The sequence below is a fragment of the Eleutherodactylus coqui genome, chromosome 6 (genome assembly GCF_035609145.1).
Source record: "Eleutherodactylus coqui strain aEleCoq1 chromosome 6, aEleCoq1.hap1, whole genome shotgun sequence".
Taxonomy (NCBI): Eukaryota; Metazoa; Chordata; class Amphibia; order Anura; family Eleutherodactylidae; genus Eleutherodactylus; species Eleutherodactylus coqui.
In genome coordinates, this window is record NC_089842.1 from 157,802,940 (window position 1) to 157,947,118 (window position 144,179).

General features: G+C 43.1%; 1 protein-coding gene across 1 annotated transcript; it reads right to left on the minus strand.

The window, feature by feature from the left end:
- Positions 1-7,076: 7,076 nt before the first annotated feature.
- Positions 7,077-118,293, minus strand: CCDC85C (coiled-coil domain containing 85C). The gene is made up of 6 exons (XM_066608057.1): positions 117,244-118,293; positions 36,298-36,374; positions 23,853-23,957; positions 10,720-10,815; positions 10,337-10,435; positions 7,077-7,884 (listed from the first exon to the last, which is right to left on the minus strand). Exons 1-6 carry the CDS (start codon positions 117,953-117,955, stop codon positions 7,795-7,797), a joined length of 1,179 nt encoding a protein of 392 aa, XP_066464154.1. The 5' UTR covers positions 117,956-118,293; the 3' UTR covers positions 7,077-7,794.
- Positions 118,294-144,179: the final 25,886 nt, after the last annotated feature.

Here is a 144,179-nt window from a genome sequence, read left to right on the forward strand (position 1 = left end):
AGAGAGACGCTGTCTATAGCAGTATCACACTGCAGTATTACTTTTCTGCCACACGGTGGCAGCATTGACCTTTAATATTCTAGACTGTGAGGCGATTGATACCTTTTTAACTGGAAAAATAATATTTGCAAGTTTTTGGAGCATGGATGCCCCTTCATCAGGCAGATTTACAAACGAATATTTGGGGTAAGAGCACAATATTCACATATAAGATAAGTCACGCTATTTTTTTTGTGCTGTACATGGTCTCCAAATTGCAAAGTACAGTAGGTTTTCAATTTGCTGTAGAGTGGCTATATTGTAAATTATAATCTGAACACAGCCTTGGATGATCAGAGCCAGCACAAGAAGAAGCTGATTATTACCTGCAGAAGAATGTTCGGCCTAGTCACTATCTGGCTTTATATTAATTCCAGGATCATGGCGGGATTGTAGGTAAGTGTCTGTACTATCTGAAATATTGATAAAGTCTAGTGAATATCATCCCTCCCCCATTCTAAATGCAGTAGATTAGGCATCAGTGCTGAGCCAGAGTTCAGACCCCATCAATCATAGTAAGGATGTATCCTAACTGTCATCCCTTTTAAAGTGGGAATAACCCTTAACCCTTTTCAATCCACTGTTGACATCTTCCTACATTCTGAATGAAGTTTGTACAGCTCCAATGTCAGAAGACGTCCAACAGGGTATTCTTACCGTCTATTGCCAGCCACTCCTCTGTTGGAGCCTCTCTGGCACACACATACTGGCTTTAGCCAGCAGATGGCAGCGTTGTATAACAGCAAAAAGAAAGCCTTTTAGGAAACCCGTAATCCAAAATTGGATTGGAAAGGGTTCAGCAACTGCCTGCAGATTTCTTAAGGCCTCATGTCCACGGGCAGATTTGATTTGCAGATGATCCGCAAATCAAGCCGCCCATAAGGATACATGGTCATCCACAAATGCGTTGAAGCATGCGGATTTGACTTGCGGATGTTTCGATCCGGAAAACAAATCACAGTTTGTGCCATTTTGCTGCAAATCCCACACGGACGGCTTCCATTGAAGTCAATGGAAGCTGTCCCATCTAAGGGCCATCTGTAATTCAATTGCGGATAGGCTGCAGGAAAGCAGGAGTTTAAAAAAGAAAGTACTGCGCATGCGCAGCCAGCACTTCTGCACACATCCACAATGAAAAAGAAAGAAGATCCGGACAGGACCCAGCAGACTCGCACAGGTAAATGTGTCTGCCGCCGTGGGCAGGGTGGGATTCCGCTGCGGGCTTCCGCATGCAGAAGCCGACCTACCGGTGGATATGAGGCCTAGGAAAGTCATCTAAAGTGAGGCTTCACGGGTACACTCATAATAAAGCTTGTGGTGGACAAGAAGTCAGTGGTAAAGGGGCATTACTTACCTTTTTGTGCCCACAATGTTCCTATTGATGTCCAGTAGAAAGATCTGCTGGGCTGCATGTATAATAGTGGCAATCAAGTGGCTTAAGGCCTCCTCCACACGGGCGACAAAGTCGCGCGATTTTGTAGCGTTGCTACAAATCGCATGTATGTGAAGCCCATGCTTTCCTATGTGTTCCTTCACACATGAGATGTTTTGAAGCATGCTACAAAATGACACACAAACCTCGCAGGTCCGGCGATATGCCCAGGACACGCAAGGTTTTGTAGCCCATGTTTCCCTATGGAGCCTTCCTCTCTGTTGCATCGCATTGCACGAAAACACGGTTTGCATGCGATGCGATGCAACTTTGACAGTAGCAGATGTTACTGTCAAAGCTATAATCTAAGCCCTAACTGCCGGGAAAAAAAACCACACACACATACATCACCTCTCGCACGCTGTCAGCCCGGCCGAATCTTCTCCCCAGGTCCGGCACCGATCTTCTCTTTTGGCCGGGATTTCAAAAATCTCCGTCTCCTGGAAGCGCTGGCTGTGATTGGCTGACACTTGGCCAATCACAGCAAGTGCTCGATAGATTGCAATGATTGAACCAATCACAGCCATTCTTCGAGCACTGGCTGTGATTGGCTAAGTGTCAGCCAATCACAGCCAGCACTTCCAGCCAGGAGATGAAGATCAGGGCCGGGACCTGGAGAGAAGATGCGGTGGCACCCCAGACAGCGCGGAAGAGGTGATGTAAATTTTTTTTTTCCTTTAGTTACAGCTTATTTTCGGGATAGGGCTTATGTTTCAAGCCCCCCCGAAAATCCTTGCACGTAATGCTACAAAATCGCAACGATATCGGACGGTGCAGCGATGCGATATCGCTGCGATTTTCTCACAGCGATGCGGTGTCGCCCGTGTGAAGGAGGCCTAAAGGTTTTGTCTGCTTTAGAAAACCCAATTTTAAAATGGTTATAGGTTCCAGGATTATCTACTTCTACCCCCTGCTTTTAACTGCATCCATGTACTAGGACACTATGTATTTTGTTGGTATAGTTTTTGGGGGCATTGGGCAACACTGTATATACAGAAGGGGGGGGGGGGGGCAGGGCAAACAGTATTGGTGGTAGCAGTGGGATGGCAATGTTAAAAGGTTTTCCTGAGAACCCCTGACATTGGTGGCAATGGGAGGACATGTTGGCTATAATGAAAACAAACAATAATACCTCCTGCTGCGGCACAGCTGGCCGCTGCCCTGGGCTCACTACATCGGGCTGCAGAAGTCACTTGGGTTATTTACCTATGTGACTGCTGTAGTCAATAGGAGGCCAGCAGGAACTGGCCTTGGAGCCACTACAGTGGTAGCCTATGTAACAGCTGTATGGGATCTCACCAGGGCTGCTGGCCGGGTGAGATCACCTGTCCGATGCCATGGTGTCACAGTAGCAGTCCAGCACCACAGTGAGTATATGATTTCATATATATATATATATATATATATATATATATATATATATATATATATATATATGGAGCCCAAAACTATATAAAGGAAATAACTTGGAAAGCCCCTTTAAACCCACCATATTCATAATGCCGGGGGGAGAAAGGATAGTGCATGATGGGTTTTATATGCCCAGTCTTTGTTCTCACAAGAGGTAAGCTGCCACTGGAGGGGTGCCTTGTAGCTTAGCCTCCTCTTTCCCCTGAAAACATATGTGTGCTCTCCACTGTGGGAGCTGGGGGGGAACACTTTCGCAAGGGAGTAATTAGGGAACAGCAACTGAAGGTATATGGCGGCAGTAAGATGGGGATAGTTGTGTATTCTGTATATTCTGTCAGTGACACTCGGATTAGTGATGTATCTGATCAGTCTATTGTAACTCTATGGTGGATATATTGGAGCAAACAGTACATCTCTCTCTTGGACCATGTGATGATGGGGCAGTGATACATCCAGGAGTACCGGGATTGTAAACAAACCGCGGCAACAGCTGATCGCGGAATATCGGACAATTTTCAGCGGTCTCCATCAAGGCTCTATTGGAGACCTCCCACGGCGTAAATCCGCAGGAAATAGAACATGCCGCGGGATGGGGTGTGTCATGAGGACTGGAGTTTGAAAAACACTGATCCAAACAAAAGGACAATAAGAAAAAACACTGCTGTATAGCATCTTACAGATGCCCTCATATATGCCACTAAAGCAGGCACTTGTATGCAACTCTGCCTTCAAAGATAGCTAGTGCCCTGACTCAAGAGTCTTCATCTAACACCTTCTGACCCCCAATTATCACCATGGCAGACCTTTCATAAGGTTCAGGCCCCATAAGGCAGGTGACAAATGTGTTACTCTAAAAGCAGGCAGGTTTGTGTTAAAGGGTTTTCCGGGCAGAAAATGTAAATTCTGAAATCTAGTAGGTACAGCTAAACAGTGGCAATCTGTACCTTATCTGCCGCTCCAGATCATCTTCTTCATTCCGTGAAGCTGCCAATTTACTGCTGTATACATGTATCACTTCTGGAGTAAACACAGCAGTCTGTTCCCTACAACTTCCCACATGCACAGAGTTGGTTTGCCGGCCAGCGCTGTAGCTCCGCCCCCAGCTCACAGGTCCTACAACTTACCAGCACCAACCTCCCTCTTACTCAGAGGGTAGAGAAACCCTACTGAAGCAGACAGACAGGACGTTCCAGCACCCTGAACTGTACAGCGCAGTGCTTCCTCCCTTGTCCTCCCATCATGCATTGCTCACAGGACGTTGGAGGCTATGGACAGAGGGGGGAGGAAGTAGCAAATGTGGACAAGATGTCAGAGGAAGAGGAGAGTTTCTCAGGCAGAGGGTCACATGACATATATAGAAAATGGAGAAAGTAGCCGGCCCGGGTCTAGTGAGGCTGTTACAGAATGACTTATTGTGATGATGTACATTTGATTTTTAAATGTTATTCTGGGCCCGGAATCCTCCTTTTCAAAACCCTTTCACAGCGTCTTTACAAAGTTGTGGTAGAACTTTCAGACCGCACTCCTTCCTTCTTTGCATCTTTTTCCATTTCTATGTTGGTCGTTTCACTTAACCTGATCAAGTGGCAGAAATTCCCAGGAAGAAATGATCTGGTAACCAAGTACAAAGAGACCTTTCTCCTGTGCAAACGGGGCATTTTCTGTTTAGTGCTTTCATTTGTAATTCCTTGCTAGTGAAACCTGACAGGGGCTTCTAAGGCCTCACAAATGTCTTAAGAACTGCCTGTCCTGTTTTGTCTTTTTTACCTATTTTCTTTCCAAAAAGTCAGTGCAAGCTGATCAGTGAAGCAGGAGGTACGGTGTGCTTTGTCCCTCCATGATGGCTCTAGTCTGATGAATATAGGGGTATTCTCAGCAAACTGAAGATATGGATATTGACCAATCACGTATATTGGTGACAACTGGGAGAAGTGAGCTACAGTGTATCTTCTCCATGATGACAACTTTATACAATATCCTCCGAAACGTAATTGGACACCTGAGCAAGAATCAAAAGTAGTATGCATTTCCATATGATAATATTTAGTGGGGCTCCTTTGGCCCTAATGACATCAGATATACTCCGTGACATACTTTCTACTAACATCTGATACTCTTCAGCTGGTATTTCCCTCCATTCATCCTGCAAATGTGTGGCAAGTTCTCTCAAAGAAGATGGACGCTGTTCAGTTTTCCTGACCTGACGTACTAGTTCATCCCAGTGATATTCATCAGGATTCAGATCGGGAATCGTGGAACATCCATAGCCTCAAACCAACGTAAAACAACGTTGGATTTGTGACAAAGTGCATTGTCTTGTTAGAAGTATGGCTGACCATTGCCAGGAGTATTACCACATTGTTGGCATCACATTTTACCTTGATTGTGATAGCATGGCTCCGAAAGTTATTTTAATTCATTAAAAAGCTATTGTACCTTTATCTTAACACAACAAAACCCATTGTACAGCAATTCAAATGGTAAATAAATCATCCTGATAGCCCAATACACTATGATATTGTGTTAAGAGTCAAGCTGAAGAATAACCCATCTGTACACCTCCATGTTCATGGTTCTTGCCACTACAACCAACAGAGATCGTGCCGTGTAAAACATCCCCAGACCATAATGGCACCTTCACTGTACTTAACTCTTGGCACAACACATTCAGGAAAAAAGTGTTCACCGGGCATCCTCCACACCCCGGTATGTGCATCTGATTTGAAGATGGAGTAGCGTGATTCATCACTTCATAGATGATGTTCTTTTTACCATTGTAAACGGACCAATGCATCTTCAAGAGAACTTGCCAGATGTTTGCAAGATGAATGGAGGGAAATACCAGCTGAAGTGTATCAGACCTTAGTAGAAAGTATGTCATGGACAGTATCTGATGTCATTAGGACAAGCTTGACAAAGACCAGCACAGAAGGTCGAAACGTCGCTATTTTGTGTGATGTAGAGGCTGTTAGCTTGTATTCTGATGGATACATAAAAACAGATTGCACCGACAACTTGCTGCCTGACGCTTTTTCATGTACCTGTGGCTACAAGGGATTTGGATCCGATCCCGGTCAGGCGTGCACACTATTCATCCTTGAACAAAGACCCCCCGGATAGGTAGTGGTGAGTGCTGCTGATACCTTCTTTTCTTGTGCATTACAGGGCACCAGACATGTTAACGATTGCTACTTCCGTAGCTACATCTTTTTGTGTGTTTGAAATCTGACAATTTGTATATACTCTTGTAGCACTGCTGAGGTATGATCTGCAGTGTGCCTTATGTCTTAATGATGTCACTAGTTTCTAGCAAATGTGCAAGATCAAATCATCAGGTTTGCTCATCCATTGAGCTGATTTCTGGAGGAAGTCGACAGCTCCGCTCCCACTACAGTGGCCCAGCTTGGTATTACAGGCAAAGGTGCCATTGAAGTGAATGAGAACTTTGTCCAAGCCTCACCACTGCAATGAGAACAGAGGTTCTTGCTTCCTCCAGAAATAAACTCAATACATCGGCCTCAACGAACAGCTGATCGGCAGGGGATCGGTTTCATCACATGATATAACTGGGTTATAAAAATGGGTTGTCCAGTTGTAAATTATTGACAACGTATCCTCAGGATAGGTCATCGATAGTAAAGTAGTGGGGTCTGTCACCAAGGACCCCTGCCAATCAGTTGTTTGCAGGGTTGGTGTGCTTATGCACTGAACTGATTTCTGCAGGAAGCAGACAGCTCTATTCTCTCTGCAGTGACCAGGCTTGTTATTGAAGGCCAAGTACCTAATCATTTGAATAGGAACTTTACTTGCAACACCAAGCCTGGCCACTGCAGAGAAAACGGAGCTGTCTGCTTCCTGCAGAAATCAGCTCAGTGCAGGAGTGCAGCGGCTTGGTGAATAGCTATTTGGGGAGGATTTTGAAGGACGAACCACCAGCCAATCTACTATTGATGACCTATTCTGCCAAACGCCATCAATAATTTAAAACTAGACAATCCCTTTAATGGAGATATGAATATTGATAAGTGTGATATAACTAGTGAGGAGTGAGGCACCTTCATAGTGTGTATTCTCTGGACTCTCAGCTCATCCTATATTATAGCATTTTGTATATTCCCTAATATGAACTACCTCATGCCTCCATAATACCACTAGTTTCCAGTTGTGCATTAATAGAGAAATGAATCTTGACCAGTCACATATACACAGGTTTTTATATGCCGACATAAAATGAATATATTCTCTTTCAACTTCTACATAATCTAGTACAGCATTGTAACAAAATAGAGATCCGTCCACTTTATATACAGCAGTTTGGCGGAAAAAAACAAAACCATATTTTGCTCTTTACAGGGATACAAATCTACAAGTTTTTGAAAAGTTTAGATTTTTTTTTGTTCATTTTTTCCTGATAATACAAATATTAATTAGAATAGAAATCAATGATACAGCTACAAGATCGGTCTATTACAAAGTTCATAAAATGTGGGGAAGGGGCTTAGCCTTATCTTCTATACAAAAATATCCTGATTTGTTCTCAACCCATTAAATAAAAATCCTTGTTACAAAATTATAATCCAGTGTGTAATACTAATGGGTCTAAGTTAGTGGTGCCGATCCTATGGCCACTGCTGAGAGTTGTAGTCCGAAAACCAAAGAGCCATAAGATGAGGATTCCCCAATCTGAGCTGGGGGCTAGTGGTCTATTGCAGGACGTGCATGGGCCTATATAGGAGACATTCAACTTGGGGGAGGGGGTCTTCTACTATGTAGCTACCGTCTGTACACAAGTCCTCCGCCGTACATCTATATACAGTGTATTGCGTCTCCAGCTTATCAATGACCTTGAGTCACCATATTTACAGCAGTTCGTAATTTTAAGTGCCTCTGGCTTCTGCTCCACAACTGTCATTCTACAAGGGTCCTTTAAACTGGTTTCCGGAAAGGTGCTGCCTGATTGAAGGCTTGGAGTTCGCTGCGTCGCCCAACTTTCTCCAAACGACCTGCAAAATAGAATTCTAGATTTAATTTTTTTTAGTAGAATTTTGAACTCTGTCGCAGCGGTCCCATATAAATAAATGGAGCGGCGGTGTGTATGTGCGTATGTTCTCCCCTCACTTCAGGCCGTGCCAGAGCTCCGTTCTCTAAATGAGTGACTCAAACTCCTTTAAAAGGGATTAGAAAAATGGGTACTTTCATCTGGAAACCATGCCACATCTGTCAATGGGTTGTCTGGTACTGCGCCTTGGCTGCATTGGAGTCAATGGGCCTGAACTCCAATACCACATACACCCTGTGGACAGGCGTAGCACTGCATTTTGGAAGAAAGCAGTCCTATCTTTCTAATATGGTACATCCCTATAAGATACACATGCAGTCCTCATGTCCAGCTCTCCATAGGCACTGGAAGGAATAGAAAAGAGGGCAAGGAAAGGAAGAACTTCCAGGTGCTTGCTGGCCCAAAGAGGTGTGAAGCAGGAGGGGAAGTGGGCGGTGGACAGGTCATCACACTTCTGATCTCTTGTGATAGTAATCGAGTTGTCTGAAGGTGGAAGTTACTTAATGTGTGCAAAATTCTATCCTCTGCTATGCAATGGGGACCTGCCTGAAGATGTTGGAGAGCATTGTAATGTATAATTCACCTTCAAAAGGTGAAAATGCAGAGTTTCCTGAGGAACATGTGACTATATACTTAGGTGGCAGTCTTACAATGTTACTGCGGACGGACGGGAGCGGCACCTTCCCTAACTGTGAGATTAAAAGAACCCAAAGTACAGATAATGCCGAAGCATCAAGCCTGCAAGTGGCCTTGTAAAATATGTCATGTTCTTTTAAGTATCATTAACCCTTTCTATCCACTACTACACCCTCAACCAGTAACTGTAGCCTGCGGAAAGCTTTGCAGCCATACACATAGTAATTATACTTAGAGGGAATCTGTCACCAGTAGTATAACCATGGAACGCCCTACCCTAGAGGTAGAAATGGCAGGGATAACAAACAAAGTTTTGATTTCTTACATATTTCAACTGGGGGGGCTCTTGTTTCTAACGTCCCTCCTCTAGTGCATGCATCTTAGACGGCTGATTGTCATCGCTTCTATAGTAACCTAGTATGTAGGTCCACTGAAGACAAGGTCTGGCCCGCTGCACTGGCTGGACGATTGGCTGAGGGGCGAGGGTTCAAGCGGCAGATCCCCATCCATCCACTACTGATGACCTATCCTCTGGAGTGCCAGGACCGGCTTCACTCCCATTGAAATCAATCAGAGAGCTTTGCTGCTTCACTGCTGATCAGGATTGCATGTGACATCATGACCAGAAGAGGTGCAGGAGGTGCTGTAGTGCACAGCTCTTCCGTTGATTTCAATGGGAGTGAAGCTGGCCCCGACACTTGCTCCCTTGCCTGCTGATGACAATGTCCGGCCTGCTGCACTAAAAAGTGGGCCGGACAATCAGATGACGGATGGGCATCCTGAACAGCTGACCCCAGTCCATCAACTAATGATGACCTATTCAGAGGATAGAGTAGACAACTCCTTTAAGTGGTTTTATTCAATTTCTGTGTATGTGGCCATTTATGTGATTTAATAGATTGGGCCCTAAGGCTGCATTCCCAGGAACGTATATCGGCTCGGTTTTCATGCCGAGCCGATATACGTCGTCCTCATGTGCAAGGGGGGGGGGGATGGAAGAGCCAGGAGCAGGAACTGAGCTCCCGCCCCCTCTCTGCCTCCTCTCCGCCCCTCTGCATTATTTGCAAAGGGGAGAGGTGGGGGCGGGGCTAATTCTCAAAACTTAGCCCCGCCTCCTTTCAGTGCAAATAGTGCAGAGGGGTGGAGAGGAGGCAGAGAGGGGCGGGAGCTCAGTTCCTGCTACTGGCTCTTCCAGCCTCCCCCCCTGCACATGGGGACGACGTATATCGGCTCGGTTCGATATACGTTCGTGGGAATGCAGCCTAAAGGTAATAATGAAATTCATCAAGGTGCTAAATCTAAGACTCTCCCAGCCTGGACAGCTTTGTTCAGCTTGGGGATTTCTCGTTTTCTCCTCCAAATCAGAGTAGAGGAAGTAAAGAAATAACCCTCAACCCCTATGGGTGCTGAACACAGGACACTGCGGGGGTCCTTGAAGCAACCTGTTTGGTCTCATTATGTTTGCTCTTGGTTGGTAAGCTTGTTGTACAGGACCCCTCTCCAAGGGAACAAGAAGGGGTCTGTGTGTCTCCAAAGAATTTTGAGAAAGAGGTTGAGGGAACCTTGGTGGATAAACCCATGATGTAGATAGAAGAGGCCCATTTTGATCTTTTCTATGATGTTCCTTCTCTTTTATGGACCCCAAAGATCACACTTCAGTGCGGTTACTGATGTTCCCATTAAAATATTTCTCCTTGCATACATCCCAAACAGTGATAATTGGATTCCCAAAGTAGATCCCAACCCAGAGACCTTCTTACATTGCACATTTCTCGTACAATTGCCTTCTCCTTCTCACTCAGGTCCTCCTCATAGCTGTCAGCGGCTTGTCTGTCCAGGTTTTCATGCACTTCCAGAACCTGCGCAGAATAAAAATACGTTGGTTTGAGGTGAACTGGAAGCAGAACGTTTGCATATAAATACAAAACCACAGATACTGACAGGGAAAGTATCTCTGCAAGGTTTGCATCTAAACAAACAGTAGTAACCTTTTCTGTAATTCAGCTTTCTGTGTGACTTGTGACCTTACATTAAAGAGTACCAAGCATCCGCACTCCATGCACGGGGCCAACAACCATTTGCTGCCCAAATCTAAATTGAAAAAAAATGATAAATAATTTTGAAACGTATTTCTAAAAGTTACCTTCATAGCATGTACAACAGCTTCTGGTTTCTGCACTACCGGGATATATCCAGCAGGGGGTGTAGATGAGAGATCAGCTGATATACGCGCAGTGCCCTGATGAAAAATGAGGAAAATATTGTTACCAAACATGAGGGATGGATGATAACCTTGTGGGAGATACAATGACTTTTCTTCAGTCAGTGTGCATGCACTCCCGTAAAGAGCAGTGGGCATGTGTGCACACTGACTGACGAGCATGGGAATGGGCAGCTGGGTGAGTATAACGAACACATCCTTGTTCCCTGTCCTATCAGCAGCATAACTTGGTTTATGGTGCCTATAGGAGGATATGACATGTACCCTTTAAAGGGCTTATTCCAAAATCTAAAAGTTTTTCCCTATTCACAGGCGATAACTTTATGATCGGTGGGGGTCATGTGATCTCCCTCTTCTCATCACTGCGGGGATGCTTCTCCCACCCACATTGATGTCACAGTGAATGGCGTGACAGCATGTATGGCTACCTTTCCAATTATTTTAATGGGGATGACGGAAATTGCTGAGCGATTGCACCTCGGCTGTCCTCGACAGTCCCATTGAAAGTGGAGTGGCACAACATATGTGCGGCCATTGCTCCATTCAATCTCCTCCTCGTTGGGGGAAGGTGCAGTAAGCCTGCAGTGAGGAAGACCAGGTCAAAAGGACCCCTGTTCTAGGGATCGATGGTGGTTTCACCATCCACTGATCATAAGATTAGGATAGGGAGCCTCTTCTGGATAGGGAATAACATTAGATTTTGGGATAACACCTTTAAGAAGTGAGATCGTGGGTTTGTAACTAACCAGGGACAACATTTATTTAGAATTTCTTCACGTCTATCCATGCTTGGGTTGGTGTCCTCTATATTATCCAGTCTCCTCCTGGACTCCAAAACATTCCTGAAGAGCCCATTGTTCAAGATGAGAAAAGCAAGGCTACCATGTATAGCAGCTCAACTCCATTGAAGTGAATGGGGCTTAACTGCAATACCACACACAATCTGCTTCCAGGACTTGTGCCGATTCTGGTAGAAAGCAGCCATGTTTTTCTCATCTTGGACAAGTCCTTTAGTTGGTTTACTTTGACACACAATATACTGCATCAGCCCGTCCATGTACAGCGCTGTGGAATATGTCAGCACTATACACTTAGCGGAGACCTCCTGTCCTACATGACACGGCTGAGACTTCTACTAGACATGACCAGTCTCTCTGGTGACTCTAAGGCTAACGTGACGGCGGCAGCATCTGCTCAGATATCCGCACGGATCCAGGTTATATAAAATGAAATGCACAGAAGAGTCAGGAAGCAGACACACAACCACCAGGGATTGGGCAGTGCCTGGATTATGCCAGCCGTCAGGAAACCAGCGAAAATAAGCGTCACATTAACCATATGAGAAACATTCATTATCTGCGGGGGTGTTCCTACCGAAGTCTTCTCTTGTATTGAGGGGAATGCAATATTTATGAGAATGGAGCCTATCGCTTTAAAGAGCTGTCAAAACGCCTGCCTTATCTAATCCCTGCATTTAACCTGTTCTTCCCTGATTCCCAAATATTATCTTGCAATTCCGTCTATCAAGGAGATCCATCATATTTGCTTAATGAGTCGTGGATAGTAGAAGGTAACGTCAGCACCCCTATTAAAGGGAACCTGTCACCTGCCTAAAGTACCATGAACTAAGTTATGGTGCTATTAGGCAGGTGACATGGAGACGGGTGATGTATTTTTTAATAATCACCAGCTTCCTGGTTCCCACCACAGAAATCCACGCCACAAATCACAGTGGTATGAAGTATCTATATTTTTTATAGGTTGAGGCCGTCACAGATATAGAGTTAAAAAGAATAAATTTTATTAGTAATTGATTTAAAAAGTCAAAGCCTACCAACAAAAAAACAGTCACATAGAACATATAGTGACAGGACAAACAGTTAACATAAAAAGGGAGGATCTTATGGGGGGTAAGGGAGGGGGGAGTATATCTACAGTTCCCGTGTAGCCCTCCAGAGGTCCTCAGGAGTCACTTATATAAGATGGTTCACTATCAAGGTAAGTATTTAGTACTTGAGCTGTTATGATTCGCATCCCCTTGAGATGGCGATTGTTTTTTAGTGCGAACCAGACAGCCCTTTTATTTATAAGGACTCGTATGATTTTTAGTATGGTATTCAAATCAGTGTCGTTTGGTGTATTGTTTACACTGTATCATTTCGTGCATTGTTTACACTGTATTCATATTATTTTTGACTCTCATTTGTTTTTGCCTTGACTTTTTAAATCAATTACTAATAAAATTTATTCTTTTTAACTCTATATCTGTGACGACAGAAATCCACGCCAGACGAAAATCGAACTCTTTTCAAAGTCCTGTGCTCTCCCATGGGCTTGTATAGGACAGGTCACACACTGGACTCTGAAAAGAGTCAGATTTGTGTCCGGCACGTGGACTTCAGCAGCGAGCACAGCTGCAACCAGGATAAGTTAGTTTATGGTACTTTAGGCAGGCAACAGGTGCCCTTTAAAAGGGGTAATTCAGCTTATTATAAGGAATTGAGCTGCAATACCAGAAACAGACTGTGGATAAGAGTGGCGCTGTATCTGGGGAAAAACAAAAACAGCCTGGTCATGGTGCAGACAGTGTCGTGACTTTCTGGTTATGGACAGTAGTCTATGCCAACGTCACAACATCAGCTCCAGACCATGGGATATGCCAGGCGGTGCATGTGCAGTGTTATTTAGTGCTGGATACCGACGGATTAACATCTCCTTTTGGTTCCAGCACTGATAGAAACGGATTGGGCTGAAAGACAACCCAGCCTATGTGAGGGTGTTGGGTTGTACTGCTTGTGTTCTGGCCAGCGTCCTTCGGACCTGTCTCCAGCGATTCTATACTCCATAGACCTGTGTGCAGAGGTTCTATATAAATTGCTTCAGTTTTCTGTAACTTAGCAGTCCGTGGTCGCTGCTGCTTGTTCAACTTGGACCTGGCCTTTCTCTCCAGTAGTGGGGTTGGGCTTTTCGAGGTGGTGCTCCATTTGAGTAGCAGGTCTGGTTTGGGTGGTTCAAGTAATACTTTGTTGCCATTATCCCAGTTCCTTATAGTAGTCTGTTCTAGCCACCTATGTTTGACCGCAGATATCCTGCTCACCTGTGCACCAGTCTGACCTTGTAGTTAGGTCCATAATTAATCATACTCAGTTGCACCAACAAGGCTATTCATACGTGACAAGACTTTTTCCTAATCCTGGACAAGCCCTTTAGATCTCAAGTGCTGCGGATCCAGAAAACTGCAGCAACCTGCCCAGTAATTTCCGCTGTAGGACACTGGTTTGAGTACATCAGCATGGGAGTTCCTGCACCGAGGGAACTGGAAGTTGGATATTTAAGCAGCGAATTCTATTCAAATAGAGAGGAAGCCTCCCTGGGAGATATTTGTACAGACAATAATACTCAAAGAGAAGAGTATATCGAGGGAAACCACTTTATTTACTGAAGTCTGAATGGACGAGAGTTGTGTTTTCTTCTATGAACGATTTGATCGCTGGTAAGGAGTCAGTGCCGTAGTTGTCACATACAAGGGGGTGGTGGTAAGATAGTGGGGTGCAGAAAAGGGTGTCTTCACCCACTAGGGAGCCCCGGCAGCTGTTATAGGGAGGAGGGAACAGTATCTCATGTTTGTCTTCTTTTAATAGATGCAATCTGGACCTCTCCATGGTCCATAAATGCTAGTAAAAGAGGGTGGTGGAGCAGACCCATTGGTCAGTCCTTCAAAGAAAAGAAAGAAAGAGGGCAAACGACCATCATAAGGGTGTGATGGTGTAATATGTACCTAGGAGGCAGTCTCCATGCTATTGAGGAACACTACAGGAAAAACGTTTCAAGGCTTGAGGTAGTGGCGTATGACACAACTTTGGTGTTTTGTGAACCCCTGTATCATACTTCGTCCCCTCAGGGTCTGCACTTATATTAGTTTTGCCTGCAATGCCGAAGGATGGGCAGAAAACCAGTCATCTGGTTCATCTTTTGATAACGCAGAGTTTAATGAACAAAGCCAAACAGGTAGACGACGGAGGAGAGGCTATAAAAAATGGATGTCTGAAAGAGCATCCAGACAGGTCTATATAAATAATACATCTCGGCAATCAAGGAGAGAAAGCAAACCTAACCCAGTAATCTCGTCTACTGCATATAGAGCCAATTTTAACTAAATTAAAAATGTCAAAGTTAAATACCTACCGGTCCTAAACTAGGACCCTATTTTAGAGAAAAAATTGTGGATCGCGGTTGCTCCTGTGTAGTGAAAAGAGGTTGTGGACATGTTCTCTCCGAGCCCCTTTTAAAGGCTATGGTAATCCAATAGGGGTTTTTAAATGTAGTGGAGAAAGGTGCAATCTGTTTGGTAACGAAGCAACCTTTGGTAAATAGAATGATAAAACATTTCAAATAAACTATCCTCTAAATCGCAACTCAGATTATGTGTGTAGACAAATGAGCATACACTATGTTAACTAATGTATGTAGAGTGTAATAACGGAGAGTGGCATATATCTCCGATATAGATGACAAAATCTACAAATGTGTCAGCGGCTGCAAGACACTTTATTACAATGTATACAAGAGATATTAAAAGCTTTCAGTTCAATTATGCAAAGTGCGCTTTTCCACCAAGGGACTGATCTGAGATGTATGCCTACTGCTTATTGATCCGTACTTAGATCAAGAGGTTAGACATACTTACACAAGTAAACGAGAGCAGTGTTTGGGTACACAACTCTGACAACTGAAGGTTTATTATGGAGAAGGGCAGCTAAAAGTTTACTCCGTGTAACTTATAAGGAGAATCAATATAAAGTTTGGATGTTTTGGTACCACACTCCTCCTCTGTTGCACAAGTTGAACCCCAGGTGTCCGTGTTCTTGCTGGAGATGTGGAGCTTCTGAAGGAACATTATGTCATTTGGTTTGGGTTTGCCTTTTAATACAATCCTTTTGGATTGAGGTTCAAAATCTCCTATAAAGAGACCTCTGCTACCAGGTCCCACTTAAAGGGGTTGTCCCGAGGCAGCAAGTGGGTCTATACACTTCTGCATGGCCATAATAATGCACTTTGTAATGTACATTGTGCATTAATTATGAGCCATACAGAAGTTATAAAAAGTTTTATACTTACCTGCTCCGTTGCTGGCGTCCTCGTCTCCATGGTGCCGACTAATTTTCGCCCTCCGATGGCCAAATTAGCCGCGCTTGCGCAGTCCGGGTCTTCTTCTTTTCTGAATGGGGCTCCGTGTAGCTCCGCCCCGTCACATGCCGATTCCAGCCAATCAGGAGGCTGGAATCGGCAATGGACCGCACAGAAGCCCTGCGGTCCATGAAGACAGAGGATCCCGGCGGCCATCTTCAGCAGGTGAGTATGAAGACGCCGGACCGCCGGGATTCAGGTAAGCGCTGTGCGGGTGGTTTTTTTAACCCCTGCATCGGGGTTGTCTCGCGCCGAACGGGGGGGGGGTTTAAAAAAAAAAAAAAACCCGTTTCGGCGCGGGACAACCCCTTTAACCCCTTGTTTTATCTTCTCCAGGTTCCACCTGGTTCTCTGCCAAGCTAATGACACACATAGTAACAGCAGACCATTGCCTAATAGGTGGAAATTGGAAGCACCCAACACAGGGTTGCCAATCATCCAGAAATGCCTGGACAGTTCGTAAAAATGCGGCAATTTTTCTAGTGTCTATGAAAAAAAAATGTGTCTGTGATTTTTTTTACTTTTGAGGCTGGTGTTACTTGAACAGGTAACTATAACGGTAATTATCATTCTTTTGCAGCTCACGGTAAATGCAGGTAATGAGTTCATATCTGTATCTGACCTATAAACATGTATCACGTGTAATCCTTAGCATTCATCATATGTCCATGATTTCTGGATTAGTTGACCAGTATAAAAAAAAATGCAGGTTGCCCACCCTGACCCAACCTCCCAATTATGTGTGGAATCCTATTCACAAATCAATGAAATAAAGAGTTTTGAGTAGCTGACAGCCCTAAGAGATGAGAAATATTTGAAGCGGTCTGAATGAGCTTGGATAAGTACTGGACCCAACACGGTCAGTAGGTTCCTCTGGGAAATACTTCTTGTGAGGCCTCGTTCAGACAAGCTCTGTTTTAGCCCAGTATAGGCACGTGAAAAGATCGCGGTTATACTGCACTAAAGATCGCGTGAATGGGTGATTTTTTAGCTTTTTTAATTAGCCCATTAACATGATCAGAAGTGCGAGCTGCGTGTAATCCAGCTCCCATAGGGGTCTATGGAGAGGTGCGAGGTATGTGTAATCCAGCTCCCATAGGGGTCTATGTAAAGTTCGCACTAAATATAGGTGAGGTCCTATCTTTTCTCGCACCACGGACCCTAGATGCGAGCTTTGCCATCGCATGTCCTATTTTTGATTGGTGCAAGAATTTAGCGCATCTAAAATTCCTTCATGTGAACGCTACTATGGGAAACCATTGTTTCTAATAGATGCGATCTTTTCACGCACCTCTAATGCGGTAAAACCACGCTTGTGTGAACGAGGCCTAAAGTATACTTCTCCTTCATGGCATAGATGTAGTTGCCTGATGTGTCTTGAGTAGAGATGAGCGAGCGTACTCGCTAAGGCAAACTATTTGAGCGAGTAGTGCCTTATGCGAGTACCTGCCCGCTCATCTCTAAAGATTCGGGTGGCGGCAGGGAAGAGCGGTGAGTTGCGTGACTGAGCAGGGGGGAGCGGGGGGGAGAGAGTGAGAGGGATCTCCCCCCCGTTCCTCCTCGCTCTTCCCCGTCGGCACCTGAATCTCTAGAGATGAGAGGGCAGGTACTCGCATAAGGCACTACTCGCTCAAGTAGTTTGCCTTAGCGAGTATGCTCGCTCATCTCTAGTCTTGAGATGTATTTTAGTACCACTGGTATCATTTTTATATTTCTGCAGCTAGAATCCTCCGAGTACTGCTGATTTCTAAACAAGGTCTACCCAACAAGATAAGGCAGATATGTGCTGCATATGAAAGGTATATGTCAGCTGATTGCAGGAGACTCATAACTATGTGTTTCTAAGCTCCTCCCACATTGCACAGATTCATCTGTTAATTAGTGCCCTTCTGCGCTGTCATGTGGTCATCATTTAACAGACCCATTGAAGAATCACTGCTGAAGCCTGTGAATGGCTGAGCGGTCACGTGTACAATGGACAACATGTGACCGCCGCTTCTTCCGGTTTCCGTGCGGCAGGTACCGGGGCTGCAACGCTGCAATCACAGTATGGAGTGATATACCCAAATGCAAAGTTGCTACATAGCGCCAGGCCCCATTTAAGTAAAATGTACAGAGGTGCAATACCAAACAGTCCATGAATCACCAAACCAATATTCATTAGTTGGGTTTGCTGCATTTTCCTGGATATTTGGTTAGCTTGGCCATTTTATGGCACATACTGTTATTAGGTAAGATAAGGTTATAATTTACAAGGACATGGACTGCAAGGCTTCCACAGAGCAAAGGTAACAGGATGCAGCCTCTTCCATTTGCCTTAATCATTCTCCGTCTGGGCAGCTGGGACACGGTATATGCAAACACAAAGGACTTTGAACAAAGGGTGAGACTGTAGTAATATATGCCTGGTGCACGCTCTATAAGGCCAGAGTCACACCAGCGTATGTATATGTGCACAGGCATTGGCGTATTTTACGGTACTTTTTCCGCGCAAGGCATGTGCATTCATGTGGCAAGAAAACCCACCCTGGTTGAAATAGCAAAGTAGTGTAATGAGTTTCAGATGTATTCTTTTTTCCTACGCAATTACGCAGGGTTTCATGCATCTCCTAGCGTATTTTGTGCGCATTTGCACTTCCCCATTGGCTTATGAGGACTTTTGGTGTGCAAATGCGCAGGAAAATAGAGCATTCTGCATTTTTTGTTTTTGTTGCGTGACGAAAATGCGCAGGAAAAATATGAAATCAATAGCTTCTATTCACTGCATATTGCGCATGGAAGTTTTGCATGTGCAAATATGCCCATGTGAATCCTGACTAAGCCAAAAGTATCACCGTCGCCCTGAAAAGTTACAGGCGGAGCTGAGGGTGACATATGTTGTGTATTAGAGACATGGGAACCAATTTACGGACCACTTCCCGACAAAAGTAGGGTGCACTAACTGCAGACAATGAATGGCCTGGTGGGTGGGCCAAGGGATCCTTCCTTTATTTCAAAACAGTAGACAGGTACGCTTCACCCAGGCCCGAATGCCTCATCTACAGGTGCGCCTATAAGAACCTGCCCCCATAAATTTCTGCCTATATGTCCCATAAATGCCTTCTTCAGATGATGCTATTAAGTGACTACAATGAATACCGTCTAGTAAATTGCTGCCTCAGATGCTTTGTAATAAGTGCCTGCTTAAATGTACAAAATTGCCTACTTTAGATGCCCATATAATTGCCTGCATCATATGACCCCAATATGTGCCTACTTCAGATCCTCTATTATGGACCTGCCTCAGATGTCCCCTGCTTCAGATGCCCTGATAATTGCCTGCCTAAATGCAAGCAATAAGTGTCTTGTTCAGATACCCCTCATAAGTGTTTACAATATATACCTCTATATATGCCTGCTTCGTATCCCCCATAAGAGCAAGCCATTGTGGACCATTAGAGCTCTTATAAAGCTCTAGTATGAAAAAGTATAGTTGATGAAGGATTGTTGAGTCTTTAATACAAAATACAAAAAAAGTACATTTCAAATTATGAGACATTCTAAATGAATGTTATAATTGGCCACCGGGGGCAGTGCTGTTTTATTTATCGCAGGTTCTTGTCCTATTAAGCCGAAATAAACCAATGAATTTCTCACAGAGCTCCTGGGAGATGCAGATGTGTGCACATCTCTACTAAGCAGACTGTCTGAGTACTGTGCTGTTTTTATTACATTATACGACATCTACAATGCCATAAATCCTATAGAAGTACATTTTAGGGGCCTGTTCTGTTGTATCTTTCAGCTGATGGTCTCCCAGAGCCACTGCAAAGGGCAAACTTGAATTTGTGCTTTAAAGGAACACTAAACCTAGAATGGTGAAAGTTAAACAGTAGATCTTGCCCAGTTTGTCAGTCTGCAACATTTTCTACATGTCTATAACTGCGATAATACTTCCCCTCTATGTACAAGAATATAACTACTATAATACTGCCCTTATGAACAAGAATATAACTACTATAATACTGCTCCTATGTATAAGAATATAACTAGTATAATACTGCCCCCTATGTACAGGAATATAATTACTATAATACTGCCCCCTATGTACAAAAATATAACTACTATAATACTATTCCCTATGTACAAGAATATAACTACTATAATACTGTCCCCTATATACAAGAATATAACTACTATAATACTGCTCCTATGTACAAGAATATAACTACTATAATACTGTCCCCTATATACAAGAATATAACTACTATAATACTGCTCCTATGTACAAGAATATAACTACTATAATACTGCCCTTATGTACAAGAATATAACTACTATAATACTGCTCCTATGTATAAGAATATAACTAGTATAATACTGCCCCCTATGTACAGGAATATAATTACTATAATACTGCCCCCTATGTACAAAAATATAACTACTATAATACTGCCCCCTATGTACAAGAATATAACTACTATAATACTGTCCCCTATATACAAGAATATAACTACTATAATACTGCTCCTATGTACAAGAATATAACTACTATAATACTGCCCTTATGTACAAGAATATAACTACTATAATACTGCTCCTATGTATAAGAATATAACTAGTATAATACTGCCCCCTATGTACAAGAATATAACTACTATAATACTGCCCCCTATGTACAAAAATATAACTACTATAATACTGCCCCCTATGTACAAGAATATAACTACTATAATACTGTCCCCTATATACAAGAATATAGCTACTATAATACTGCTCCTATGTACAAGAATATAACTACTATAATACTGCCCTTATGTACAAGAATATAACTACTATAATACTGCTCCTATGTATAAGAATATAACTAGTATAATACTGCCCCCTATGTACAAGAATATAACTACTATAATACTGCCCCCTATGTACAAAAATATAACTACTATAATACTGCCCCCTATGTACAAGAATATAACTACTATAATACTGTCCCCTATATACAAGAATATAACTACTATAATACTGCTCCTATGTACAAGAATATAACTACTATAATACTGCCCCTATGTACAAGAATATAACTACTATAATACTGCCCCCTATATACAAGAATATAACTACTATAATACTGCTCCTATGTACAAGAATAGAACTACTATAATACTGCCTCCTATGTACAAGAATAGAACTACTATAATACTCCCTATGTACAAGAATATAACTACTATAATACTACCTCCTATGTACAAGACTATAACTACTATAATACTGCTCCTATGTACAAGATTAGAACTACTATAGTACTGCTCTCTATGTACAAGAATATAACTACTATAATACTGCCTACTATGTACAAGAATATAACTATTATTATACTGCCCCCTATGTACAAGACTATAACTACTATAATACTGCCTCCTATGTACAAGAATATAACTACTATAATACTGCCTCCTATGTACAAGAATATAACTACTATAAAACTGCCCCTATATACAAAAATATGACTACTATAATACTGCCCCTATGTACAAAAATATAACTACTATAATACTGCCCCCTATGTACAAGAATATAACTACTATAATACTGTCCCCTATATACAAGAATATAACTACTATAATACTGCTCCTATGTACAAGAATATAACTACTATAATACTGTCCCCTATATACAAGAATATAACTACTATAATACTGCTCCTATGTACAAGAATATAACTACTATAATACTGCCCTTATGTACAAGAATATAACTACTATAATACTGCTCCTATGTATAAGAATATAACTACTATAATACTGCCCCCTATGTACAGGAATATAATTACTATAATACTGCCCCCTATGTACAAAAATATAACTACTATAATACTGCCCCCTATGTACAAGAATATAACTACTATAATACTGTCCCCTATATACAAGAATATAACTACTATAATACTGCTCCTATGTACAAGAATATAACTACTATAATACTGCCCTTATGTACAAGAATATAACTACTATAATACTGCTCCTATGTATAAGAATATAACTAGTATAATACTGCCCCCTATGTACAAGAATATAACTACTATAATACTGCCCCCTATGTACAAAAATATAACTACTATAATACTGCCCCCTATGTACAAGAATATAACTACTATAATACTGTCCCCTATATACAAGAATATAGCTACTATAATACTGCTCCTATGTACAAGAATATAACTACTATAATACTGCCCTTATGTACAAGAATATAACTACTATAATACTGCTCCTATGTATAAGAATATAACTAGTATAATACTGCCCCCTATGTACAAGAATATAACTACTATAATACTGCCCCCTATGTACAAAAATATAACTACTATAATACTGCCCCCTATGTACAAGAATATAACTACTATAATACTGTCCCCTATATACAAGAATATAACTACTATAATACTGCTCCTATGTACAAGAATATAACTACTATAATACTGCCCCTATGTACAAGAATATAACTACTATAATACTGCCCCCTATATACAAGAATATAACTACTATAATACTGCTCCTATGTACAAGAATAGAACTACTATAATACTGCCTCCTATGTACAAGAATAGAACTACTATAATACTCCCTATGTACAAGAATATAACTACTATAATACTACCTCCTATGTACAAGAATAGAACTACTATAATACTGCTCCTATGTACAAGATTAGAACTACTATAATACTGCTCTCTATGTACAAGAATATAACTACTATAATACTGCCTACTATGTACAAGAATATAACTATTATTATACTGCCCCCTATGTACAAGACTATAACTACTATAATACTGCCTCCTATGTACAAGAATATAACTACTATAATACTGCCTCCTATGTACAAGAATATAACTACTATAAAACTGCCCCTATATACAAAAATATGACTACTATAATACTGCCCCTATGTACAAAAATATAACTACTATAATACTGCCCCCTATGTACAAGAATATAACTACTATAATACTGCCCCCTATGTACAAGAATATAACTACTATAATACTGCCCCCTATGTACAAGAATATAACTACTATAATACTGCCTCCTATGTACAAGAATATAACTACTATAAAACTGCCCCTATGTACAAATATATGACTACTATAATACTGCCCCTATGTACAAAAATATAACTACTATAATACTGCCCTCTATGTACAAGAATATAACTACTATAATACTGCCCCTATGTACAAGAATATAACTACTATAATACTGCCCCCTGTGTACAAGAATATAACTACTATAATACTGCCCCCTATGTACAAGAATATAACTACTATAATACTGCCCCTATGTACAAGAATATAACTACTATAATACTGCCTCCTATGTACAAGAATATAACTACTATAATACTGCCTCCTATGTACAAGAATATAACTACTATAATACTGCCCCCTATGTACAAGGATATAACTACTGTAATACTGCCTTCTATGTACAAGGATATAACTACTATAATACTACCTTCTATGTACATAAATATAACTACTGTAATATTCTTCATGCCTAAGTGGAGTAGCTTCATGAAATAACCAGTGCTAGGAAATCATCTTGGACCGTATAGTACATGGGAACCATTTATAAGCCTGACTTACCCAACAATAAACCTGATGATATCATATACATTCTCAAGCTGCAAATTAAGTAGGCCTTTGGGCATGGAGTGTTATAAATATTCATGTCCTTCCTCTATTTAGGGGCATAAATCCCCCTCTATTGTATCAACTTATAAATATTCATCCTGATACAGCCGAGAATGGAGAACTGTCTTTTCCTGCAATACACACACATCTAGGTCTTGTCACCAATAAATGAGAGCAGGCAGAGGGGGTTACTCACGTTCTGCAGGGGCTCCTGGTATTGAGACAGTGATGACAACTGTGATTCTGAGTGGTATGGAGATAAGCCTTTCCGTAATGTCCTTAGCTCACTGTGGCTGGAATGCTGAAAACCAGAAGAAAGGTCTGAGAATCAGTGACCGAGGTGGGCAATACATTGGCACAATTCTGGATACAATCTACAGTGTTTTTACATTCACTCAGCCAATACAGAGAATACATTAATTAGACTAATACATCTAAAATATTTAAGCATGTTTAAACAAGGATTACGTGCTGGCAGGCGGAATACTGTAGACTTTAGAAGCCAGATCTCAGAGGGAGATAATTTGATACCAAATTTTACATAGTCTCAAGAATTTTTAGTCAAAACAAGCATAAAATATTATAAAACCAGTACAGATTTCATACATAAAGTACATACGTCTCCATACATTTTCCAGTGACTGTAATGTAAGAAAAAAAGGTTGTTTTCATACATTTTTTGTGGGACAGAAAAGTGCGGTATGATATGCATAATATCATATTAAAGCCACATCCATGCCCCTTTTCAAATAAGTCACTCCCCTGGTCAAGCGAGCCACAGAAAGTGTCTATGACACATAATAAATGTGGTGTTAGACACAACGATTATCACTCAAAATTTGCTCAAAAGCCATCTTTTAAACCATAATCGTTGTGTCTAAACGTGCTGCCATCATGCACTGTTCGTGCACTATTCGTTCATCACTGATTTCTAGCAAGCTAGAAATCAACAATGGCTCTTATCAGCGCCACACGCTGATTTTCACAGTGGGCGGCACTGATAGCATTCTTTTAGATGGTATCCCACTGAGATATATACAAAACAGCTGTTTTTCTCTGAGTTATCATCGGTGTCCCGCTCTGCCTGCATTTAACTCTTTAAGTAGCTAATTAGCTACTTAAGAGTTATGCAAAGATGATTGCTCAAAACTGCCACTCAAGAGTTCGTTTGAGCGATTTTTGAGTGATCATCTTTCAGTCTAAATGCACTTTAAGAAATGTAACCTTTTTTTGGTGCAAATAGAGACAGAATTCTAGTACGTGTAAGCTTACTAAATCTCTACCACTATCTTTCTAGAAGATCTCCAGTACGTCAAGTACTACTTCTTTAGATTCGCCTGGTAATTCATAGCTATTGTGATAATCCCTCATCTGTTATGTCCCACTGACAATGCATTAAAGAAATATGTATACATATATATAGGAATTAAGGTAACCTCACTGTACTATATGTAAACAGTTCCTCCTCACACCGCTATACATTGTCCTCAATATTTAGCTTTGATCACACTGAAACAAGCATGTTTTTTGTGAATTTTTTATCCTGATTATTTGGAGAGTTGAGTCCAAGTCATCATCATGTTCAGAAGGGTTACAATCTAATTGTTGCGGCAGTTCTGGGATTGCTACCGTGTTGATAGTCTAATGCAGGTTTTGCAGGTGGTTCTCCATCTTCTGGTCCTGGTGGGTATGGTATTAGGTGAGACATGCTTAGCTGCACCTGTGGGTAATTAAAGGGGCTATTTAGTCTGGCTAATGCTGGACTGAATTGCTGTTGAATCTTCAGTCTAGCTCTGACTGTGATCTTAGTCAGAGCTTGCTTCTGGATCGTTCATTTGCCAGCTGCATCTAGCTAAATTTGTGTTTCTTTTCTATTGTTTTTCTTAGGTTATTCCAGTTTTCCCCGCAGGGTTACCTAAGGGCCAAGATCACGTACGTCCTTGTCAGGGCGAATTGCCTGCATTTAGGCAGGTCCCCGTCTCTGTGGTTATTTTGATAGGGAAAGAGTTACCATATTTTGTTTTGTTATTGTTTTTACACAGCTTGCGCACATTTGTGCGGGATCTGCGGGTTACGGATCCAATTTGTGCGGGATCTGCGGGTTACGGATCCAGCACGTCATGGGTGGACGTGACACTAATTATGACATCTGTCTCATGAGGAAGGATTAGAGAAGATCAGAGGACAGGGTGCATTGTCTACAACTTTAGAAGCCCTTCCACTGTTTTGAAAACTAGTACAAGAACTGGACAGAGCTTCTGTCCAGACAGCATATACGGGTAAACCCCACCTAATCCCATTTGACCTAAACCCAATGAGCTCCATCTATTCTCAACTTCTCAGATCCTCTCCATTACATCATGTACTACAATATGTCCAGAGCATACCACCAAAGACTAATTATGCCCATAATTAAGGAAGATATGGACAACAAAAAGCTTAGCTATATGGAGTGCAGAAATAGCACCTGGGCCCTGATACCTCAGGGGGCCCAAAGGGTCCACTCTTACATAGGAAGACACCTGTATTACAAATTGCAAATGGTACATGGCGGCGCTATTACAGATATTGCAATGGGACTATGCCTCCATGGACAAAGTTAGCTGGTGCCACCATTATATGAGGACTATATCAGCCATAGGGGCTGCCTGTGTAGAAATATAACATTGCATATATGCTAACACAGAATACCGTGAGGAGGCATCCAGTAATCCTGTCCTAGGTATAGCTTATCGTATTATTGTGACATCTATATAATATTATATAAGACATTATTCCATTAGAACATATAATGGGAACAGCAGGCACAGTGTAGAAACACTGCTGATTTTTATGACATTTAGTCTAATATTCATCCAACACACAAATTGGCCTCCTACTTGCTAGGAAATTAAGTTATTAGCGCTAATTAGTTGTAGTGAGAAAATGTTCTGGAGTCGATGAGAACATTGATTCTTTGTAGAAGTATAATAACCGTGGTTACGTAAGATTTTTTATATAAAAGGCAGACCCCCCCCCCACCTCAGAGGAAAAAGAAAATGTATTTTAGTAACAATGTACTTCTTTTTAGAACATCACTACAAATGCATGGTATGTTCAGGCTGATTTATTAAAACTATGTACGTCTATGCAGAATTCGGTTCGGGGCGACAGCATTCCAGATACTGCAGCCATTGTTGATACAGCACTCACCCTCGTCCCACTGGAGCTTACAATCTAATATTATTATCTATCCTTACCCGTTTAGTCGGGCTGACTCTCGGACACTTTATGGATCAGTGCTCTCCATGCGGTTCTGTTTTGTACGGCTTCTTTAGGTTCGATCATTTGCATGTTGATGTTGGCTTTGATAGTATGAAGGCATTGGGTTCTTTGGTGGCCCGGTCTTCTTTTGCCACTGACCACTCCAAGCGTTATTAATGTTTCTAATGAATCCGCTCGCATTATGTGGCCGAAGTAGGAGGGTCTCTGTTTCGCAATTTTGCCCTCCGATGAAAACTTTGGTTTGATGCGGTCTAGGACTGCTTTGTTCGTGATCTTGGCGGCCCAAGGAATTTGCAGGAGTTTCCTCCAGCACCAAAGTTCAAAGGCATCAATATTCCTACGGTCCATTTTCTTCAGTCTCGAACTTTCGCAGCCATAAGCTGTGATTGGGAAGATGATTGTGTTGACTATCCAGCATTTCGTTGCAATGCCTAACTCTTTGTTTTTCCAGATCTTATCCATACTTAAAGGGACTGTCCCGCGCCGAAACGGGTTTGTTTTTTTTTTCAATAGCCCCCCCGTTCGGCCCGAGACAAACCCGATGCAGGGGTTAAAAAAGAAAACGGGATAGTGCTTACCTGAATCCCCGCGCTCCGGTGACTTCTTACTTACCTGGTGAAGATGGCCGCCGGGATCTTCTCCCTCGGTGGCCTGCAGGTCTTCTGTGCGGTCCATTGCCGATTCCAGCCTCCTGATTGGCTGGAATCGGCACGTGACGGGGCGGAGCTACAAGGAGCCGCTCTCCGGCACGAGCGGCCCCATTCAGAAAAGAAGAAGACAGGACTGCGCAAGCGCGGCTAATCCGGCGATTAGACGCTGAAAATTAGACGGCACCATGGAGACGAGGACGCCAGCAACGGAACAGGTAAGTGAATAACTTCTGATAACTTCTGTATGGCTCATAATTAATGCACAATGTACATTACAAAGTGCATTAATATGGCCATACAGAAGTGTATAACCCCACTTGCTTTCGCGGGACAACCCCTTTAAGATTGCGCTGCGACCTAGCCTGATTCTTTGTTTTATTTTGGGTCCCGATTCTCCATTGCAGTCAATTTTCGATTAGAGAATGATGAAGTCTTGAACGGTTTCGATTTCCTCATTGTGATTTTGCTGTACTATTACCGGCTGTTGTCATGATCTTCGTTTTCTTGATACTCAAGTACAGGCCTGCTTTTTCACTTCCTTCTTTAACTTTTAGTATCAGTTCAAGATCTTCCTTTCTGCCAGCAAGGTTGTATCTTCTGCATATCCTGAGATTGTTGAGGTTTCTTCCAATTTCACTGTCACGAGCTTGAAAACTAAATCCATTCATGATTTACATTAGGAATAATTTGAGAAGAATGGATTTTCTCAATGAAATTAGATAAATTACATTTCGAGTTCTGTGGGTGGAGGTCCTCATGAAGATCAAGGCCATGGATACATTCCCGATCTCAGTGTTGGTGCCAGCTCTTAGATAATGTGGCCCTTAAGGCTTTCCAGTTGCTTTAATTTCTAGGAACAATCCGAATTCCTACTGTAGATGCCAGCAGATTTGTGACGTCTCCACTAAGGAGAACACACAGCACAGTTAGAGCACTAACCCAGCACTCATAGAACATTAACATAGGACACAGACGGTGTTCAGTACATTAGCAAGTACATGGCATCCATACGGTATTAGAGATGGAGTATAGATACAGCACCTATAAAGTACCAGAGTACACAGCACCAACACAGCATGAAAACCACAGGAGGAGGTTCTGTTAAGATTGCACGTCTTTCTCTGCACCCCACAGAAGGTCAATGAGGATAAAGTGAATTACCGTATAGTGGCCACACAACACTGCCAACACAATACTGCCATTCAATGCCTAAGTGACATATGGGGGATCTAGTCCAGTAGAGGGGTTAATGGCAAAGTCTCTGTTATGATGGTGAATGTATATTTGGACCCTAGGGTCACTGAATTGGTCTTTTGCTAAAGAGAGGGGAGCAAGAGAAGCTATTAGATACCTCCAGAATGTTGAGTCGGAGGAAGACAGGGCAGTTACAGGATGGAGGCGGCTTGGGGTGCACTAGATCCACATGATCCTTAGATCTCATGAAACATAACTCGACCAGATCTTGCTGTTTGACCGCCAACCTTATTAAACGTTAAGAGGAACACTTCAGTGTCCAGTGGCACCGGTTCACGAGAAGAGTCATTGCCAGCTTGTGTGTTTACTATCTCTCTTGCTTGCATAATAGAGTTTGCTTTCACTCCGCAGGAGCCGCGTCTTTCCTAATGCCGGAAGTGTTGTTCATTGCGTACTCTTTGATCCATGGGCCTCCAACATTGTCCTCTTGTATATCCGGGGTACAGCTACAATTCCACCTCCCAATATGTGACTCCTCTCTCCAGCGGGAAATGGCACCATGAACACTTAAAGGCACAGCAGCTTAGTAATTAATTTTACAATAAGGAAGCATTATAGTAACATATATTACAAATGGTTTACATCCTCCACTCTAAAGTTACACCTGGCGTCCAAGTCCTTGAAGGGGCTCCCTTGGAAATGGGAGCCCTGAGTATGTGGCCTATCTTGCCACCACCTAAAATCATCCCAGCTCTCTGGTAGAAGTTAGCTACAGTATAATGTTACAAAAACGCCACGCAACTGGATAGTCGTCTGCACAAAACTAGCAATGCATATAAATCTAAGCTAAGTTCACCTAGTTTTGAGACAGAGGAAACAGATTGCTTAGTGTGTTTGCTAATCCCTCTCATAAGGACAGCTAAACACAAGACACGAGGTACGCTCTTATGTCAGGAGCAGCTGTCATCTTTAGCATCACCGGTCATGATCCCCGCTGCTGGAATCAATGCGTTGAGCCTCAACTAGAACAACAAGCCACTGTCTGTCACCTGCATGCTGGAGCAGATGGGAGCTGCAGGGCTTAGGCATGTTCTCCTGACCTAAAGGACACGTCAAGTGCCTAACTGGTGCCATCACAAATCTGCTGACATCTACAGTAAGAATTCTGATTAACCCCAGGGCCCACATTGTCCAACTGCAACCAACACTGGGATTGGGAATGAGTCCAGGCCTTGATCTTATAGAGCACCCCCCACCCATGGACCTGAGAACGCCATAATTCTGCAGTTCATCTGAGCTCATTTCATTGAGAAAATCCAATGACCTCAAATTATTTTTTTATGTAAAATAATGATGTAGTCCTCAAAACTGGGATTATATGAGCAGTGTCCATTAGATGCCATCTCCTCTGTAAACATATAATGTGGATCGGAAGAGACAATTCAGAAAAAGAGTTTCCAGGATGAATGTGCTCTATATTCAGTCATCAGAGACTGACCCAATAATAACGGTCTGAAGCAGAAGTAATGCGCTGCTATGGTAATAGTCCTCTCTGCCTACTGCCAAACTTCACGTGCAATTAAATCACTTTTCTCTCTCCTTGCCAGATAAAGCGGAAGATTCTTAAATCCACTCATCCTAACTAAAACAAGGAAAAGGCAGAAGCACAAGATAAATGGGGTTTTGTGCTAACATGCTATAAGACACTGTAAACCATAGAGTCTGACCCATAGCTTCAAAAGACCTATAAGACAAGGCACAATATGTCACAGGGCTGACTCATAGCTTTAGTGAACCTATAGGGCATTATATGATATAAGGTTGACTTATAGCTTTAGTGAACCTATAGGGCATTATATGATATAAGGTTGACTTATAGCTTCAGTGGACCTATAACACACAATGTCACAGGGCTCACCCACAGTTTCAGTGGACCAAGCCATAGGACTGACTAGGCATCCATGGACCTATAAGACATTATATGACATGGGGTTGAGCTGAAGTTCCAGTAAACTGATGAGATACAATATGCCAATAGGCTTATCCATAACTACAGCAGGCCAATAATACACACCAACCCATAGCTGTGCATAACCCATGACCATGCCATGGGGTTGTATTTACACTGGAGCTTTTTCAGGCACTAATTATAAAATACACCAAGAACTTGCAATTATATCAGTGGAATCCGCATGCCCCATTCCCCAATGCCTATAATCTTTGATGGCTTGGGCTATGTAAAATATAACTTGCCATCCCTATTTTTTTCTTAAAAGAGGGTATTCCAGGACTTAAAAAAAAAAAATTTACATTGATGACCGGTCATCAATAGATGATCAGCGGGGACCTGCCACTCTAATCCCTACCAATCAGTTTATTCCCAGGGCCACTGTCACTATAGTCAGTGCAGGTAGCAGAAAGCACTGACCATAACGCAGCGGCCTGGCCTGGTATTACAGTGGCAGCTCTCTTTGAATTCAATGGAGTACCAACCTGGACCCGTGCACTATGGTCAGCACTTTCTGCTTCCTGTGATGACTGTACAGACAGCAGCCCCGGTAATCAGATGATCGTCAGGAATCCGAAAGCGAAGTCCCGGGGATGATCTATTGATGACCTGACAGTCATCGATAGAAATAATTAAAATAGTCCCTGTATACCATTTAAAAAAGGGCATTTATTAGCCGGAAAATGAAAGCTACTTCAGATACGGCTGAAATATTTCCTTGTGTTGAATAATATATGCTATGCGATAACAGCCACAAGCTGCTACATGTACAAACTGTATTGTAACAAGATGTACAAAGTTTGATGGGTGATTTTTCATTGTAGACTGAAGTTTTGGCTCTTGGCTTTCACAGCCCATTAGAGGTCATTAGACACCCTATTAGCTGCACATCCATCCTCATTACAGGGTTATATGCTGACTTATGTGCTGAAAAAAGATTCTGACACTTCTAGATAAAAAGAATGACTATTATCATAAGAGTGCAAGTTACAAATCTTTATGCAAAGATGAAGGTCTATGAGTACATACATGAGAGAGGACAGCAAGATCATCTGCATTATGCCACCAAAAGGAATTGGACGCTTGAGCAAGAATCACAATGAGTATTTCTTTGCATAGGTTAATACTTAGTGGGGCTCCTTTGGTCCTGATGACATCAGCTACTCTCCGTGGCATACTTTCTACTAACATCTGATACACTTTAGCTGGTATTTCTCTCCATTCATCCTGCAAACAGCTGGCGAGTTCTCTCAAAGAACTCTGACCCAACTTTCTTGTAAGTCCCAAAGATGTTGAATAATCTTCAGGTTGGGACTCTGTGCAGGCTAGTCTAATCGTGGAATATCCTTTTTCTCAAACCAGTATAAACAGCATTGGATTTGTGACAAGGCGCGCTGACTTGTTGGAAGTACTGCTAACCAGTCCCAGAGTTTGGCCACACTGTCAGCAGCACATTGTTGTCTAGCATGTCAGGGTACATCCCCATGTTCATGGTTCTTTCCACTACAACCAACAGACCGAGACCATGCCATGTAAAACATCCCCAGACCATAATGGAACCTCCATCGTACTTAACTGTTGGCACACTACACTCAGAGAAAATGCATCCCCGGCCATCCTCCACACCTAGGTACATCCATCTGATTTGAAGATGGAGTAACATGATTTGTGACTCCATAGAACGTCCTTCCATTGCTCAACTGTCCAATGACAATGCTCCTTGCATCCCTGTAGATAGGCCAATGCATTTTCTTAGAGAGAACTCGCCAGATGTTTGCAGGATGAATATAGGGAAATACCAGCTGAAGTGTATCAGACTTTAGTAGAAACAGAATATCCGATGTCATTAGACCCCATTTACGTATTAACATATGTAAATAAATATTACTTTTGATTCTGGCTCAGATGTCCAATTACTCATGGTAGGATAGTGTATAATTATCAAAAAACAGATATGTATATGCATCCAGAGGTTTGGGCAGTGACATCATTTTCAGAACTTCGCCTCTGTACACCACCATGGATTGGGAACAAAGACATCGATAGGTGATTGATATGTAGACTCTCAGCTTTGATTCAAGAGTTTAACAACAATATTGTGTGCACTTATGACACATGGCAGATATGCCATCAAATATCCTTGGAGAGCTGGAATATTATATCAGCTGTCATTCAGCTTTCCCAGGGGCAGATATAACTTGATAGAAGGGGTCTTTTTTATTAAAGAGAAAGTGGTCTTTAAAAGTGCAAACAAGGTTGGTGTGAAGGCACTATAATCTGAATCCTCACCACATAAGCCACACAGGAGAGTCTATTGTCTGCCTTCATCCTCACATGGATGAGAGCAAAGATGATGGATGGCTTTATTAGGCTGGCGCCATGAGACATGACACAAGCCAATAAACGAAAAACATTAAGAACCACTCTGTGCGCCATTTATGGCTTAATTACTCCATTTCTGAAGAGGAAGGGCACAAACCTTTCCCAGTCATATATAAATCCTACTGGAAGCGGACGGGACCACTGGTTAATTATCTGTGTGCCTGTCTGACCTTACTACAGTCTATAAAGGGAAGCATTAATAATCCGAGCTCCGTCCATGATATCGCTTTAAGACAACTCAAATGAAATATGGCAGGAAACCTGCAGTGTTTCATGCCACAATCCTAATGAACCACAACACTATCTGAATCATTACTAAGCACTGTCATTTATCTAATTAATATGTCAATATTGCCGCTGGCAACAAAAACAGACCAGAGGCGAGAGGAAAAAAACGTGTAATTAACCCTTTTATAGGTGGTGGATTATGTACCTGCCTTAATCATTTCCGATCTGTCATTAAATAAACTGTTATATTTGTTACTTAGTATAGCTGGCAGTCTGCACAATAGAAAAAGCAAGACCTGGAATTGTCACTAAGGTAAGACAGTGAAATATTATATGCGGCACAATCTATGTAAAAGAATCCTTTTATTTAGTTCTTTATGTTGCATATGCTATATTACTGTAAGTAGCAGAAGATGCAAGCTATTTCCTTCCTCATTAATGCACTATACTTCCCAGCATTCACAGTTTTTCAACTTAAAGGGGTTATCCAGAACTTTACTATTGGATGACATATCATCAGGATAGGTTATCAAAAGTTGCTCAGCAGGAGTTCGCCGCTCAGAATCAGCTGATATTGGCCTAGTTGTCACTACGGATAGAGCTGGATGCAGACAGCTTTGTCCATAGTGCAGTGGCTCGGATGGATATTGCAGGAGCTTCTCCTATTTAATTCAATGTAGCCTCCTGTAGTGCAGAGTCCTAAGGAAGCAGAAATACAGTCCTAAGCTCTCGCTCACGATCTTAAGGTTGCAAGTTCAATCCCTGCAAGGTTCAGGTAGCTGGTGAAGGTTGACTCAGCCTTCCATCCTTCCGGGGTTTGGTGAAATTAGTACCCAACTTGGTGGGGTGGGTAATAAAAGACCCATTTAGATCCAAAGATTCTCACTCAAAATTCGCTCAAAGCTGTCTTTTGAGTGATAACCGTTGCGTCTAAATGCACGGACATCGTGCAGTTTTCGTGCACGAGTCGTTCCTCACTTAATTCTAGTGTTCTTGAATTGAGCGATGAACTGTTATCAGCGGTGCAGGCTGTTATCACACACGGCAGCACTGATAAGATTCTTACAGCCCACAGCGGGACGCGAGCTGTAAGCGCTGAGAACAATACAGCTGTTTGCTTATGCAGAACAGTTGTATTGTTCACTGAGTGATAGCGGCGGTGTCCCGCTCCGCCTGCATAGCTCTTAAGCAGTTACTTAGTTACTATAGACTATACAAAGATGATCCCTCAAAACTGTCACTCAAACTATTATTTTTGCGACTTTTGAGCGATCATCTGTCAGTGTAAATGGGGTCTAAGATTACGTAAAAGCGCTGCGGAATAAACTATGTGTAATGACAGCTGGCGTGATATCTAGTGATCGGTGGGGATTCCGAGCTGCCTGCTGATCAACTATTGATGACCTATCCTGAGGAAAGAATCAGAAAATCTCTTTAATATCTCATTTGAGTGCAGCTGAAAAGTTTTTAATAGTAGCGTTCAGGAGAGGAGAGGAGCTGGAGACTGAGCCAGCAGGAAGTCGGATATTGGGATCAAGACTAAATTTACTAAAGTTTACTGAAAAACACATACAAAGTGTCCAGTCTTCAAAAGGAGGTTTTGCCAGTCTTAAAGGAGATGTCCCGAGGCAGCAAGTGGGTCTATACACTTCTGCATGGCCATAATAATGCACTTTGTAATGTACATTGTGCATTAATTATGAGCCATACAGAAGTTATAAAAAGTTTTATACTTACCTGCTCCGTTGCTGGCGTCCTCGTCTCCATGGTGCCGACTAATTTTCGCCCTCCGATGGCCAAATTAGCCGCGCTTGCGCAGTCCGGGTCTTCTCCTCTTCTCTATGGGGCTCCGTGTAGCTCCGTGTAGCTCCGCCCCGTCACGTGCCGATTCCAGCCAATCAGGAGGCTGGAATCGGCAATGGACCGCACAGAAGCCCTGCGGTCCATGAAGATAGAGGATCCCGGCGGCCATCTTCAGCAGGTGAGTATGAAGACGCCGGACCGCCGGGATTCAGGTAAGCGCTGTGCGGGTGGTTTTTTTAACCCCTGCATCGGGGTTGTCTCGCGCCGAAGGGGGGGGGGGTTTAAAAAAAAAAAAAACCGTTTCGGCGCGGGACATCTCCTTTAAGGTAAAAAAAACCTGAAGGGGGTTATCCTGGTTGGAGAAAATGATGGCTTATCCTCTGTAAAGGCCAGCATTAACTGTTCATGGGGGTCTGCCGCCTGGTTCCCGATATCACCCGATTGACTTTTTGTCAATCTGTACTTTTTGTAGGGGCCGTTCCATGTACTGCAGGCTTTTCCCATTGAAAGCTCCTGGCTACGATGTTTATAATACTGGTGCCTTATGTGGCAAAGAGGTGTTTGGGCCCTATCAGGCACCAACTCTGAGTAACACATCAGGATGTGACTTTTCTATCCAACCCATCCACTGACTGCAAGCAGAGATACTGAAAATTGTGAAAGAAAAGTATTTCAGATCATTGCCATATTTCATTACAGAGTTACTAAGCGTGGATAGCCTCTTTAACTAAACCAATGGCAGAAAGCTCCATTCAGCTGATAAATGAAAGTACAATGCCTTTATGATATAAAAGCGTATTGCGAGCTATAAGCAGTAACATTTTTTAAGCCCTTTCGACATCTCTGAGAAAATCTTCAGCACAAATCGCTATTTAAAAGCAATTATTCAAACGATTACAAGGGCTCTTATCAGGAAATTATCTTCTCCAAGTAAATAAATTAGACCAGACATAGAGGGAAAAATCAATTTTCACTGGTTTAATTAAAGTAATCCCTATAAAGTCTCAAAAGTGATTATGTACGGATTAATGCGTTGGCCGCGGCGCTACAAATTGATAACCAGCGTGAATACCACTTCCTATCAATACTGAATACAGATTTTTTTTTTTTACCTGTGAAAGAAGCTTATTATCATCTTCAAGGAGCTTCACTTTGGTCTCTAGTTGACGGATATAGTTGGAAGACGTATCTAGAATAAAAGAAAGAATAGACTTGAGTTCATATGACCTGGAAAGAGCAAAGATATTCACACCACATAATGTTTTATGTGTATTTCCATCAAGAAGTGGCATTTCAATTAGGGATGAATGGGCTTGTAGTTGACTTGAGGTTTCTAGACTTTTGAGATGATGTAATGGTATACCAAACTGATTTGATCTATGATGACTACATGATTCATGACACCATTGACAACTTAATGTAGGCTTCTCAGATGCTTTAAGCTGCCACAAAGTTCAGAACACCAAGGTGAAGGCCTTAGGCCTCCTTCCCACGAACGGATTTCCGCCGCGTAATTCGCGGCGAAAATCCGCTGCGTTGCACGCAGCTATTAGGTTCTATTGAACCTAATAGCACAATGCTCACGATGCGTAATTCCACCGCGGAATTACGCACCGCGATTTCTCCCGTCCTCACCCGCAGCATGCTCTATTTTCTGCGGGTGAGGACGGGCTGTACGCACTGACGGCTTCCATTGCAGTCAATGGAAGCCGTCCATTCACGCTATCTCCCGCTGTAACCAGCGGGAGATAGCGTGAAAAAACGCTTTCCCGCCCACCGCCGAGCGTCATATGACGCCAAATGACGCGGTCCGGCCGCGTCACGTGACACGGCCGGCCGTGCACGTGACACGGCTGGTGACGCGCGGCGGTGGGCGGTGACGAGCGGTGACGAGCGGTGACGCGGCGTTGGTGGGCGGGGAAGCGATTTCACGCTATGTCCCGCAGGTAAGTATAGGGGCTCTGGGGGGCGCCGTGACGGGCTTCACTGCGTAATATTACGCTGCGGAGCCCGTCACGCTCGTGGGAAGGAGGCCTTAGGCTGATAGCCTTTGACCACCTTGGTCTTACTGCTTTGGGTCACCTCTCATGGTTGAAAAAGTGTGTCTCAGAAACTTGAAGCTATCTTGACGTTTCTGCCATCTTAATTAGAACTCAGAAGTCGCATGTATGGCTAATAAAAATCAAGCAAACGGTTTCATCCATTTCAGTCCATTGTCCCACCTAGCCTACTCCAAAGGCTGCTCAGCTCACAGGAGAAATCAAGTCTGAATTATCTTCTGATATGTTATAGATACACGCTTTGAAGATCTCATTGATGATGAAACCAATGGCAGTTGGCTTAAAATGTTGTGTCATGAGTCTCCCATAGAGCCCTATTAATCTGGAAATCAATGGTGGTCCCAGATCACAGGTATGATTAGAAGATCATTGTTACTACGATTCACCCTTCACCCTTAAATGGGGTTATCCTAAAATCTAAAGTTACTCCTTATTTACAGGATAGGGCATAACTTTATGATCATTGGGGGTCTCACTACTGAGACCCCTACAGATCCCAAAAAGAGAGGTTATGTGGGGAGGAGGCGCTCGGAGGAGGTTTCTCTGAAGAGCTATGGACCAAGTCCTACACCCTCACACACAAATTGTCCATCTCGAGCAAGGCACAGGAACTAAACTATAAAATAATGACGCAATGGTACAGGACTCCTGACAAGAAGCATAGAATCTTCCCTTCAACTCCTGGTGAGTGCTGAAGGTGTAGTTCGGGGATGGGAGAAATGTACCATATCTGGTGGAGTTGTTCACTAATTGCTCCGCTATGGAATGACGTCGCCAGGCTGTATGAAGCTGTGTTTAAGTCCCCCCTGGTCCTCACCCCCGAAGTGGCTCTCTTGTCCATGTTCCCAGGCTCTATGTCCCATGTAAAAAAGGGGCTTCTAAGACATTTTATAATGGCCATGCGCACCATTATTCCCCTACACTGGAAGCGGAGGGGTGAGATGACTAGGGCTAGGGCCATGTGGAACAAATTTCAAGACTCAGCATATTGAGCGGGGAACCGAGACGGGAGCCAATACCCTCCCCCATCCCCTTCCCCCTTCTCCTACTTCTTTCTTTCCTGTTCTATCCTAAAATGGTTTTTGTAGGTCGTTATAGGTATTCGGGACATGCGGCGGACGGACCCCCACATATACTCGCAACTCTGACCCATAGTTTACCTCTCTGTCCCCTTGATACAGGGTTAACCTCTCAGATTTTCTGAGATGACGCACAGACGAACATAAATAGGGCCATCACAAGATCTCAGGGAAGGTTGGGGGCCCGCGAGCCGCATCGCTCGCGCTTTGATCGAGATAGTATACCTCGCTACTCTGAATTGAATTACAATACCTAGTTTCTAAGGTCTTAACATGTCTAGGGTTCGCAACCTAGGACAAGTAGTACCAATGTCATATACCTAATGGCTACTATAACTTACCGATAGATTGGTACATGACTGTGACTTGCCATAAATTATTTAGTGAGACAGGTCATTGGTTTGCTACTCTGATTGGCAAGCTTTATTCATTGTTCATTCGACCATTTGTACGGATTATATTTTGTTTAAGAAAACCTTAATAAATACATTTTTGAAGAAGAGAGGTTATGTGTCCCCCTCGCTTCTCCTACCCACAGCGACATCAGACTGAATGGTTCACTGGTCACGTATGTGTGGCTGCCCTTCCACTCATTTTAGTTGGGCTGACGTAAATTGCTGAACGCTTGAACCTGGCTATCTTCAGCAGTCCCATTGAGAGTAAGTAGAACGGCACTTTACATGGGTGACTGTAGTTCCATTCAATTTCCTTCTCACTACAAGGGTGCAGTAAGCCCACAGTCAAGAAAACGGGGACACTGAACCCAGTTCTTGGGATTGCTGGTTGTCTCAGTGTTGAGACCCCCACTGAACATTAAGTTATTCTCTATCCTGTGGATAAGGAATCATTTTAGATGTTGGGATAAACCCCTTTAACCAAACCTTTAATGAAATGTTTCCACTCCTTAGTCCCCATTCAGGCAATAGTATTTGGAAGTCAAACAGATGAATGAAGGGGCCACAATGTTTGCTGGTGCCACACATTTAGTTGTGGCTTTGCCAGGTGCTAGCAGCATAGACCCATTCACTACCTCTTTTCCGGTGTCTACCAAGTGTACACAATGGGATACAAGCTGCAAAATGGGATGCATGTGATGGAGCCCAAGGGCCCTGTGCTTATGCCAATGAGACCCTGAAAGCCACATATCTTTGAATTCGTTTTATTTATTAATGATAAGCAGTCTGCGAGACACATAATAGAAAAGGTTTGTACAGTACATATGAACGTAGATAGAAACATATTCGTGCTTTCAAAGGTTAACATCGAGCTTGTTACTGTGTCTTCCAAACTATCCGTCTGTAACTTTATTAACAATAAACATTTTCGAACTTTTATAAACCATAAGTTGAGTTTTGCTCTTCCTTATTTGGGTCTTAGTGGTTACAGGTCTTCCAGGCACTTGTCAGTGGGGGGGGGGGATGTTAGGGGGTGGGGAGGGGGAGGGAGGGGATTAACGTGTATTGGGTTTAAATTTCAGTTGGTACTCAGGGTAGAGTAAGAATTTAGCCAGGCTCCCCATACTTTTTAGAATTTAGCCGGGCATCCTCTGTGTTGGTATATGATTTTTTCATACGAGGTTACAGTGTTTACGCTTTGAATCCAATGTAGGATCGAAGGGGGTTCTGTTGCCATCCATTTCATAGCTATTTCTTTGCGAGCCAGGAATAGTGTCTTCTGTAAGAAGACCCGAGTATGGAATGGCCACTCATCCTCCTCCAGTAAACCAAACAGCGCCACCTTGGGGTCTACTTCAATGGATAATGGGGGTTGTAACAGCGAGTTTACAAGATTTATTACTTCTGACCAGAACTCCCCAACATGCCGACATCTCCAGATCAAGTGCCAGAAGTCCGCCCTTGGTTGGCGGCATCTCTGGCATGAATCCGAGGTCGTATTGCGCATTTTGTGTAGTCGATTGGGAGTGAGGTAGGCTTGATGTATAATGTATAGCTGGGTTAGCTTGTTATTTACAGCTGGTGATACTGACAGGTGGGATTCAGAAATATCCTGCCATTCCTCAGGTGTAAGGGAAGCAATGGCAAGTTTCCATTTATCATATGCTGGGGGGGGGGGTTAGGATCTATTTTGGCTGAGAGGAGGTGTGTGTATAGAGCTGATATTAGGCCTTTGGGTCCTTGGGATTTGAGAATTCCTATTGTGGGAAATTTGGATATGCGGGCCGAAGGGGGGGGAAATTGGGAGTTTAGTGCATGTCTTAACTGAAAGAATCTGAACAGTTGGAGGCATGGGGCCTGTAGTCTATCTCGCAGTTGTGTAAAAGTGGGGAGGATTCCGTCTATATATATATCTTTTATTGTTTGTACCCCTTGGGCGATCCAGTATTGTGGGTCTGGGACGGTCTGTAGTGCGGTAAGACCAGGATTGTTCCAGAGAGGGAGCTCTGGTATTACACCCTGGTAGCTCTGCAGAGTCTTTATTTCTTTCCAAACACTAAGAGCCAGTTTATGGAGTGGGATTAGTTCGGTGGTTTTGGTGCATTCTGGGAATTCTAAGAAGTTCAGGAGATTTTGTCCTGTTACTTGTTTAGCTAGTTGTTTGTCTGCTATGGGTAGTTCTTTTCCCAAGATCCAGGCTCTGATGTTTCGCAGTTGCCCTGCTAGGTAATAAAGCCGGAGGTCCGGTAGGGCCATTCCGGCTTGCTCTTTGGGTCTTTGTAGGATTGATAGACTCAGCTTAGAGCGGGAGGAATTCCAGATAAATGTTATCATTAGGGAATTTAGGGACTTAAAGAGGCGCTTGGGGACATTCACTGGCATGTGCTGTAGTATGTATAGGCATTTGGGTTGGACGACCATTTTGATGAGATTTATGCGTCCGGCTACAGATAATGGTAGTTTAGCCCATCGCTTTAGTTTGTGTTTTATATTTTCTAAGAGTGGGTTTATGTTATCTGCTATTGCATTATTATGGTCGTGTGACATGATCATTCCCAAATATTTGAATGTTGAGACTGGTTTTAGTCCGTATCTTGCGACGCAGGGGTCGTTTTTTGGGTTGGTCTCTGTATAGAGGATTGTTGACTTGGACCAATTAACATGTAGTCCGGAAAAGTGGGAGAATCTGTCTATGTGTGTCATGGCTTGGGCAAAGGAGTCTGATGGGTTCGATAAGAATAGGATTGTATCATCTGCGTATAGTCCCAGTTTGCTTTCGAGGTCTGACCATTTAATGCCGGTTACACTAGGGGCACTTCTTAGTCGGATCGCCAGTGCTTCTATGGCTATGGCGAACAAGGCCGGGGATAGAGGGCATCCCTGACGGGTGCCTCTTGCCAGATGGAAATCCGCCGAAGGGACACCATTGACGACCACATTTGCAGTCGGGGATTTGTATATAGTTTTAACCCATTGTTGAAACTTGGGTCCGAATCCGAAACGGATCAAACAGGCCTCCAGAAAGGCCCATTCCACAGAGTCAAAGGCTTTTGCCATGTCGAGTGAGACCAGAGCCCAGGGCATGTTATATTGTTTACCTAGCTGGATAGCTGTTTGGACTCTGCGGATGTTAATGGTTGTAGACTTCCCGGGCATGAAGCCCGTTTGGTCGGGGTGAATTATGGATAGGATCACCTGGTTCAGTCTAGTGGCCAGAATTTTCGTTAGGATTTTGTAATCCACATTCACCAGTGATATGGGTCGATAAGATCCACAATCTGTGGGATCTTTCCCAGGTTTCAGGATGACTACTATGGATGCTTTATAGAATGAGGCTGGGAGTGTTTTGTCTAGTTGCGCTTGAGTTAGCACCTCAAGAAACTGTGGGCCTAGTTGCTCGTGGTATTTGCGATATATCTCTATGGGAAGACCATCGGGTCCTGGTGATTTGTTAAGGGCCATATCTTGGGTTATTAGCTGGATCTCTTCCAGAGTGAAGGGGGCTTCCAGGAGATTGACCTGCTCTTCAGAGAGGGTAGGGAAGTCTAGATCGTTCAGATAAGCCAAGATATCTGTTACCGTATTATTAGAGGTGGAGGTGTATAAGTGAGCATAGAATTCTTTAAAGCAATTGGTGATAGATAAGGCGTCAGTGAACTCTGTTCCTTGCTGGTTTTTGATCTTAAGGATCGTGTTTGTTTGGTTTTCCCTCTTGATGAGGTTAGCGAGTAGGTGGCTGGATTGGTTCCCTAACTTAAAGTAATGTTGTTTGGAGAAAAATAGTTGACGTTTAGCTTTGGCATGTATTTGGTGCTTATAGAGTCGGGATAGGCTGAGCCAGGCTACTTTGTTGGCGTCTGTGGGGGCTGATATGTATGCTTTCTCAGCCTCTAGGGTTTGGTTTTTCATCTCCCTGTCGGCCTGGGATGTCGTTTTTTTAATATGTGAGATAGCTGATTTGAGGAATCCTCTAATATAGGCCTTGAGCGTGTCCCATTTCAGGGCGGGGTGGGTGTTGTCCTTGTGGGCGTCTAGGAATAAGGAGATGTGGAAGGGCATCTGGTCGTCTGGTCCAATAAGTTTGAGCCAGAATGGGTGTAGTTTCCATGTGGGCCTTATTTTAATTTGTGGGAATTTTAGGGTTAGCAGTATGGGGCTGTGGTCTGATATGCCTCTCGGACAGTGTGTTATACTTGCGAGATGTATTGCCAGTTCTATGGAACTGAATATGTAGTCTATTCTTGTCAGTGCGTTGTATCCCGGTGAGTGGCAAGTGTATTCCTGTGTCTCGGGGTGACGTAGTCGCCAGAGGTCGACCCATCCGACGCTTTCGATCAATTGTCTCAAAGGGGAGTTTGAGGTGGGGGTGGGATTAGAGGATGTGTAGAATTTGTCTTTGATAGGGTCCATTATCATATTAAAATCCCCTAGACACATCACCTCAGCTGATGGATAGTGATGTGCAAACGCAATAGCCGCCTGCAAGATATGGAGATTATTGTGGGGCGGATTGTATATGGATAAGATGACATATGGTTTGGAGTCTATTTCTCCGTATATAAATATGTACCTTCCTTCGGGGTCCCTGCGGGTGGTGATTGGGTTCCAGCGCACTGATTTGTGAATTAGCACCGAGACGCCCCTAGAGGAGGAGGTGTGAAAGGAATGGGAAGTCCACTGGATCCATGGTTTTGACATGGTGTCTGCTTTATCTTTGACAAGGTGAGTCTCTTGTAAGCTAATGATGTGCGGGTTTAGTTGTTTGATATATGCAAATACCGTCCTTCGTTTGAGTGCTGTGCCAAGCCCTCGCACGTTCCAGCTAAGGCATTTTAGGGACGCCATTGTTTACATGGGCGTAAGATTTAGTCTTTTGTCTGTGATCTTGGGATGGGGGGGGGTTGGTATTGATGTGTGTAAGGGGGGGAATTGTGTTAGCGCCTGTTTGTGGAAGACATTGTTGAAGAGCAAAAACATAACCATTCAAAACATTGAACATTGACATCTCACTAAAATTATACCGCGGATATCAAAGAAACCAGCAAAACAAAAAAGGTTGGGGAGAGGGTGAGGAAGGGGGGGAAAAGGGGAAGGAGGGGGAGAATAAGAAAAAGGAAAAAGACAAAGAAGAAAACAAGAAAACAATTTAGCTACGATCTAATTAGAGGTAGCAGATGTTCTGTCTTTTTTTAGGGGAAGACTTCTGTTGGCCTTTTAGAGGCTTGCGGCTGACCGCTGGGCTCCAACCATAACTTTAGCGGTGTCCCGGTCGTGTTGCACACAGTCTATGCGTCAAAGGAATGTCGGGCGTTTGGGTCACAACAAGATTTAAAGTCCCATTAGCTAGTGTTGTGGGGACGTTCATCCTTTTGGTGTTTCAGGGTGCATATCTAGCCACTCCAAGGCCTCTGTGGGAGATTGGAGGAAGATCGCCCTTCCCTGGGCTACGATTCGTAGGCGGGCGGGGTATGCCATTGAGTAGGGAATCTGTCTCTCTTTGAATTTTCGCTTCGCCTCTGTAAAAGTAGCTCTTTGTTTTTGTAGCTCAGCAGAGAAGTCAGGAAATATAGAAATCGTTGCGTTGTTATACTTCAGCGGGCCTTTAATTCTGGCTTGGCGTAGTGCAGCGTCTCGGTCTCTGCAATTTAGGATCCTTATTAGAAAGGGGCGCGGGGGGGCACCCGGCTGTGGCGGTTTTGCAGGGACTCTATGGGCTCTTTCTACTGTAAAGTTGGTAGAGAAGGTGTCGTCTCCTAGTAGCGTTTTTAGCCAGGTTTCGGCGAATGTTTCTATATGGGAACCCTCTGATTTTTCAGGTAAGCCTATTATGCGTAAGTTGTTACGACGCGAGCGGTTCTCCAGATCGTCTGTTTTGGATTGGCAGAATTCTATCGCTCTTGTTGCCTTTTTGACCGCCGTAGTTAATGGACGCAGTGAGTCTTCTGCATTGGAGACACGTTCTTCCATTTCCCTCATTCTATCGCGCATATTGTGTAAGTCCTGTCGTAGTAGGGAGACGTCAGATTTAATCTCTTCAATTTTATTAGTAAGAGAAGATTTACAGGTGTTGATTGCGTCTAGGAGTTGGCGCATGGTAGGTTCTGCGCTTTGCCCTGCTTCGGTTTCAGGCTCTTCGCCTGTGTAGGTCGTGTTGCACGCGGGGTGTGATCAGGGGTTTCAGAGCGAGAAAATTCCTTTAGTTTTTCGGTGGCATAGCCACCTTTCGCGCGTGTACTCATATTAGAATTCGTTGGGTTGGTGTGGCGGGTTATGCGAATTGTCGTTATAGTATAGACTGTGTCAGTATTTGCTTGTAGAGATCAGGGGTCTATATCTTTGCGTTACCGTGGGCTACCACACAAAGAGTATTCAGTTGGCTAAATCTTGATAGCGCCCAATTGATTCTAGCCTAGGTCTGGTCGCGGTGGAAGAGGGTGGGGGAGTTGCGCCAGTCAGATATGGCGGTCGCCAATCGCGGGATATTACAGTCTACAGGAAATAGAGTATTCCGGTTGTGTTATAGTCCGCCTGGACTGTGTTTGCGTTTGTGAGGAGTCTATTCAGTCCTGAATGTTGTCCTCCAGCCCCCTGTGAGCAACTTACAGTTTTTTGTTGCCGGCTCCGCAGGTCTGGTCCCGGAAATGGGTTTTTCTTCAGGGGTTAATCCTCAGGTGGTGTGGTTCGGTGGAGCAGACCAGAACCGCGTCGAGCCGCAGAAGCCGATCAGGCTGGGATCGCCGGGTCCACCGCCACCGGCGCCGGGAGGAAGGAGCGCCGCTTTAAATTTGTGGTGCCTGGATTAAGTCGGCGTGCGGCAGACGCGTTGCAGTGTAGTGGCTCCGGCGAGGTACGGACCCCGGCGGGCCCCGCGGCAGCAGCACGGGCACAGGGGACGTCCCCCGTCGCTTTCCAAGGAGGCGGTCGCCCTGCGGCGGCTCGGTCCCCCCTCGGGAGCGAACAGAGGTAGGCGCGTCACGAGTCACGACCTCTGCGGCCGGCCGCGGGCAGGTGATGTCGGGACGGTCGGCGCCGGCAGCTCCTCTATGTCCCCTGCGGCTTTAGTCCGGGTCCGGATGCGGCGCGAGCGGAGCGCCTCGCTCCTCCAGGTAAGCTTCGTCTGTTGCGGCGGGGGGGGTTGCCCTCACCCGGCCCGCGATGCGCGCCGATCTCCGCAGCCCGGGAACAGCGCAGAGGGGCTCCGGTGAGATTGGAGCGGTGCGGCCGGTTCCGAGCGCCAGCGGGGTCTCCTGCCGGGTGGTAGGTAAGGAGAGGTGGTCCGTTAGGGCTCCGGGTCAGTCAGGCGGCAGGTTAGGATAATAAGGATGGCTGCAGACGAAGCGCGGGAAAACTTGGCGGGGTGCTGGTGCCGTCTCCCACTCGCGGCTCTGTTACGGGAGTTAGAGGGCTGCCATCGTTCTCAAACTCGGTCCAGGTTGTCTCCGAGGGTCAGGGAGCCCGTTGGTACCGTTTGGGTTGCTCAGGTACTGGTCAGGCCAGGATTTTGGACGGATCTTGCTATCCCCTCTGGGGAGCACCTCTTAGTTGCGACCTTCCATGCTGGTCGCAGGCCACGCCCCCCTGAAAGCCACATATCTTTGCTACTAGGCATAGCAAGAAAGGTGGAAATAAGATGCTTTCCCATGGACCATATGGCATTGCATATGATATTTAGAATCCGTTTTACTTCTTAGCATACTAGGTGTGAAAGTGTAGAGTGTTTAAAAGACTATTTCAGGCAAAAACATGTTGGTATGAAATGTCAGTGCAATATATAAAACTAGTGTAATGAATTTACTGTGAAAAAAACATTTAAGGAGTGAGGGTTTTTTTTCCAACCTGGTCAAGTGAGGCTTAAGACATGCTTACAGTGTAAGCATGAAGAAAGAGCCTATGAGAGAAGGATTAGGAATGCACTTCACATTCCAGTCAAGTTGGAAATGCAATGGAGATGCGTTACCCTTAAAGGGCAATCCCACCTACATACTATTTCTACACAAATGTAATTGGCATCATGGAGTACATACAGCACGTACGGCAATTTCTCAGAATTAACCATCTAAATGCTTTTTAATGGTCACAAAGGTGAGGACCATGAGGTTTTGTACCAATGTAATTTTTCTTCCATCTCCACTTTTCTTTCAGTGTTGAGCGGAAATGACTCACTGTTATCAGGTTAGATACTTCAGTGACGGAGGACATTTCTGGGAATATTCCAGCTAATAATCTCCAACTTCCCCCTCCTACTTAGAGCTACAGGAGAGGAGGAGAAGGGTCAATATTTATTTTATTGCTACAACCAATAGCACTGCCTAGTAAAGGGAGGAATGGAATCTGTGTTCAAACTACAGTATAAACACAACATGCAAGCTATACTGCTGCACCTACATGACTGTGGATGATTGTGAATGACTGCAATCTCTGCCTCCTTGCGCCAGGTGACATAGAAACAAGGCCAAGTAACTCAACTATGTACGAAAACAGGAACTAGAGTGAAGAAAAATGGCAGTAGGTGTTCTGCACTGAGGAGTCAAAATTTGAAATATTTGGCTGTAACAGAAGGCAGTTAGTTCTCCGAAGAGCCGGATGATAATGAGTGTCTGCAGGCAGCACTAAAGCATGGTGGAGGCTTCTTGCGAGTTTGGGGCTGCATTTCAGCAAATCTGGGATGATTTAGTGAATCCTGCACTGAGCAGGGGGTTGGACCTGATGACGCTGGAGGTCCCTTCCAACTCTACCATTCTAGGATTCAAATGCAGTTTAGGATTTGATCAGGATTAATGGGGTCCCCAATGCTGAGAAATACAAGCAGATACCTATCCATCATGCAGTACCATCTGGGAGGCGTCTAATTGGCTCCAAATTTATTCTGCAGCAGGACGATGACCCCAAATATACAGCCAATGTCATTAAGAGCTATCTTCAGCATAAAGAAGAACAAGGAGTCCTGGAAGTGATGATAAGGAGCCCACAGAGCCCTTCAACATCATGAAGTCTATTTGGAAAAAGAAGATTTTGAACAAGCCTACATGCACAGAAGATCTGTGGTTAGTTCTCCAAAATGTTTGGAACTACCTCCCGGCTAAGTTCTTCCAAAAAACTGTGTGCAAGTGTACTTAGAGGAATTAATGCTGTGTTGAGGTCAAGGGGTGGTCACACCAAATATTGATCTAATGTAGATTTTTTTTTGCTCAGTCACTTTGCATTTTCTTAATTGACAAAAATAAACTATTAACATTTCTATTTTTGAAAGAATTCTTACTTTTCTGCATTTTTGCCACACCTGCCTAAAACTTTTTACCTATGATTTCTGGTAAGTCGGTTGTGGGAGAGGTCTTAAGATTCATAGTTACATTACTGAGTAAACCTTCACGTTTGATAGCACTTCACTAACATCTTTATCAATGTGTCATGTTCTTAGGTTGTGGAGACTGCTCAGCACTGGACGGTGGTAATAAATAGCAGTGTATATCTTGTGGCGTACATTACTGCTCAAGTTGTGAGCGGACAGCTCTGATGATGGATGTGTGCTCCGCGCCGCACATCAGTCTAGCTCCTGGTTTCATAAAGAACAGTAAATCTCTTCTACAAGAAAGCAGCCAGGTCTGCAGTGACAGGACAATAGCGAGGCTGGGTATCCCCTGGGTAATAATGCGTGCCATTATTCATGATCTGTATTGACCCTGATATTGAATGGTTAAATAATCATACCACCATCTTGGTGTCTAAAAAGCTTGTGATATGTCACTGTTATTTTCTGAAGTGCTAATACCTTCTTAAAGGGATATTCCAGAGACTGGGCAAAATTTTCTAAAATTTCCCTAATGTTTCCACTTATTGCCGTTATTCCAAACATGCATCTAAATCATCAAACTGTATTCCAGTAGCTTTTTCTTTGCCGATCTGCACCAATGCTGCTTTCCACCAAGCATCAGATTCTGCATGGTTTTTTAAAATGACCACAAGGGAGCGCAAAAACTACATCTCCCAAAATGCCCCATTGCCAGTTACTGATGAGTGCGCATTCAGGATTGTACAAAGTGTGTAGTTATTACAGAATATGAAGGTACTGAGCATGTCTGACAGGTAACACAGTGGAGCCTACAGGTCGCAATCATTGGACACCAATGGAGAAGTAAGCAGAGGGGAGACCACAGGGAAAGCAATATCTCTGCAGCTACAGTTATATAACATTATATTACACAATTACATATTATCGCCCCACCATCATGTATAATAATGGTATCTTTTAATGTGGGACTTTGGGGCCCCTCAGACATTGGAGCCCAGGTGCGACTACAACCCCTGCACATCCATAGATAAGTCACTGTCTGCGCTTCCTTACTCAATATCCCCAATATGATTAGACCATCAGTATACCCCCTAGTACCACGGGAAACAGGGAGTGATTAATAAGACCAAGTAACCCATCTAAAATGTAAAAAAAAAAAATCAATACCCATTCCATAACCACTAATGACATTGTGTCCCATTCATCCTGTGCGGACAGTTTAATTTCACGAACCAGTAGTCAAGAAGAGGTAGCCATCATCCATCCACTGGATGGATGAAGGTTGGGAGACATCAGGAGGGAAATTTAGATATTCTCCCTATTAAATAATTAGAATTCCCAGCTTGCCAACTAGGTGGAGACAGAAGGATTAGCCGCATTCCTGGGAATGTTCTCCTGACCTGTAAGTTATCTATAATGCCATTCCCATCTTCAGATCATGGAGGCCACCCATTCAGCCCTTTAATACTGGAATGTGAGAAACAAAACCAGTCTTGTTGATTTATGATCTCTGGGGTTCTGTATTTATAATGGCAATAATGGAATGTCAAGTCAACCATGGGCCTTTTTGTTTCCTGAATTACTGACTGGCTCAGTAATCAGATCAATAGAGGGAGAAGCGCTGTCATTCCCGGGCCAGATGTAATCAGTTTTACTCTTGTACATAGATTCTTATTAGGTGTTCTGCAATCACATAGTTCTCCCTGGCAGGGAGAACGCATAAAGCTGACCAATGTCATATATATACATACTGCTATCCTGAATTATATAGGAGACTCCTGAAAAAAAGGAGAGACCTCCAGAATTCTCAGGAGAAAAATTAAGTCTCCCAGGCATCATGTTCTGACTGCAGACACTCAACTCTCTTCACTTATGAAGCACTCTCTATTCCTAGGAACCACGATAATCACCGCCATGACACTGGGGCATCTGGGGTCAGCGTCAACATGTCTGTAGTTGCACCTGGGAATGAAAATGGCTGCAAGAAGGAGGAGAAGCAAGCAACTGCAGGTCTGTATTAGTTTCAGGGTTATCTGGTTTGGAGTCTGTTTTAGGGGGTCTGTAGTCCATACTAGTTTAGGGGGTCTTGTCTAGAGCCTGGATTAGTTCAGGGTCTCTATTCATTTTAAGTGTCCGTAGGGTCCGTATTTGATTAAGGAGTCTGTATTTAATATGGGGGTCTGATCTGAGGTTGCTATTCATTTTGGGGTTGAAAGAAGGGGTCATCTGCATTATTCTGTGGACATGGTCTATATAAATAAGTGGTGCATGTGTTACAACATTTATGAACCGCTTATCGCATCACTTTAAGGAATCTTCCTGATGTCACTGCTGGAAAGTAATCAAGTATGTATGAGTTCCGCCACAGCAGTCAATTATAAGAAGCACAGCACTGTAAAGGGGTTTTCTGAGCCCCCCACAAATTTAGTTCTTTAATGATCGTTGCTTTCCAGCACTCGAGCGATCATTTTACCAACTACCCATACAACTGCGGAGGCCAGTCATTGACTACAGTGGTCAAATGGGAAGTCAGTGTGGTCTAGGATGGCCATCTTTGTCACCAAAAAATACCTGCTAAGATATCTAAAGGGGACGTAACTTATCAGGACATGTGTTTTTACCTCCATTATTCCAGTAGCCTCAGTAGTAATAGTGCCCTTCTCAGTGGCCCTAGTAGTAGTAGTGACCGCTTTAGTGGCCCCAGTAATAATAGTGCTCCTCTAGCAATAGGACCCCCTCTAAGTGCCCTCTACACCCATCAACCATCAAACAGGCAGCAACCACATCATCAAGCGCTATAACTCACTCTGACGTTCCCATCGGGACACCACTGCAGTACTCAGAGAAGATCCTTACTTCTCTCCCCATTGTCTGCGTTCCTGCAAGTACTGTACGAAGCGCTGGTGATGGCTTGAAAGAGAGTGAAGCCAATGGTGTTGATCAAGAATACACTTTATTTCAAAGCAATCTCCGGCCCAGTCAGTGAGAAAGTACAGGAGCAAATATCACTGGGACGACCACCGGGTGCTGAAGTGCCTGAAAGTTGTCCCATGTAAAAGGATGACAAGACTAGCAAGGTTTGGAATGTTTAGTTATTAGTTGCTCTTGTTGCTCTCTGACCTTGTACTTTGCCATGTTCAAGCAGTAGGGTCACTCTTTTCAGGGTGGGTGCTCTGATTCCCGTGGCTCCAGTCAGGGAGGTCTTAGGTTTCCTGTTTAGCATGCCACTTGGTGCTTTATGTATGTTATATGTGTCAGATCCTGTTCTAGTCTTCCATAAACTTGTCATCCAGACTGCCCCGGTATTCAGCTCCCTACAGTTTGCCCCTAGTTTCTTGGCAGTTCTGGACAGACGTGATGCTACTAGAATAAACAGATTTTACTACAGCAGTCCATTGCTGTCAGTGAAGGCTACCTCACAGTATGATATTATATTTTAGTGCTTGTAGTCATGGCAACAGTTTACTATCTATTCTAAAAGAATAGTTATTTTGCAACTAATGTCTTCCATGATTAACTCTACCCAGCCGAAAATTCACATTGATAGAATAGTCTGAACATTTTTGCATCTTAAAGGGGTTGTCTCGCAAAAGCAAGTGGGGTTAAGCACTTCTGTATGGCCATATTAATGCACTTTGTAATGTACATCGTGCATTAAATATGAGCCATACAGAAGTTATTTACTTACCTTCCCTGCGCTGGCGTCCCCGTCTCCATGGCTCCGTCTAACTTCAGCGTCTAATCGCCCGATTAGACGCGCTTGCGCAGAAGGGTCTTCGGCCTTCGGGTCTGTCCGGCAGCAGCGGCGTTCTGGCTCCGCCCCTTCTACGCATCACCGCGTAGCTCCGCCCCGTCACGTGTGCTGATTCCAGCCTCCTGATTGGCTGGAATCGGCACACAGTGGGGAGTAGATGTGGCAGAGAACAGCCGCAGGGAGCAACCCCACTGTCTGCTAGTGCTTCCCTGCCTCCTGTGGCTGCCGACGATTCCCCCTCCTCATTTTCTGCTCACTGACTGCCAGGACCTGGGAGAGGAGGCTGCCAGCTGGCCAATCAGGTACAGGGGGCGTCACCCCCCCTGTCAATCTTGACTCTACCAGGACTTCCTGGTGGCGTCAAGATACACTGATACCAGCAAACAGAAACCCTTCCATTTGATTTAAAAAAAAACAAAAAACTATTAAATCAGTGGGGGGGGGGGGGGGGGGGGAGGATCCATTTTTTTATTTTATATTCACAAGTATGTACTGTATCTATGTAATAACAGGAATGGGAAGCGAAGGGGACATGAAGGCATGAAGCAACCTGTGGGAATCAGGAGACACTTGGAGAACGATGAGAGACTCAAGGAATTTCACAAAACAGGTAAAACAGGAAGAACATGGAACCTGGGCAACAAGCAGCGTGCAGAGCAGATTGTGTGCTCAGGCAAGAAGCGCGTCACAAAGCGCTCAAAGGAACACAAACTGTAAAACAGAAATACGACAACACAGACGATGGTGCCATCTGCATAAACAACGCATACGGCTGCCAAGCGAGCAGGGAGGCACAGCTAATGTCTCCTACACGACTCCAAGAATCTGTAAAATTAGATTTGGTTTCCTCACATAAAACTACAACCTAAAATAGGAGTCTTCTGCGTGGAATGGAAAAAAATATTGAATAAAAGCAGTAATAACCAGTCTGGTTGCATCTAACAAAACAACTGCTTAATACTGCAGACACCGCAGCTTTTTCATTTCTACTAGTTTTCATTTATATCATTTATTTCTCAAAATTCTAGGGACTTATACATAATGCAGGATATGCATAGATATCAAGCAAGTGACCATTATAGGAAGACGTCGTCTAACCCTCGACCCGAACTGGAACCAAGTTAGAGAGAATTGGTAAATATATCATGTGAGATTGCAGCCCACCACTACTGAAAGTAAACAAAGGGTATGTACTATACGATTGATAGATAGATCGATATATAGATCGATATGAGATAGATCGATATGAGATAGATCGATATGAGATAGATCGATATGAGATAGATCGATATGAGATAGATCGATATGAGATAGATAGATATGAGATAGATAGATATGAGATAGATAGATATGAGATAGATAGATAGATAGATAGATAGGGCATATACTGCATAGATAGATAGATAGATAGATCATATACTGCATAGATAGATAGATAGATAGATAGATAGATAGATAGATAGATAGATAGATCATATACTGCATAGATAGACAGATAGATAGATAGATAGATAGATAGATAGATAGATAGATAGATAGATAGATAGATAGATAGATAGATAGATATGGCATATTCTGCATAGATAGATAGATATGGCATATACTGCATAGATACATAGACAGATAGATAGATGTGGTATTCATTATGCAGAGCAGACTCTTGGATGACGATCTGCAGTTATAGGCAGGGTGTGGCATGTTTTACTTGGCAGCCATACTGTCTTGTACACAGCGCAATGACTCCAGGCTTATGAAGAATGTAGATCGCTGACACCAAAATGAGGTATAGAAGTTCACTGCCTGCATGAATGAAGATGTCTTCACTTATCTCATAGGGTATTCAACTGGAACACTACAGGTAAAGGGTACCTTTCCATGGAGAAACGATCATTCAGATAGTCACTCAGAAAGGTCGTTGGAACGTATGAACAACAGTCATTTGTTTGTTTTTACACAAGGATGATTGTAAATTAGTTGTTTGCTGAGACACCGTTCATAGAGTGGCTCTCCATACACATTTGTTTGCAAGTCCTTCAAATAGGAATGACTGTGGCTTTACACCAGGCAACTTTTGATCAACCAGGGACTATTTTTTCGGTAAGCTGAAGTTAAATGACAAGTGACTAGAGATGAGCGAGTATACTCGCTAAGGACAATTACTCAATCGAGCATTGCCCTTAGCGAGTACCGGCCCGCTGTGAAGAAAAGGTTCGGCTGCCGGTGCGGGTGAGCGGTGAGTTGCGGCAGTCAGCAGGGGAGAAAGGGAGAGAGAGATCTCCCCTCCGTTCCTTCCCGCTCTCCCCCGCCGCTCCCCACCTGCCGCCGAACCTTTTGTTCCGAGCGGGCAGATACTCGCTAAGGGCAATGCTCGTTCGAGCAATTGCCCTTAACGGGTATGCTCACTCATCTCTACTAGTGACTTATCACTTATCACTTTATTGGTGGCCATGTTAACACTGAACAACCATCATTTGAATTCAGTCTTTGGAGCAATTATTCGGCTGACAGTCGCCCCACTTGATCTGTTCTTGAGGTATGAGGCATTCCGTATCTCCCTTAATGCAATTACTATGTTAATCATATGACCTGTGCAAAATACAATTTCTCATACAAGTTCTTTTTTCACACGTGTACTTTTCTTCCTCCAATTTGAACACCGATCAAAGGATACGGCTGGGTGAGAAACCTTTTAAATAAATTGTTGTCATTGTATTATGAATGTGGGAAAATGAGAATGTGACATTCTTAAAGATTAGAGCTAAGAATTCTGGGTAATCCAGAGTTGTGCTTACTTCGACAACCCCCACTCCCGGTCAATTAATGTCCTCTTTTGTAATAACGTTTGTAATCTTAATCAGACCCAAGTCTATTATAAAAAAGAATTAACCGTTTGCAGCCATTCATACTGTATAGATAGAGGTAGCGGAGTTATAAGTGTCATCTAGTCAACGTGAACTGGATTGGCGCGGTTTGATTGGAGGAAAAAAAGGGGGGTACCAAGGACCTTTCTTTATAGGCATCAATGGGAGTCATTGCTAATACCATTAATATATCCACTAATTACACACATCCCTTTGTAATATTTACCTACAGCACATCATAATTTCAGGTTTGCGAACTGGTACATTTCAGGTGCGACATTTTTCCTCTGGCGATTGTTCTAATATTACCATAAATTGTGCCAAGTGACAAACCTAGCACTGCTATATCTGCTAGTATGGATGATGCATTACGTAAGAGATCACGCTACGTTAGATGGCGTGTTATAATGAGGAGTATAACTCTAGCGGCAAACAAAGGGTTATCAAAATGACCGGCTGGGTCATACTTGCAACATTAAGCCTCTTTGTGTCCCTCGTGCTACTTTAATCTGGTCAACATGTGGCAACACCGAGTCACATGACTCAGGGCTCAGCCAAGCCGATAACTGGCTCATAGTAGTCAAGTCTAGGGTACTGTCATCTATAACATGGCATGGTCTCATTGTCTGCCAGTATGCCCTCACCTCTTATTCCTCCCATAATTGCTTAATTGCTAATACACTGGTGGAGGATAAGCGTTTGCTTAGTGAAGCACAACTCATCAAATGCCTCCCGTTAGCATAGCTGCATGGGCTCCTGGGCAGAAAGCAACATTGTAATTGCACTATAATGGTAGCTCAGTTATTATAATCACGGACATTCAGACAAGTGGAAATGAGCCTGTGTGTTCTGCATGATATCCAGCAATCACTAACACCAGTCATGGATCAGGTGCAGTAGCCGTTTCTTCCCTATAAACAACTTAAAGGGGACCTGTTCGCTGTCTGTAGCTAAATACTTGCATTGCCAATTAAACAGCAATTCTGGAGTATCTTTTATTACAACTCTGTGTTCCTTTGTAATTTCTACTGGAAATGTATGAACAAATTGACAATACCATGCCCCTTGTCAATGGGGGATGTACCTACAGTCTGGAATTGTCAGCACTGATTGGACTAAATCCCATGATTGTGGGGGTACATGAAGTCCATGAAGGTCTGGAGATGGTCACCAAGCAGTGAAACGTAGCAAACACTGGTCAATGACATGTTTAGGTGGACCCAGCCCATGCCATGAGAACAGATGCCACACCAGTATGGAACAACCACCAGCCTACACAGTGTCATGTTGACAACTGGGGTGCATGGGCGGCCAGTGCACTGTCCACCGTGGGTGCTAATACCTTAAATGACGTTTTCCCTTTAGACCCTCGACATTGTGGATTGAGGAATGTTAAATGTCCGTACAACTTCGGAAATTAAATGTCCCATTCTTCTGTGACCCACTATCATGTCTTCTCTGATAATGTCTGCTTACCATGAGGACGCTGGCCAACGCTCAACCTCACTCACAAGACAACACTTCACAACTTATACAGGTGTGGACTTTTCCAAGCCATTACACCACTAGAGGATCAATTTACGTAATACTATCCCAGGACTTTTGGCACACCAATGTAGTTGTCAATTTATTTTTATAATTACAATTTCCAGGAGGAATGAAAAAGGAACGGCACAACACAGACTGCTAAGAAACGAGGCTCCACAATGGTATTTTCACAGTGAATACAAGTATTTTCTAATAAAGATGGCAATACTCATTGGATTGAAGTAGATTGATGGTGAAAAAATCCCTTGAACCACCGATCGTCTGGGGAATAGCAATATGTACTTTATGCCATATATGTTCAGTGGAACTGATATAGTCAGAAAGTGACTCTAGCAGCATAGGGGAAGCTCAAAAAAGGTTATAATTTCTGTCTAGATGCAGATAAATTCCCATTTGTTATGATATATGACAAGTTTTCTGAAGAATTAATTTCCGAGTCAATTCTCTATTACTTTTACAGGGAACGACTGCAACAACTTGAATTAGGATGAGGTAAATATTGTGTTACCACCACTTACTGCATGCGGAGAGGCAATGGTGTAATTACACGTAGCGTCAATTAATGAGACATCATTGTACAATGCGACTAATTACAGTTTGTGCTCACTGCGCTAGACCTCTGTGCAAATATACTGTTATTAGCAAGCGGAGACGCAACGTGGCAACCACAGCAGCGAGGGAACGGGGTGCGAAGAAGGAAAACAGAAGAATAATGAAGGAACATAAATAAAAATCAGACCAATGTAATTATATTAGAAAGGTTATTAGGAAGTGTTACTGTTCAGTGGCCTCGGCAAGAGGGATGATAAGCCAAATACTCTTTATTAGGTAGCCATGTTGGTGATCAGCCAGCTTACCCGGATACAAATAAAAGTAAGAATTAAAAAAAAGCGTGTATATATATATATATATATATATATATATATATATAATAAAATATATATTTTGATACATCCATATCTGTTTATTTTGTTATCTAATATCAATTATAATACCTTTCTCGTATGTATCTGTCTGTACAGTACATTATACCCCCTGGTCACCCTATACTGCCATTGTGGCATCACTGGTGTCAGAATGTGGAGAATATATTATAAATCACTTTCCTGGGGCTACAGATCAAGTAGTATGACTTATCTGTGGTGCACAGATTAAGACTACAATCATGGACAGGTCGGCTGGCTTGGCACCTTCCCAACTGTGCCTTAGGCAAAGAGGAAGTTTCACTGCTGAGCATTTAAAGAGTCATAAATAATACGGTTATACAGTGCTCGAATCTATACAGCAGTATTAGCCACAGTGCCCATCAAACAGAACCTGCTATGTAAGTACTCATATAATAGTGACAAATATGGACAATATAATAATGCAGATAAATTGTGCAGTTTTTAGTCGTTTTAATAACTGACTGAGCCGTCCGTGCAGGATCCGCAGCAAAATGGAGATCCGCAAAACAAATCCACATGCTTTGATGCATTTGCGGACGCCCATGTATTCCTATGGGGGATCTTCCGCAAATCATATCCACCCGTGAACATGAGGCCTTACTCTCACACAATTACAGATTGATACAATGTATCAGTCTGGACTAAAGATGCACAACCCGCGGCCCACACTACTGCAGATTGCAGTTTCCACCCTACTAGAGAGAAACACAGCTGATCGCCTGTCTGTGCCAGGACTGTCTGCGGCCAGTCTGCAATTACTGCTTTTCTTGGCTGTGAAGGAAAGTGTTCATTGGTTCATACATGCTTCTGTATAATTTTACCTCCATTATTCCAGTGGCCTCTAAAGTAATAGCGCCTCCTCTCCATTGGCCCAGTAGTAATAATGCCTCCCTTTTAAACCCTCATCAGGAATAATGCCTCCCTTATTGCCCAATCATTAAAAGCTGCTCGGTTATATTGTTCCCATCATTAAAAATGCTTCCTTTGTTGCCCAGTCATTGATAATGCCCCTCCCTTGTTGCCCTATTATTAAAAATGCTGCCCCCCCCCCCTGTTAACCCGTCATTAATAATGCTGCCCTTAGCAAAGGAGGCAAGTATACAGTTTTTTTCACTTTATAGCCTCATCCGACCACCTCGTAAACTGGGGGCTTATGAGGATGCCTATAGCAACCGCTACTGCAGCAGTAGTTGTAGTGACCAGCCCACTGGGATTTTTCCCGGTGGACTGAATGGGCAATCCGACCCTGGTATCACGGCACCCCTGGCAGGCTGGGGATCACTAAGAGGCTACATTTGTGTGAAAGGAGCTTGTATTAATAAGTGCTTTTCTTCACAGCCTAGGAGAGTGCTCATTACTTACTAGTGCCTCTTGCTCTGCTTGTTATAATGGAGGATGGGCTGTAGGAGAGAAGTACAGGGGATAGGAAAGGAATGGGGTCAGGTATGTTGTGGGGAGCAGATTCTAATGTGGGGATGGGATTGTGTTGGGGAACATATGGATCTCTGGGGGTGTGAGAGGGGCATTCCTCCTGTCAAACCCCTAGCTTCTGGTGGTGTCAAGATACAATAATACCGATTCTGTGATGGGGTAGACATAGTTCTGAGGGGACTGATTTTGAGATAGGGACAACATGGTTCTGAACCGAGGGGTGGGGGAAATTGTGATGGGAATGTATTCCTGTTGGAGGAGATTGTGAAGTTAGGGAGATATCATTCTGCTGGAAATTAAGATGAAGAAACATGGCTCTGCAGGAGATAGGGAGACGTGTTTTTTTGAGGGGGAATTGTGGGATTGTGATGGGGAGAGTTGTGGTTTTTGGGCAGGCAGTGGAAATGTTGAAAGACAGCTCTGTGTTTGGGGGAAATATAGTTTTGTGTGGAAGATAAGTTAATAGATTGACATGGTTCTGGGGTGGGAGGTTGTGTGTGGGGGAGATGTGGTTTTGTAGGGGAGATATGGTTCTGTGTTGGGGGAATTATTATATGTTAGATATGGTTCTGTGTTCGGGGAAAATTGTAATGTAGAAGACATGGTTCTGTGGTGTAGTAGTGGGAGATAACAGTGGAGGGAGATTATGTCCAAGATGCTACAGTTGGTGCAGATGATGCCTCTAAGAAAGGAAGGGAATTGATGTGTCGGGGTAAAGATGCCAAGGAGGTGTTGCTGAATATGATGAGTGAGGACGCCCTAGTGACAGATCCCACGATGGGCACATAGAAGATAATTCCACTAATTATTTCATTATATTTTAAATTAACTAATGTATGACCCATTTGGCTTTGGCTCTTTGTAGGTTTGGCTGTTTAGTTTGCTTGCTGCATGGATCAGTTATCTGCACCCTATATGAATTTGTTGTCTGTGACCTGTATGTATGTAATTATTTGAACCCTATAAGGGCTTGTTCACACAAGCATAAGCATTTTTCAGTCGAACCAAAAAAAAACCCCCAGATTTCCTACATTTTTTTTAATGGATCTGCGCTTTTTTTATGCATGTAAGTATGTAGTGTATGTACGTGCGTAAAAAAAAGGCAAAAAATCCAATTGATTTCTTGGGCTATTTCAGTGCGTAAAAGACACCAAGATCGGACATGCTGCGTTTTTCAAAAGATCGAAAAACGTGTGAAAAATATGCAGCTCTGAATGAACCCATTGAAATCAATGGGCTTTATTCACTTCATATTGCATGCATAAAAAATTCCACAGAATAGGGTATAACTTGCTGATCGCTGAGGGTCTCACTACTGAGAGCCCCGCTAATCTCATGAACGAGAGGTTTACGTCCTCATCTTCCTCACTGCAGGGTTACTGCACCCCCCACATCGAAGAGGAGACTGAATGAAGGACTTGTCATTTGAAGGCACCTGAGCTTCATATACATTTAATGGGACTGCTGAAATACCCGAGTGGCACTCACTTGGGTATCTCTGTCAGACCCATTGAAATGAATGAAGCGCTGGCTGCTGCATGACCAGTGCTCCATTTAGAGTAACGTAACTGCGGAGGGAGAAGCAACCCCCACAGTGAATCCAGAGCGGGACACGAGAGTCTTGTTTTCGAGATCGCCGGAGGTCTCAGTGGTGAGCCCCCCACCGATCAGCACATTATCTTCTATCATGAGGATAGGGAATAACTTAAAATTCTGGTACAAGTTATTTAAGGAATAAATTTGTACAACATCCTTTTGAAAAAAGTAACTGGAAGGGAAGAAATGCTTTTCATATTACTCTACTGCCAAGTTTACAAGTGTTTGGAGTGGAAATGCAGTTTAAATCCTTTTTTGCTGTATTATCTAAATTGTTTAATAAGACAGTGGGAAAATTTACCAGTGTCATATTGAAGGTCACACGGCAGTCTTAAGCTAAAGTTCACTAGAGTGAAATGTGGCAAATTTATTAAGAGATGCATGCCTCATAATAAATCTGCTGCACCTTTGGCAGTCTGTAGAAAATCTCTTTAACTGCGGGTAACACAAGTGTTTCTCCAATAGTATGTGATTTGCCACATTGCGCTATTAATAAAGAGACCTTATAGGAAGCAAGGAGGCCTTTAATCAGCATTGAGAGCAGATTTTCCAAATAGCTTGCCTACAGTGCTGCGGTTCTCAAACTTTGACTTTAAATCTTGGAAAAATTAAATAGGCTTACCCACTTTATCTGAATGCATTTATGCAAGGTGATCACTCAGTCTCAAAGGCTTCATAGCTTCATTCAAAAAATGCCAAAGCTGTCCATTTGTAGGAGAAAGGATGAATCCGTATTTCAAATATTCATTTGAATATAAATGGCATTTCTTCTTCTCAGCCATTTTTATAAAGTATGCTTAAAGAATGCACACAGGATGGATTTGCTGCGGAATTTCCTTGCGGATTGTCCGCATGCGGCTCCTAATCCCTGGATTAGCCAACAAAGTGGACAAGATTTAGCAAAAATCTCGTCCACACACTGTGACCAAACCATCCAGAAACGGCCATGCGGCACGAAAATGAAAGATGTAGCATGTCAATTCTTTTTTTTCTCCGCAGTGGCCTCTCTCCTCTCTATGGGGAGAGATTTCCGCAGCGAAATGCAGGCAACGAAGCCGCTCCAAAACCCGCAGCTGGAAATCCACCCCGTGTGAGCTCAACCTTAGGCTTGGGGGGCGCTGGCCACCATCCCAATACCTAAAGGGGGCGCTGGGCTGAAAAAGATTCAGAACCACTGCTCTAGTCCAACTGCTAAGTCCCAGAACAAAAGATGACATTATGGTGGAGGTATCTCCTTGTTATGGATGCAGATCTGTATAATGAAAAGCAGTGTGGTGGATGGCTATATACCTGCTTTCTACAGCACAATTGATCACATAACACAGCAGAAACAAGCTAATAAAAGGCAGTCTTGATGTTTGGACACCTAGAGATCAGCTGCATGTCTTCAACTTCACTGTAGCACCACCATAGGAGAAACATTACACAATTACCCATGTGCTGTCCATGTAATGCATGGGTGTACCGGGTCCTCCAGAGTAAGGCTGCCTGCACATGGGTGGATTTACTTTGCGGAACCTGGAGTGGGCGTCCACCTCTGGCTTCTGCAGTAAATACTGCCCATAGCATGCTATGGAAAAGTGATTCTTCCTGCACACAAGCGGAAACCAATTGCGGTTTACGCTCGTGGAGGGAAAAAAAAAAAATCACAGCATGCTCCACTTTTGGAGATCTCTTACGGCTGCCAGCTTCCATTCAGATTAAACTGGCAGTTGTTCAGAAATGGGAGACTACCTGGTTACACAGGCCGGTAGTTGCTTGGTTTTTAGGTGAGCTACTATGAAAACCAAGCAACTCCAACAAGTGATTACATGGGACGACAGTTGCCCATAATTGCTCTTTTAACCCTTTCCAATCCAATGTCGGGCCTGCCCCGACATCATAATTTCCCTCCACTGCTCCGATGTCGGGGCAGGCCCGTCACAGCAGTGCAGGAGTGCATCTGCACCCGATTATCAGACACATCGGGTGCAGATGCACTCCTGCACTGGTCCTCATCGAGGACCCAGAGGAGAAGGCAGAAAGTGTTTCTAACCCTTTCTCCTTTACACATTACATAGCGCTCAATTAGCGCTATGTAATGCACGGAGATTCCGGCCGGCAATCATGTGACCGCCGGTGTCACCTGACCCCCAGCGGTCACATGAACGCCGAGCCAGGAGCATGCACCGTGGGGGGGCCTGCTTACCTGTCCGGCGTCTTCCGCATTCTCCCTTCTGTCTCCTGGCTCGGCGATCATGTGACCGCTGGGTGCCACCTGACCCCAGCGGTCACATGATCGCCGAGCCTGGAGGCAGAAGGGAGAATGCGGAAGACGCTGGACACGTAAGCAGGCCCCCCCCCCCACGGTGCAGTGAGCACCTGCACCCTCCTGAACCTAGTACAGGAGGGTGCAGGGAAATGTATTTTTTCTTATCCATTCTCACCAGCTCCAATTTATTTGGAGCTGGGGAGAATGGATGAGAAAAAATAATTGGATTGGAAAAGGTTAAGCGATCACTAGGGTGACTATAGGCCCTAATAAGGTCTAAAAATAAGTTTTCTTAACCGGACAACCGCTTTCACGCAGCTGAGAAAATCGTGCGAGATTTGTGTGTTGCAAGACGCACAAATCTAGTATGAATATGAACCCCATTCTTTCGAATGCGGTCATTTACATGGGCACTATCTTTGAGCGTTCCCTCAGAACGCCTCACTGGCGTTCGTTTTCAATGGGGCCGGGAAGAACATTGCATGGCGTGTGATGCGAAGTTTCTAATTGAAAACAGTGGATAACACTTGATGATCCTCCAACACAGCTGAAAGCAGCACCGTGGGATCGCAACTCCCCTGAAGTGATGCAAGCTATTTTTGACACAAAAACACCTCACATCCGCAGAGAAATCCCATGTTTCTGAGCGTGATATCGGGCCGAGTTTCACAGACCAATATCGCGCTCGCCCGTGTCAAATTAGCCTTATAGAAAAGGCTGGGATAAAAATATAAATAGAGGACTAGTCTGTAGGAGAATATTGCTGAAAGCCATTTCTCATTTTCAGGGAGCCTGTATAACATTGGTTTATTTTTCTGTCTGGTTGCGGTGTTAAGCTGTGGCTCTTTTTCATGTGGCTAATCACTGTCTCAGTTTATTTTCCCTGTCCTTGGTTATAACACAGGTCTGCTGCGCTCTTTGCCTTGACTAGAACAAGTGACTGGGGATGGGATCAAGTCAACACAAAGAAACAGTTTCCTCTACAAGACTGGGGTCAGAAACGCTATCTTTTCTCCTAGGGAGAGCAACTATACTATAAACTAAGTGAGGAGACTCAAATGACCATGCACGCTCCTCTGGGTAATATGCAAATAAGCTTTGGCTTGAAGGAATGCTGCCTTTCAATAGGCGGCACTGTGGAGGATTTTTTCCATCTCCCTTATTTGCTCTACAAGACTAACCCCACACTTAGGCACCAAAATAGGCAAACTTTAAAAAAAAAAATCTGTAAAAGTTACAGGAGGCTACACAGAAATAACCGAAATCTGAAGATGGTTTAGCTCTTTAGAAAACAAATGTTGTATTGATACCATTAACTTCCAGAAGGAGTCCAGTACCTCGATGAGTGAGCAGAAGGCATGGAAATGGGACTTCTTGATTTGTGGTTAATGACGGCTGAAGGCGTTTTTACTGCTCCCAATTATTTAAGGTATCTCTCCTCTCCGCCTGCTACCTCATTGAAGTGATGGCCCCAGATTTATCTCTTAATGTGTTTCTTGGCGGAACATGCTTTGCTCCTCTCCAGATAAATCAGCTCGAGCTCTGGTGGACCAGTCAGGAAAGAAGGATGACCATAAATAAAGAATTTTATGGGCTAATTAGCAAAACATCTGCATTTTCATCTTGGTGCTGCTCCCAGCTCTAAATTAGACATAAGACACATTTCTAGAACATTTCAGATTGCATCCTAGAGAGACCCATCTCACGGCAACAGCAATCAAAATCTGCCAAGGCTCGAATGCGGCCTCCGAGATGTCAGATGTAATATTCAAAATGAAGAATGTTTTAACGGACCCTAAACACAATGTTGCAACTGTGACATAAATAATGGTAGCCCATGGCCAAAAATGGGTTAATATTAATCAAAGTCAGTCCATTGGGTTCTTCTATTCATGATGGATGACTGATGGCAAAACTACTCTAAAATCAAATGGCCATGCAGTAAGGTAGATTGCAAATAGGGCTACCTAAGGACAATGGGAAAACAGGTATTTACTCTCTCAATTTAAAATGCTTTAATTTACTATATAAAGAGCACGGATCTCAAATGGGCAGTAAGCAACACAATTGCTCCTATAGGATGATGGCATGATATGTTATTAAAGGGGTTGTCTCACGAAAGGCATTAATGGTACAGCATATCTGAAATATACTGTCAGACTTCGACTGGTGAGAGTCTGACCATTGTGACCCCCACTGATCACTAAATTATCCCCTTTCCATCATATATACAACTATATACATCCGAACTGCATATGCCCTGTGGGCATATATGCTGTGGGCTTGGGAGCCGAACCTGTTCCATGCACAGCAGATATCGGATATCTTTGACAGCTGACACTCCCTCGCAACAGCTGCAATCGGAGATACCTCTGATCAGGGCTGTTAACCTTTTTAATTCTGCTGTCAGTTCTGACAGCGGCATTTAAATGTACCGATTGATCAGGATTTAAATGCCCTAAAGGGCCCCGTCACCATAAGATTGTGGGAGTGCCGTCCGAGTGTCATGAAAGCCTGGGGCCTTCTGGAGGCCCCCAGGGCTGCCATGACTGTTTGCCTATTAAAGATGTGCTAGTGGCATGTCTTTTGATAGGCAGCCTGTTAAAATACAGTATAAGGCAATACTATAGTATTGCATTATACTGCATAAGCAATCAAATTATCACAAATTCATGTCCCCAATGGGGACTAATAAAGAAGTATTATTCTAAAAATATGAAATATCAAGAAAACGTTTTCCTAGTCATTGCATTCAAAGAAAAACTAAAAATTAGTATCGCGGCATCCATGCAGGTCTAATTTTTTAAACCATCACATTATTATTCCCGTCACAAAAAAACAAAATGGCCGAATGCGACTTGGACGCAGGTCATGATAGGGTTAAGGCTGCCTGTCCATGGGCGATGATCCACTTGCGATAAATCGCCCGTGAATCACGCTCTGTAAAGCTTTCCATAGGATTATTATGGAAAGCGTAGCACCGGCGTCTACTAGCGGAGAATCATAGCGCTTCTCCGCTCACGGGATTTAAATCGTGGCATGCCGCGATTCTCCGCGGTGAGCCTATCTATTAGATAGGCTCATCTCGGAGACCTGTCAGTGCTCCCCCCTCCTCACCCGCGGCGGAATATCGCTAGTGTTAGCAGCACTAAGAAGTTGTGCCATTTCTGCTTCACTTGGCTTTTTTTCCTAGACCTCCACTTTTTCCTAGCACAGCTGCAACCCCATCCGAGGAATCAGCAGCATCAGACCCCCACCAATCAGACATTTATAGCATATCCTAGCAACTGTAAGACAATCCTTTTTAAAGCCTAACACAGTTTAACCGGTGTTACATAATTTTGCAGAATCTGTTTACAGTACTTCTTTAGAGTGTTCTGCAGTGTATGTAAGTGCAAGTTGCCTAGCTAAGGCCTCCTGTCCACGGGCGAGTTGTCATTGGGTTATCCGCGGCGACAATCCAACCGCGGGTAACGCAGTGAACGCTTTTTCTAGGAGAACTATGGAAAGCGCAGCCTGACATCTACGAGCGGAGGCGGAGAATCATAGCGATTCTTCGCTTGCGGGATTTAAATCGTGGCATGCTGCGATTTGCCGCAATTTTCTGCGGTGAGCCTATCTATCAATGGCTTCATATATATGAAGTGGACACAGAAAGTCCTAGACTTCCAGATGCTTGTATTAGGTCCCTGCCTAGGGGGAAGCAGGGTGGCCCCGGGCCACCAGAGGTTCTTCTAGTAGATCATGTCTCTCACACGAAGGCACACTCCATATGTGGTGCAGAAGACAACCCCATTCGGAATGTTCTTTAGGGACAATCCCTTGACACTAGGGTCTATTTCTTATGGGATGACTCACGAACATACTAGGTCTCAACAATGACGTGTCATGTGGGCACTGCACTTTTTTTATTACTCCAATGCATCTGAAAAGAATAATGAAGCAACTTTGCAAATAGTCTTCATTAAAAATATCCTACTATCTTGCGTCTACAGCTGTTATGCAGATCTATGTGAATCCGTGCTAACAGACAGCTAATATCCCCTGTGTAGTCTGATCCTGCCGTAATCTTCCCACCCATCTGTCCTCTACTTCTTCCCAGTCTACCAAATACATATGGGGAAGTACTAGTGGAGAGACAGAAGGATCAGACAGCACAGGTTTCATTGACTGGTGAAGTCATATAAACCTATAAGAGCTGTATACACAAAACAGGAGGAAATTTTAAAAAGGGTTTTCCCATCTAATAAAGTGATAGCATATTGCTAGGATATGCCATCACTATATGTTCAGTGGGGTTTGACCCCCACCAATCCTGAAAATGAAGGGGGCATAGGGTGGTTGTTGGACTCTTTCCCCTTAACAGTAAGAACTTCTAACAACGCAGTAAGCCAAAAACTGCAGCAAAGCCCCATTCACGTTACTGGGTCTGGTTGTAGTTCCTTGCATAGCCAGGTGTCTAGAAGGGGCACCGTACAGGGAAAGGAGTGTCACTTTCATTTTCAGGATGGATGGGCCCAAACTGATCATGAAGTGGTGGCATACTCTAGTGATATGTCATCCCTTTATAAATAGGAAAATCCCTTCAAAAACACTTATAAGCAAATTACTTCATTTTTTTTCATTTTACTGTAATGGAGAAATTTTAAAAAATGGGTGCGAAGGCAGAAGTATCCTTTAAGAACTCAGAATAGGTAAACTATGTTCTAAAAATAAGCCTTCGGGAAGACAATGTATGACAAAAGCTATATAGTCAAACATGCTGAAGCAAAACAACCATTAAGTGACATCAGGATAATGCAATTAGCAACAATCCATTGTGAATAGTCAATAGCCCATTGTTCTTCATCCATACAGCTGAAATCTATAGACATGAGTACTTATTGGTTCTCATTCACAAATTTCACCATTCCATAAATATCTTTTTCCTGGGTCCTTATTTGACCTTTCTAAGTAAAGAGAGAATGAACTAATTTCTGCATATTAGTCAAATCTCCTAGGAGATGATAGAAGACGTTAACCTCCGAGCAGGGGGCATCTCCAGCGTTCTGTAGCATCTATTCAAATAAACAGAGCGAGGATATCTAGTGGTGCCTTCAAGATAATCTGGGAAACTCATTAAACTGTGATCAGAGACAGCGGAGCTGACCTCTTCATGTGTCCTGGAAATGGAAGGAAATGTAGCTATTCTAACTCATTCTAGTGATATAACATAGGGTATGTAACTTCACACTGTACGTACATCAACTCTCCATGTATCTATTGTTTTCTTTGTACATCTATCCATCTAATACCTTTTTGGGGAGGGGTGTCTGACAATCTGACAGATACCTTTTGTGCCCACTACAGAATAAAACATTCTAGATTTTTATGCATTTTTTTTTTACGAGGAATCACCCTTCTTCTCCAAAATAGGTGGTACTGAAGAACTCAAATTTGATTTGCTGCTCCCTTGAGCCAAAAGAAGATCTGTTGGCACTCCAGACATAGGGGCTATTTATGATTGCACCCACTATAGCTACACTATTGCTGATGTGTAATGATTTATATTAGCATTCCTCCAGTAGATGACCCAAAGGGGAGCATTGAAGGGCCCACACTTCGAAAGAATGTTAAAATCTGTTGAAAATGTTATTGTAATTTGTGCAATTTCCGCCACTCCAGACTGAAAATGTAAAAAACTAGCAATATTGCTAACCATGATTAACATGTATCTGTCAACCGAAGACTAATCCCTAATGTTGACCAATTTAGTAAACCCTCTATGGAGTCAGTCAATAATATGGAGACTTCGGGACCTTGAATGGCAACTTGACCAGTTCAAAACAACTATGCTAGAACTAGTAGTTAATATTACACTCTCCTCTCGGCCAATATTATCCACACTAGAATATGACGACCACCATAGATACAATATATGACAGCCATAGTAAGACGGTGGTGCTGCTGCAATTAGTTTGGTTCTGTAGATCTTTACATAGAGGGACGGATGTATCATCCTGAGTTAATCACTGTCTTTTAAAACGCAGGCAGTCAGTTTCAGGTCTCTTTGTCTGCCAGACAATAGCACGGCACAGATGGCATAGATGTGTGAATCACATGCCTTGCACTAATTGTTAATTTTGGTCACAGACAGCAGGGATCTTGGAAACACACAGACAAGACTATGCGTCCATAAAATGATCTAGAGATGGTGGCATCTGCGCCCTTCCAGGCCCTTAACCAAGCCTGGCTCAGAGTGGGCACTAAATCACGCCCGCCTTGTCACATCACCTCCGTTTCCTATTCAGCACCTTATCAAAGGCTTTGGTGAGAAACCATCATCGGCTTGTTCACAAGAGACATACAAAACACAGATTTTCAGAAACAAAAGAGCTTCTGGGGATGACGCTGGTTAACGTGCACTGACTCATGTCCCTTCTTCCTCTGTAGTCTGCTTTATTTTTTTTGAGGGTCCTGTTAAACAGGGCAGAAGTTTGTTAGTGAACTTTCCTGCCCTACCAGCTCAACTGGTACTGTTAAAAATGCAAGGGGTGAGAAAGGTGACCGCTCTTGAATGGAGGATTGCATGAAGGGCAGCGGAATCAGAGACTCTTCCTTTGGATGAATGAAAACCATAAACTCAATTTGAATTGCTGACTTCAAGCGTGCATATGGGCTGTCTGGGGTGGGTTCTCCCTCACTATAGGACAGTTCCATTAAAATAGGGACAGAAGGTGTATTCACAAATCAGATTGCAATTTACTAGTCATTAGGATGTATGGGGTGAATCGATTCCGCCAGGTTTGAGATGTGCTTTTAGCAAGCCGATTTTCCCATTTTATTCTACGGACTGGCAAAAATGCAGATTTGGAAATCTCTAGTCATGAGTAATCTACAGAAAACGGACAGTCATGGAGAGAAAAGTGAGAGAGTATGGAAGTGTTGGTACATACTTGTGGCAGATAGAGCTCTTCACACTTTCCAAAATGACCAATTATATTGGTAATTTGTCCCTACTGATGGCAGAAAATAGAAGGGGTACAAATATTCATGAATACGTGAATGTTTTATTATGTGGCTGTGTATCAGTTTTATTAGATCCCTGTGTAAATTGAAATGAACAGGCTAAGACTGACCATAAGTTCTAAAGAGAATGGAGTGTAGTGTGGAGGGCACCCTCAGGGAAATACGGGACTGCAATCTGATTTTATGCTACTATATACTATGCTACATTTTAAGTTTTCTTTACAGGAGGAGTTCGGGGGATTAGCTTTAAGTTTTCATCATCTGTAATCCCCCTGTTACCTTATGTTCAGGGACCAATACTATATTTTGGAATGCAGTGGGGCTCAACTGTGAGTCAGGGTACTTTTACGCAGGACAACTGAGCTTTTACGCCAGAGATCTCTTCCGGCCACCCACCTGCATACCGAGTAAATATAGATGAAAGACTGACTGTTTACACAGGCCGACAATCACTCAGTTTTTAGGCGAGCTAAAAACTGAATGACTCCGACAAGTGAGCAATTCTTGCTCACTTGCCCTGTTGGGTCCCAAGAATATACAGGCCAACATTTGCCCGTAATCGCTCTTCTAAGCAATTACTCAGGCAACTGTTGACCCCTGAAAAAGTACAATTAGTCAACCGTGCCCCGTCCAGTAGGCCATTGGAGAATGACAGCTGCAGATGCCATGATAGGTAGGGAAGTTTACAGTAGTTAAGCTCATCCAGTTGAGGATGTAAGATCATGAATGCATCATATTGCTCCCATGGACCTGTAGCGTAACTTATATATTAGGGGGTTAGTTTTTTTGCCAAGTAGTAGTAAGTTAGTCTGTGAGTGCAATGAGGAGTGACGCAGTAGTTTAGCAGGTGCCGGAGTCGCTATTGGGCATATGCCCTTAGTATGAGCACTTTCCCTTCATGAAGTTGGTTGGGCATATTGATTCAGCTATACCAGTGAAAATATGGTCCAGTGGACAGGTTGGTAAGAGGACAGTGACTGCCAAGTAGGTCTGCAACAGCCAAGAGCCAAACCAGTTGGGACCATCACCGGAACTGCTGCATCGTATCTACAAAAGGGACAGTTTAAGATCACTGACTGAGCACCAATTTGACAGAAAGACATTGCAAGCAGGGAATATCGAGCTGGGCTGTCACCTTGAGAACCACTGCTCTCATCAGTTAGTTGTTGTAACGCCAGGACTGTGCCTCTCCTGCTGGAGAAGACTGTATTCAATTGCTCTAAGTGTTATTTCAGTATAAAAACAGTCTACAGTTGGCCGAATCAAGCAACAGTCTTCATTCCCAGGATTGGCCAATTTAGTTCACTAACAAGTTTTGAAGAAACCCTGTTGTGTGTCTTGTACCTCATTGGTAACTATCCCTAAACATTCTTGGAGCCCACTTGACCACAAGCTTACAGGAGAACAGTCCTTCACTGTTTTACCTGTGGGGAAACCACTGCAACTCACTTTACCAGCTGAGAGTTTTTTGTTTTCTTATCACTCCATAAAGTTATTTTCTCAGGTTCCCTGCCAAAGAGCACAATGAAGACTTTTCACAGCACATACAAAAACAATCCCGACCTCAACCATGGCATAACTGACTCCATAATTGTCATTACTATTATTGTTAGCACCCCACAGACTCCTCCATGCTCTACAATTAATTGTAAAGCGAATGAGTTGGAGGTTAAACTCATTTAGTGAAAACCCATAATGTATTCAATTTAATATAATTCTCATGGCTATAAGCAAAAGGCATCAGTCCTAGGAGTGTGAAGTTGACGAACAAGCAAAAAATGCTACCTGGTTGGCTGAAATGCAGTCCTAAGGTCTTGCTCATGACCTGAAGGTTGCAAGTTCAATCCCTGCATGGTTCAGGAAGCCGGCTCAAGGTTGACTCAGCCTTCCTTTTGAGGTCGGTAAAAAGAGCACCCAGCTTGGTGGGGGGTAATAAATAAATTAACTGAAAGTGCTGCGGAATAATTTGGTATTATACAAATAACAAGATTTATTTATTTTTTATGCTTTGTTGATCAGCACTAGTTACAGCAGGCCAGTTCTCAGTCCATGTAAGTGGGCCCTTACCCAAACAAGTCTCCCGATATTCTCAGCCCGTGTAAAAGGGGCTTTAGTTTTCAGCCTTTATCTTTCCTCCCCAGCACTTTTTATCAATTAAAGGGGTTGTCTCGCGGCAGCAAGTGGGGTTATACACTTCTGTATGGCCATATTAATGCACTTTGTAATGTACATCGTGCATTAAATATGAGCCATACAGAAGTTATTCACTTACCTGTTCCGTTGCTAGTGTCCACGTCTCCATGGCTCCGTCTAATTTCGTTGTCTTCTTGCTTTCTTAGACGCGCTTGCACTGTGCGGTCTTCTCCCCTTCTGCTCGGTCCAGGCACGAGTGGCGTTCTGGCTCCGCCCCTTCTACGCGTCATCGCGTAGCTCCACCCTGTCACGTGTGCCGATTCCAGCCAATCAGGAGGCTGGAATCGGCAATGGAACGCACAGAGCCCATGGTGCACCATGGGAGAAGACCCGCGGTGCACCATGGGAGAAAACCGCAGTGCATCCCTGGGAAAGGACCGGCGGCCATCTTAGGGAGAAGATTTTTTAAAGTCCTTATTTCGTCGGATTGGTAAGTAGCAAGCGGTTTAAAAACCGCTTTAATTTGCTATTTTATGCCAGGGGGGGGTGACAGGGGGAATGGGGTAAGGTAAAATTTTGAGGTTTGCTGCGAGACAACCCCTTTAATTTAAGACCACAACAAAGTCTATTTGTGTTGTGGTCATAAATTAGCTGATAAGACAATGCAGGAGCGGAGGCAGCGGAGCGAAACCAAGCCATCAGTCCAGCTTCACTGACAGATCTCCTATTGAGACTAAGAACCCTTTTAGGATTATCGTTCGGTTAATCATTGGATTTGGCAAAATGGAACGATAATCATTTAACATAAACATGACCAACAACTGAATGAGGAACACGGCCACTGATTGCTGTTGCTGTTTATAAATGGCCGTATTCCTGAGACGCAAAAGCCCCCGGCCAGCCCAATATAGTGCTGGGCGTTTTTTACGTCGGGCCGAAAAGATAGTCCTGGAACTATCTTTTGGGGCGGAATACATCGGCCACTGCATGGGCTCCTATGGGAGCCCATGGCAGCGGCCGCAGGTGGGAGGGAGTTTAGCAGCGTGGCTGCTAAACACCCTCCCTCTGCTCTCCCCCCCCCTCCCGTGCAAGTTCACCTGTCCTCTCCTCCCCACTAGCTCTCTGCAATGGGAGGAGCCGTGACAGGGGCGGAGCTAAGTGCCGACCCGCCTCCTTCCATTGCTGGCTGTGGACAAGGGGGGACGTGGGTGGAGCTAAGTATCTGCCCTCTCGCCGCCCCTTGTCCATAGCCATCAATGGGAGAAGACGGGACAGGCCGGCGCTTAGCTCCGCCCTGGCCCACCCCCTCCCATTGCGAAGAATGAGCAGGAAGGAGAAGAGGTGAGCCTGCGATGGGGAGGGAGGGAAAAGGGGTGATGGCATGATAGTCTCGGTGCATATGCGCCGGGACCCATGCCGTCTCAATGGTACACAAACGTTTGATTTGTGCGCCTGTTCACCAATTTTATCTTTCCCAACATAGCGTATATTGGCCGTCCGTGAAAACGGCTGGCTGATATACGCTCGTGGGAAAGAAGGCTGACATCAAACACTTGTAACTGTATTTTTGCTGCGATTTTGCAGAATTAAAGCTGCATATTTGCACGCGCATCAGTGTATTTTACTATGCTTTTCTGAATTAATCCATTGAACTCAATGAGTTTTTTTACTGCATATTGTGTGCGCAAAAGTTTGATGCGCAAATGTGCTCGCAAATATGTTTGTCTTAATCCAGCCTAAGGCTACTCTCACACAGGCGTTTTTTTACAGTGTTTAGCTTGGCGCTTGAAATGCCCGCTAAAAACGCTGTAAAACGTCTCCATTGATTACAATGGGGCTTTTCAGATGAGTGTTCGAGGGCGGCGTATCTAACACTATCTGCTCTATTTTAGTGCTTTTCAAGCGATTTTTGATGCACCTCATCACCCATTGTAAGGGCTCTTTCCCACCCATAGAAGCTTTTACGTGCGCTCACCGGCGCTGTAAAAACGCGTGAATGGGCGCACAAATCTGTGTGATCTGATGTATTGGAATCCAATGCATCAGATCGTAGCGTATATAAGCCGGCCATGAAAACGGCGGCTGATAAACGCTTGTGGGAATAAGCCCTCAGGCTTTAAAACGCGGCGGTTTTATAGACGCCTGTGTGAGAGCAACTTTAGACTGCAGTTTCTATATACTGTGATAACATTTGCTGAAGAAGATAAACAGTGCAAAATTTTTAATCAAACCCAATTGCAAAAATGATTGTCAGCCTAAATCACATGCACTTAAGTGAAAAAATTGCCCATCACGGGTGTTCATAGCCCTTAAATCCAATTGCTCAGTCACCTTGCCCTTGAGTCGGCTCTCTGTAGCTGGCATAAGGCTGCTATCAGTTAATGAACAAGCTGAAAACATCATTAAGAGGCAATCTTTGCAATTTGAAGAACTGGGAAAAAAGTTGAAGTTGTAGAAAACTTTTTAGAGGTTGCCATGTCTTTGAGCGCGGGAAGGTATCAAGGCAAATTAACAGTGGGATCTAACTTCACAGTCTGCGCGGTGCCTTAGAAGGATTATGCTTCTTGAGTGACTAGAATGAAAACAGTGTGAGTGCCGCTTTCAACCCGCGTCTTCTATTCAAAGTCCAAATTCATTTTTGTATCAAGGCTGACCTGCTGCAGCCTAGTCCCCCCACCCCCAACAAGTCAACGTTTCTTTTCAGTTACAAAAAGCTACAAAATTCTCATTTAAAGGGAAGACATCAGCTAAGTAACATGCTGAAGACTCGTCCACTGGGGAACCAAATAGAAAATAGAGTAAGGAATAAAGAACTCTAGGAAATGAATGGAAAACAAGAGGTTACGGAAATGAGCTGTATATGAAATTGGTTCTCCCAATAGCATGAAAAGAGCAAAAAGTCATTTGAAGCTGTAACACAAAACCCCTCTACGTGTTCCGTGTCGTTGTGCATGACCAATTTCTGACAGCTCGGATAAAGGAAGCGCTGACTCAGCCCGTGTTCCGCTATTGAAGCCCCTCATTAATTTCACATAGAAAAATAGAGAATTCCTCAGCAAAAAGAAAAAAAAATTCCTGGCGCTTCCGGGTTGTTCTTGGAAGTCACCTGGAATGTTACATGTACGAGGTAATGATTTCCAGTCCTGGTGTGAGTCACTCAAACCTTTGTGTTGCCATATGGTCGTCATTATACTCTGGATTGCTTCTCGAGCAGCACAGGAAATTGTTTTAGGCCTCATGCACATGATATATTTTACCTCCATAGAAATGTATGGTGCTATACTGTATGTCCAAAGCCTTCAAGTCCATATGGAATCCAAGATTTAAAAAAATCATGGTATACTGTATTGGATGCCAAACTACAGAGGCTCTGTGTGGTTACACATAGAGTGAAGATAACTCAATAGTGTTAAAGTAATCACTTAATTTAGGTGATACTAAAGGTGTATCGTAGGCTTATCAATCAGGTATGCCTAATTATATATAGATGATGCATCAAAGAAGAGAACACTGAGAAACGCCAAGTGATGCTTCCAAGCTCTTCTGTTTTATTGTTGCAATGCAAGAGGTTATATCGTGTGACAACCCCCTCAAAGTTAATAAGTCAACAATTCAATGTCTACAGCATGTGTGATACTTCTCTCATAGTAAAACATTACAAAGGTTGATTATGACAATGCTGTATGCTCAGTGTCTTAAGCCCTGTTAAAAGAAACTACAATACGTCTCTTTTGTATACGTACATCTTGCTATGTACATGACACAAATATTATGCACACGACACTTCTGCCTAAAATATAATTCAATACTTTCACAATAGCAAGGCGCTGTAGGTACTACCGAAAATAAGACCTACCTCAAAAATAAGCCCTAGCTGCATTACATTAAAGAAAAAGGAATACATTACCTAGCAGGTTCCGTCTAGGTCCTCCCGCTGCTCTCCAGAGCTCCAGCATGGTTGCTTCAGTCCTCGGCCTCCCACAGAAGATCGCTTCCTGGTTACGGGATTCATAAATCCCGCCTCCAGTAAGCGATGGCTCGGATTGATTCTTGAGTGCTGCTCAACCAATCAATGCAGCGCTTGATGAACTAATGCGATGGCTGTGATTGGTTTATTGAGTGCTGCATCAATTGGCTGAGCAGCAGTCGAAAACCAATCACAGCCATCACGTTGTGGATTTATGAATTGGCCAATCAATGCCGCAGCTCAGCACATTGTCCGTTCCTATTATTTAGGACTAATAGGAATGGACAATATTCTCTGTGGTATACGTCACTGTCAGAGAATAGTACTGATGATTATATGAACTTTATCGCTGCTCTTTTGTATAAGAAAGTAGTTCTTGGTTGAGCTTTAATCAGAATGGGCGACTGACAAGATCAAAAGGTGGCAGTAAAATAGAGATAAGCGGCAGGGGACTTGCAGGCGCGACGGCTCTCTGAAACATTGACATGACAGCTTCTTTACTTGCACAGGCTGAGTGCCTTTTTTTTATAAAGTTCCCATTAAATCTGTGCTCTCAGATCTGCGGCTCCCTGGAATTTCAATTTGAAATTGGATTTCCAATTCTTTCCACTTTGCAAGGAGTAAAAGCAGAGCTACAGAAAGTCAGCACCCAACTGTGATTGACTTCACCAACTACGGGCACTATGTGGAGCACCGACTTAACCCATTCTGCAGCCTCCTGTCATTACTATAGGTTGAGCAAATAAAGCTTATGTTTTGCAGGATGGTTAGTTTATAAATGGCAATATCCAACAAAATCCAATATAAAAAAAAGCAGCAGACCTTAGTTGGAAAATGTGAAAGGCACTTTGGGTCAACTGCGAGTCGGCAATGCTCATATTGGATAGGATCTACTGCTTTGGTTGAAGTGTCATTGTTAAATAGTTCTCATTATTATATGAGTGAAGATATTTCCAAGATAAGCTGTAGTAGAGGCTCTTTGTTAATAGGGCAGTCGAGCCGAGCTTACAGCAAAAAAATCACCCCTTTCGCATCCCCTACTACGTCATCCGAGCACCACTCTGAAGTTTTGCATCTGCTCCGCAATGCCGTTTACTGGTGCATGCACATTTAGACTTTCCCTACAGGATGTTATCTGCGCATGCGCTGGTACCTGACATCGCGGCACAAAACCTCAGAGCAGTGCGTGGATAACGTAGTAGGCATCATCCACACTAGGACAAATAGTTAGTTAAAGCGACCCTCCAGTTTCAGTACAAATGTCTCTTGCAGGGGGAGGAGAGAGGTACATTACATGCAGTTGCTCTGCTCAGCCCTCCCTCCGATCCACCAGTTCCAGTTCCCATATAATCCATCCAAGATGGCCAGTGTGCAATCTTCAGACTACCCAATCCCTACAGTGCAAACAGTATTAGTTTATTTGTACTGATCCCAAGTTACATCCTTTATTATACTCCAGAGCTGCACTCACTATTCTGCTGGAGAATTCACTGTGTACATACATTACTTATTTGTATATTAAACCCCAGAGCTGCACTCACTATTCTGCTGGAGAATTCACTGTGTACATACATTACTTATTTGTATATTAAACCCCAGAGCTGCACTCACTATTCTGCTGGAGAATTCACTGTGTTCATACATTACTTATTTGTATATTAAACCCCAGAGCTGCACTCACTATTCTGCTGGAGAATTCACTGTGTTCATGCATTACTTATTTGTATATTAAACTCCAGAGCTGCACTCACTATTCTGCTAGAGAATTCACTGTGTTCATGCATTACTTATTTGTATATTATGCTTCAGAGCTGCACTCACTATTCTGCTAGAGAATTCACTGTGTACATACAATACGTATTTGTACATTATACTCCAGAGTTGCGTTCACAATTCAGATGTGTTGTATTGGAAACTGGTGACAAAGTTGTTCACAGGCACACCCCTAACAACTTATTCAGCTCCAGGTGGACAGCTTGTTTCCCAACATCGGATTACTTTACTTTGTCTGGTGTTCAGATGACACTTCCCAGAATGACTAAAGCAAGTTCTGTGAAGACATTAAACCTGCAATGAATGCTTGGAGATTTCAGCCCTGAAGTATGCGGAATTGTGAATGCAGCTGTTGTGTGGTACAATATAAAGACTCCTGGGTAATATGAAGGCGCATGAAAATAGTAGATTAATATTTTTATGCAATTTTAAAGTAAAGGAAGGATTAGGTCCCATCATAGAGAGAGGGCTAAAACTATCCTGCAACCTTCTTCCTCACTTTCTTGGAAGGTATGAATCCAGATAGTCCATGCAGTCCTTATGATGACTTGGTGTTCGTCAATGGGAACCGTAGCCTAAATAGAGGCGTCTGCTGTGTGAAGAGTCATGTCGGAACACTCGCAAATATTTAGCTAAACATTTCCATACAGGATTGTGTAAATTGTCATATCCCCGAGGGACGTAATTCACCTCTGCTCTCTGTACTTCCTCCTCCTCCCTCGGATATAGGAAGTGCACTGATTATAGCTTGTCACAGACTGACACCTTTCAAACCTGCATAAAGACACACTAGCACTATTTATCATATAATAACCTTTATTTGTATAGTGCCAATTTATTCCGCAGCGCTTATCATATCATTATTGTTTGGTTGACAGATTAGGGTTTATTTATGCAGTACTTGACACATTTCATCAACTTCTGTGTATCCAACGGATACATCTCTTGTCACATTTCCTTTTCAAGGGTGCAAATTTTTATTGCATGTTGAAAAGGGATTGTGTCATGTAAATAGACCCTATCTATATGCCTTATTATGGCATACGGACGTGATAGAGAGAACAGTTCCAAAGCCAGAGCGGAGAACGCCTTTCCATTCTGGTGGACTTTTTTTTTTTAAATGGATGGCAATTCAACTGAACGGCAACCATGTAATATACATATATATATATATAAAACACTATACAAATGTATGGTGTTTAACTTAAAACCGAATGCGATTGTTCCAAGCAAAGGAAACCAAGTTATCTTGTAGATATGATACCTTTTTATTGGCTAACAAAAATACATGATGTTATTGCAAGCTTTTGAACTTCTCAGGATTCTTCCTCAGGCTTAATGAAATAGATCCGAAGAGCCATGCATATATATATATATATATATATATATATATATACACACACACACATACATACATATGACAAGTCACAGACATGAATGTGATTATTTTGCACTTAAAAGAATACTACAACAGGATGGGTAGAGAAATAAATAAATACTTAAATAGTCCACTGATAAAGATGTGAAGGTTTTATGGTCCCCGAATTAGGCTGCCTGTCCACGGGCAATTGTTCATTGCGTTACCCGCAGCGGCCGCGGGTAACGCAGTGAACGCTTTCCATAGCGTTGCTAGGTATTAGTGTATCTTGTCGCCACCAGAAGCTAGGGGTTTGACAGGAGGAATGCCCCTGTCACACCCCCAGCTCCTGATAGGGTCACTGCTGGTAAGGTCCTAGCTGCACAGTGCCCATACACTGTCCCAGTGCTGATGCCTTGGGCTGAGTGTTACAAATGTTCTTAGGCTTACATTACCTGTAAATGCTGCAATGTTACGGTTGTAAGATGGTAGCATTTTCATCTGATAATGTAAGCGTAATAACTATATAAACCCTCAGGCAAAGGCTTCACCGCTCGGACAATGTATGGTGATGCTGTAGCCTCTTTCCTCCGTCCCGGCCAGCATTTGTACCATGCAGTGTACAAGGCCATCCGCTCACCTCTCCGTTTTCAGTGTGGGCTCCCTCGCGGTCGGCGTCACTGATGTGACATGGGCAGCGGCAGGGAGACAAGTGTCGCACAGCGGCGGCTCAAGTACTAACTTCTTTGCAGTGTTTTCCTCGCGTCCGGCGGCAGTAATGTCCATTACGGCGGCCTGTGAGTTTGGAAACAGGGCGCACCTTGTCTACTGTCAGAGGGGGGGGTTTCGGCCTTGTGAGCTACTGTGCTGCCGCCACCGGGTAAGTAACTTGCTCAGGTGGGGTTGGTTGATGCATAACTAAGATGCTGAGGGGTGCTTCGTTCATGCAGTGCTGGCGGCGGGTGTATAATTTGTTTCTGCTTCTTCTTTACTTAGCTTGCAGGACCTGGCAAGCAGCCACTCCAGCCAATCAGTTACAGGGGGCATCACCCCCTGTCAATCTTGGCTCCACCAGGTTAACCTGGTGGCGTCAAGATGCACTAATACCACGTTGCTATGGAAAGCGCAGTCGTGGTCTCCACGAATGGAGAATCATTGCGATTCTCCGCTCAAGGGATCTGAATTGCGGCATGCCGTGATTTACCGTGATTCTTCTGCAACTCCACCCCCCTTCCTCCCCCACGACGGAATATCGCTGGCAATATTCCGCAAAGGCCGTGGACAGGGGGCCTTAGTGTTAGGGGGTTACCAGACCTACATTGATATTTAGTATTCATGCTTAAAACCTATACGGCAATACACAGGGCCCCTACAAGTCTGTATGGGGGCCACCATAAGACAATGTAATCTTCCTCAGAAGAAATGCTTCCAGGGGTGAATACCTCTGTAACATGGAACATGATGGGGCATGCCACAAATGCATCCATACACCTATTTATATATTCAGACACATGGAGGTGCATTATGGCTCATATATTGTCACATAGATGTAAAATATGACATAATGGTGTCTCAAAATTGACATGCATGACACATCATAAGTATCAAACTGGTGGGGATCTGGCTAGTAGGACCCAACTGACTTGGAGAACAAAAGGATCCTACATTTTGACTAAAGATGTGTCTACACATGTGCAGCCATTGGATAAATGTGAGAAATGGAGTGCTCATATTTAGAGCACCGTGACCCCTTTCGATTTGTCATTTTTGGCATCTCCTAAATATCAACCCCTTTAACTCATCCTGGTTGCATACAGCCATTTGGCACGTCTTCTTCCATCACTAGTGCTTAATACCGGCCTATTTCAGTCATAGCAATATCAACAATAAAATGCACATTCCGCCTGGAACAGTGTGCGCCGTCTCTGCCTTTTACACAATAGCAAACACCACGTGAGGGCGAATAAATATTCAGCTTCAATGAAACCCTGTAGTGAGTGATTACTGCAAGGCATTTACCATAACACTACGCCGGCCCCATGAGAGCTCTGAGAGCTGAACAAGATGGATGGGACCAATCCTATATCTTTAAATGTTATTAACTGTAAGTAAAACGCTGGAGAGAACTTCAAGCATCTGTCACGCTTGCTCTGGTGAGTAACAGATCTAATCAACATTAAGCATGCTGCAGATGTTAGCACCACCTTCTACGTCATAACAGCCCATGATCATAGAAAGGAGCAAATATAATTGCAATGCTGTAACCAGCTGGGAATCTTTGAGGAAGAAAAACATTTTTTTAATATATTTTGAGCACGAGGGGGCAGGGTTGGTACATACCAGTCAGTCACCACTATGCATGAGGCATTTCTCAATATCTTGAGTCGACAAACACATGCGGTTGGCCCACTTCTAGTCGTTTTGCTGCAGGAAGCAAACAGCTCCATACATTGCATAGTGGCCAAGGTTGGTACTGCAGGCTATGTCCTATTGAAGTGGGTGGGACTCAGCCTACAATACCACTCCAGGTCCCTGTGCAATGTATGGAGCCGCCTGCTACCTGCAGCAAAACAGCTAGAAGTGGGGGCTATCCTTTTAAAGTGCATACATATTCTACAGCACTGTGCAGTTATAATTTATATTGCACCCTGTCCCCATTGGAAATCACAATCTAAATTTCCCATTAGTATGATTTTTGGGGTGTGGAGGGAAACTTTGTACAGATATGGCCCTTGGTCAGATTTAAACCCAGGACCCCCAGCTGCAAGGCAAGAGTGCCAACGACCAAGTCACCATACTACCCACTGTAGGGAGTTGGTGGTCTTGCAATGTAATACTGAAGGTGTCTCAAACTAGCCCTTGAATGGTTAGTACATGAATGTTATAAGCATGCCAATTTCCTGAATTTCCTTTGCTCAGGGCTTGTTTAACTGCAAATAACCTAATGGTGGACTGCTCAACAAGTAATGCTGCAGTATAAAGCATAGGGCTAGAAGAGGACAGCAGCCTGGACCTATGGCTGAGACAAAAGGTGGATTTCAGATTCGAATAAACATTGTTATTGGATATTTGCTCTGGAGCTATAAGCAGATGAAATAAGTGAAAACACTGGTTATAGGAAAAGATGCAAGAATTGGCACAGTTTAACACTAAGAAGGTGCAAAAACAAATAAGAACTATTATGTGACACGCTACATTGGTGACATTCGCTGAAATGTAATCATGGAAAATATGCAAGGGAATTATGTCATATGTAATCCACTTAGGTATTCTATCCATGAAATGCTGAACTGGTTATTTCCTCCCTTTACACAACTGAGATTAGCTGGTTACGAGAGGGAAGGAAGACAAAGTAGGGTAGTTATTAACATACTAAAGAAGCGTCCTGGACAAAGAGGTGCTATAATAAGAGAAACACTATAAGCACACAAATATAGTGTACAATATAGAGAACAGCTTGTGGCAATGAAGAGTAGCAGGGCTGGAGTCAGCAGCAGGTTAACCTGGGCAGATGCCAGGGTCCACTGGAGAATACGGGAAATTGCGTTCTACATTGGTGAAGCCATGACAAGGTGTCCACTGTGCTTCAGTTGGACCTTTTGAGTATTGCCATCATCAAGCACAGTCTGGTTGTCCATACGGGTCCAAGTGGTTGATGTCACATGTAGGACCATAAACTAGTGGCCCATAGACTCCTTGGCAACAATACAACCTTGGCAATTCACCTATATTTTGCAAATCGATGTTGCCCAAAAGTTTGATATTATTGTTAAATGATGATCCCCTTAGGATCCCTAGTATATCTAAAAAAATACAAGAAGGTCAGATCAACCAATATATCATATAATTTTTTTGTGTCTTACCCCTTTAATTACCCAAGGAGGTAAACAAGCTACATAAAGTTTAATATAATGAATAATGTAGTAGACTATGCCCCTCTACGTGGCAGCTGCATTGACCCTAGTGACAGAACTATGTATTTTTGGGAATTTACAGCAAGCACTACAGATCTCAGGCTTTACCACTATATATCATTGTTGTGACATCTTCATGGAGATGCTATTGCATAGTACATTTAAGGAAAGACTTCTGTTGGCCTACACTTCTAAAATTCCTTGCCTTTACAGAAGACTGCCTGACCTCTCCGTCATACCAGCACTTAATTTATGTGGGGTGTTCTTCCCATAAGGAGCTCTGTGTCTTCTCAGTTTATGTTTATATAACCACTTCTGTGCACTGTCCCAAGTCTCCTCCGAAGATCAGAGTGATGACAATTTTACGCCTGCGAGTTTTACAATCCATGAAAAGTCAAGGGTCAAGTACGATTGTTGGATGACTCTACCTGGAGCCTGGCTCATGTTTTATGTCAGGAACAGTAAAAATGTTTTGATGAGGTAACTTTTATCTCACCCAGTGAGTGTCAGGAAGAAAAGAACTTGGACCTTTTAAAGTATTTCACCAAATGAACAAGGAAAGCAACAAGGGGATTATTTCTAATGTGTAGAATTTGCCCCTAAAATCGAAAAATCTCCAGTCCCAAATTTTAGAATATGATAGATAGATAGTAGAGATGAGCGAACGTACTCGATCGAGCACCGCGATTTTCGAGTACTTCAGTACTCGGGTGAAAATATTCGGGGGGCGCCGGGGGGCGGGGGGAGGCGTGGCGGCGCGGGGGGTAGCAGCGGGGAACAGGGGGGAGCCCTCTCTCTCTCCCCCCCACTCCCCGCTGCAACCCCCCACTCACCCACGGCACCCCCCGAATCTTTTTGCCCGAGTACGGAAGTACTCAAAAATCGCGGTACTCGGTCGGAAAAGGGGCGTGGCCGAGTAGGTTCGCTCATCTCTAATAGATAGATGTTAGATAGATGTTAGATAGATAGATAGATATTAGATAGATAGAGTAGATATGAGATAGATAGATGTTAGATAGAGTAGACATGAGATAGATAGATAGATAGATAGATGTTAGATAGATAGATAATGTTAGATAGATAGAGTACACATGAGATAGATACATAGATAGATAGATGTTAGATAGATAGATATTAGATAGATGTTAGATAGATATATATTAGATAGATAGATAGATAGATATGAGATAGATAGATGTTAGATAGGTAGATATGAGATAGATAGATGTTAGATAGAGTAGATATGAGATAGATAGATGTTAGATAGATAGATAGATATGTGATAGATAGATAGATATGTGATAGATAGATGTTAGATAGACAGATAGATAGATGTTAGATAGATAGATAGATAGATATGTGATAGATAGATGTTAGATAGATAGATAGATAGATAGATAGATAGATAGATAGATAGATATGTGATAGATAGATAGATGTTAGATAGATAGATAGATAGTCATCCCAAAATACATTCATTTATGTGAAAAACATCAACCCTTCAAATGTGTCCATAGCCTTTACCAATTGCTGAAGAACTAGTCTCTACTGTTGCGTCTTAGAAGTAGTGATATCTGTTTCTAAGAAAGACGACTGAAGGCTACCACATCAGCTTCCAGAAAAGTTGTCACTGTGTTATTCAGTTTACCAAGTGGCAAATCTACCTTTCAGTAATATATTCCCTATTTACATACTGATGCATCATTAGGCAGATTTGCTATTCAAGAGTCTGAAAAAAGCTGGGCGGAAGCTGTATAGCCATGGCCGCCATATTGGTGATTACCCCCAAAAAAATCAATGGATAGCTATAGAAATTTCTCAATCAACTCATTTACATTCACACTAAATACACAAACGACTTGTCCCCATTGTATCGGAGTATAACCTCTGCCCCAGGATCCTGAGTGATAGGATTACAGTGGTTCCTGCTCTCTGCTTCATCATCAATTTAGGCTGCTTTTCACATTGTGAAATCTTCACATTTCGCCTGACCCCTAACTCGTGTTCCAAATCTGCTGGCTCAATCAACCAAAAATCCAATTAATGCCACAATAAGCCAAGCCCCGAGCAGCCTCACAGGAGCTGGCGACCTGCACCATCCAAAAATCCCATACAAATGCCGCCTTTGTCTTATCCGGCTATTGTTGTGTATTCTCCCACATCTCAGCATAAAGCGTTCACTGAGAGGAATTTATGAATGGAGCCTGATTGCTGCAATGGTTGATATTCAGCACTAGCCCTAATCCTAAGTGCTACACTAACTTGATGAATCATATATATATATATATATATATATATATATATATATATATATATATATATATATGTGGTGGGGGAGGGGAACACCCTCTAAAACTGCCCTTTTATTAAACATACTATATCCATAATTAACCTCTTATTCTATTTAGTCCTTTTTTTTACTACTATCTGTATCCTGGAAGGCTGGATCACTATATATGCATCTCTGACTAGATCCAAAAGAGCAAACCTGCCTAGTTAGACATCAGTATTATAGTGGGGAATGTACAGTTGCGTTCAGTACTCTGGGAAAGCTGTTTCTGTACAACAGTAGGACCTATAATGGTAGCAATATTGTGCTACATCCACTTTTTCCTGCAACATATATAGTGAAGCGTGAAAATACATTTTTATGTTGTGATGAGAGAGGATGTTCCAATAGATTACACAGATCCAACAATCTGCGCCTATAAATTTTTAAAATATATTTATAGTAGTCAGAGATCTATTTCTCTAATAGACAAACAGATAAATGATAGAATTCTGGCTTCCCACAGCCACCACTAGAGGGAGCTTATTAAAGACAGATTTATCAGCAAGTGCAAAAGGAGCTGTATAAATCTGTATGCAATGATCTCATCATATAACTCTTGTTTATTCAAGGGATTTGGAGCTCTATACCAGAAAAACTAAAACTACGGACTCTTATAAAGATATATTACGAAATGAATCTGCTCAGAATATAAGATTAAAAAAAAAAGTCAATGATAAAATCTCCTTCCCCGAACCCAATCTGTATTTCACCTTCTCTCTCAACCTATCCCCACATTTGTGTTTCAAATTTCCAGTGAGCACACAAGGAATGTGAGATCTAGTTACAATGTTTGTTTGACATGTGTTCTGTAAGTTTTCCCATAATGTAAATGTTGTGGGATACGTTAGTACTAGAGCACCATTATTACCTTGCTATATCGGCTTCTCCAGTATTGCAGTTTCCATCCTATAGTATCCTGTGAAATAAACTCCTGTTTATTTGTGTGTGGATGAGAAAGGAAGGAGGTTAGATGCAAAGGAGTAATGATCATACTGTAACTAACATACTGATGGTTTCCATGTACCACCTCAATTCCTGCTTGTTGACAGTTTCTAAATAGCAAGAGATTTTTTTTCTACACTGAACACTTGAAAAGGAAATGGAAAGTTACATTATTTTTCAAGAATAAATACAGTGCAAGTGCCGAATGTGCATTACTAATACAGTTAGCGTTTGTTGAGCCTTCAAAGATCTCCTCTATACACATGAGCGTCAGGTGAATCTATTAATTTCTTCAAGACCTGCCGACTACCTAATTTGTATGCAGTTGTCGCAACCCTCCAACAGCAGTTGTTGAAATCCAACATACCCGATCCTTCTTCCCTCAACATATTTATTCTTGCAGGAGATAAGCCGCTAACAGACGAGTCTGGCAGCAGCTCTTCTTCTTCCCCCACTGGACTTGGACAAGTGTGTATGTGTATGAGGGAGAGAAGAGAAATAGATGTCAGCCGAATAAGCATTCAGGCCACAACTATTGTATGTGTACTGGCATCAGTCTAAGAGCATTCTGGTACATGAGTAAGCTTATAAGGAGATGTGATAGGAAATGTGGCATACAGCTTGCATGTTGGGAGGGATACAGTTTCTCCTTATGGAGACCAGCTTGTAGGAGTGGAGAAACTTGAAAGGACATGCAATGCTCCTCTGGGAAATTTGGTATGTAAATGAGAGATGGCACAGTGCCACCTATTAGAAGGTAACGTTCCTACGAGTCAATTTCCAACCTTTTAACAGACCTTGTAACACTACTGGGAATATAAGCCAAAACCAGAGCCTTCTTCAGAAGGAAAAAAAAGAACCATGGTAAGATTTCCTTCTGGAGAAGACTCTGCTTTTGGCATATATTCCTAGTAGTGTTACAAGGCCTGATAAAAGGTCGGACAATGATTTATAGGAATTTCTAATAGTTGACTCTCTGAGACATTGTAACATCTCCCATGAAGCCTGCACATACAGCAGGGTCCTGTGACTGACATGGGTCACCTCCTGCAATTTAGGCTTAGCAGATAACTTCAAACAAGCAAAATACAGCACTAAAAAAGTTACCGGGAAGAGGCAACAACAGCAATTAAACCATTGTACAGAATAACAATGTGGAGAAAATGTTTCCTGTGAAGGACCATTGCTTGTAAATGGCTGAATGATCTGGGGGTGTTTTATGCAAAGGGAAACCAGTGAAATTTCTGAGAGCACCCAGGTGTATCCAGCATTACAATATATTAATGCACAGTGAGGAGGGTGTTACATACCACACTGCGCCATGTCATGTGGGGCACATAATGCTCCATTATAGTCAAGGCAGTGATGGAACAACTTGTATGGGGTCCAGACAAAGGTGCATGGAAAACTGCTATGGGGTTCAGTTCACAGGCGCTAGATCAAGTTAGCCTGTTCTAGCCCAAAGGGCATTATGGACTTACATCGTGCTGCCCCTACTTCTTAACCATTACAACATTAGCAAAAATGAGAAGGGCCGAAAGGATCATCCTGCCCTGCTCTTTAAAAAAAAAAAAAAAAGTACTTGTTTACCCCTCATCTCTGGACATAGGGATAGGATAGTGTAAAGTAAGGGTAAGAACATTATAAAAGGGTTGTCTGGTTTAGATTTTCCAAATACCCTATTAGACCATTCTCATTTAATGGAGAAGGGGTTCCATTGTTTGGGATCTCCATCAATTTGATGTAGTGGAAGGGCACCTACAAAGAACACCCCTCAGCTCTCTCTTGGGAGGACCCATCTTCATGCATTACAAGGACATGACATTGATTTTAATGGGCACCATGTAATCTTTTATCTCCCCTGTGGTGGTGCTGCAGGGGATTTGAATACTTACTGGTGGGTTTGTCCACAGATTTAAACTAATTGCTGGGGCAGTATCCGCAATACAGAAAGCAAAAGTACGTGGGGTCGCCAGCTGAGGCCACAGCCAGATTCAGCTGCAGGCAGAGCAGAGAAACACGGAAGCAGGTGAGCCGCAGTGGTAACTGCAGGGGCACAGCGCGTATCCCGCTGCAAGAATTCTCGCAGCGGGATCCGAGCCGGCCGTCTGCAGGAGGCCTTATACTTCTCCCTGCTTTATCTTCTCCATGCTATGCTAGTTTTCTCATAATACATCAGCACAGAATCACATGACCAGATAGAACCTGTACCATCTCTGCTTGCAAGGAGAACAGTATACTTTGTATATTCACCTAAAAAAACTATAAACCTACAAGTATACAGTCAGAAGAAAGAACAGTGATCTCCTTCATTAGAACTGTGTGATAGAGGACTCTAATCATTATTAGCTGTCAGCTGCACCTCAAGAACATCGCAAGAATCCGCTCTTTTCTCATCGTGGACATGCTAAAAACGCTCACTGTTGCCCTCATCCACTCTCGGCTCAATTATTGCAAATCACTGCTGATCGGCCTCCCCTGCCCCAGACTCTACCCCCTCCAATCTACTCTGAATGCGGCCGCCAGGCTCATCTTCCTGTCCAGCCGCTACTCGGACGCCTCTGCCCTGTGCCGGTCACTGCACTGGCTGCCCGTTAAATACAGAATTCAATTTAAACTCACTACCTTCATCCATAAAGCCCTCCACAGCGCAGCGCCCCCCTACCATTCATCACCATCCACCACCCAGCTCTCTCTCACTCTTCCTCCCGCTCGCTCCACCCCGCCCCCGCAGCCCACCCGAGCCTGCTCGGATCACTAAGCAGTTACTCGAGAAAAGCGCTGCTCGCTCGAGTAACTGCCTTACTGAGTAGGCTCGCTCATCTCTACTGGGGACCTAATAGTATAATGAATGAAAAAAAATATTCTACAAAGTGTCTCTTAAAGAAAGTGATAAATTGTTTTCTGACCCAGAAACAACATTTTTAAAAGGCGAGTGCAAGTTAGGGATGTAAGGCCCTTAATTCCAGCAAGCTGGGACCCCACTAATACTATTTTTGGTATTAGACATGTCAGAAAGCTAACTTGTAACACATAGGCTAGAGTTCCATGGTGACATGGGGGTCGCCTGAAAGTTTTAAGGTAAACTTAAGATAAATGGTCAAAATGTTTGCGATTGTCTCAAGGGAATGATGCTGCTCCTATATTGCGATATTGCAATGATTTTACCGTGACCCCATGCTGCCCTAGCCTAAATGTAAATTTCCATGCCGCATGGAATTCTACCAGCATCCATTCATAATATATACTAAAAACATCACGTTTCACGACTACAATGAGAACACTGTTTCCCTGTCAACTGCTTCTCATCCATAAACAAATGATAATTGTCCAACATGTATCCCCGAGCCAAAGATTATTAATCTCGCTTCAATGAAATTTCCAAATTTACATGACTACTGATATATTGTAATGAAGGTTTAAAGAGGACTGTCCTCCTTTGTTACAAGTGGTTCTGGGAAAGTTGCATAGTAATCAATTTAGACTCCATTAATGAACACGCAAGGGTTATTACCCAGGTTTCTAAGCACCTATATGGCATAGCGACCTAGTTATGCACCCCCTTCTTGACCTTCCATACTGCTGCACCCCTAAAATGGGTGGTCATGATCTCAGTACCCTAGCTCAGTAAAATCCATGATATGACCTTTTGCAGACGGTTGGCACATGTCCTGGGGACTGGCAGAGGTTTCCCAGCATGCTAATACTGCAGACAGGTAACTTGCACTCTGAGCTACTGTATAATTTAGTGGCCAGGACTTGCTACTCTGCTCAGTCATTCGGAAACCTGTTCTCTTTGCTACAATTTAACAAGTGACCTCTCTCTCACCCCCATACCTTCTGTTCCAGCTCTACAGCCGCCACATAGTGCTGACCACAACACATCCGCACTGAGAGGGTCACAACTTTTTACAGGACTTTAGTTTGCAGATACATCTTATAGCCATTATGATCAGGGATTCTCCAAAAATGGTCTAGGGACCACCCTGTTTATGCATTTCTGGCTCATGGGTCAGTACCGTGAAAAGCAGGACTGTTGGAAGGTATGTAATCCCACTTGCTGATCCAGGATTGTCCAGGATTAGAAAAATATTGCTGTTTTCTTCCAAAATCCATGCCATTTAGTCTACAGGTTGTGTGTGGCCTCAGAGATCAGCCTCACTTACGTCAATGAAGTAGAACAACAACATCTCGCGCAAGCCAAGTTTAAGTGTGGTGCTGTTTCTGGAGAAAGTCAGCCATGTTTACCTAATCCTGGACCTGAGACCTTTCACAAATAAAAGGTGTTATACGAATGTATGGCAGGTTAAGCCATAAGTAGTAGATTGTGAGGGTCTGCCACTTGGGGCTCCCTCTGATCCGCTGTTCACTAGGTCATTGTGCTTTCTGCAGGGAGCAGACAAGTTCAGTTCTTACTGCAGTGGCCAAGCTTGGTATTGTACACAGCTCCTATTCACTTCAATGGGAACTTTGCCTGCAATACCACGTCTGGCCACTGCAGTGGGAACAGAGATGTTTGCTTCCATCAGAAATAAGCTCAGTGCACAAGAATACTGAGCTGTTGAATAGCTGATCAATCTACTATTGATCGTCTAATCGATGGATAGGCCGTCAAAGATTTACAACCCCTTTAACCCTTCCTGTCTTGGAACTCCATCTATAAAGTTATGCAAGAGTGTGGCATGATGCACCTTTTATGCAGATTGAGCAGCACTTCCCCTACCCCCATTAGATTAGTTGGATTTATGTCAGACAGACGGATATGCATCCGCCTTGCCATACACTGGTTTGGCTTTTGGTTATCTAGCGAGACAGTACCTAGGGAACCTAGTTTTTCACCTTTGACCCCGCCAAGTGGAATATGATCTTTGCTGTGGGGTCCCCAAGCCATTACTTGTCCAGATAGTCCCAGTAATGTGGCTGCTGACACTGCACTAGGCCAAGGCATGGCACCTGATGGTGTCAACTGGACCACAATGGGTAGACAAGCCATGGTTTGACTGGTGGCACATGTTCAGTAACAAGGTCCAGGCAGATGGTCAGGGTAGGCAGCGAGCAGTAACGAAGTCCAATAATTAGAGCCGAAGTCAGGGAACACAGAGGTTAGAATAGTCCAGAGTCAAGCAAGAGTCTGGAATACACACTTACAGCCTTTGTCACAATGGCTACAAGAGACTGTCCGCTTGGGTGTCCTCCATAGGAGTGAGATGCCTAATTTAGCAGGAAATTGCTGCTGGTTGGTGGGGATCTGATAGGGACATCCGCCCCGGCTGTTCAAATGGAGGGATGAGAACGTGCCCCCTACTGGTGTTGATCAGAAAGGAAGTGGCGACAGTGCAGCGCGGAGTAGACTGAGCGCACGCTGTGCAGGCAGCAGGGGACGGCGGTGACAGCCGGCAGTGGCTCAGGTGACAGGTCAGCTGGGGTGGTAGCTTGACACCCCTCTTTGTAATTGCAATAGAGAAATAATTAAAATAAATAAATATACTTACATTTCTATGAGATGAGATTGCCTAAATACAGAAGGACTGATATACCATAATACCTAACTTTTCTAATATCTAAAGTTCTCTTGTTTACAGGGAGCTGACATTTGGGGGGTACTCTCATGTGGGGTTCTAAAACTGGAGAGAGATGTGTTAGCTGTGACTGTCTCAGACAAGCTGAACAAAATTAAGTCACCACTCTCCTCTAACAACAAGCAGCCCTGCAGGGTCAATACAAAATCAATTTTTGACTTTTTATTCCCGTAGAGATGCAATTTTGCTCGTAAATGAAAAACAAAAAGTATATAAAAAAAAAACATTGGAACTAAAGTTTTCCTTCCATGTCACTTTCTCAACTAACAGTCCTCTTACGTGCGCAGATAAACAATTGGCCATATAGTATGTTGATCTGCACTCATGCAACTTAAGACCCTTTTTGGGTGGCTTCCCACTGGCAAGGGAAAATCGCACGATTTTCCAGCGCTGCGAGAAATCGCAAAATAATGAAGCTAATGTCTTCAAATGGCTCCATGCACGTGTGTGATGTTTTAACGCTTGAGATGCAGCGTTGAAACAAATCACGGCATGTCCATTCTTTTTGCAATCTCGTCCATTGAAGCAGCAGCGACAGCCCCATTGAAATGAATAGGAGATGCTCGCAGTCCTCTGCCACTGCTGTGACAGCAGTAGCAGGGGACTCCCTGTGCTGAGGATTTTCGGGAGGGGGGGGGGGAGGTCAGTGGGGGTTGAAGTACCAACCCCCCTCTCCCCGAAAATAATACATGACTGTTGGGAAAAAAAACAGAATAAAATACTAATACATCACCTGGCAAGCGCTGTCATCTCTGGCGTATCTTCTTGCAGGTGCTAGCACGCTTCTCCTTGTCTTCCAGCTAGGGATTTTAAAATCCCCACCCTCCTGAAAGCGTTGCCTCTCATTGGCAGAGCACTGTGGCCAATCAGAGGCAGTGCACAGCTGTCATTTATTGAATGAGTGCTTCCTCTGATTGGTCACAGCGCTCAGCCAATCACTTATACAGCGAACAACTGAACAATTTCTCTTTTGAACAAGCCAGCGATGTATCTGCCTGTATAACCAGGCTGGTGTAACCCTGAATATGATCATTTGTACCCATACAGTTTGCATTCTGTCGGCAGAACATCCCCGGTTTACATGAAGGGATGTGCTGCAACAAACGGTGATTTTTAAAAGATGTAATGAAGGACAACAAAGCCTTTCCTCGTTTGTCACCTCATCACTGGATGCTTTTACAATGCCAACAATTGGGAACGAACACTGATGTGGCTGATCATGTAAGAAGTTCTTACTTAAAGGTGACACAGATGAATTATTGTCTGTAACGACCGCAGATTGACAAAATCCCAAGCTGATTGGTGCTCATCAGTGATACAGTTATACTTTTATCATGTGGCGGTTGGTATGAATATGTGTTCGGCGATCGCTGGTACAAGCCAGTTTTCATAGCTGTCAGTGGCATGTGCTCCTGTTTACATGAGTTTATGGGACAATGGCGAACAATTTTCATGTTTGCATAAAAGATAATATTAATTACAAACAAGTCATTAATCATCGTTTGCTGCTTAATCACTAGGCACTGGAGAATGAATGTTCATTTGGCCGACCACCACCTATTTTATAGGTCTCTAAGGCAGCTCTGCAATGTGAGGACCCCCGCCAAACAGCTCCCCATAGCGGAGTTTCCCGGAACCCTTTAACTTGGAGCATGGTAAAATATTTTTTTATGGGCATAAGGACAAAAAAATAAACTAAAAAAGTGAAAGGGAAATTCCATATGCTTCGGCACTAACTGGTATATGTCCTTTTCCTTCTGGTTTCATCACTCACCAGCATAATGCTCGAGTGCTGTTCTCACTTTCCGAAGAGGAAGTCATTAAAGGGGTAATCTGATCATTCAAAGTGAAGGTTATATGCTTCATATGGTGATAACATGTAATTTTTCTCCATTGGTGTCCAGTTGGGTCAGGCATGCTCAGTGCCGTCATATTCTGTAATGCCAATATAGTTTTTATAGCCGTGAATGCGCTCATCCTTACCTGGCAATGGGGCATTGTGGGAGATGTACTTTTTGCGCTCCCAAGCGGCCATTCTAAGTAGCAGTATGGAAATCTGAAGTGGGCTGGAACGCATCGGTGGCGCCGGTCGGCAAACAAAAGGAACTGACGTTCAGTTTAACAATTTAGATGGACATTTGGAATAATGGCAACAAGCGGGAAGATTAGGGAAATTCTGAACATTTTGCCTAGTTTCCAGAATAGCCCTTTAAAGCATACCAAGATACAAGACGGCCAAAGTAAACGTGGCACTGTACTTGAGCATGGTGGAGAATGAGCCGAGTACCTTGAAACCTCTCCTTACAATCCTTCTTGCTCTGTTAGTGCTGCATGACATACAGTGCCTCAACAGTTCTATTTAGCAGGGTGCGCATAAAAACACATAGGGTGCCATATATAGTCACCACATAATTTCCATACAGTTTCCTAAAAATAAAAGTGCCACAACAACCACCATACACTACAAAAGTATATACTCTGCTGTGTGTAAAGGTCCGCATACACATCAGGGAAAAGTCGTACAAACCTACATTTTTTTATCAAAGCTAGATGACTAGCCTCCCAACTTTCTCCTAGAGATGTTGGGGAAAGAAGGATTGAGCACACTGAATTTCAAAGCCAGACTTTTTTTCTCGGCATGTGTATGGTGGAGTGGGGAGGAATAGCTGACAGTTATTGAAGGTGTTTGGGCGCCTGAAAAGGCTTATTTCAAGATCTTTTTACTGTATAAGCCTAGCTACCCCACCATAAGGCAACAAAGCGGCATATACTCACCTCACCCTGCTGTGCCCCGCGCTCGGTCCTCGTTCCCATTGTTTGTTTACACGCTGCAGTCCAGCCTGTTTATGGGATGTCACAGGCTGCTGCAGCCAATAACAGAGCTCTATAACATCTTGTAAACAGGCTGCTGCAGCCTATAACAGAGCTCAGCGCTCTAAGACATCTTGTAAACAGGCTGCTGCAGCCAATGACAGAGCTCAACCCTCTAGGACATCTTGTAAACAGGCTGCTGCAGCCAATGAGAGAGCTCAACGCTCTGTAACATCTTGTAAACAGGCTGCTGCAGGCAATAACAGAGCTTGGCGCTCTAAGACATCTTGTAAACAGGCTGCTGCAGCCAATAACAGAGCTCAACGGTCTATGACATCTTGTAAACAGGCTGCTGCAGCCAATGACAGAGCTCAACGCCCTATGACATCTTGTAAACAGGCTGCTGCAGGCAATAACAGAGCTCAGCTCTCTAAGACATCTTGTAAACAGGCTGGACCAGCCTGCCAAAGTGACATCACGGGGAGACCCGGCGCAACAGCGCAGGACACAGCACGGAGCGGGGAAAACTGAATATATGACTCTGTTATTTTATGGCAGGGTAAGGCGAGTTTTATAGAAAAAAAAAAAGCTGTCAGACAACCCAATACATCAGTGAAATACAAAGTAAAACATAAAATGGCAAATAGCAGCTCGCTACATAAAGTAATATAATAAAAATGTTATGCAATATCCAAATAAAATGCTCTAAAATTATTATTAAGATCGACGGTGGTCACAAGGCTTGTGTGCCAGGTCATAAGTGGCGCCCCCTTCAGCAGGGGAGGCTGATGCTCATTAAATGGAAAATGATTTTTGTGTTGAAGCAAAAGGCTTTTCTTCCAATACAAACAGTATGGAGATGCAGCGTGGAACAGACTGTTTACCCAATAACAATGATCATTTCCTGTCAGACACAGAAAAGCAAAAATAACCCAAGACACAAACACAGAAAATTGGAAAAGATTCTAACAGATTGGCAAAATCAGAATGTTATACTTCCAACATGTAACAGAAAAAATATCTTCAATTGTTTGATAACTAATTAATACAAGATTATGTAATTTTACAACATAACCCCTTATACAAGCTGGTATACTCACCAGTCGGTACCCTTCCCCACCCATAATGTCCAATATAATTAAATTCAATCCTATAGACCTTCAATGTGAAAACATGCACTGGATAGAACTTTCCATTTAGGGGTCATTTCTAAGGTGAGGGATCCAAAAGTTGTAGATTTAAGCTATCCGGGCCTGCTAAATCTGTACCAAGGACCCCCATATCATGATAATGCTGCAGGAGGTGCCTTTGAGTCCCTCCATCACTAGGACCCTGGAGCAACTGCAGCCTTCGCATTACCTAAAGCTACAACATTAAAAAGTCCTATAGTATATTGTATGGATATCTAGACATATGTCAAATTCATACGGCAACTCGGGAGCTTTCAACAGCAAATACTCCTCTTCCGTCATGCAGGGCCACAAATAAAAAGTTTCAATTGCATCTGTCTTGATTTGAGACCCCATAAGAGGAACATGTTAGCATGTTGCAAAAGTCCCTGTAACATGCAGGCAGCCAAAAACAGCAGTTTTGCTATCCTAGCATCTCCTGCATGGCAGAAATGTGAAACTCAAATTCCCTGCGGCCTGTAGGCTAATTATTGGAGTTGCCTGTAAATGAGGACAATTGCAATGATAACATTGTAACTTTGATAATGCAATTCTCTTAGCTAGTTAAAGTTGCCTGAAGGTGGAGAGTAATTTCCAATTCCACCACAGTGAATAATTCAGAGGAGTGTTTACAAACCAGATATTACAGAGGTGCGAAAAACAGTAAATCCACAAACAGATCAATGGGTAGAAGTAACTAATGAGAGCGTGGCATTAATTTTTTACTGTCTTCCTGATCCATTCCCTTTAAAGTTGGGCATGAAAAGAAATGACTCATTAGTTTTCAGCTGAAATGAAAATGATGTGAGAAGTTCAACAGTGAACCAAAATAGAAGCGTTTCACGTGGATATCAGAGTCATTTCTGCACGGAATGCAAATGATGTGAGCAGGAAGTGCGGGAGGAAAGCAACCCACAGGGGTGACACTTCTTAGTACCACTATGGGGGGCAGGTGAAAGGCTGGAGATTGGAGACAATGGCCATGGCTGGGATAAAGGAAAGCAGGTGAGACGAATTTCACAGGACTGCAGAAAAGGTATGTAAGTGCAGAGAACAGAGGAAGGGCGAGCAGGCAGTTGGATAGATGGCAAAGCGCAGTTATAAATGGTCATGACGGGACATGGGTAGGTGAGATGGCATGAGGGGGAGCACAGGATTGTGGAGTCATGGGAGGCACTGAACCACTCTTGGAGATGATAGGTGGGTAAACAAGACTGTGTAGAGGGACTAGTGCACCAAATTTGGATACATAACAGTGTGCAGAGTGCTGAATAGATGGGAAAGTGTAAACAAGACTTGAAAGATGGACTTAACCCTTTGCAATCCAATTTTGGATTCAGGGTTTCCTAGGGGGGGGTTTCTCTTTCTGTCATTATACACTGGCACCACCTGCTGGCTAGAGCCAGTACTGCAGTATGTGACATACCGGAGAGGCCCCTGACAACAGAGCGGCCAGTCATATACAGTAAAAATACCCTGCGGACGTCTTCCGACATCGGAGCTGTATAGCCATCAATCAGAATGTCTTTCGACGTCAGACTGTGGATTGGAAAGGGTTAAAGGGATGTTCCGGAGACTGGGCAAAATTTTCACCTATTGTCATTATTCCAAACGTCCATCTAAATCATCAAACTGAACACCAGTACCTTTTTTTGCTGACCTGCACCGGCAGCTTCAGATTTCCATACTACTATTGGGCTGGATATATGTATAGGGCTTGAGAATTGTGGATACATAGGACTAGGAAGGCGTAGCGTGCACAGCACTGCGGGATAAGTTTACAGTATAGCACACGATTGGACATGTCAAAATCCTTACACAAGCGATATATCACACTGCAATCTAGTAAGTGGTTAGTCACACAACATGAGTATACAGTGGGGCAGGTAGAGGATACAGCAGAATGATTCACTATCTCACACCTTGCTCATAACACAAACAAATATCTGACCGGTTTGCCATTCTTTTCTTTAACGCTTTATAGGCTAGATGAATCACACATCCAGCAGTGTATGTACATCAGTCATAGCTCCCATAGGTGAGTCAATCGATCTACAGTTGTTGTTTTTTGTTGTTGTTGGGCAGTTTTTATATGATACCTAATTGTTTAAACTCAAAAAATGTCTCCCAGTTCTTGGTGGAGACTTTTGTGCTCTTTAGGCCCCCTGTCCATGGGCGTTGTGGTATCCCGCGGCGGAGATCCCGCCAGGGAGCAGTTGCCGGCAGACGGATTCTCACATGTGGACAGGGGGCTGGCGATTTACCGCTGGCGGAATCACACCCGTGAACAGGGGGCAAAAATTAAACAAAGTGGATTGATACATCAAACCCTGTCTATCAGCCCTCTTCAACACGATAGGGTGGGGTACCTTAATCAGGTCCCTCCTCTATGTGTCAGAATGAATAGCTACATTGTAAAGGCCCATTTACACACAAAGATGTCTTTAAGCGACAATCGTTGTCTCATTTACAGCGCAAGATGATTGCTGAAGATGAGCAAACACCTTGTGCTGTGAGTGGAGGCTGCAAAAGACAAATGGAGTGTCCCCGCTTGTCTTCTGCATTCAGCTGTTCCCCACTATGGAGAACAGAGCTGGACCACTGTGTTCTTCATACCCCACCTGTCATCAGGGAGCGGGATACAGCTGAAACAATAGTATCAGCTGTATCCCGCTGTGAATCCCTGATAAGGCTCTTCGCTGTCTTTCAGCACGCTAAAAGACAAGGATGAGCGACGGCTTAACGAAAACTGCACAATGTCAGTGCAGTTAGACACAACGATTATAAGGCGGAGTTCAAACTTTGCTTATATGTTGACCTCTGGCAACAAAGTACAGTATAGTGCAAGTGAAAGGGATTTATTAAATGCCATTCACTTACAGCGTAAGAAATCCAGAGCAGTTTCCAGACATGCTGAAGATTTTGTTCATTGTAATGCAGTGAGTTCCATCCAGGGAAATATGTGCACCAAAATCCGGAACGAAATCTGCATATAGCACTGCAGATTTAATTTCAGACTGTAGACAGCTAGAGCCTTCGGCAAAATCGGACATACATGTATGTTGGCTGTGCATGAAGTTTGTATAGAGCAGGCTCGGAAGCTGAGCTTGCATAATTTGCAGGCTGTCCAACCATGGCCGCTAACCATGACAGCGGAATATAAATGGCCCAACATAGGCAGGTAGCTTCCTCTGTCACCTGAATGGCTTGTCTGTAAGGAGATCACAGGTGGCCATTTGTTTGGCATGGTAGCCTGGGGCCTTGTGAAGGCTCTCAGGGTTGCTATGGATGTCTGTCTACTAAGCTCTGCCTGTGGCACAGCTTAATAGAATGCCTTCAGAAATACAATATACTGCAATACTGAAGTACTACTGTATATTGTATAAGCAATTGCTAGTTCCAGTTCTATATGAGGGCTGTAAAAGGTAAATAAAGATGTTTAATTATTCCAAAAATCACCGCATCTACAAAAATCCAATCTATGAAAATAAAACATTATTTATCAAGCACGATGAATGTCGTAGGAAAAAAATACGTAGCATTATTATTAAGTTCTGTTAGTCACCTTAGCTCCAAGAAAAATGTTTTTTTTTAAAAAACAATCAAAAAAGTCTTATATACCTCAAAATAGTACCAGGAGAAACTGCAGGTCATACAAACCCATTAATGTAAAAATAAAATGATGGCGATTAGAGGATGGTGACAGAAAGTAGTACAACAAAACAATATACATATATTTGGTATTGTCATAATTATACCAACCCACAGAAGAAAGTAATTTTTGCAATACTATGTATGTTTTAAAAGCACCCTCCCCCCCCTTTTTTTTCCATTGCATGCCTTTTTATACGTTTTTCTGCTCATTCCATGATATATTAAATGGTACCATTGAAAAATACAACTTGTCCCGCAAAAAACAAGCCCTCATGTAGCTATGTCAATAGAAGAATATAGTTATGAAAGTGGGGAGGAAAAGACAAAAAGAAAAAAAAAAAGAAAAATGAACCCAAACTAAGTGCAGCATCTGATTTACAGCACATGACACGTCCATACATTAATTCTATATGAACCTAGGCGCAACTTTCCCACCAATTACCAACCCCTTTTATTGATTCCACCTGCTGAGTGGTCCCCAAATGGTGTTCAGGAACCGTTCAAAATAGTGTCCTGTAATCTAATTATGGGGCCTACATGATGATCTCAATCATAACTACTTTGCTGCAGGCCAAGACTTTACCAAAATCTGGGATTCAAATGTTGGTGAGTAGGCATGGCCGAGACCACGAGGTGCCTCTACGCCAATAGGAATGCAACAAGGAATTTTAAATGTGATTATAGAATCACTTTAAAGGCTTATTTCACCCCAAATTGTAAAGGGTCTTGGAATACTTGGGGGAAAGTATTCAAATGTTACACATATTGTTATAGCTTACAGCTTAAAAAACAAAAACATTAATTAGCTACTCGTGGTGGGTGGTAATATGGGCAGAGTTGTGACTATAGCATTTTATTAGAAAAAGGAGATGACAGAGTTGTATTATACATTTAAGACTTTATATACATTTCTATGATCATGATGATTGAGCTTAGATCAATTTCAGCTAAGAAGCTTGTAAAGAGACAGCATGCATTCTCCATCACTGACACATTTATAGATGGCCAATAAAGGCATCAGTCACCAGTTGTCTTAATTGACAGCTCTATAAGTCATTGTCATGCATGCACGTGAGCAAGAGAGGCAAGAAACACGTAAGCAGTCTTCAACATATGATGGGAATGCTGCGGATTTCTGCTGCCGGAACCACAGCGAAAATTCCACAACATTTGTACAGTACATTTTAAAAAAAAATGCCATTCACTTACTGCTGAAAATATCTGCAACGTGTTTGAAAAATACTGCAATTTTTTCAATCTATGCTTCAAAGTTAGGCCTTAGTCAGACGGGCGTTTTTTCGCACGATTTGCGGATCGCATGACGGATGCGCATCCGCAAATCGCGTGACCGGTGTGCGCAAGTCACCCGCAAATCGCCCGAAAATCTGCTCCTAGCCGCGTTTCATTAGAAACGGGCCGGAGCTGTCCAGCGCATTGCATTCAATGGAGACGGCAATAGAGCCGGCTCCATTTAAAGCAATGCGCTGCGAGCGAGCCCGGGATGAATTGTCGGCAAGGGCTTAAATATATAAGCCCTTCCCTGCAATTCATCCTAAAATGTGTAAAAATAAAAAATATATGTATACTCACCTTCTCCCGGCAGCCGGAGCTCCGTGCGGCCGTCCTGCAGTGGGTGTGAAGGGGATGTGAGTCAGACCTGCCCCTGATTGGCTCAGCGCTGAGAGGCAGCAGTCACTCACCCATTCATGAATTCATGAATGGGTGTGTGAGTGAAACCGGCCTCTGATTGGTCAGGGCTGTGACCAATCAGAGGCAGATCATTCAGCAGGCGGGGATTTTAAAGCCCCGCCGGCTAAATAGTGCCGAGAAGCAGTTCAGGAGAACTGACAGCGGCCGCGGCTGGACTCCGGCTGCAGCGGAAAGGTGAGTATACAATTTTTGTTTATTTTAACACATTTTAGGATAAATTGCAGGGAAGGGCTTATATATTTAAGCCCTTCCCGACAATTAACCCCGCGCACGCCGGCAGCCCATTGCTTTCAATGGAGCGGCTGTATTGCCGGCTCCATTGAATTCAATGGGCAAACATCGTTCTTCTCTGTCACAGCTGTTACAGCTGGGGCAGAGAAGAATGATTTGTCTTCTATATGTTCTCAATGGGGTCGGCGCTGCTGCCGCTGGCCCCATTGAGCGCATATAGAGAAGAGAACAGGAATCGCAGATCGCACATAGGTGCGATCTGCGATTTTTTGTTCTATAATTTATCGGACGAGCGCATAAAAAGCGCTCATGTGTCCGATACTATTGCAAAGCAATGGTTTTATAAAATCGCCGGACGCATGCGCATGCGCAAATCGCGGCTAAAAACGCCCGTCTGACTAAGGCCTTATGCTGCGGAATTCAACCCTTGAAATGGAAGGGTTAAATCCCGCTGCAGATCCACTTAAAAAACCACGGCCGCATACACACCATATAGGTGCGAATTTGGCCGTTGCGGTTTTCCAGCCTAATTGCTGCAGGTTTTCCGATGTGGAATGCGCATTGCGATTACATGATTTGTGATATAAAAAGTTGGGTAACAACTCCCATACGTGCAGTACTGCTCTGTACAGCCACAAGAATGTTGGAGCTGTACCCCTCCCAGACTACACAGAGTCTTACAACACAATCAAGGCTTTATACAGGTAGATGAAAGTCGAGGCCTAAGTCCCTCGTCTGGCCAACAAGCCATCATCACGGCAATTACGGCGATGAAAGAAAACTCAAAATATGGCGTAGTTTCTATGTAAATACTGTAAAGCTGTGACTCAGGGCGCCAAGGGACAAAGTCTGGTAACCCTCATTGGATGCAGTGGACAATGGTCGGTGTAGTATCGTGCATGACCTGCAACGCAGAACTACGCTCTATGGAGTAACGAGGTTGTAAGAATGTGCCGCCTTCCTGTTTCATCTCCATTCCAGCTATCATAGTGAGCAAAGAAGGCAAGACAAAGGCTGGTATTCTCTGCCTTCTGAAATGATATCTGAAACAAGCAAGCAGTGATAGCGATACAGCAGATCTATCACTGCGGCAGACAGTTGACTTATCCACGGCTTTCCTAGAAGTTCCCTCTGTCCATCTGTCCTGGGAACAATTAGATGATTCAGAACGGAGGGCTTAGAGCCTCTGTGCAGTGGACTGCATGACAAGAAAGGGTCTTGTTTCCCGCAGCCGACATATCAGGTAAACCTCTTCACAATGGTGAATGATACATTAATATGTACGAAAGTTGGGGCGCACCCTCTTCCCTAAATAGCGTAATCATTCCATAATGAAAACTTCTGAAACTTTCTAATATGCTTTGTCCTTCGATTCTTCTACATTTCTAAGAACTCTGCTTGCTGTAAGTGAATGCAGCCAGACGAAACATTCTTCATTTGGGCCCATTCACATGGCTGTATTTCCTAGCAGTGTGCTGTCCATATATTCAATAGACAACACACGGCCCTATTATGGCGGAAGAGGCTATTCTGGCGAAGGATTTTCATATGGAAATTCCAGAGGAATTACGAAGTGTATCACACACCTCCTAGCGTATTACGCGTGCATTTTTCCACCCCCCATTGACTTTTTTGTGAACCTTTCATGCGCAGAAAAATAGAGCACGCTGCGGGTTTTTGCGTGACCGAAATGCACAGGAAAAATACACGCATGTACGCTCTGCATATCGCGAGCGTACATTTTACGCGTGCAAATACGTCCGTGTGAATCTAGCCAAAGTCTCCACCTGCACTGAAACATTGTAGCAAACCATCAAGGATGGAGTGATTTGTGATTGTCTAGACTGGATACAATTGTAGCAAACCCTCAGCTGTGAGAAGTTTACAGTTATGTTCCCATTCAATCTAATGAGCTTCGACTGTTAGCTTAGCAGAAAACAGCATCCATGTTTTTATAGGGTTTAGACACAGAAAGCTTTATTCCCCTATCCAATCACATATGGCAGGCGGAAGTGCTGTATAGGATAAGTACAGGGTGGCCACGGAGGAGTAGGGTGCCACCGCACTCTTATGAAAGCTGCCTATAGCAACCAATCACAGCGCAGCTTTCATCTTACCTCAGCAGTATAACAAATGAAAGCTATGCTGTGATTGGTTGTTACAGGCAACAAAGACAGATGTTCTTTTAGCTAGCTTTCATAAGGTCGGCTTCACACGAGCGAGAAATTCGTGCGAGATTTGTGGGTTGCAAGACACACAAATCTCACACAAATATGAACCCCATTCTTTTGTATGTGCGTACTCTCGCATTGCATCTCCCATTGTTATCAATGGGGCCGACAGTAGCATCCCACCGCGTCAGGCGCACGCAGTGCGATGCAAGGTCTTCCCCATTGAAAACTATGGGAGAAACTTCGATCCTCCTGTCAAAACTGCCTCGCATCATTTCGGGATAGTAGGGAGTTTCTACCATTGTTTTCAATGGGTCGCATCGACCTAGCCTGTGGTGTGACGCTGCCGTCGACCCCATTGACAGCAATGGGAGATGCATTGCGAGAGCACGCAAAAAGATAGGGCGTGAAGCAATTGGTTTCTCTCATCGCATTGTGAAAACATCGCTCATGTGTAGGACTCCATTCAAAAGAATGAGGTTCACATTAGGGCGAGACTTGTGCATCTCGCAATGCACAGATCTCAGGTGATTTTCTCGCCCGTGTGAAACTGGCATAAGAGTCTGGTATCGGTCTACTTGTCTGTGGTCCTGTATAACTAAAGCCACAATGAATTTACTGAAACCACTGCCACTAAAGGCCCATTTAAACGCAAAGATAATCTTTCCAATGACTGAAAGATTTTGCGATCTATTTGCATAAAGTATTAATGGCCATTAACACTTTAGCATCTTCATTTGCATGTAAAAGGGCCTCCATGAGCTGTTTGCAGAGCCCAGGGTGTGTATAATCACACACCCAGCTGCATTGTTCTGCTCACAGCTGCCGGCAGATTACAATGTTATCTGCCGGCAGCCGTGCAGAAAACAGCATGCGGTCTACTGACACATAAATGTGTTTGCTTTACCTGTCAGTAGCTGAACAATAGATTTTGAGTTCACCTTAAAATCATCATTCAAACAGAAATTGCATGATGCCCTCGTTTACGTGTAATAAATTATCGCTCATTTTCAGTCGTTTGAATGAATTTTGAGTGATGATCGTTACGTGTAAATGGGCCTTTATACTGTGTTAAGGCAGCAGGAAGTAGATCAGCTCAACTAGGAGGATTTGCCACTCAGGGCTCTGGGAAAGCTGCATGACAGTCCCTGTGAGAATCCTCATTTGGCCTATAGTGTGAAGTTGTCCTCCTTGTACCTCCAACCATCATTATTTATATGAGCACTCGCTGTATAACTATATTTGCTTAATATTCCACATTTGCCAAGCACGCCCCACTTGACCGGAGGGCATCAAATTTAGGTCAAAGTCTTTTTGCTCTAGCATGGCAGCACAATGCGAGCTGGGAGTGATGAGGTGGAGATATGATCACGCTATACTTAGTACATTGGGGTTTTTTACAGCACGCATAGCATGGAAACAGTAATGCAATGAGACGTGTCTGGGTGCTCGCTGCACAGTGCAGGGACCGCGCCGAGACACTCTCACAAGAACTATTCTGTTGCTATGGAGGAGCCTGGAAGAAGATAGTCGTACAAGTCATCAGCCATGAGGAAATCTTCCCCGAAACCTAAATTGTCTTAGACAACGCAACTGAAGAGTACGGCTTCACGGCACTTCTGCGGAGAAGATAGTCTGTGACATTTGGCAAAACTTCTCAATGCAAAGAAGTATTACGAGAATTTTTAAGCGAAAGCCGGTATTCTTCTGACATCGGTCTGCAGTGAGGTGCGGACTGATTTCTAAGTATACTATTATAGCAGTTTGATCCTTTTTATGTGAAATAGAGCTACAAATCCTCTGTACGGATACAGACACAAGCATAGGCATTTTTACGTTTACCCACCGGCACCGTAAAAACGCGGAATAGGCGTTTTTCCGCGATCACGGATGTTTTCTCACCCATTTACACGACCGTGTGCGTTGTTATTGGAAAAAAATACTTTGAACCCCGGAAAACCCTTGGTCTGTCCTCCAATGCCTACGCAGAGGCACCTGTAAGCTTTTTGCAGCGTTGGACACTGCCAAAATGCCCTCCCTTTTTTTTTTATGCTCCCATAGGAGTCTATAGGACCCGCTGGCATATATTAGCCAAAAGATAGTTCCAGAACTATCTTTTTGGCCCCCGTATATACGCCAGATGTATTTCGGTCATGTATGTTTTATGAGCCTCGTGTGGCGCAGAGTGTAAGCTCTCACCTACAACCTGAAGGTTGCAAGTTCAATCCCTGCTGATTCAGGTAGCCGACTCAAGGGTGACTCATCCTTCTGAGGTCAGTAAAATGAGAACCCAGCTTGGTGGGGGGTAATAATTAACTGAAAGCACTGCGGAATAAGCTGGCGCTATACAAATACCGAGATTTATTTATTTTCAGCAGGTTGACGTTTTTACGTGACGCTTATTCGCCCGTGTGAACATATGCATTCGAAACCAATGCCTCAGATGGTCGTGTATATTGGTCTGGTGTAAAAACACGGCATATATGCGTTCATGTGAATAAGCCCTTAGGATAACTTCACACACGTGAATGCGATACTGGGCCGAATGTGTGATTTACCCGCAGATGCGAGGCGTTTTTCAGGCACGTGAGTTTTCCGCGCGATAAAGTATTGGAAGTGTTTCCCCTTGATTTCAATGGGAAACCTCCCATTACACCCACAAGCACATCACACGGCATGCAAGAGCCACACGATACATTAAAGGTCCCATTGAAATCAATGGGCGATGCGTTCCGAGAAACACAATAAAATAGAGCATGCCGTGAAAGCATTGCTTGTCTTTATGACTCCATTCAAAGGAATCGGGTTCATATTTGCGTGATATTTGTGCCTTAGGCCCCCTGTATACGGTCGGATTTGTATTGCGGGCATCCGCCTCCAGATCCCACAACAAATACCTGCCAGAGCATGCTATGGAAAAGCGTTCTTCCAGCCCACGAGCGGAAATCAATTGCGATTTTCCGCTCACGGGGAGGTCTTAAAGGAAGTGATCCCATTTATAGGCCTGTGTCAGGGAATTGCTATGTATGCAATTCCCCCATCTAATAAGTGTGGGAGCATCCAAGGTGAAACTACATGTAAAAAATGAAACCTCATAAATTATTACACTCTGTTATCGTGCGCTGCTGCTCGCGTGCTTCGCCTTAACTGCTTGTTTCGCCATCTGGATAACGCAGCGTGAAGATTTTCTGATCCATAGCTACGGAGAAGAATCTGCGGGATCCGTCCTCCCCATCACCAAGGGTATAATGTGTAAATAAAGCAGTGAATAGAGGGAACGCTGCAAGGGTTAAGGGATCAACATTAGAACAATGGAGCCTTAAATGAGATCAATCCAATCCACAGGGGAAGTCTGTCCGTCTCTGACATGTAGCGCGCACAGCGGCGAGCTGCGGGAGGCGTATATGGGTCACATCAGCAGGGATACATTGTAGCTATACTGACGTCTGGAGAAGCCGTGAGTTCTATCAAACGAAGAAGAATCAATTACTGCTGCTTATTCATTAACCCGTCACTGGCCGCTGCTGAGCTGATACATGACAGTGGATGGCAACAAAACGACTACTTCTAATGAAGCTGGCCGCAACGGTTCTACCTTAAAAGGGAATTCCGGGTTTATGTAATATAATCATCACCAAAACCACTTTGTTTTCTGATTTCTCACCATTCTTTTAGGATCTGCTTGCAGTAAGCAAATGGAAACATTCTTGCTGACATCCAGGGGCAGCTTCTCACCATTTTCATGATATTGGTTTGCTGTCAGTGAATGAGAACATCCTGGTTTACATTCAGAGGCTTAGGGTGAATGGACATGGGCAGATTTAAATTGCGGAATCCAGAGCGGAAGACCGCCTCTGGATTCTGCCGCACATACCGCCCCCAGCATGCTATGCAAAAGTGATTCTTCATTCACACAAGCGGAGACCAATTGCGATTTCTGCTCGTGGATGAAAAATCGTAGCATGCTCCATTTTCCTCCGGTGTCCGCACGGACGGCTTCCATTGAAGTCAATAGAAGCCGTCCGACCTGCGGCACGTCCGCAATTCACATTGCGGACAGGCTGTAGATCTGTACTGCGCATGTCCGAAGGCGAGCCATGCAGATGAAGCTAGAAGAAAGCAGATTCGCACGGGCGCCACTGCTGCCAGGGCCGGATTCCACTGCAGGATTCCGCATGCTGTGTGCATGCAGCCTTAAAGCAGTTGTCCGAATTTTATGTTCTGGGTAAATTCCTGTAAAATGCAGTAACATATACTCCCCTCTCCCTATTGTGTCCCACATTGCTCTCTGATGTCACCTTTGCAGGCTACCCCAGCCCGTTAACGGGATGTCACAGCCCTTAAATCTAATGAATGTTCTCTTTCCTGCACAATTACGCAATATTTCATGCGTCTTCTAGCATATTGCATGTGCATTTGTGCATCCCCATTGACTTCTATGGGGATTTCGGAGTGCAGATAAATAGAGGGTTTGCGCGATTGAGATACGCAGGAAAAATAGGCACATGTGAACGAACCCATTGGAATCAATAGGTTCTATTCACTGCATATTGCGCTCACAAATTTAGCGCACGTGAATATGGCCGTATGAAGCCAAACTTGGGTACAGATTGAATGTTATGAAAATCCATGGGGCAGTTAATTATTTCATGTGCGGATTTTGAAATCTGCAGTGCAGAATAAAGAACTGACTGACATGTCAATTCCTGGTGCAGTTTCCACATCAGATGGCTAAATATGCATGAAAATGTATGGCCGTACTCCAAGCCTAACCTCAGAGTTCTACCACGGATTAAACTGTCAGATCTACATCAGCACCGTTAGACAGATCATGCTGTGTCTTCACACGTATTGCATTGGCTGGACAGCCTGACAGGAGAAATCATAACACCTGATGTCAATTTATTCAAACATTTCCATGAAGAGTAACAGAGGGACAGTATGACTTAGTGTTAAGAAAAGACGCCCCAGAAGTGTTATGTTCTGGGGAATGTAATAAAGCAGATATGTCAGAGAGCTAATCTTTATCACACAGTAAATAGCTTATTATGTGCAGTGCTATCCCACTAGGGATCATTCACACAGAGCACCTACTACAGCATGAGCGCCGCTCTGGTCTGGGGGGGGGGGGGGGGGGGGTCAGCCTTTCAGGAGGATGTGGAATACACACAATTTCTTTCTCCTTATTTGAACATAACAAGAGCTGTCAAGTTCTATGATATATTCAAGGTTAGTTCTCACTAATGTTACTGCGTCCTGTAACTTATCTACCTTTCAGCTGTGTTTGATCTCTGTATTCCAAAGGTCGATATAGTAATGCCACCAATGAGCAGAATATGCAGGGAGGGTGTTGGTCTACGGTGACCAAACCACAGAGAAATAAATGGCGAGCTCAGTGACACCAGTGCAAAGTATGTCTGTAGCGACAGGCGTAACCCATTTCACAGTCAGGATTGTACCCCAGCAGAACTTCTGTGAGTCACTTGTTTTTATTGATACAGTCAATTCCAGTAAGATATGGAAATTCTCCTCCCAGTTATTATTCACACCTTTGGATATAGGGAGCAGTATTATAGAAGTTATATTAGTGTACATAGGGGGCAGTATTATAGTAGTTATATTCTTGTACATAGGGGGCAGTATTATAGTAGTTATATTCGTGTACATAGGGGGCAGTATTATAGTAGTTATATTCTTGTACATAGGGGGCAGTATTATAGTAGTTATATTCTTGTACATAGGGGGCAGTATTATAGTAGTTATATTCTTGTACATAGGGGGCAGTATTATAGTAGTTATATTCTTGTACATAGGGGGCAGTATTATAGTAGTTATATTCTTGTACATAGGGGGCAGTATTATAGTAGTTATATTCTTGTACATAGGGGCAGTATTATAGTAGTTATATTCTTGTACATAGGGGGCAGTATTATAGTAGTTATATTCTTGTACATAGGGGGCAGTATTATAGTAGTTATATTCTTGCACATAGGAGGCAGTATTATAGTAGTTATATTCTAGTACGTAGGAGGCAGTATTATAGTAGTTATATTCTTGTACACGGGGCAGTATTATAGTAGTTATATTCTTGTACGTAGGTGGCAGTATTATAGTAGTTATATTCTTGTACATAGGAGGCAGTATTATAGTAGTTATATTCTTGTACATAGGAGCAGTATTATAGTAGTTATATTCTTGTACATAGGGGGCAGTATTATAGTAGTTATATTCTTGTACATAAGGAGCAGTATTATAGTAGCTATATTCTTGTACAAAGGGGACAGTATTATAGGAGTTATATTCTTGTATATAAGGTGTTGTATTATAGCAGTTATATTCTTGTACATAGGGGGCAGTATTATAGTAGTTATATTCTTGTACATAGTAGGCAGTATTATAGTAGCTATATTCTTGTACATAGTGGGCAGTATTATAGAAGTTATATTAGTGTACATAGGGGACAGAATTATAGTAGTTATATTCTTGTACATAGGGGGCAGTATTATAGTAGTTATATTCTTGTACATAGGGGGCAGTATTATAGTAGTTATATTCTTGTACACAGGGGGCAGTATTATAGTAGTTATATTCTTGTACATAGGGGGCAGTATTATATTAGTTATATTCTTGTACATAGGGGGCAGTATTATAGTAGTTATATTCTTGTACATAGGGGCAGTATTATAGTAGTTATATTCTTGTACATAGGGAGCAGCATTATAGTAGTTATATTCTTGTACATAGGAGGCAGTATTATAGTAGTTATATTCTTGTACATAGGGAGCAGTATTATAGTAGTTATATTCTTGTACATAGGAGGCAGTATTATAGTAGTTATATTCTTGTACATAGGGGGCAGTATTATAGTAGTTATATTCTTGTACATAGGGGCAGTATTATAGTAGTTATATTCTTGTACATAGAGGCAGCATTATAGTAGTTATATTCTTGTACATAGGAGGCAGTATTATAGTAGTTATATTCTTGTACATAAGGGGCAGTGTTATAGAAGTTATATTCTTGCACATGGGGGCAGTAATATAGCAGTTATATTTTTGTACATAGGGGGCAGTATTATAGCAGTTATATTTTTGTACATAGGGGGGCCGTATTATAGTAGTTATATTCTTGTATATGGGGGCAGTATTATAGTAGTTATATTCTTGTAGGTAGGTGGCAGTATTACAGTAGCTATATTCTTGTACGTAGGTGGCAGTATTATAGTAGCTATATTCTTGTACAAAGGGGACAGCATTATAGGAGTTATATTCTTGTATATAAGGTGTTGTATTATAGCAGTTATATTCTTGTACATAGGGGGCAGTATTATAGTAGTTATATTCTTGTACATAGGGGGCAGTATTATAGTAGTTATATTCTTGTACATAGGGGGCAGTATTATAGTAGTTATATTCTTGTAGATAGGTGGCAGTGTTATAGAAGTTATATTCTTGCACATGGGGGCAGTAATATAGCAGTTATATTTTTGTACATAGGGGGCAGTATTATAGCAGTTATATTTTTGTACCTAGGGGGGCAGTATTATAGTAGTTATATTCTTGTACATAGGGGGCAGTATTATAGTAGTTATATTCTTGTACATAGGGGGCAGTATTATAGTAGTTATATTCTTGTACATAGGGGGCAGTATTATAGTAGTTATATTCTTGTATATGGGGGCAGTATTATAGTAGTTATATTCTTGTACATAGTAGGCAGTATTATAGTAGCTATATTCTTGTACATAGGAGCAGTATTATAGTAGCTATAGTCTTGTACATAGGAGCAGTATTATAGTAGTTATATTCTTGTACATAGGGGGCAGTATTATAGTAGCTATATTCTTGTATATGGGGCAGTATTACAGTAGCTATATTGCTGCACATAGTGAGCAGTATTGTAGTAGTTATATTCTTGGCCATAACAGTAGAATGAGTTTAAATATGCCCTCAGAGTAATTATCAATTCCCCACTCCTCAGATAACTTACATAACTCAGCAGTGGGCAATAGTAAGTGCAGGAGGAAATGAATTTGACATTTGTACTCCAATCTAGAGCATGAAGGACATGGCCTTCAGAAAACATAGCAAATAATCGCAAACCTCCCCTATTCCTATTAACCATGTCAGCATCCAAAAACAGAGTTTGACATATGATATACTTTACACAGTCAAACTACAGGCACCAGAAACAACAGCAAGACCTGAAACAAATAGATTAATATTCAGAGGAGGAAATGTGCACCTTTCTCATGATAAAGGGTTTTACGTGACTTGAATACTGATGACCTATCCTCTGGACAGCATGACTCCCAACCTTCCCGGATTTTGCGGGACAGTCCCGGATTTGGGGTGCTATCCCACAGACCCAGGTGACAGGATGCATGTACTGCCTCCATCCCCCTCCTGACAAGCATTTAACTCACCTATAGTCCCGATCCAGCAGCAGCGGTTGACACTACTGTAAGCATTACGACCACTGACCTCTCCACCCGCATCTGCGTTCCTGCAGGCAGACACCAACAGAGAGGGCAGCAGTCACTATGATTACAGTAGTGCTGGCCGCTGGACCAGGATTACAGGTGAGTTACATCTTTGTCAAGTAGCTGGAGGTCTGTTATAGAGGTTAGTAGTGAGACTGATGCTACTAATAGGGGGGGGGGGTCACTATTACTGCTGGAGCTACTAATGGGGATTGTTATTACTACTGGGGCCACTGTGGAGGTACTATGGGGCTCACTAATCCTACTGGGACCACTATGGGGGTCACTATAAGCTACTGGCGCCACAAATGGGGGCAATGTTACTACTGGGACCACTATGGCAATCATTATTACTACTGGGGTTACTATGTAGTAATAATTTCCCTAACTTTTCCACTTATTGCTATTAGTCCAACCGTCCATCTAAATCGCCAACCTGAACTCCAGTACCTTTTTTTGCTGACCTGCACCAATGCTGCGTTCCAAACAGCTTCAGATTTCCACATTGCTATTTAAAACGGCCATCGAGAAGTACAAAACCCACATCTGCCACAACGCCCCATTGCCAGTTACTGACGAGTGTGCATTCACGACTATACAAACTGTGTCTTCAATACATTATATGAAGGCGCTGAGCAGCCCAACCAGTAATACAGCGGAGCCTACAGGTCCTAACCACTGGATACCAACGGAGAAGGAAGCAGGGGGCGAGCACAGGGAAAGCAATATCTCTGCAGCTGTGTAAAACAAGCTATAACATTCTATTACAAAATTACATGTTATGGCCTTATGAAGCATAGAACTTTCACTTTGAATCACCTGTATACCCCTTTAATGAAGACCTGTAATTAGAGGCCGTGGTAGATGTCAGCACTTAGTAGCAGGATGGGAGCTCCTTACAGGTCTCCGGTACAGACATGCTATTGTTATGTTTATTTTATAAGAAAAAAAATACTTCCTTGAGGAACACAATGCAAACCTTAAAACAATGGAGGAAACCCGACTATCTGGATTCCAGGAATGACACATGCAGCGCTCAGTATACAAACAGGCGACACTGACCCTACTGTGCAGAAGGATCCTATATCCATCAGATAACAATGGCATATCATACATCAGTTTTCCTGGACACTGACCTGCAGCCCCCAGTGCGTCTTTGCATGAAACACCGAGAAGGTTACCTAAAGATTCGACTTCAATGTGGAATGCTTCGGACCTTTTTACTCAGAGTGTAGCTTACATTGCGCAGAAAGGAAGCAACCACTTCAGTTGCTACATCCAAGATACAAAGTCTTGGTAGTGACCATGTGCTTCAATAAAAGACATGAACATTACGACTGTTTGTTTATTATTAGGATTAGTTAGTGTTTGTCTAAAGGGCTGCTGTTACATGTTACCATTTTTGCAAGTGTCAAAAAAAAGGGGGCATTTGAGAAGCCCATGTATAAATGTTTTGGAAAATGCATGTGAGTTTTGCATTTTTTAACCAATGTTACTCATTCTTGGTGATGTAATATGTAAAAGGTCTATTTTCAAAATGTGTGCATTTTTACATGCTTTTTGTGAGTTTTTTAATGCATACAAAAATACTAAGGTGTAACTGCACCCCAAGGTCAGGCTCACACTGGTGGACTGGATTATACATGCTGGAGGCCGGCAGCAGAATCCGGCTGTGAGCCTGGACGGCTACCCCGCATACCTAAATTTACTGTAATGTGGATGACCGCGGCGGGTCGTCATTTTTGAGTGCAATGTTCTGTGTTCAGCACATCAGACAGCACACGGATGGGATGTCTGAATGCTTACCGATGCTGGTTGTGGCTAAGAATCTGGGGCGCAACTTTTAAACCGCTAACGTGCAAGTATCGTTATGTTGTACATTTTCATGGTGGATATCACATATTCCAATGAAGGGGTAAGATTTGCATGTAATCCATACTAAAGTCCATTAAAACTTTTTTTTACCATTACTGCGGATTTGATGCGAAAAATATGCAGTAAATCTGTAAAGTGTGAATATACCCTAACTTTACTTAGTACTCAGTGCAGAAATCACTGTAATTCCTCCAGGTTCACTTTTTCTTGCAACTGTATATAGAACACATGTAGAAGTGATAAGATCTGGTTATTTACGGTCAACGCAAGTGATTGTTCAAAAGTCACTTTCAGATGGGGTTATCATCTGCAGGACCTATGGGGCCCAATTACTGCAGCAAAGCCTGGGCCAGCAGTAGATACAGTGGTGGGCTAGTTCGACTCTAAACAGCATTTCTGGTAGTCATGTTAAAATAAGGATTTGCTATGTATGCAAGGAACAAAATCCCCATCAATACCTCAGTCTTCCCCAAAAATAGGTATGAAATAAATGTATCATATCGATGTATCATGAATGTCAATGACTGCACAAACTAGAAGAAGAATTGCCTTGGCTGTGTTTTTAGTATTTTTCCAAATTATCACCTATTCTGTTGCAACTTGCTCCGGTGATTACAGTAATGTATTCTGAGACATGTGTTTACTGCTGGTAACCATCCAGTCTGCAAAAATACCGATAGTAATGGTACCTCTACAGATAGTTATTGAGAGTCAGGATGTATTCTACAGCTGCAAGTGAAAAGCCAAGCCTGCGGAGATGGAACATGACCAGGCAGGTAAATTCCATCTCTTCTGTAAAGGTTTTATTTGACACATACTGAAATATAGAGTAGAGAGGGAAGATAAAATTTTCAATTGCATCATGGGATAAAGAAGATGTAGAATATACACTATTATTCCCCATAAGACCCCAAACTCCCCCTAGGTATCATGCTGCGTTATTGCAGGACGCTTCTGCAACTATATCCATGTCTGGGAAAACTGGATAATAAATCTGTTGAACTCCACGGGAAAGCTTTTACCAAGTTTTCTAGGGTCCCTGAATGGAAAGCATGATGTGGCAGTGTAAATGGGGGATGTATGTATAACAACGCTGATTGGTCTGGGAAAGTAGAGTGACAACCCAGTGTGGGAACGGTAATGCGGTGCATGCAATTTTGATATCATGAAGAATGACTCCATAATACAGCATTAGATGGAACATGTCAGAATAAAATCAAGGGTGCATCGAGTATAGGCCTATAGCTATGTGGATTCAATTTGGAGAGTCACAGAAAATCTTTTTTTATTGTATAGCGCAAAAAAATTAAATGCACCCTAGAGTACGCAGCTCTCATGGAAACTTCTCCGCTTCCTCTTGCAGCTTGTACAATGTACACTACTTATCACCTGTATTGACATCAAGCAAATATAAACAGGCTCTCGAAAAGGAAAGTCACAGTGCAGCACCTTGCACAACACTAGATCCTCGGTCATGAAAAAAGTTGCATTACATCACTGGCAACAAACTTTGATGATCCAGAGTTTAAGCCACCCATAGGCAATTCATGGGCGCCCGCTGCTTAATAAAGCATGCAGGTTTGTTTTCCGGACCATCCGGTCTGGAAAATAAATCGCAGCATGCTGTGTTTTGCCGTGGGACCCGCGCGGACGGCTTCCATAGAAGTCAATGGAAGCCGTCCGGTCCTCGGCACACCCGGAACTCTCACTCCAGGTGTGCTGCGGGTCCTGCAGGAAAGCAGGAGATTTTAAAGAAAAATCTCCACTGCGCATGCGCTGGGGGCATGCCAGTCCGCGGGCCCACCCACACGCCAGCGCGCCTGCCCACATGCACAGAAGAGATGCCGGACGACCCGCACACATCCGGAATTCCCTCATGTGGTGGGCAGGGTGGAAACCACACGGATGCCAGAATTTACACCCACCCGTGGACATGAGGCCTAAGTGGGGCCATGGTATGCAAATAAGGAAGATGGAACAATACCTCCACAGTGCCACCTATTAGATGGCAGCATTCCTTCAAATCAATGCTTGACCCTTTATACAGATCTGTAGAGCAATGATTGAAAATTGAAAATCAAGCCATAGTCCATACACAGACAGCTGTTTCGGGGGTTTGCCCCTCATCAGTGTGCAGTAGTATCCTGGCTTCGCTAATGAGAGCCCTATGATGTGGGTTGGGAGAGGTAACATCTCTCCTTAAGGAGAGCACCAAGAAGGTACTGCATGTGTTCCAATAAGCTTTAAGGGGATGCACACCATGCTCTTCTAATATGTAATTGTTGGCATCTTCAAGTCAAGTTCTTAACTAATCCCTAGTATGAAAGATCCAGCCAGTCTCTCTTAGGACTCAAAAAAGACAACAATTACGATTGACTATCTCTTTCAGGAGTAGTCCCTATAACACATTTTCCCTCCACCATAAAGCATCTCTACAGTCACTGCTCTGGCCAACCGAACAGTTGAGTACATTCCTGGATGCAGCTCGCCTAAGAAAAATCACTGCAAGTTCCAAAGTTTTGGAAGTCATTTCTGTTGATGTCAAGTGGATGCAAAATTTAATGATGACTCCAACTTTGGGTTGACTAAGCAGACAACTCTACAATATCTTCTACATGAATTCTATTGCCATGACGGTTATCCTTCGTAAATGTAATTTTAATTGTACACGGGCTGTTTCACGCTTGTAATATCCTTCTTAGATGACTGATTTATCATTCATCCTCGTGAATCCACAGTCAGTAATTTACATCACTCCATCATGTCAACTGGTTTTACGACAAGACAATGGACAATTACGATGACATACCGGTATAATCATTTGTCTTGTCTCCTGAGGCTTGCTTTATTGAAATATCCCCTTTCCTATTCACAAATTTGCTGGTCCGATGTAACATTTCCCACATTTGAAGGGTTTGGATAACCCCTTTTTATCCTCAAGGTCCACCAATGTCAAGCTCTTCGTAGGGTGGTGGGATCAGCTGGAAAATTATCGGTGATCATACAACTCTTTTGGCTGTAGCTAATAAGATGGGGGTCCCGACTGCAAGACCAGAATTAATGTGTATGGACCCATTAAACAGGTCACAAAGAGATGTGCTATATAGCTCATCAGGTTTAGTGCTGTTCTAGTCCATATGGTTTGCATGTTTACCACCATTCAACACAGGGGAAGTGCTGACGCTTTAGAGTTTATGTGTTTTTGATTTTTGCACATATCTTATAAAGACCTAGCTCACTCCAAAAGTCAATTAAAAAGAGAAGGGATACAAGTAACATGTCATTGAGAGCCTGACGAATCCAAGACTGGACGTTGTGGAGAAGATCATGTATATGGTCACTAGGTGTCAACACTAAATTCAGATGTTCCTCAAATCCATTTGCTATATCTATTTCTAAGCATTTGAGCTATTTCATCTGAAGGTCCCATGAAATTTCTAAAAGCGAAGACCTAGAATGGTTACCTTTTACACTATCTTTACAGAATGTTCCTACAAACCAACAAATAAGTTATTCAACTTTGTAGAACACTGCAGTTATTGTTCCATGTTGGAAGGACAGTTTACAAATAAATTGATTCTAAATAATAGCTTTCTAGACTTTTTTCCCATTAGGTCTGGGAATACAATTGCCACTTTTCATTTCATTGAAATGCATATTATCCTAAACACTTGAAAGACGAATGAGCAGAGTAACATTAATCACACAGTCAGATCTGAATGGGAAGCTAAGGACTTACCATTCAATCCATTAGGTATACTTCGATGGTGGGGAACGGTGGAAAGGTCATCTGCAGATTTCCTGACGGTGCCAGTTTTATTCTCCACTGGTTTGGGGTGATGATGATGATGGTGGTGGTGGTCTGGACTGCCTGCACTGCCGGTACTTGAAGTACTGCTACCATCCCCTACATCCCTTGCCCCAGAGCCACCATTCAAATTGGTCAAACTGTTTTGGCTATCGATGGAGCTCCTAGAACCGGCCCCATTCCTCTCCTCATCCAGCATGAGGACTATCTCTTTGAGCTCCAAGTTATCTCTAATGAGCGCCTCTTGCTTGGTTTCCAGCTCCTTCAGTTTCTGCTGATATGAGCCTACCTCCTTCCACATCACACTGGCAGTGTGTCTCCCGAATCTCTGCCATTCCCTGGAAAGCTTTTTCCCCTTTTGCCTATCATCATCCAAAAAGCAACACAGCTCCCTGAGCTCCTGGTTATCATCCTGAAGTTTCTGGTTGACTTCCTTCAACCCCCTGATCTCATGAAGGTGGACCTGCAACCTCCTGTTTATGTCTTTCATTAAATTGCCATGTTCCACCATCAGATTCATCTTCTCTATCTCCACTTTCTTCAGCCTCTTTACAAGGTCCTCCTTGCTCCACCTGAGCAGCTCCTCATCTGGCATCTTGTTGAGGTCTTCTGCAGACCCTGCTCCTTGGGAAAGCTTGGCCATCACAAATTTTTTGAGGGATGCAAAAAGTGGGAATCAGAATTCAATCAAACTCCCCTTTTTTGCAAACTACCATCCCTGAGCTACTGCTATACAGCAGACTCCTGCATCACCCATGGTGCATGGGGCTCGTGCATGGCAGGTGGGAACTAGTGCAGGAGAGCAGAGTGTAATCCCACGGCGTCCAGCCTCAGATCCCCTTCAGGAAGGTATTGCGCTCAGGCATTGGGATGAATGTCCTCCCTGGGATCCTTCTGCTGAGTCCGGGCTCGATCTCGCAGCTCTGCTGTCTCCGGCTCCTCCGCAGCCTCCTCCCTCCCGTCTTGCCTGTACTCTACTTACTGCTCGCTTTTCTTTTTTTTTTTTGCTCTGAATCAAACCAGCTTTATTGACAAGCACATGGCGTGACAATACAATTCAAACTAGGTCAACGATCTAGGCTGGATTAAAAAATAACAACGACAGCAAGCAGAGGTAGTGAATGCAGCTGCGTGTTCATTCACTGGTATGGCTGGCCATAGAATTAAAGGCGATTACAAAATAACAGGAAATGCAAATAATAACTCGGTGAATTTTCTGCGTAATATTATATTTATGGATTTATACATATTTAATAAAATACATTTATATAATATGAAATCCAACCGCAACTAAAACAAATAAAGGGAGATATAAAATACATAGATAGATAGATATGAGATGGATAAATAGTTCATAAATCTAAATAAATAGATGATATACAAAAATTGATAAATATTACAAGTAGATGGATGATATCTAAATCGATAGAGATATACAATAGACAAAAATACATAATAAATCTATAGATAATATAGATAGATAAATAGCTGTAAGATAGATATGAGATAATGATATAGATAGATTGATGATAGATGATAAATATACAGATAGATATGAGAGATAGATAGATAGATATGAGATAGAAGATAGATAGATGTGAGATAGATAGAGATATATAGATATGAGATAGATAGATGACAGACAGATGGATAGATATGAGATAATGAAAGGTGATAGTCAGACAGATAGATAAGATAGATAGATAGATAGATAGATAGATAGATAGATAGATAGATAGATAGATAGATAGATAGATAGATAGATAGATAGATAGGAGATAGATAGATGGATATGAGATGATAGATAGAGAGATATGATATAGATAGATAGATGAATAAATAGATGTATAGATAGATATGAGAGAGATAGATAGATATTAGATAGATACATAGATTTATAATAGATTATAAATATAGAGATAGATATTAGAGAGATAGATAGATAGATATGAGACAGATAGATAGATAGATAGATAGATAGATAGATAGATAGATAGATATGAGATAATGATAGATAGATGATAGACAGATAAGATAGATAGATAGACAGATGGATATGAGATAATACATAGATAGATAGATGAACATACAGATGGATGGATAGATACATACAATAGATAGATAGATATGAGATAATAGATAGATGGATAGATAGATATGACATAGATAGATGAATATATAGATGGATGGATAGATACATACAGTAGATAGATAAATATGAGATACATAGATAGATAAATAGATAGATATGAGATAGATACCGTAGATAGATAGATATGAGATAGATAGATAGATAGATAGATAGATGGATAGATGAATATATAGATGAATAGATAGATACATACAATAGATAGATAGATATGAGATAGATACATACAATAGACAGATAGACATGGGATAGATAGATATGAGATAGATACATAGATATGAGATAGATACCGTAGATAGATAGATATGAGATAGATACATAGATGGATGGATAGATACAATAGATAGAAAGATAGATGGCTATGACAGAGATAAATACATAGGCATAGCGTCAGGGGTCGCTGAGGTCGCCATGGCGACTCGGCCCCTGCGCTCAGGGCCACTCTCCGCCATACCCATATGCACATTCAGTGCATTAATGGCTGGCAGTTCTGTCTGCAGCAAGATTCCCATCACGTGGCAGCCAGAACCGCCAGCCTGAGAGGAAGCCTTGAAGAGCAGGGGGGTGGAGGTAGGAAGTCACATGGGCCCGCAGTGTTCAGTGATCATGTGCTGCCCCCTGCTTCCTGCTGAACGGAAGCTGCAGAGTCTGCCTCTCGTGCTGGTCTCACATGGAGGAGAAGTGGTCCGGGCCCCAGGGTATGTTGTATATGTGTGTGTGTATCTGTCTATCTATCTATCTATCTATCTATCTATCTATCTATCTATCTATCTATCTATCTATCTATCTATCTATCTATCTGTCTATCTATCTCCTATCCATCTATCATATATCTATCTATCTAGCTTTCTTCAATCTCATATCTATCTATTATCTATCTATTCTATCTTATATCTATCTATCTAATATCTATCATATTGCTAATATAGCATATTGTGGAGGACTTACCTGGTGCACGAAGGGTTAATCCGTGGCAGTGGGAGTTAACCCTTTCCAATCCACTGTCTGACCTCTGAAGACATTATGATTTAAGGCTGTACAGCTCCGATGTTGGAAGACGTCCATGGGGGTTCTCTTACTGTATATTGCCAGCCCCTCTGCTGTCGGAGCCTATCCAACGTGTCACCTCATGCAGTACTGGCTTTAGCCAGCAGATAGCGCCGTTGTATAACAGCAGAAAAAGAGTAAGCCGCCTTGGAAAACCAGGATAGAAATTGGATTGGAAAGGGTTAACCCTTCGGCACCTGTTGTCCACGTCTGCGGTGTCTAGGTTTCTTTGCTCTCCTTCGGTTGTATTATCCGGGAGCGACGTCTGGGGAGATTCCGGACTCGTGCTTGCAAGTACAGTCCAAAGGATAGATCATATAATAAAATACAAAAGAATCCTGCGCCGTGAAGGAAACCTTTTTCTTTATTTTAAGCTATGCGTTTCGACAGTATTCTCTTTTTAAAGCTTACATTTACATCTTTACACTGATGCATATATACATTGGGCACTTTGCAAGGTGGGACGCTCAATTAGATTTCAAAGGGGCGTGTTTATTAATGGGCGTGGTTTATTCATCACCTGACCTGTCTCGTATCTTGCTTTGGAGCGCAGTGCGTTCCAAATTTGAAAGCAACTTTCTTGCTCCTTTGTATTTGCACTTTCGTGTCGCTATAGCGAATATAATTTATCATAGCTTGAAATTGTGGCATTTTTACCAGAATTTCGAGCAGCGTTTTCAAACACGGGTTACAGCCTTTGACAGCGCTTTTTAATTCACCCCATCATTGTTATGGGTGATGAGATGTATTAAAAACCACGAAAAAATACAAAAATAGAACAGACAGGTCTCGAAAATCACAGCGTTAGAAACACGATGTTCGAGCGCAGATTTGAGTAAGCTCATTAAAATCTATGGGAGTGTTGTACTGTGGTTAGTACGGCGCTCTGGACACCGCTCTAATAGCGGTAAAAAGTGGTGTATGTGAGAGTGGCCTGCGGGGCTACAAATTTTTCATGTGCAGGAAATGCGTCATGTTTGGAAAGATTACTCCAAGGGGGAGATCATGTATGCAGCACGATCTAGGTATGGGTACGGGGGAGTGAGGGGGGGGCCCGAGCTGAACTTTTGCTCCCGGGCCCCTGAGCCCTTAGGTATGCCGATAGATAGATAGATAGATAGATAGATAGATAGATAGATAGATAGATAGATAGATAGATAGAGAGGGATAGACAGATAGATATGAGAGATAGATAGATAGATAGATAGATAGATAGATAGATAGATAGATAGATAGATAGATAGATAGATAGATAGATAGATAGATAGATAGATAGATAGATATTTGAATATTCACACTGCAGGTCAATTTCCGCAGCAGATTTTTTTCTGCAGCATTTGGACAAGATTTTTAAAATCTCATTCATTTTGCTGCTACTGTAAGGCTAACTACACTTGGGTGAGCGCTATATCGCCAACAGCATTTTTATACCGATGAGAGGCGCTTTTCTGTTAAAAACGCCTCCCATCACTTCTCTGAAGTAGCGATCCTCCGACGCAGCTTTTGGTAGCGTGAGAGGATCGGCAAGCTCTTTCTCAAAACAATGGGCGATGCATTCCAAGGAATGTAAAAGGATAGGACATGCAGCGATTGTACACGCCTCCATTCAAAAGAATAGGATTCATCTCACAACGCACAACTCTTACGTGATTTTCTTGAACCATGTGAAACCATCCTAAGTGCCACGGATTTTTTTGTGTGCAGAGGATCTACATGGAAAATAGGCAGCACTAAAATAGGGCATACTGCGTTCTCATTTGCGCAGCGTGCGTGCAAAAAAAAATGAGGATGAACCCATCAAAATCAATTGGTTCTATTCTCTGCATATTGCGTGCAGAAATATGTGTGCACCCCTAGGCTGGTTTCACAAGGCCGTGATTCTTGCAAGAGGTTTGTGTGTTGCAAGACTCACAAATATAAATCCCATTCTTTTGAATGGAGTTATACACTTAAAAGATTTTTTTTCCTACGTTGCACTGCAATGCGATGCAATGCGGGGTGGAAAAAAATCACATCATATCCTATCTTTGGGCGTGCCCTCATATTGCATTGACCATTGTTTTCAATGAGACCGGCGGCAGCATCGCACCACATACTAGGTGCACACGAGTGCAATCCGAGGCTTCCCATCGAAAGCAATGCAAAACACTCTGCGATTAACCGTGGCGTCTGATTGCTACTTTTCTATAGTAATACAAAGCCGTTTTGATACAAAACCGCCGAAATCACATGTTGATGAGCATAATATAAGGCTGAGTTTCAGCCGTGTAAAAGTAGCCTAAGGGTGCCTCTACACTTACCAGAAAATCAAATGTTTTTTGAGCGATGCGAGAGTGAGTGAAAACGCAGAATTAAAGAAACCAATGATTTTTAATGGTTTATTCCTATTTGCAATGTTTTCGCAGCATGCCCATTCTTTCTGCGTTTTGCAATAATTTTAGCTCCCAGGTTTCCCTATGGTGCCTTCTTTTTATTGCATCACAACACACAAACTTGCAATTTTCGTGCGATGCATTTGTAGCACTAGAAATTCCTATTGTATATCACAAGAAAAACGTGCAAGAGAATCACAAGGGAAAGCGATGTTTTTGCAAGATGCTTAGTCATCTCATAAACAAAATTGCGATTTTCCTGCGAGATCGAGATCGCCAGTGTGAAGGAGCCCTTAGAGAGATACAGAATGCAGATTTCTGCTGCTCACACGCTGCTCTTCAACTTTGCAATTGGGTTTGACTCTCTATCTCTTACAAGGGGCTCAACACAAAATCAAAATCCATGTTCCGGGGCCCCCAGGGGCCTGTGCATCACATCATAGTGTAGCGTATCAATGCCCTCCTATTCAAATACCCTATTGTTATTTCAATACAGGGCATCAGTATTCATATCTAGTGCTGGATCACACCTTGTGTAAGCAACAGGAAGTAAGTATTATCTAAATTGCTGTTATTATTGTGTTTATTTTATTAGTATCAAATGGATTTATTCTTGTTACTTTATCCTTTATCCTCCTGTTATTATCTTCAATGCTGTTTATTTACTATTCGTATTACAAGATTTTTGTTATTTTTAATAAATATTCATTACTTTGACATTTTTAATACAAGGGTAAAACTCTGAAGTATTTTCTCCCCTCTGGAACTTTTGTGAGAGTTGGTTGGAGAGTGTAAATTCCAGCAGTGTCTGGTGAGAGAGTTGCGCCTCCATGTGAGCTCTTTGTGAAGTCTGAATTCATGTTCAGTAGGGGGTGGTCTTCTCTCATCCCCCCAGTGGGAAAGATAACATGAAGTCAGGTTTTATTTCTGTAGCTCTTCTTTCGCCACCTGGGTTTTCTCCTCTGAAGTTAAAACCCAGTGCAAATAGAGCTTATACCAACACAATGTTATCACTGTCCGGGGATTTATGGTTTAAGAAATGAGAAATATCTAAAATTTGATATTTCTTTAGAAGGCGCTTTCATAGAACATACAGAGAAAGCAGCAACTGTGAAAAGCCAAATGATTTATTCACTTATTTATATATATTTGTTTTTGTTTGTTTTTTTTACATTTTTCAATTTCTAACATATATATTTGTTACAGGGCTTGTCATTGATTTTTTGTTGTTGTTCTTGCTAACAGCTTCCACTGATCACAGTATGGTGGAATACCCAACATCCACAATTCAGATACAATTCAATCATATCAACACACTAAGGAAACATCGCCACCTAGTGTTTACATCAAGCACACTTTCATTAGACCACATTTGTAGGGCACAGTCCTTGCAGCTGAAAACGGAAATGGCTGCGGTTAGCTGCCAGGGTGCAGCGGCATAACGTTAATAGGTGCAGAAGATGCTTTTGCACCTGCACCCTAGAGCCTTAGGGGACCCATAATGTCTATCTACCCTATATAAATCTGTAACAGGGCGCCCCTAGTGTAATGCTTCATCCATACAAATGAGAAGACGGATTAGTAGGCAGCATTCATGCAAATCAATGTCTGACCTTTTAACAGGCCTTGTAACAATGACTAGGAATATAAGCCAAAGCCCCGGCCATTGTAACAAGGCGCTGTAGAGGCAATGTTCCATCTTCCCAATGGCATACATTTCCCAGAGGAGTATACATAGCCTTCTAAGTCTCCTTAGACATACTAGGTCCTCTCTAAGGGCATCTTCAAACAAGCATATCTGCAATTGAGCACACTTCAGCAGAACATATTTGCGCAGTGAATGAGATTGGACTAGGTAGATTTGCGCGTGTTCACGCATAGTACTGTACTTTTTTTGCACGAAGGGCCACTTTACATGCCTGTGCGATACACCCCTATTTAGGCTAATGAGGTCCATATGTGTTCGGTTTTGCAGAGAATTGCGCAGCGTACTGCGCATTTGCGCATATATTGAGTGTGTATTTGCGCACGTGCCACAGACTTCTATAGGGTCCTGCAAATATGCAGGAAAATAGGGCAGGACCCATCTTTTTGCCCTCATGCGAAATGTGTGTGCAAAACACAGTCACGAGAACAAGCCCATTGACACCAATGAGATCTTTCCTCTACGCAGTGCTCGCATATATTTTATGTGCACAAATACACTCATCTGCAGAAGCCCTAAAGATGCTTTTAGAATAGCTAATTTATCGTTTGAATATGCGAATGATGTCAGAGTTAGGCTTCATTCACACAAGCGTATACCGGCCCTGTTTTCACGGCCGGACAATGTACACTACCCATCAGATGCACTGGTTTACAATGCATCAGTTCAAATGGGCGTATTCCTGAGGCGTATAAGCACCAGGCCGGCCAAGTGCACATGCAGGTCGGGCGTTTTTACGCCGGCAAGGAAAGAAAGTTCAGGAACTATCTTCTGTCTGGAATACGGCGGAAGCTCCTATAAACTCCTATGGGAGCCTATGACAGCTGCCAGAGAAGGGAGGTGGAAGGGAGCTTAGCAGTGTGACTGCTAAACTCCCACCCCTTTCCCTCCTCCTTTCCACCCCCTGCCTACTGCTTGCAATGGGAGGGGGCAGGACAGAGCTGGAGCTAGTTGTTAAGCTACCACCCCATCCCATTGCTGACAGCCGAGAGGGGGCGGGAGCTTAGCACACTAGCTCCCGCCCCCTCCCCTTGCCAAGAGATGGCGAGGGGTTGAGAAGGGGGAGGCAGTTTAGCAGAGCTAATTCTGTCTCCCCCCCGCCCGATGGTATCCCGGGTTCGGCGTATACTCACCACACCCAGGCTGTCTGAACAGTCGCACAAATGTGAGATTTATGTGCCCGATCATGCGATTTGCGAGCGTGCTGTGGCCCTGACACGGCTGTCCAAAAACCGCCTATGCTCATTTGAAAAAGCCCGTAGGGTGCAACCTTTTTGCACGGTAAACGAGGGTACTTTGTGCGCATGTCTGCACACAATACTATGTATATTTGTTCAGGCACCGCTACTTCTGCGCAGCCACTGCTAGTTCACATCGACCGGGCAATCACCCACGCCCTGATTTAAATGGCTATTAAGCCAAAGGAGGTGTCATTGTGCACGGGTTTGAGAAGCGTATTACGCATACCCGTGCTTATATACGTGCGCATCTGCACACATCTCACAGACCTCTATGGGGGCTCTTTGGTGCGCAAATGCCCACGAAAATGAACAGGTACTATTTATTTGCGCACGAGAGAACCGCACATGCTAAAAAAAAGAAAGGAGAATGAATCCATTGAATATGGAAAAAGCGAATGATTAGCATTTCTCGTCTGGTCATTGGTGAGTATTTAGACTGAACAATTCTTGTTCACTTTTGCTTTTTAGAACGATTTTTGAATGATAACTGTTCTATCTGAAAGCATCTAAGGCCGCCATCACATGCGGCGAAGTCACTGCTGGCATTCTGCCACTGAATACCCGCAGCAATTCCACTGGAGATCCACAGTAGCCAAAACGGCATGTAAATGGTGTGGATTTTGCATTTTTAATTGTAGAGCACCTGCCTAATTTATCCCATGTATTGCAAGGGTTGAACTCCGCAGTATAAATCCGCAGCGTACATAGACATGCCATTAATTAGAATCTGCAGCATTTATCAAAAACACTGCAGATTCATCATAGAGAATGGTGATGCGAGGGAAATTTTTGAAATCTCCGCCACATGGCTTGTACTGTAAGCGATGCAGTATTTCTGCCGGTGTGAAGGCGGTCTGAGAAACTTTACCCCTTGCAACCTGCTTCATTTATAGTAATAGTCTTACTATGAATGAAGCATTATATTACGGGGGTCCTGATACAGATTTGGGGCTCAGCAGCTTGAGGTCACACCAGCTCTGCCAGGATGCGCCATTCAGAGTAATAGTTATAGGGAGTGAAAAGATAGCAATCACATTCGGACTCAAGTGTCGGAAAGGCCCAAAGGTTCCGCTGCCACAGAAGAAGATACCAGTGTAATAAATGACACATGGTAGGTGTGGACCCTGCCACAGGTTTTGCATTGGGCCCATGATCTTCAATTTATGCCTCTGGTGCCATCTATATCCAGCATTCTTCAAAAGATTTAGGCCGCCTGCACACGGGCGGAAATCCCGCGGCGGGATTTCCGCCGCTCAAAGCCTGCATAGGAGTGCATTACAATACGCACTCCTATGCAGACGGCCGCGGTTTGGCCGCGCAAAATCTTGCGTGGCAAACAAACCACGGCATGTCCTATTTTTGTGCGAGGCTCGCAGAGCCTCACACAGATACTTCACTCACCCGGCCGCCGGCTCCGGTCTGCGCATGCGCCGGCTGCCGGGCAGCCGGCACATGAAAGAGCCGGTGCCGCCGGGCGCGGGTGAGTACGCGCTCGTCTCTGCAGGCGCTCAGGTCGGGTCCCGCGGCGAGAATTCTCGCCGCCGGATCCGACCCGCTCGTCTGCAGGCGGCCTTACAAAGCAAAATAAGGTTTAGGCCTCATGTCCACGGGATAATTGTCATTTAAAATCCGCAGCGTTTTTCCCGCACGCGGATCCGCGCCCCATAGGGATGCATTGGACACCCGCAGATAGTTTAATACCTGCGGATGTCATTTAACCCCTTCAGGCGCGGATTGCGTGTGCGGGGGAAAAAACGCGTCATGCTCCATTTTAGTGCGGGTCTCTCTCAGGGACGGCTCCCACAGGCTTCTATTAAAGCCCATGGAAGCTGTCCGGATCCACGGTACACCCGTGCCTGAATTTCTGCTCTCCGCGCGGGAGAGCAGGAGTAAAAAAAAAAATGGAGTGCCCGGCGCATGCACACAGCACGCTGCCGGCGTGCCGAGCACATTCACCGGGCCGAAGAAAGAAGATCCGGCCGTGACGGAGGGCAGGTCCGTAGCGTCCGGACAGGTAAGTAAATTCATATTTTTTAGCCTCATGTCCGCGGGAAAGGAGGGACCCACTGTGGGATTCTCCATGAAGAATCCGTGGCGGGCCTGATTTTCCCCGTGGACATGAGACCTTAATGTGATGTCAAATGGAGCTAAAAACACGGAGTATCTAATGTGTGGCAAAATTTATTAAAGGTTAATTATTTTGACACCTACCTCAGTAGTTTTGAAATGTGTCTAGAAAAGGACACATGGCTAAGATGAGTGATAAAATGCACTTTTTTGCACAATATATTACTACATGCTCAGCCATTTGCAAAAAGATTCAACATGCTAGCAGTGCAAGCTTGATAAATTTAACCCTTTCCAATCCAATTTTGGATTCAGGGTTTTCTAGGGGGCTTTCTCTTTCTGCCATTTTACAATGATGCCATCTGCTGGCTGGAGCCAGTACTGCACTATGTGACATGCCGGAGAGGCCACAAACAAGAGAGCGGCCAGTAATATACTGTAAGAATACTCTGCGGGACGTCTTCCGACATCGGAGCTGTACAGGCTTCAATCAGAATGTTGGAAGACGTCAGACAGTGGATTGGAAAGGGTTAACACAATTTTGCAAATCTGGCCAAATTGTAAATTCATGCATATATTTTAATACATTTAAAATACCACACATCTCCAAGAATGTCTGGAAACTTCTAGCTCCTTGTCATTTTCAAGATCTCTGTTTGATCTCTGAGTTAACCTCTTAATGACCAGTCAGTTTTTAGTTTTTCGTTCTTTCCTGTGTTCCAAGAGCTTTTTTCTTTTTCTGTCAAAAGAATTGTATGAGGGCTTTTTCATTTTTTGCAGGACGAGTTGTGTTTTTTAATGTTATCATTTAATCTAGCATATAATATATAGACAATTAAAAAAATGGGGGGTTAAATTAAAAAAAAATGCAATTATGCCGTTGTCTTGGTTTTTAGGTCTTGGTTTTTACGGCATTAACAGTGCAGTAAAAGTTAAATAATACCTTTATGCTGTAGGGGAGTGCAATCACAGTAATATAAAAGTTATATGATTTATATTATGTCTTACTACATTTAAAAAATATTAAAAAACTTTAAAAGAATAAAAAAAACTTTTTGTTGTTACATTCTGACCTCCATAACTTTTTTATTTTCCCATCAGTGGAACTGTGAAGGCTTATTTTTTGCAAGGCAAGCTGTAGTTTTTTTTTTTACCATCAGTGGGCGTTCACACTTGCGATACTGCTGCATTTTTTAACCCAAATGTCAATAGGTCTTTTTAATGTTAAAAACTAGAGATGAGCGAATGTGCTCGGCCACGCCCCTTTTTCGCCCGAATACTGCGATTTTCGAGTACTTCCGTACTCGGGCGAAAAAATTCGGGGGTCGCCGTGGCGGCGCGGGGGGTTGCAGCGGGGAGTGGGGGGGAGAGGGAGAGAGAGAGGGCTCCCCCCTGTTCCCCGCTGCTACCCCCCACGCCGCCACGCCTCTCCCCGCCACCCGGCGCACCCGAGTACTTTTCACCCGAGTAGTGAAGTACTCGAAAATCGCGGTATTCGGGCGAAAAAGGGGCGGGGCCGAGCACGTTCGCTCATCTCTATTAAAAACGCATCGCACAAGAATTGCAAGTCTTTGCTTCTTGATTTTTACCGTGTTTCAATCATTTCTGAAAGTTTTTTCCTACACTGTTTACTCTGCGTGATAAAAAATGCAATATTTTGATATTTTAGACTTTTATGGATGCAGAAAGACCAATTCTGTTTGTTTTAATTGTTTGTTTTTTTCAATATGGAAAATGGGGGGTGAACTTTTAACATTTTTTATTTTCTCTAATAGGTAAAAGTTTTCTGTTTTTTAGTCACCATAGTCAATTTAACTTCCAATTGTCTGATTGCATATACCGTATATTGCAGTATATAGTTCTTTATACGGCAGCCTATTAAGCCTTGCCACTAATCAAAAGTGGTGCTGCTCCATTCATTTCAGTGGGACTGCTGGAGATAGCCAAGTTCGAATGTTCGGCTACCTTTTTTGCACTGGCGTAACTATAGGGGAGGCAGGGGATGCAGTTGGATCCGGGCCCAGGAGCTTTAGGGGGCCCATAAGGCCTCTCTTCTCTACATAGGGAGCCCACTACTATGAATAAACCATTATAGTTGGGGGCCCTGTTTTGCATTGTGGCCCAGGAGCTTCAAATTACGCCTCTGGCTATATGATCGTGTTCTCACCTACCTTCAGCCGAAGTTACATTTATTCTGGTGACTATAACCTATAACCTAAAGACTCACATGGTTTTGTATCAGTTTAGTTGATACGACTATATTATGTCTTGCACTAACCTTACATGTTATGATCTGCTATACCCCTAAATGAATGTTCATCAACTGGAATGGTGCTTCTGTTAAAGCAGAGGCGCACCCCTGGGGCAAGGGGTGGGATGCCTGAAGCTTGGTTTTATTTCTAGATAGGACAGTGAGATAAAGTAAATACCAGCACTTAATGGGGTATTGTCTCCATACAATGACTAATGAAACGCTTCCCCGCAGAAACCCATCTGTAAAGTGAGATTGAAAGGATAGGGAACAGTAATGTGAGGATTGTGAAGATAAGAACAGAAAGGGATGAGATACAGGGAATAGCAGAGAAAGGGAAATCACTGACATCCTTCCCACTCAGTCCTGTAGTTTACCTATTTAACTACATTATAGATCTGCCGCTCTGGAGAGCAAACACCGAAACACTAAACCAACAAGGAAGATCCACCAGATACAGGATAGAGGAATGTGGTATCACAAGGTGGGATAGTCCAAGAGGGCTCATGGAGGCATGACATTATATGGGTCATTAGCATATGTGCCGTACATTTCTATGGTCTTAGAGAGACCATTTAGTGAGTATCAGGCTGCATCCACATGGACTACAAAGTCATCGCTAGCACATGGTTTCCAATGGGTTCGTTCACATGAGTGATGTTTTGTATAGCAAGATTTTGTAGGATGCAGCCTCAATCCCATGGCTTCTTTTAAGGTTCCCCCCCATGATAAACTGATCGCAGGGTGTCCTGCTGCTGGGATCCCCTGCAATCAGCTGTGGGGGAACTCAACAGCAAGTACATTTCTCTGAAGCCTTGCACAGTTCGCAGTGAAATCTATGGGTTTTCAGTGCATAGATTACGCAGGTGCTCCAGAGCAGGGAATGATGGCAGAAATGGAAGGATTCCCTGTATTAACCCTTTGCAATCCAATTTTGGATTCAGGGTTTCCTAGGGGGCTTTCTCTTTCTTCCATTATACAATAGCGCCATCTGCTGGCTAGAGCCAGTACTGCGATATTGGACATGCTGGAAAGGCCCCCCCCCCCGACAACAGAGCAGCCAGTAATATACAGTAAGAATACCCTGCTGGACGTCTTCCGACATCGGAGCTGTACAGCATTCAATCAGAATGTCTTTAGATGTCAGACAGTGGATTGGAAAAGGTTAACTCAGAATTCACTAAAAGTATATGCAAATGGTTTTCTAAACTAGACCAAGCTATTGAAGATTCTATTCTGCTAGTTTTTTGTTACATCCGTGTATAGGGAAGCTGGGTGATAAAAACCATAGTCAGTACAGACTTTGTCACTTAGCTTTCCCAGATGCCTGAGTGACAAATTCATTCAGGGTTTTATAAAATTCTCTTCACTACAATGGTACATGTGGTCATTATGGATCAGTACTAGGGATGAGCAAGTATACTCACTAAAGCACTATTCGCTCGAGTAATGTGCTTTAGACGAGTATCTCCTGCTCGTCCCTGAAGATTCGGGGGCCGCCGCGGAGCGGGGAGCGGCGGGGGAGAGCAGGGAGGAACGGAGGGAGGATCTCTCTCTCTCTCCCGCCCGCTCTCCCCTGCTCCCCGCCGCAACTCACCTGTCAGCTGCGGCGGCTCCCGAATCTTTAGGGACGAGCAGGGAGATACTCGGCTAAGGCACATTACTCGAGCGAGTAGTGCTTTAGCGAGTATACTCGCTCATCCCTAATCAATACCACATTGCAAAACTGCAAACTGCTAGTAATTGTTAACAGGTAGTCCGAAAGAGATCACTTTGGTGGGGCCATACAATTACTGCTCCATGAGAAAGTACCCTCACAGCAATGACATTTTTGCTTGTGATGTACAAAGTAGACAGGAGCAAAGATCAAACTGAGCCCCCAATTGCGGTGCCAGGTTTTGCCACCCTGGACAAGAAGGGCTTTGTAGCAGTTTTCCCCTACACACTCTCTCCAGAATCCTTGGACCAATTCCTCGTCCACTTAGTTATCCAGATCTACATTTCCATTGTAGAGTAGAGTCCTTCACAAATGCCATTTAATAGCAATAGGATTGGGACCAACAAGGCACTGGATCCTTTTCCCCTAAGTCCCACATAGCAGCCATCTTGACTGCCTCTAGGGCACATATGCCCTTGGTTCTCACTGCTGCAGTAAGTAACCTTATAATTAGGCTTTTAAGATATGATACTTCCCACACCTAATTTACTCCTATGACTGTGTACACATTTTAAAGGGGTTGTCCAGTTGTAAACTATTTATGAGTTATCTTCAGGGCAGGTTATTAATAGTCAATTGACAGGTATGCCTCGTCCAGGACCCTCACAAATTAGCTGTCCACTGGACAGCAGCATTGACAATTGCGTCTAAAAGAACCCATGGTTCCCTATGGGTTCTTTCACATGAACGATTTTTTGACGTGCCAAAAAAAAAAAACCTAACAAAAAAGTGTAATAAGGAAGGGAGTCTCTGTGGGGATTCCCTTCATTGTTGTGGCGGCAGTGAAACACTGAACATTAGTGCCCGAGGACGGCATGATTCTCAAACAGGATCGTGCAGTCTAAATGGGCCACCTGAGCGCGCTGGTTAACGCATCACCAGCTATTTCCGTTGGGCAAATAAGAATCGTCAGATTCTTGGCCCGTGTAAAAGGGCCATAACATTACAGGATTGTCCCTAGGAACGTCATCAATGTGTGATTAGTGAGGTCCCAGCGGTTAGGGCCCCCACTTGATCATTTGAGCATAGTAATACCTGACATAGTGCAACAGTGAAAAGCGACAGCTTTTGTGAATACTTCCCTCAGTATGTCCTGATACTCATGCTAGGAGTCACAGTTTCAGACTGGATGCCAAAAAAAGTTTAGTACCGTGTTAGACTGGATGCCCACATGTAGCTTGCAGAACACTTCTGTACAGGTTGATTTTCATTTGGATGTTACATAGCCCTTCTTTATTTAAATTACTAGGCAACCAAATTCCCATGCCAGACCATGGTGTGCCACAGAGGTGGAAGCTATTTCGAGCACTTGCCAAAAATACCCCTTACCATGCTCTTGAGACATTCAGCTAATGCAGATACCAGAGCAGAACTATGTCTAAATTTGCTCTTAATGAGTACTGAGGAGGTCGGTCAGGGGTGGCTATGGGGTGCCGGCCGGTATAATAAACAGCACATGGTAGGTGGGGGCCTGTCTTACAGCTTTTACATTGGGTCCCATTTACACCCCTGGGTCTCAGTTTACACCATTCAAGTCCGGCACCTAGCATCACATCATTTATCAGTTTTGCACTGAAAGTTCCTTTACATTTTGCACTCTGAGGGTCTACTGGTTCTCATTCAAAAAACTTATTTTCAAACAGTGCTCCATGATAAAAAAATATGCAAATTACCCATGTCGGCCACTCCTGAGACTCTACCAAAAGCACAGCCCCTAGATGTAGATTGCTCTTCCTTTAGAAGTAAAATAAAAAATAAATAAACCTTGTTATTTGTATAGCGCCATTGGTCAATCCAAGCAGGTGTAGTGTCTTAGACTAATGCATGCTAATACATAGTGTCTATCAAGTAGTCAGAAAAGCTGGTGTAGCCATCTTTATTTGTCCAGGCCTGGAGAGTCGATTTAAAACCTAGAGAGCTGTTTAAAAAAAAAATATTGGATAACCCTTTAAGGGGTTAATGACTGTTAATTCAGTCTGATCTTCACTAGGGGTCAGGAATGAGCTTTTTCCTTTATTGGGTAAATGGGACCATGCTTTATAGACATTTTCAGCCTCACTGTATTAAGATTCCTTCCTTTTATGCCTTTCCACCATACTACCGTATGTGCAAAGCAACTACAGCTTCAACGCCAATGCACACAATATCTTCAGCGCTTTCAGCCTTTTTGCTATGGTTTAGATATATGGCACTTGTAGGATTGTAAATCAAAGTGATGTAGGAACTGTATGAGCAGTATGGGAGTAGAATGAGTCACACTATTACTGCCTATAATTCCTTCCACCAGCGGTTTCTATTCTAGCCCTCACTGCATTATTCACAGACAAAGACAAGACTCCTAGGACTAACAGGCAGCAGAGAGAAGCAGATGGTAAATGTACCTGTGAATTGTTGGGTATCATTTTCCTAAGCGTCCTCAGATGTGTTTGAATATTTTGTCAAAGGGAGTTAGGAAATTGTGAAAATAGTGTGCAGTGGAGTAGGGGTTAATCATAGCACACGGGTGTCACTGACAACAAAATAAAGCCACAAATTGTCTCCTAGATCAAAAATTGTGCCAAGGAAGACAGCAGGTGTGCTGCTTGTTGTAAAAGCAATGTCATAAATTTGGAGAAATTCTGAAAGATGAACACAACACTCAAGCACGGACCTCCTCCAAGGAATGGCTGTAGAGCTACCAAATATTTTGCTACAAAAGACAGCAGGTGTGCAGCTTGTTTTAAAAGCAATGTCATAAATTTTGCAAAGGACAAATTCTACCAGGTGAACAGAACAGCCGAGCACGGGCCTCCTCCAAGACACAGCTGTAGAGCTGCAGATGCATCTTGTGCTTTAGTAAATTTTCCTTTTGGAAGAAGGAGGAAACATAACAGAAGCAGGAGAAGGAGAGCAGCGGCAGTTCCACCACCAGGAGCATCAGCACCTTGAGGGCAGAGCAGAGTGTGCTCCTTGTGGAAACATGAGAGCTGTATTTCCATAATGTGTACAGCTGTATAGACCAGGATTCTGCTTGAAAAAGGCTTGTGTCTATAGCCGTAACACGTCGCATTTGTTTTAAAAGAATAAAACTTTTTGAGGATTTATCGGGACCAGTTGCTTTCATCTACCTCAGGCTCTGTAGTCTATACAATGCTGTTCTGAATTAAGGGTGCACTTGTGGGAGGCACCCCTGTGAAGAAAGTTCTGCACATTTATACTTCCTTTTGGAGTGTGTTCACTGGAGCGCCAGGAATTTTTATTGGTTTATGATATTGTATTTCCATAATGACATATTTTGAGGGGAAATGGGGAGGGGAAGTGGGAGGGGGAAACATGGTGGAAGCAGGAGGACAGCAGCAGCAGCACCACTACCACCAGAAGCAGTAACCGCACCCTGATGATATAGCTCTCGAGAGCTGAAGCTTCATATTTCCATATTAAAATTATTCTTATTTGGGGGGGGGGGGGGAGTTGAAGGAGGAAGCATGGCAGAAGCAGGAGAAGGACAGCAGCACCACTACCACTGGCAGCAATAACAGCACCTTGAAAGCACAGTATGGTCCTTGATATAAATCTATGCTGCTCAGTCATATATGAGTAAAAATTGTCACTGTTCCAAGTAATCAGTGGAATCTGCCATGGCGGTGCAGAAATCATGTAAATTCTATGCCTGACTTATTTTTATAAATGTCAGGTGATCCTCATTGTCTGTGGACAGGCAGATGCACCTGTCAATTATCACTTCACCAGCTGTGCTGAACACCTTTTCTGATAGCACACTGGCAGCGGGGCAGGCAAGTTAAGTTTAAACACCCAGATGACCAATGCCATGTCTGAGTACATCCACGCGGGAAGCTGACATACTCTTGGACCATCATGGATCAGTGCTGCCTGGGACTATCAGTCCTAACCTGTGCTTTTGCTTCAGGCTATAACAGACTTCTCCCATGGGTGGAAAAACGTGCTGGAGAAGATACTCCCTTTTCTTGCCCAAAGCCACCTCCCCTTGTTGAGTCATGGTGGACTGGCCAGATAGTTGGGAGATTGGTATCTCTTCATCGTCCTGTGACAACAACATGTTATTGTCCCTGAGGACCTGTAGTGTTTGATCAGTGTGTAATCTTGGTCACTTCCTCATAGCAGGCTAAAGCGGCACATAAGTTTTGATCTGCAGCCACTCCACAGATGTCAAGTGACAGGCCTCCATATAGCGTATGCTAGTGTTCTACACTATCTAGTACTCTATGATTGCTCTCTGCTGCTGGCTTAGCCTCTGCAACATATGAAACTGTTTATGCAACTCCTACTGTACACTGATGAAGGGCAAAAACCCTGAAACAGCTGTATGTACACAGAGTCTGGCTTTGCTTTTAATTCCCAGTCATTGTAACAAGGCTTGTATAAAAAGTCTGACTTTGGCTTGAAGGAATGATGCCTTTCAATAGGTGGCACTGTGGAGGTTTTATTTTGTCTCCCTTATTTGCTCTCTGTTTCTCACTCATGGCTATGAAGACTGCAGCCCAACCATTAATTGCAAAGGAGAGACCTGAAGTAGAAGTTTGGTAGGAGGACTTCTAAGCTATTGTTTCTCTTTTATCAGCCCGAAGGCTGAAGCATAGTATGTATTGTTCTGTTTATTCTACTGTATACTAGTTTGAGCCCTATTAGTTTCCCTTTCTCTTGAAACATAGTTGTCTGTACATACAGTCTGCTTTGATATGTATCTAATCTTCTCCTGTGTGATACTAGCTGTAGCTAAGATACTGTGTGATCAGATACCAGGAACCTAGCACTGGAATTTACCCACTAACCCCCCTCCCTTTACTCACACTCTCTACCTCTACCTTTTCTAAACTTGCTAAAGTGAAAGTAAAAACATATTTCCGGGTCTTTGTGTAAAGATGAACCAATAAGTGTTAGCTTTCAACCCTTTGCAATCCAATTTTGGATTCAGGGTTTCCTAGGGGGCTTTCTCTTTCTGCCATTATACAATGGCGCCATCTGCTGGCTAGAGCCAGTACTGCTGTATGGAACATGCTGGAGAGGCCTACCGACAACACAGCGGCCAGTAATATACAGTAAGAATACCCTGCCGGACGTCTTCCGACATCGAAGCTGTACAGGCTTCAATCAGAATGTCTTCAGACGTCAGACAGTGGATTGAAAAGGGTTAATAAGCCTGCCTACTCAATATATAAACTGTTGTATATCTACTAGACTGAACTAAATGGACATATGTCTTTTTTCGGCCTAACATACTATGTTACTTTGCTAACTCTACGGCTATTGCAGCAGGGTACCAGCTGTCAAAGACAGCCAACACCAGCTTGCCTGGAGCGGGTTCGGCTCCTGAGTCTGTGCCATACAAACCCCGCACATATCTGTCATATATGTACGGCGGATGTTGCCAAAGGGTAAAAACTTGAGCTTAACTGAAAGTTCTACTGGGCAACATTGGCAAGAGTCCGCAAACTTGTCGTCAAACAATCTCTAACAGTCCATATGCCGTTTCAGTCTACAACTGACTATGCTCGGAGAGCATATTGATCCATAGTGATTAAAGGGATTTTCCAAGAAGAAATTGGAAATTCTGAAACTTCTGAAATCTAGAAGGTACAGCTATGCAGCAGCAACCTGAACCTTTTATCTGCCATCCTGGACCTTCTTCTTTGCTCCGTGCAGTTGCCGATCTGCCACTGTATTTACATGCATCGCTTCCATGGTAAACACAGCAGCAGACTGTTACCTACAACTCCCAGTATGCACAGTACTTGTTTAGCAGCCAGCGCTGTAGCTCCGCCCACAGCTCACAGGTCCTACAACTTACCAGCACCAACCTCCCTCTCACAGCGCCATATATTGCCTGCTGAAGCAGACAGACAGGTGCTTCCAGCATTCTGAACTGTACACGAGCCATACACATATTTTGTATTTCAGCCGAACTTCAGTGGCGGTGAGCAATTCCAGCGACCTGATTGGTTGTTGGGTACACCCCCCCCCCCCTTTGGAGATGTGCACGAGTGGGCGGCCCGTTAAATAAGCAAGAGCAGGGCCGTAGGAGGGTCGGCAACTAACCCCAACCCTAAACCTTAACCGCTTACCCTAACCCTAAACCTAAACTCTAACCCTAATCCTAACCCTAAACCCTAAACCCTAACCCTAGACCCTAACCCCCCACGGGTCTCGTGAAGTAGCACTCGTGCACATCTCCAAAGGGGGGTGTATCCAACAACCAATGAGGTCGCTGGAATCGCTCACCGCTACTGAAGTGCGGCTGAAATACAATATATGCAAGCCATACAGCACAGTGCTTCCAACCCTGTCCTCCCATCATGCACTGCTCACAGGACGTTGGAGGCTATGGACATGGGGAGGAAGTAGCAAATGCAGACATGACATCAGAGGAAGTGAAGATATTTTTCAGGTGGAGGCTCACGTGACATAAATAAAAAACGGAGAGAGTAGCTGGGCCGGGTACAGTGAACCTATTGCCTTAGTATGATGATGTACATAAGATTTTAAAATGTTAATCTGTGCCCAGAATACCCCTTTAATGTGACAAATTACACATAGGTTTTTGCCCAGGTATACGGACTGTCTGAAAAAAAAGTAGCATGTACTGTTCTGATTTGATATTCACATGACACTCGCCTATTCAAGTCAATGGGGATTAAAAAAAAAAAGGATAGTACTTGGATTCCGGCTGTGCACTCTCTGTATTTCATGAATTCATTGCTAAGAAATGCAAAAAAAAAAAGAACTGGACCGTTTCAACTTTTCTTTGCAGACCTGAATAATGCATGAAATACTTAAGTAAAAATACAGACACAAGGACCACATACAGAACTGCACTCAGATGAAGAAAAGTTAGTTTTTTGCGGTTGAAACAGGGATAACTTTTTTCTGGTCGTGTTACTCAGGCTGAGCTGCTATAATGTAGTTCTCTACATAAAAGTAACTGTCTGATACGAAGACTACACATCTATGTAGATACTTCTCACCACAGAAAGCTCTTAATAAAATTTGAATCAGATGAGAATTTTAGTAGATTTCAGCTCTGAAGCCTACAAAATTTCAAAATGCAGCTCTGGATTATAATACAAGTTAGTCCAGCCATAAAAGAGCATCTGTCCTAGTGGCCATTCCTCGCTACAGTTTCTTGTTAAGGACAAACAAAAACAAATCATTGCAAATAAATGCAGACGGCATCTAAAATAAATTCCAAAATATAAATTACGGATGACATGAAATCACACAAGGCAGAACGCCGAACACTCGGGGCCTGGTGTGACCTTGAAAATAAAAATGAACAAAAACAAGGAAATACTGGCTAAATAAATACACAGGTAAATTATTCTTACTAGGTCAAAAACTTGTTGCCATGGAAACCCGGCGAGTTACATTGTCACTTTCCACAATAACATCCTCTTGCCGGCGCTCAGTGATTCAGACACCACAGGCTGTAATATTTGGGAATGTCTTTATATAGACACGAAAAAAAATTCTATTCTTACATACAAAATCTAAGCATTTCAGAAGAAGCACAAATGTCAACCTTTTCCACCCACGGTAAGACGCCAATGTGAGGAAACTGAGTTGTCAAGAACTGGAAAGGTGAGAAGGATCCTTGTGTGAGAGGACTATTTCTATGAGATCATGCACACTGCCATATTGACGGGCATGGGGCCTTCCGTTGACGGGCATGGGGCCTTCCGTTGACGGGCATGGGGCCTCCAATGTTCTTCCGTGTGCCTCCAATTACATACATACTGAATTTTCAATGTCAGATACTGTATGCATTTGACAGAAGTAAATTGTGTCCTGTTTCACTCCATATGTACGGAGATAGAAGAAAGCACTGCTTTCGGGGCAATATCGTTATATCTATGGCACCCAACGAAGCCTGTACAATGAACATAGAGGCTGTGCAGTACTGTACAGGTTCTGATGTGCTAGGGTGCATAAGCCATAAAGGGAATCATATGTAGGAATATTCATCCACCCCTCAATCCAACCAGCATTTTGATATTTCACCACAGTTAGATTGCTGGCCGGTAAAGGGCCATACACTAGTCTACCAAAAGTAATTGGACACCTGAGCAAGTATCTAAAGTAGCATTTATTTGCATGTTAATACTTAGTGGAACCCTCCTTTGTCCCCAATAACACTGCATATTCTCTTTGGCATACTTAGTACTATTGTCTCGTACACTTCAGCTGATATTTTCCTCCATTCATCCTGCAAATGTGCCAATAGCTAAGTATGACGGAGGTTCCGTTATGGTCTGGGGATGTTTAACCTGGCATGGTCTTTGTCTGTTTGTTATAGTGACAAGAACCATGAACATAAAGGTGTACTTTAACATTCTAGACAATAACGTGCTGCTGACAATGTGACAATACTCTGGGAATGGACAGCAGTACTTCCACCAAGACAATATGCCTTGTCACAAATCCAACTCTGTTTTATGTGGGTTTGTGGGTATGGATCTTCCACAATTGGACTGGCCTACATAGAGTCCCAACCTTAACATTATTGAACATCTTTTGGATGAACTGGAACATTGGGTCAGGAAATATGGAGGGAAGTACAAGCTAAAGTGTATCAGATGTTAATAGTAATTATGTCATGAATCCAATGTCATTAGTGTCATTGCGAGGTTATCACCTCAATAGAGGCAACCCCACGGTCTTCTTCCTGGGCCCTGATTGTCCCTATAGAGGCCCCTGGAGCGATGAACCAAACAGCAAAGAAAAACAGAAATGAAATCAGAAAATACAACTGAAAAGTAAACTGCAACAACTTATCTAGAAGTAGCAGTACACCCAGCACAGAGGAGCTCCACTCTCTACTACTCCTCTATGGAGCAGAATAAGCAGCATTGAGCAAAGGGAGGGGTGAGAATATAAAGCTATTCCACACCTGAGGACTGGAAGAGCAGTTAGAAAACCATGTTACAATACTAGTAGTGTGCACAGGAACGTACGGCGCGGGACTCTCTGACCCTCACCCATGCCAATGTCCCTTCCTGGAGGTAGCCCCAAAGGTGGACAGGTCCAGGCCACCATCACTGACCCTACGCTGCCTAGTGGCAAGACAGGAAGGAACCGCCGTACCTATGCAGAAGACAACTTACTGGTACCGATAGGCTAGGCTGACAGGATAGACCAACATGAACACCCGGCACAAACAGGGAACAGGTCAAAGTACCAGAGCCAGAAACTCAGCAGGTCTGAGCAGGACTGCTCAGGGATCACTGGAGAATAATCGGCCACTCCCAGGCAGCAAGAGCTGGATCTTATAGGCAGGCGGGAGAAGCTGATTGACAGACAGACATGTCAATCACCAGCACCCCTCTCAGACACTAGCAGAGTAATAAACCAAGACTAGAAAGCACAGGAGCCTTTAACCCTAGCTTGTCTGGACAGAACCTACAGAAACAAGGTGTGCTGGCCAATAATGAACTATGTGCTGACTGAGATGTGACAAACCACACCTCCAACCTTCTCCCAGGCATGAATATCCAGCATGCATCCATGCAGCAAAGAGAGACAGCACCAGCAGTCTCTGCACATGGTGCATTAAGCCTTGTCCTACATAACAAGGCGACAGGTCTTGGCCTGTGTCAAGGCCACCATGCCTCGACACTGTCACGACCGACAAGCTGCAACAATTAGGGCCAAAAGAGGCCCCACTAAGTACTAACATATGGAAATAAATACTTTTGATTTTTGCTTAAGTGTCCAATTACTTTTGGTAGGATAGTGTAATGAAAAAAATTGCAACTGTGCAAAAAGGAGCTCTATCTCTGCTAGATCATTCTCAAACCATGGCACCCAGATGTCATTCTCAGATAGCTGAACATACTGTAAGAAATAGAAAAAAACATCTGTCCATCACATTATCTATCTAATCATATTTTTTATTATAGTTTTTAAATGTCACTTTTTTATTATTACACCATTCATCATCACTTATTAATATTAAAAACCGATAGTGTCAATGTAAGAAAATATATAAAGAATTTATTCCAATCATCACGCAAATAATGGAATCACAATCTTTTCTGCTGATAAGACTTTACAGTGGTTTCCATTTACAATATAATAGATAGATAGATAGATATGAGATAGATAGATATGAGATAGATAGATAGATAGATAGATATGAGATAGATAGATAGATAGGGATAGATAGATAGATAGATAGATAGATAGAGAGGGATAGACAGATAGATATGAGAGATAGATAGATAGATATGAGTGACAGATAGATATGGGATAGATACATAGATAGATAGATATGGGATAGATAGATATGAGATAGATAGACAGTAGATAGATAGATAGATATGAGATAGATAGATAGATAGGGATAGACAGATAGATAGATAGATAGATAGATATGAGAGATAGATAGATAGATAGATAGATAGATATGAGAGATAGATAGATATGAGAGATAGATAGATAGATATGAAAGAGATAGATATGGGATAGATAGATATGAGATAGATAGACAGTAGATAGATAGATAGATATGAGATAGATAGATAGAGAGGGATAGACAGATAGATAGATATGAGAGATAGATAGATAGAGAGGGATAGACAGATAGATAGATATGAGAGATAGATAGATATGAAAGAGAGATATGGGATAGATAGATATGAGATAGATAGATAGATAGAAAGATAGGAGATAGATAGATAGATAGATATGAGATAGATAGATAGATAGACAGGGATAGACAGATAGATAGATATGAGAGATAGATAGATAGAAATGGGATAGATAGATAGATAGATAGTAGATAAATAGATAGATATGAAAGATAGATATGAGATAGATAGACAGTAGATAGATAGATAGTGTATGTGGTATTTACAGTCCTCTTTTTGACTGGGTGCTGTACTTTGCACCTCATCATACCCTATTCTGCTCATTTTTTACACTTACTTCAATGGGAAAACCTTTTTCGCATTGATAGATATCGAAAAACGGCTATGATGATACTGTGTGACACATTTGCAGTCACAGCTCCGACCTGCTGTGAAGGACTTTGAAGCTTGTTTTGAAATACCAGAATCACTGTCCTTCAGCTAATTGTCAGATCACTTCATTCTGTTCCAGAACATCCAGTTTACAAGTTACATATAAAGAATTTTCTTTTAATATGTAAAATTATGTCTGTATTGTATGTGAACTGGTGTGTGACAGATTTAGGGCAAAAACAAATGGTGGTATGCATACAACTTCCCCCCCTCCCCCCTATGGAGCATAGTTGCCCATGAATGGGTATTTTTTCAGTGTTTCTTCTCAGACTTTTCAAACTCTGTGCTATAAAATATGAGTTTGAAAAAAAAAAGCAGGAATATGCAATTAATTTCAAAGGTTTCATTTTCACTAATGGCATTGTCGCCCAATAATAATACAGGTGAAAAAAGACAGGACCTGCCCTCTCTTTACGTAGTAAATAGCTAATAGTATGGGTGAGAAAAACACTAATGAAAACGAAACCAAAAATCACAACATGCCTCGATTTCAAACCAGCGAGCGAAGAATCGCTATGATTCAAGGACGTCCGGCTGCGCTTTCCATAGTCAGCCTATGGAAAGCGTGTCGTGCGCGGTCCGCAGGTGATTTATCGCCACAGATCTCGCAATGAAAACTCACCCATGGACAGGCAGGCTAAGCCAAATTAGGTGCCAGTGTTCACAGGGATGTGCAGTGTTTTGCGCATACCTGCGTATACATATATGCACATTCACGCACCGCATAGATTTCTATGCTGGCCTTTGGTGCGCAAATGTGCACTAAAATATAGCACAATGTGCGTTTAAATAAGAACGGTGAGAAGGAACCCATTGAAGTGGGTTCTATTCTTTGGGCAATGCACATACATTTTCATCTAAAGCCACCCTTAGGGCTTAAAAACAGAACGTGTTTGTGCACATTTTTTTGAGTGAAACTGGCGCCCGCATAACATGATAAAGCGAAACCATTGATTTCAGTAGGTTGGTTCTCACGAGCGTGTTTCTTGCACACATTTCCTATGCACAAGAAAAGACAGGACCTTCCCTTTCTTTCTGCGATTTACGCAGAAAGCTGCCATAGAAGACTATGGCAGGTTCAAAAACAAAGGTTGTGCACTGCAGACAGTATATGGAAAAAAAGACAGCGGGCCCTCGCTTAGCTGTAAATCGCCATTCTATTTCACAGAAAGAAAGTATCATGCGCAACTGTGAACTGGATTTTGGTGCAGAAAACTTACATTGCAATGCGTTGACACTTGTGTATCAGCCTGATTATAATTGCCATCTCAAAACCTTGTTAATG

Bases quoted from the DNA above. Each gene is read 5' to 3' on its own strand.
- CCDC85C (XM_066608057.1), bottom strand. From the start codon at position 117,955: ATGGCCAAGCTTTCCCAAGGAGCAGGGTCTGCAGAAGACCTCAACAAG. The intron at 10,816-23,852 runs GTGAGTAACCCC...ATTTTTCATCAG, and splicing joins ACCAGGAGCCCCTGCAGAAC to GGCACTGCGCGTATATCAGC. The intron at 7,885-10,336 runs GTAAGAAGGTCT...TCTATTTTGCAG, and splicing joins TTGTACGAGAAATGTGCAAT to GTCGTTTGGAGAAAGTTGGG.